Consider the following 143,106-nt stretch of genomic DNA (forward strand, 5'->3'; position numbering starts at 1 on the left):
ATTAATTATATCGTACATTCTAAACAGAACAAAGAAACTATCTATATACTAAACGATAACTATGATAAAGATATAGCTATACAGACACATATGTATGCATTAAACATATATGTGCATATATAAGCAGACTTCAAAATCCCAAAGGAATAACTGATATGAGAAAAGGGAAGCAAAACGATATAAATGCATCTTCTGAAAATTATTATTAAACCACTACTACCATGTATCTGGGATCGTAGACATCACCCCAGGTATCTTTACGTAAAAATAAGCATATGCAAGAACCCACCATAAACCACGTGTATAGTATCCTTCGCTGATTTTTTTTTGTATTCTTGTAAGGAATTGATTGTGTTTGTATACGATTTGCTCAACTTTTATGGTGTAACATTTTTGCAACAGACGACTGTTTTTTTTTTAAATCTTGTTGTGGACTAACGCAACCGTACGCCTCGCCAAACACAATCAATAATTTTTGGCTGCTAAACCATTTCGTGATAACCACATTTAGTAACGTTTTTATGTTTTGTTTCTCGTTTTTGCTCCTACAATTTAAATCTCACATCAGGTTTAACGTTTATTCCTTCCCTGTCTCTCTCTCTTTCTATCTCTCCCTTTTTATCTCTCTTTCTATATTTTTCTCTCTCCAATGATCGATTGCAATTGAAATCAGAAACAAGCCCATAACGATGTTATTATTTCATAGTTTTTTTTAAATCAACACCGATTAGAATTGTTAAGAACGAACGTGATCTAAAGTTATGTAAAACCATATCGAACAAAAAAAAACACAACCATCATAAAAAAACAATACAGAAAAGTGGCAAAGGGTGAGAGAGTTTGCGTGAGAGACAAAAACATTAGACAAAAACATCAAAACACACGCAGAGGATAACTGATTGATGTTCCGTTAAAAAGTGTATAGCAGAGGTGGGGGAGGTATTGCGTTTATAGTTTGTTTCTTAAAAATCTCAGCGTATCCAGGAGGGTGATTCCAAACGTTTTATCTTACGTAGAAAACTGCATACTCCGGCTCAGACTTTATAGGTTATGGACGAAAAAGCTACTGCATCACCCTTTTCATTCAATGCTTTAATCTTTCAAAATAGTGCAGCTGGCTATGAATAACAACAACAAAAAACACATACAATCGGGTGCAGAAAGTTAAGGGAAATTCTCAGCAACATCAGATGATCCAATGCTATTTGCGGGCGGAAATTAAAGAAAATAAAGGTGGTTCACAAAGACAAATACCCTTCTTCCCAAAGTTCCTCACCTATAACCAAGGTGAAAAAGATGACCGTTAAAAAGAGAGAGAGAGAGAGAGAGAGAGAGAGAGAGAGAGAGAGAGAGAGAGAGAGAGAGAGAGAGATAGAGAGAACTGTAATGGAAAAGGAGAACGACCGAATAGAGAATAAATTAGCATAATACGCTAACTATTGTTTGCAGTTAAAAAAAAGGCATTGATTCGAGTATGGTAGTTAGTTGAAACAAAGTCGCAGAAGAAAAATAAAAATGAACTATTATCGTCGATTGTTACATAAAACAAGATAAAATCCATACATGAAAAAATATAAGAAAATCCCTCTCCCTGCTTACAATCAAACATGTGATTGGTGGTCGGGAAGAAAAACAAAAAACAAGTTGTCTTCATGTGTCCTTTACTGAAAGAAAATTGTCTCAAAAAAAAAAACAATACCACAATCCATCTTTTGTTTCGTTGGAGCAATCAATGGCGTCGTTGTTCGGTTCACAGGTAACTATGCTTTTGTGACAATTTTAGATTAATTTTGATTCAATTTGACTACATTGATAGATAACTTTCCAGTGCCCTTTTTAGCAAAATTCCCCTATATGTTTACACATTTCCTTTGGATTTTGGTCCGGATGAGATGATGGACCGGTACTGTCGAGTGAAGCCCAGCGCCGCTACCAACACACCCCAGCTTGTCACATCATCTATGAGAGCAAAAGAAACATTTAATGTGACGTATTCGGGGGGTAGTGGCGCTTTCACACCGCAAGACCGGACATTAAATCCCATCGGGATCGTTCCCCTCGCACCCATCCATGTCACGATGATCTATTGAGCTTGTTGTAGTAGTGGCAAGCACGTTTGATGCCATTCAAGAGTTTATTAAAATAGGTTAAATTTTTGTTATGATTACTTGATGTTTGTTGGTCCATACTGTAAAAAAAAAAATCTACGATAATGTACCACGAAACTAGCATGCGAAAGGAAGCGCAAACCAAATCATACGACAACCTTGAACTTTTATCAGCTGGATCTGCTACGTACAGCTTTAAACTTTTACGTATGTTGATAGAATAGAATAGTTTTTTGTGTGTGCCTTATATGACGTAACGCAAAGAGCTGCATGAGCAACTTCTGTTTCAATGGCATTGACGAAGACGATGACAGTTGGTGAAGCGGCAAAGAATGAAACGCGATAAGCCGAAGGTTTAAGGGTGAGAGTGATGGAGTACACGGGAGTTGGTTTTAGGGTCTAATCCCCGACAATGTGTGTGTATTTTTTATTTTTTTGAAATTCTAATCATCATCTTGGAAACTCCGTCTCTTATTCGCTGATAATGGGGATGAACGGTTTCATTCACTAGGGTTTGATGTAATAGACGGAATAGAAGGAATAGAGTGTAATTCAAAATGCGAGAGAAAGAGTGGGCATACGATTGGCATATCACACATTATTTACACATGTGCCAGTGCGGCGCCGGTGGAGGCCACGAGCACGATTTTTTCTCCGTTGCTAAGGCCTTCGACGCGATAGAGTACGTTGATGGGTTCCGGACAATGTTAGACGGGAAAGGCAAAACGCACGTCCGGCTCACGTCACCGCGCCGGCTTTACACTCGCCGTAGCTTACAGCCGTGCGATACGGACTGAGGGCACTAATACGCATCGAGCGAGCTCCCGTGAGTGCCCTTTGGTTTGCCGGTAAAGTTGACGGCAGTCTGACACATAGTAACAACTCTCGCATTGTGTACCGGTCGGTAGCTATCTTTCGACTTTATTTGTTTTCCTCAATAATCAAATATATTGACAGCTGATAGTTCGCTGCCTTCAGGTGCATCTTATGTACGGATCCTTGGAAAGAGTGTACAGACTTGCTCGTCCATATCCGTTATTGCTGTTAGGAAATGTGTGCCCAACACACTATATAAGGCACTCATTATTCTTGATGATTTAAGCAAAATGAGCCATGCTGACGAAAATGGTTTTGTACTATGGTACTGAGATACCTCGTACTCGTCTTACTTAATTAATTTCCCCATCCGTGCAAACGCTACTCACATGCTAGACTGTTACCCGTAAAGCGATGTGGGTTCTAATTTTAATTAAAACCAAAAACCACAACCCCAGAAATCGCACCGGCGCGGGAAGGTTAAATATAGTCACATATGCGAGACTTGTCGTAGTCGTAGTCTGATTAAGGCACAATATCTTTCCCTGCGCACCGAATTCTGAACGTACTCGTCTAGGTGACAGATTGTGGAGTTTGAATGCGTCTAAGCGACTTCGAATGTTGAGGAACAATGAAAGCAAATAAATATTATATGATTCTCGAGTAGGGGCGATTTAAAACGTCCTCTATGTACTTCGCACTAGTGATGCCCGGTTCTAAGTCGCTCATACAGTTTAGCCCGGGATTCTAACTGCCGGACACACGTTGAAAGTTGTCGGTCGGGTGCTAAATGGTGGTAATGATGACCTGCAAAGTATGGCAATTCAAATAAACTGTTTAAACGCGTTGGTGAAGCCCCAATGGACCTCTCAGTGCATTGCAGGTTATGGAAACAGGCAGACTTGCGAAGGCTAGATATCTGCAGCCCAATACCGCCTTCGCTAACAATCGGCGATCGTTGACCTAAGCTTAGATTGATCTGTCACGGTCTCTTTATTTTTAACACACACATACCACAGGATGTGCACTATCGGCGCTACACTTAGCGTTACAGTCAATAGAAGCTATTTTAGAAAGCATTACATGCTCTTAGCAATCCTTCTTCTTCAGGAGCAGTGTGTGGCCATGCTAGACATGATTCACTTTATCTGTTCTTCCCAATGCAAATCTCCAATCCACCACGGCCGCGTCCAGCGTCCTAACAACGTCAACTTATTTGAGTTTTCAAGTTTTGTTATATTATACACTACCGATGTTACATAAGTTTAATGTACTAATGTGTTACAACAAGCTTTTCCAAAAACAAAAAGCCTCTGAAATTTCTGGAACAAATATTCCCCAGCTACTGTAATTTCTACCAATGCGGCCCATCGGGCAAAAAAGTTTGTACACTGCTGGTTTTAAAAATGAATAAATCAATACTTAATAAATTAATGCCCATGGGTCTTCCGATCAGGTTAAAAAAGAAATTATTCTACGCTATAAAGACACTTTGAAAATGACTCTTACTGAGTGTGTGCGTCTGTCGATACATGTAGTGAAATCGATAATTCCCTTCCAAGGGCTATTCTACCAACACAAACCGCCCTCCACCCTCGTCTGCAATTGAAAAGAAAGTCTGCAAAACGACCTTCCAAGCTTGTGCGTCTGTGGTTCGATGCGCGGTTGTAAGGCTTTACGTCCTCCCAGAGGACGTTCACATCGGTTCCTCCAGCGCGGAGCAAAGGCACAAGGGATACTTTACCCGTGATGGATGGATTGGTTAGTGCATACAATCTTCTTACAATTGTGTCGCTCATACCCGTTGAACTTACCGGAAAGGTGGAGTTTGGGTTACAGACCTCGGATTGCATTTCAGCACTGACCCTTCCCAGCACGGTTCGCAGTGTTGCTGGTCATGTTATGTTGCACTTTACATTCTAACATACGGATCTGCATAGGTACATGGAGAAGGGAAAGGGAGGTGGGGTATTTGAAGAACGATTTTTTTTCTGTCTGAGTCGTCTGAGCCCTGAGAATTATGCTGGCTGTCATTGTTGATTTGAACGTTGGGAAAAATCGACGTAAAAGCCGCAAAAGAACCTTGGTTTGACTTATTAGCGAACGTATATGAACAGGTCGAATACACGCAAGACATCGGAAAATTAAAATCAGATGAAACTATAAGGTACAAGGTGTATAAGGTAAATAAAATCTTATGAAGAAAACTTCAAAGTTTCCTCAGGATATCGCTAAAAGTGCTTTTATATTTATATCAATTTTTTGTAAATTACTTAGCTTTACTTCACATGACTTGACTTTCTGCCAAACTATTACACGATGAAGAGTTTAAGATCTACTTACCAGCATGTAATTTATCTGACTATCATACCCTTCGAAACTGTTTGACAGATTTCAGTTTGTGGTGCACTAGGAACCATTTGCGGGTTGATTTCTCCGAATGTATTGTCGTTCTATTACGTTTTCACGAAAAAAGCGCATATAAGTTATAATTATCAGAAAAGTTTTGAAAAGATTCTAAGGGTCCTTTTCGTTTGAAATCGCTATTTTTTGTTAGTTCGTCCCATACGAGTGCCAAGACAATTGATTTAGACCAAGACCAAATTGCTTCAAGCATTCAAATGACGGAGACATACAATAACATAAGCAATAAAGTTGATTTGTATATGACGGGTAAGCAAGTTCGGAGTTGTTTAAAACTAGTTTTCTAACGATCTCTCTGTCCTCCTTATGAGTTTTATTGTTATACGGGCAATCTATGCTAAATAACTTAATTATGCGTTGTATTAACTTTAAAACTTTCTATTATTTATTTCACACAATTTTTTAGCAATATCATGAAATTGTTTATGTGTAACAGTTAAATGTTAGTTCCTCATCTTCTTTAAAGTCTGTAAGTAGTTTTTTTGTTAACTTTGCTGGTCAAATCATTGCTCAGACAACAAAGAACCACGGACTGCTTCATCCCGTAAAATCCCGTAAGATGCCTGCCTGCAGACTGCTACTATAGCTTAATTATGTTTGACAAAACATATGAAAACCGATATTGAAATATAAGCAAATGTAAAAAAAAAAATGAAAATTACACTTAAAGGCAGCAAATTAACATAAATCAATTGTAATTTAACATATTCGCAAATCATTAATATGATTTTAAATCATTTTACTGTTAGAAAAAGCTTAATTTTTAAGATGATGCTGCGCAGAATTAGGCCATTTATGTTTTAAACAATTCATAGAAGATCAGACAACATATCCTAATACTAGAAATAACTTTATTAAGTTTAGTTTTATATATTATTACACTACCACATCACTACCATTGGTTGTGTTGTTGTGTGTTAGTACGGTTTTTTGTTGTTTATAGAGCAAAGCTGTTAAAAAATTATAAAAAAGTTCAAAATTTGAATCAACATTTAAAACTCAATAATTTGTTTCTGAAATTACAAAAATGTAGAATCTTCAAACATACGAGGTTAAAATCTAAATTTTTATCGAAAAAAGGTGAATTATATAGCCCAGCTTTTGTTAATTGCTGACGTATATCGAGGTATTTCCCTTCCGTTTTGTAAGGACAATCTATTCATTCCCAAACATCCTTCTTTTCCAGTTTTGTTTTGCGCTTGGTGTTTGTTCTTTGATCTTTGTGACCTTCAACGATTTATGTTCAAAGTTTTGGTTCTAACGAGCAACGGGAAGATTCCGGTTAACTGAAGCAGGCAACATGCTACCCTGCATATGTATTTTGCCGGGTAATAAGCCGAAGGCAAAATCTGCACGTGGTAGTGTGTATGAGAACGTTCACATAAAAGATGAGATGAAAGGAAAGAGGCCGGCTAGATGACTGAAGCTGGCCACACCGTGTACCTGGATCATTAATGAACGCGAACCGAACCGGGCAGAACCTTACCTAACGGACGCATACAATCACGGTTCCTACTCCAAAGACCTACAACAAACGGTCTAAAGAAACCAGCAGTAAAACAGGTATCTGTGCGAACGATGAGTGTGCAAAACACCGAAGTGGAGGTAAAAGCAAACAGCAAACGTCTATGCGGAAAACTGCGATAGAAAACGCGAATCTAAGCCAGAAAAGGAAATGAGTGAAAAGGGATCACGAAAGGAAAATATGACACATCTTAAAGGAATACAATCGAATGTCGTGCAAAAAGGCTGGTTCACAAAAACAGACGAAATACCAAACGTGTGGAGAATGAAGGAATCGAGCGCACACGAAGTAATGCAAAAACCGACTCTAAAAAGGAGGTCGTAAAAGCCAAAAACTGTAGAACTGGCTTAGATAAGCAGTAGCACAGGTAAAGGGAAAAGGAAGAAAAGAGTCGGAATGGTAAGACAACGAAATAAGGTAAAGAATGCGGCTTTTTTTTTGCTCATGTTGTAGAAAACGTAACGAATGAACACATAAAATAAAAGTAAAAAGGTGGCAAAATTAGAGGGATATTTCTGAAAAATTCGCAACAGAACAAGAGTAAGATGCAACCAAGCTTATATCAGAAGATGAAATGAAGCGATCGGAAAAGGAAAGTCTATACGCTGGCAAACGATGGCCAAAGTCCGGTAGATGACGGAAAGAAATAATACAAGGTGGCTTCAAAGCGGTGGAATGTGTTCGCTATCGTTCACTATTATCTTCGATCTTCCAACTGAATAACAACAGTTCACCATCATCTTGGATCGTTTTTGCAACAGCGTGGAATTACAAAAAGGGTCTGGTTAAGAATTCGGATGTTTCTAGCCCCAAATTGGCTATCTGGTTCTGTGGTGTTCTTTTGCGCTACGTGTAGTGTTTCATGTGCGAGGAGTGTGTCTGCTTGTATGTGAGGAAAGCGACGGTTTGTTCAGTTGTTGCTGCCCGACTGAACTGGTTCTGTTGGGGGTTTTTTACGACCTATTACTGGTAAAGCATTCCTTCCCGGTTGAATTACAGGCTTCTAAATTTCGGAGAGCGGCCGAGGTTTGAAATCATTTCTACTAAATTGTTGCCGATATTTTGTGTATCCATTTGGCATGCTGCCGATATTTGTGCATCAAGTCGATGGGTATGAATAATCACTTCAAAGAACAATACGGAATGCAGAAAGGAAACTCAGTTTATGCTTCCAGGAATAGACTTTGCGTCTTGTGAATAATGTCTTATGAATAATACTGTGTTACCGGTAAAGGTTTTTTTTATTCATTTCCGTGGGGCCGGCCAGGTTGTATTTCTGCTGTACGTATGTATCAGTAGGAAATTTGCATAATGTGAGCAACTGAGTGCTGGGTAACCATGAATGAATGGAAGTTACGCTGGTTAATTTTTTACGATGCACTATGAGAAAATGGTGTTTACAATTTAAAACCATCAGACCGATCACGAAATTCGTACGCTCCGGGTAGTGATGTGCGGGTTGACCCGAATCTAACGGATCGAAGCCATCTGTAAGTGACCCGATTGGGTTTGGGTCGACCCATAGGTACAATTAGGTTCGTAAGGTGCAAGCTACCTACCATAAACGATTCCGACCCGTGGGTGCAGCGAGTTCGAGTCTGATTCGGGTAGAAGTAGGTTCAGTACGTCCTGTAGGTGTGTGCTACCACAAACGGCCACGGCAATCCTGAAAATATGGGTAGCAAAAAATATTATCAAATTGATGCAAAAAAATCACTGTTCTTGGTCTTGGAGGTAACAACAATCTTTGAAGATTTTTTTTGTTAGCAATCGATGCCCACAAAAATGTATGGTTGCCGAAATACCCGGCGTAGAACATTTTAGTGACCCCATCGGGACTCGCGCTGTTTTGTCCTGCATCCATGCAATGAAGAAAATGTTTTCGTATAAAATCGACTAGCTTAAAATAAATTCTTATTTCGCGTTTTAATTTTTTTTTATTTTGAGCGCGTTTTGATTTTTCTGCAGTTTTTTTTGTATAGATGAGTTTTCGAATGTTTTTCTGAATCTGAGGAATCAAGTTTCTTCATAGTTTCTTGATTCAGATTGTTTCTTTTAGGAGGTTCTGGGAGTTTCTTGCCAGTTTTGACATTATTACAGACACTATTTTGCACTATATACTGCGAGTCAAACATCCAAGTTTTCTTATTTTGGTTGGGCTATATAACAACACCATAATGTGCAAAGAGGGTACCTTGGTACCACGGCGCATTCGCTACCATTTGTACGAAAAGCAAGAGCAAACAAGCATACAATCTTTTGAATCGAGGATCTGAGATGAAAGCAATAACAGTTTATTCTATATGGTAAAATCTTGAGTTCAAGAGCTGGTAAGTTTGAAAAGGTTCCATTTTCTTCCATTCCTGTACAAAGTTTAATTTTGCCTAGACAATTAAAAAGAGGTAAATTAAATTACAGTTTAATGAAATTAAAATGTGTTAAGGTTCGTATTATAATATGCAGTATAAGTGTATTCGCATCGAGAAAAAAACAATGTTTGAAGCAATGTGACAAATTTTAACCAAAGCTTAGTTTAACTGACCATAGTTTTGTTCCACGGTATCTCAGCACTCACTAGTATCTCACGAACTGCGTGTTCTATTCGTTCACGTTCTCTATACTCATTGGCTGTTTTTCTTGCGCTCGTGTTCGATGTTCCGGTATACGTTCCGTGTGTCAGCAGTGCGTAATTGTTGGTTTGTGAGCTGTGATATAGTGTGCTGCCGACGTGGAATAATAGCACAACATAACCAACAGTGTTTACGTTCCACAATGTCCGCATCTCCCCCGGTTGTGGTGATACTTGGTTCAACCGGTACCGGTAAAACAAAGCTGTCGTTGGAACTAGCGTCCCGGTATGCCGGCGAGGTGATAAGTGCTGATTCGATGCAGGTGAGTGATGTTTGAGATCTCGAGTGACTTAGTGAGTGACGATTCCTCTCCGATCACCTGTTACCGTGCAAATGGACCTGCTGCGATATATCTCAGTGATTTTGTTCTCAATGGTATTCGATGAAAAGACTACGTATAAAAAACGTGGCCATGTTGCGATGACAACGACAAGTCGTTTTTTATACATGGACGTTTTATCGAATACCTTTTACGAAACTAACTTTCCTACGTACAAAATCATCACGCTCTCTCATTTTGGTAGGTTTGATTGTTAATTTGCGAGAGCGATCATGATGCTTGGCGAGTTTGCCGTGGGGTTCTCATAGCGTGTACAGAGAGCGAGAGAAAGAGGCGCTAAAAAAGAGATCCATTCTTCTCCAAGTAGAATACACATCAAACGCTAAAAACTCATTTCCTCGTTACATACACATGGAACTTGAAACTCCATACAAAAGTGAGAGAAGTTTGCAGAGTTTTCAAGCAAAGTTCCATGCGTAAAGAGAGTCTGTTAAACCAGGGATTTTTTATAGTGTCAGACCAAATCAGGCCGTATTAAAAGTAGTGATGGGAAAGTTTAATTGGAAAGAACGGAACGAAACAAGGTTCTTTTCTTAAACAGGCTTATACAAACAGGTTTGTTCAACTTTCTTCCACGAGAAAATTAAAATAAGGATGTATGATATGATTTTTACATATTCGTCGCCATTTAAACATTTTAGTATAATTCTTATAAAGTTTTTTGATTTTTCAAACAGCTTTGAATGTAAGTTTGTTAGTATCAATTCTTTGCAACTACAACGATATTTTTTATTAGAGCACTGAAAACATCATTAAACATTAGGAAATGTATGATCGAAGGATCATTTTATAAAACGAAATAAATACGACGTATATTAAACGAACTGATCGCACTCGAACTGATAGCAACTACAACCATTGACGACCATGAAGTTTCTTATAAACGTATTTGGTCAATGTTTCTTAAACAATGATCTATTCCGTCGTTCAGTAATAATTTGCTCAGTTTTAGATACAATTTATTTCTTATAGAATCGAAGTTTTAAAAACAGTATCGTGACACCGTTGGTTATTGGAATGGTTATTTTGGCGGAATGGTTATTGGTGGAATTTGGCATAAGATCATTGAATAAATGTGGGCACATTCTAGTAATTATGATTGTTGCATTATATTCCACTTAAGAGGTACAGAAGCAAACGTTAACGTTATAATCTTCCCAAAACGAAAAAAAGGAAGGTGCAAAAAAACCTACTTTATGAATCTTCATAAACCTAGCTTCGATTGTTCCACAGAAGGAACGAAACGAACCTAGTAGGTTCGCAACGAAATTCCGATCATTAATTGAAAACCTCACACCACTTTAAAAACATCACAAGTTTTCGTAACGAGTGATGGGAAGATTGGGATTCGGAAGATTCGAAAATCCAATTTCTTTAAGGATTTCATTTTCACATCACTAGTCATAACCGCGCAGCTAACAATGGGACAGATCATACCATAACTCGTCTTATAATTTCAATAATTTCGGTTGTAGTGGAAATTAACATTTCATTCTTGCAATCCAAATTAGTTTAGGGCTTTAGTTTTTTTTGCAAAGATTCGTAAAGAACATTGCATTTTGACATAAAGATTGACATAAGATTGACATGACATTGACAAAGAAAGCCAAAAACCGCAGCCCTATACTTCCTGAGGATGTTGTACCAGAAAGAAGAAGAAGAATCTAGAATTCTTAGTTTGTATTACAGTTATCGTATTATGCGTGTGTTATCTTATCGGTATGTTTTATGTATTGGTGTACAATCTAAATAGTTTCCATTGCACATGTTTTGCTCTTTGTATACGTTAGGTCATGTATGTTTATCACTCTCCATCTATCTCGTACGTGTATTATCTATTAAATGTCAGTGAGATAACACACGAATAATGTGAAAGCGGTACGAGGCAACATCGCAAAATGGCAAAATGGCGCGATCCAGTCGAGTATTGGTAGCAGCGCCGTTCTTCACACGATAGAACCGACAAAAATCACATTCGGACCGATCGCAAAAAAAGGCAAAGGAGGCAAAATCACTTTGAAAAAATTAACTTCAAAGTGTCGAAAAATAATCACACTATGTCGCAAATTCACACCGTATGTGCAAAAGCGCACAGTGTGGCAAAAGCAAACAGTGTGACCAAACCGGACAGTGTGGCAGGTGCGCGCTGTGCGTTGCACACTATTTAGTGCTCTGCACACTGTGCGCACGGTTGCACACTTCCCAATACTACTACATGTGATAGAGTTAGATGATGGCAGAGCTTAGTGGATCAATTCGAAAACCGACTAAACAGCAACTTTACTCTTTACTCTTTACCTGTTTTAGTGTCCTGTTGGAAGGCAACATCTCTCCGGAATTTGCAAAATCATTACCAATAGGATAGGCATGCGCATACAAGATTTCGTTCCCAAAAGACTTCCTTACGAATACTCATATAGTACAGGAAACAATGACGTTCTCCTTTTTCACAACATTTACTTTGAGCTCTACCGTACATCTGGCTGATCGTGATTAATTTCCCAACAGATTGCGCCGCACCATGTGGTGCGTCGCTTAAGGGGAAACAAAACGCCACCGAGGTAATTTCGGTGTTTCATTTTTAATTGATTTTCAGTTCTCAATATTTAGTCTTCTTTGAATAAGATGAGTCCGTACTTTTCTGGCCTGTCACGCTCGATGATCAAGGTTGTCGGGCTGTGACTGACTGGTTGACGAACCTTTCATCTTTCTACCATTAACGATTTTATATATTAGACGTGCATCATTGCATGTGATTCTATTGAAGATTTTGACGATCGTTTAATTCATTGCATAACAGTAAAGTATTGGGGCGGCCCGGTGGCATGATGGTAGCGGTGCCGGTCTTCACACGAACGGCCCGGACCAAAATCCCATCCGGACCAATCCCCCGTAGCAAGGACTGACTATCCGGCTACGTGGTAAAATAAGTCGATACGGCCAGGCCGTTCTAACAAAACAAACAAAAAAGTATTTATAAAATTCATATGGTTCGTTCATAAAGCAGCTCTTCCATGGTCCTTCTATTCATAACGTGCTAAAAACCTATCTGAGCATCCTTTTTACAAAAAGATAAGATATAAGAAGGGCCAAGTAGTTTGCTTCAGCTTTAGACAAAGTTAAATGTAAGTTTCATAGTACCGAAACTGAAAATGTTTATAGTTTGTCAGAGGTTTGGATGGTGTAGTCAATGTCACTACAACAAGAAGATACTTAACTTAAATGTTACTACAGAACCTGTTATCCAAACCTCAGTCTTCTTGCTTTGAAAATGTATCGATTTTTTTTCTGCCATAGTTTGAAGGTTGTGAATAAATTATGTTGAAAAGCACTAGCTACCAACATCGCCGTGCCACCTTGACAACCTCGCTAACGAAATGCGTACGCAACGCAGCTCGTTGTAGATCCCGTGCACGATTGGGTAAAATCATAAAAGCTTCGTTACTCGTCCCAAATAAAACCCCCTAGCGTGAGCTGGATTGGCCTAGGAGTTGAAATTTGACAAGAACAAGAGTCGTAAAGGTGTGTTCACACTAGTCCTACCTGAGGTTTCGGAATTAAGAAGATTTTTTTTTTCGATGAAACCGAAAAGAACTACGCCGATGATAATAGTGTTGGTATGTGGACGATTATCGTGCTACTTAGTCTCGCGGTTGATCGCGATTGGATTTCATGGTCCGAACGTTGATAAACATCCATCCTAATGGCTCGATGTCTGTATGCATAAGTTATTTCTGAATTTGACTCGACCAGCCGACGGTTAAGGATGGAATAAGCAAATCAGTCCCACGAGTAGGGCAATTTTTATTGCTCGCCGCTATTGGGTTTTTTTTCTTCTATTTTTATCGTCATCACGCATTTGCTGGAGCGGGTTGTCCGCGAGAAAGAACGTATGATCCATTATTCCCAGCGACGTGTGAATGGGATAGCAAGGTATGATTTGATAATGGTAACTGCTTCCAATGTCGGCGTCGGACGTCCGTTGGTGGATAAAGTATTAGAATGCACAGCGAATAGGCAGAGAAGATCAACGGGTTATGGGAATTAAAATGTTTCATTTCGATTTCGTTTCACAGGTTTACACAGGCCTAGACATTGTAACTGCTAAGGCAACGAAGGAAGAGCAGCAACAGGTGGTGCATCATCTACTGAACGTGGTTACGCCGGATCAAGTCTTTACCGTGGGCCATTTCCGTGAGAGCGCATTACCGATCGTATCCTTTTCAATACCAGCCTTGTTAAAGTGTGCAATAGCACACAATTTCTGCTAAATGTATTTTCTTACAGAAAGGATGTAGGAACGTTTGTGGCCGCAGCGATTTAAAGGCCCGTAGCGAAACATTCTGCTACTTTTTTTGCTTGGAAAGCTTGTACAATTGATAGTATATCCAGACAAATCTTCTAACCTTGTACCAATATCTCTCAATAGCGCATGGAAAGGTCATATCTGCTACATCATTCTTTTGCTTTGCTCATCGTAAACAAATTTAGCAGTTTGTTAACAACGTGGTCTCTTCTAAACACTTGCCCCTGAAATTATGATTCTTCCTTTTCTTGTTAGCTGTATACAGTGTCTGCCCTTACTCACAGCATAAAAAATACTAGATGACATTGCCCTTTAAACTTGAAATAAACAGGAAAGCAAAGAGAAGAAAGCATGGAAACTTCGATGGTTTTACAGAACGTACCATAAATGTATCATAAAAAAAACCGGTCATGGAACTGACCAAAACGTTTCCAAACCATTCGATCATAGTAGAAGCCGTGGCTATCGTGCTCGTTGTCGATTCATTCAATATTCATGAACCGATTCGGGGTGCTCTTATACAGCTGACAAAGGAGGGAAGGTGGTTCGGTTAAAAATCGGTGTGTACGACCAGTTGTGCTTGCGCAACACGCTGGACTCGCAGACGGCTCGTTTGACACGTTTGCCGGTTCGGTCAGCAGTGGGAGAAGTGGCATGTGTTCGGGAAAAAAAATCCATTAGCATGCAAATGATGATTTCTGTTTTATCGGAACTTCCTTCATCTATTGCGTTGGTCAAAACCTTTCGTCTGCGGCTTGACTTGGTCACCTTCTTCAGTTGTTCGTAATTTCGGCAAAAGTGCCTTGGATATGCGCGCCATTGCGGCTAAGGTTAGGACAGCATGGTTTGAAATAGAGATGTGCGCACTGAGTAAGAGTGAGTGAGTGAGTTGAAATCTTTGAGGGAGAGAATGAATATAACTCCGCACGAATAGTTTTTATGACTCCTTTTATCACTCTTTTGCGTTTATACTCACTTTCACTCTCTGTGGCGACTTGAAACTATCTCAGGAGTGAGTAAAAAGTTATTTAAATCACTGAAAAGAGTGATTATTTCAATCTCTCATTTAAAACAGGTTCCTGTTCTAATTATTGCCTAGCCTGTGTAACTTCTGAATGCTTCAGGATCTTTTCTATTATAAACTCACCACCCACTCAAACCCGTATGGATCGTTCCCCTATAGTAGGGATTGATTTTTTGGCTACTTGGTAAAATTAAGTAAGTCTAGTAAGTCATAAATGCCACACATAATCTAAGATAGTCGTTCCAATTTCAAAAATTGTAACTCCGGAAGGAACACATCTACACATTTGTTTGTGGTAGCAAGAACTATCTGGCAGCACCAGTATTTTATGGTAAAACAATGAATGGAGATGTTACCGATTAGTGTTAAGCGCAAAATTGGACTGGTGACCGTTTATTAAGTTTAAACGCAATGTCGATGTCTCAATATCGTTATGCCACAGTAATTTCCTGTGTGCATTGGTGGGCCTTGGGAGCTAGAGTACACGACAAGTATTCCGTGAATCGGCAACATTTCTTTGAGGATGTTTCAACCCAATTCCCTAGAGATCTTCGTTTTCATCTTTTTTTTTTTTGATGGATGATTCGTAAAATGAACAATTAGAGTAAACCATAAGGAAACAAAAATAAAATAAGACTTTCGAAAAGGAAGACTCTGCGGCATAATTCATGAAAAGACGCTTGAAAACTAGAGCTCGTTCTGGAGGAGAAGAAACCGGGTCGAGAACGGCTTAAAAGAGAATTAAGACTGAGCAGACGACGATGTACAACGGGATGAAAGTAATAAGGAAGTAAAAACGCAAGTTTTATCGACGCAGATGCGTTAGCTTAAAAGTGTGCGTTAGGGCCCTGCAAATTTGTGCACCGAATTTGCGTGTGTTCGTATTCGTATGATGATCCAAACCTCAATATAGCAGAATAAGAGTTGGTCGGTGAGAAAATCAGAAAGCTTCAGATGCGGGCAACGAAGGAAGGGAATGGTGGGAAAAGACTGTCGACGGTGGTGGCGCATGTGCTAGAAAGGGAAAGCTAAACGCAATGAAGACCCATAGCGTCGTCGATGTCGTTGGGTGGCGAAGGTGGCGGCGCACGCTAGCTGAAAATAAATTAACATCACGCGGAAGCAGAAATGCGCGCACACAGTTGCGTACGCGGCGCTTCCCCCCAGGTTGCCATTTTTGTGACTGGTGGTTCTTTCTGCACTCAAGAGCAACGGGTCGTTTTTACAGGGTTTACAAACGTTAGGATATGGCGTTGTATTAAGTTTTCGTAAAATTCCATCGTCAAAAATTTTATTTTATATATTATCTCTTGAATCCGCCTGTAGGTAAACAGGCTGACCAATTTGGCATTCACTAAATTGTGCACGCAATTCCATATATACTTTTTTGCTATTCAGTAAAGTTTTCTGTCCTTCACTATCAATCATCCTGTTTATCTTATTCGTTTAAGCAATTTTGTAAGTTGGGTTCGCCATATCCAGTCTATTGTAAAACCCTATATCATTTGTTTTTTTTCTCTGTTGCCTGGTTGGATGGGTCTGTTCAGTATTCCTAACTGAATGGTTGGATGGATGCGTACACGCAACCCAAACGTCGGCGTGATGTTCAACTTCAAGAGATCGTCCGGTTACGTCTGCGTCCTCTACGGAGGAATCAGACTGCACAGAGGAGGTGATTATTAATTTATAGTTTAACAAGACAGCAACGGGTTTTCTGTACACGCTCATTTTCTGTTTGTTGGGCAGTGCTTGTCTTTTATTCAATTGCGCCCTTTTTATATGGTAGTTCAACGAAAAAATATGCCTAAGCAACCTGTACCTTATAGCGTGAATCCTTTTAAACGCTTTGGGTCGATCGTTGAGGCTGTCTACGGTGTGAAATCGTATGATATCTTCATTTTTTGTTGCTGCTATATTCATTTATTTTGAATACTTGGTTAGAGGTTGCAGAGATGGTTCGTACTTTTAACATTCAATTAACACTCTTTTTCTAACATATGAGAATGGTTCAGTGAAGTGGGATCGCGACAAGAGATTTTCGTCGACCCACACGTGTAAGGCATACTGGCCTTGAAATAAACCACTTTAGCCGATCCATATAGTAGCAATCCTAAAGAAAAGAAAGTAATGCCAAAGATTCAAGCCTATACCCACCTATTCAGTGTATGCATGTAGAGTAAGATTGTAGACATATATATACACGTACAACTGTCAAATGTCTACAACATAAAATGTAAAAAAGTAATCGATCAGAGTTAATGAAACTGGCAGTTGAGGTTATGTTACGTCCTACATCTGATCGTTATTTCCTTGCCATGCGTCGATAAATATTGCCACAGTTTTTGAAGTTACACGCACACTTCCGACTCTGCTTGTTTTTTTGTGTGCGACATTAAGGGATTAGTTACGGACATCGACGGTACACCTCGTGCTAGCACAGTTGGTTTCGTGCAACGGATTCCAATATACCAATGGAGAATTTTTCTCCGCATTCACAACTAGCCGATTGTAGCTATTAAAATGTGAAATGTGCACCCACACACACGCACACGGCAGAATTTTCCTTCACTCAATGAAAACCCAGATCGATTCACTGCTGGCGGCCAAGCGGATGCCTATCATCGTGGGCGGCACCAATTACTACATAGAGAGTATCCTGTGGCGCGTGCTGTTGAGTGAAAACGTTAAACGCGAACGTGTCCGAACGCGTAGTGTTACCGCAGTGCAGGATATTTCCGAACCAGATGCAAAACAACCAAAGGCAGACGGTGTCGTAGCAATGGAGAACGAGATCGTGCTGGATCGGGTTCTGGAGCAGTTACCGACAATGGAATCGAGCGATACGCTCGAAGCGTACGAATCATCATTACTTCATCGTGTGCTGGAGCGTGTCGATCCGGAGTCAGCGGAAAGGTTGCACCCCAACAACAAGCGGAAGATAATCCGGTAAGTCAAATTCAATACATCGGGATTTACATTGGCGAAAACAAACGTTTCCATTAGTAGAGCAGATCATACCAACAGTTAGAAGACATAAGCTTTCAGCCTGTATCTGTCGTATGGAGAGTGCTCCTTGATGCTAAGTTGAGCTTCCACGACCAGCTTGAGCATGTTGCCACTAAGGGCAACCAGCAAATTGGCCTGCTGAAGAAATTAGCGCGCGACATCACTGTTTCGGTTCGTTCGGTGATGCATCTGTGGTGTGGTGGCCTATGGCTGCACGTACTCTTGCCCATCTTGAGTCCATCCAGCGCAAGTATGCGCGGTTTGCTCTGCGTTCCTGGAGTGACCAAGTTGACTACGATAGACGCTGTGCGTTACTGGGCCTGGAGTCGCTGAAACAGCGAAACTGTAACGCGCAGAGATTATTTGTCGCAGGGCTACTTAACCATCGGATCGACTCGCCGGCACTGCTATGCCGGCCACAACATCTACGTTCCGGCGAGATCGCTCCGTGCCAGGCTGTTACTTGACGCGGAGGAACGTCGTAGTCGTTTTGGTTCCTCTGATCCGTTATTGTCCATGTGCCGAGAGTTTAACGCTGTTTGTGATCGTTTTGAACCTGACTTGTCGCGTTTATAATTCTTAAATGGTATTCGTTCTGTGCGACCAACTATGTGTTAAATGTACATTTATACCCAAGCTTCCAAGGGGCCACATGCGGCTCATTAAATAAATGAAAATTAACAAATTAACAAATAATCCATGTACCGAGCAGCATCATTCTGAATACATTCGTAAAGGACATAGCGTTTTGACGTACAGAACGACATAAGGCATCAGTTGTGTGGAACCACATTTTGAGGAAAATGGAAAAAAGTTTAGCAATTGAACTTTGAATCCAATTAATTTTAAACGATTTATAAATCTGATTAATTTATTCCTTGGCTTAATTGGACTTGAAACTCATAAGCCTGGAAACAAAAAAACCTGGTTTAGGCTATGATTCCGGGCAGTGCTGGTCGTTCCGATTAGAGATGAGAATAATCTCTCTTTTCAATGATTTGAATCAGAGTCGAAGATTGGGTTTAAAGATTTGAAACCTTTACTCACTGTTTTGAGGATCATTAAAAAGTATTACACTACATCAATGTGTTTACCACTCTTTTGCGTTTATACTCACTCTCACTCTCTGTGCCGACTAGAAACTCACTCAGGAGTTAGTAAAACTGTTTTATCACTCTTTAGATTATAATCACTCTGTAAGAGTGAGTTTCAAATTGTGAGTAAATTGAGTGAGTAAATAAAAATAATGTAAAATATTATGAATTCAAAATGCTCTCCTTCGGTGCTCTCCAGGACCAGGACCCCCTGACCCCCCTCTCGCCGCTCACAGTATCAAAATTGGTTAAATTCCGTTCTTTTGTTAAAGAACTTGGTTGTTACCCAGGTTCGAATTTCTTTTCAAATTGCACTAAAGCAGTTTGATTAGCAAAAGCTTTAGTTTGTCTTTGAAAAATGTAAGTGGCGCAAATTTTGTACAAAAAATCCCTAAAAACCACTTTCTCAAGAATTTTTATAATAGCATGCTAGCGCATTATGTTCGGAAGATAATTAAGGTAGTTGTTGCTGTGATGATAATGATGGCAATTATTTTTAGTTTTAGTATCATAACCCGCGCAAATTAAAATACATCCAACATGTTTGCAGTGCGTTGATACACAACAATGGCAGCTGTCAGTCGCAGTATTAACGGTTGTTTCGGACAACGATGATAATTCTTACGCATTGACATCCATTAGCATTTGAGTTTTAACGGGCCTAAAATTAATTTTAATTGCATAAGCTTCAAAACAAATCATGCAGTTCATTACCACCATTCATTTTGCCCGGAAGCGATGGAAACTTATATGAAGATCAAGACCAAACCAGGTGTAGTCTCGAGCTGTGCCTAACTGCATTCGCCTTGCAAAATAAACAAAACCTCAAACACCAAATGTCCTGCAATAATATCCTTCAGGGGTTTGTCTTGTGTTTGTCGTTTCTTTTACGGCTCGTCGTGCGAGTTGTTTTATTTACTTTTCTTACTACTGCTGCCATTTAGACTGCGTTTTACTTGCTTTCTTTTGCTGTTGTCTCTTGCCTGTTGGTCCATTCGTTACAAATTGACCAGACGGCGCGTACTCTTGGTCACGAGGTCATTGACCCAAATGTTCCTCTGTCGTCGTTTTGGGTTGATTCGACAAATTGGTGAAGATAAAAGCTAGCGCTGCATTTTAAGCAGTCACTGGTGCGCCATTCACGCGGCAAAAAGCATGTGGTGATTTTTTTTCTTTAATATTTGCTGGCTGAAGTCATGTATGGAATATTAAAAAATTAAATACGCCCTTTAGTCTGGATTCAGGCGTTATCCTGCTTTTTTATAATGTTAATGCTCGTGCTCACCGGAACCAGACAGACATTTGTGTCAATAGCCGAACTCCTGTCGTAATGTGATTATTTTTCTGTACTTACACTCAAGTGTTTCATACACTGTTCTAAACTGTGCCAACCCAAGCTTCGCCGGTAGCACTGAACATGTCAACATGAAGGCGATACTTCGATGTCAAGCGGTGTGTATACAATGTATAACTAAAGTAAACGAAGCTAAGCGAACACAAACTTGCATATTGTTTATTGAAAAATAAAACCGCGACACGGGTACAAACAATTAGCGCAAATAAATGCAGAGAGAAAGATACCTACGGTTTGGTTTTGGTCCGTTTTATTTTTTTTCCTTATTTCGTTTATATATTTTTTTATTTTATTCATTGCCAGCATGCAAAGAGCAGTTAACGTATTATGCTTACATTCATTTTGAATTTTCTACAATATTTGAGTTTGTAGAATTTTGAAGTTTGTTGAAAAATATTTACAATTTAAATATATAAATAACAATATACAAAATATTTACAAATACTATTAAATATATTATTTTTAATAGGATATTTGATTACGTAGCCCAAATAAGGTATTTACGGTGACCGACTCAATGTTTTCAATGCCATTGTTGGATGGACGAAGTCCAATTTTGGATTTACAATGGCAAGTGACTGTTAATGACGACATTTAGTGAATTTACGATGATCGATTGGCTGTGTAAACCCTGTCATTCTGGAATTCACTCCGGATTTGAAGACGGAATACTCCGGAGTTAGCATCGGGGCATTCACGGGAGTATTCCGGAACTCCCTATTCAAATACGAAGCCGATACCGAAGGTCAACATTGAATATTTTCAGAAGTGTTTGATGGATTTTGCAATAGTTTTTAAATGAGTTTTCCCAAAAATATTACACAGAATTTGTATTAGGTTTTTTGTATTGTTTGTATTAGGCACTATTTTTCAATTCTTTTATGAACAGCTTTCCAACGGAATCCAATTTTTTGAACAATATTCATTCGATTGTTTTAAATACATTTTGGATTTCCACAGTATTAGAATACAGGATTTCGGAATTACTCGAAGTGTCTAAAAGTATTCCACTGGTTATTGGAAATTTGGACAATATACCAGCACTTAAAAAAACTTTACTTTGTGTAGAACCACTTATATTTCAGCATTATTATTTGGTGTTATCTTCTTTTTTTTTATTATTACAGTCTACCGTTCTATAGGTACTACTGCTACTGTAAAAATATAACAAAACCAAAAACGAAAAGTCGCCAAAAAAGCAGGTCAGTTCGAGAATAGCAAAATTCGGCTGTGATGCTATGTCATTTCGCTGTCTACATTGTTGCGCACCCACTCGCTTAGCAAAGTGGAATCGTGGATGAGCTAAAGTGTATCCAGAATTTCTTCATCCTCTTCAGCACGGCCGTACAGGGTGTCAGTTGTTTGTTAATTAGCTGCTTCCTTCGTTTCACTCTCAACATCCTGCAAAATAATGGCAAAGACATCATTATTCCAAGTGTCAACCACGAGGTGACAGCACAAGAAGCAAAATGGGAAAGACAAGCAGGTGGGGGTAATTTCCGTCTGGGTTGCATATTCATTGTGCAAAAAATCATACAATGAAATAAACTGCACGTTTCATCCGCGAGTTACCAATATGGATGAGCGGATGAATTATTGCCCAGGTCGAAGATATTCTTTATTCGCTGCACGGAACGGTACTACCCTACTGCAGCCTATGTATGCACACCTGCATTAAACGGCCACGAATAGTGTAATGTGCGTTAATTATCGTTTTTATGTTTGATCTCCATTTTCTCTTTCACGCTTCCTTCCTTTTTTTCCACTTCCATCCTAATGTTGTGGTTTTCCTTTTTCTGTAAGCATATACAGAAAAAAACACAAAGTGTTTTCTCTTTCATTATCGTATCCATATTCGTAATGTAAATTCAGCTGCATCAGTCGAGGCTTAACTTTTACTGTTTTTCGTTAATGTAGGTTTTGTTCATTCGCATTCTGTTTATTATTGATTTGCTGGAATCTGTTTATAATTTTTTGTTAGTTCCGGTTATGATTGCGAATAATTTTCGGATCGGGTGATCTACGACTGTTATCAAATGAACGTAACGGCGATGTCTTGTTTATAACTTGTATTGTGATAGAATTAAATTATTTTATTAGAAAACGTAAACTTCGTTCGTTTTCTGTTTTCTTAAATCGTTTTCTACTTCTCGAGTAAGAATTTTCTGGATGCCTTTTTGTCGGTTGATGCGGTGCATTTTCCGTGTGTTCCGCTGTGTATGTTGCAATCATTACCACTAATTGAGTTTTGCACCTCTTTCCGCTTTAGCCGTCTTTGAGTTTATAGTCGAAAGAACGTTACCTTTGTAGCTTATTATTTACACACATATCTAAAGCAGGTTGCGTGAACCGCCGGAGCCGTTTGTGGACGGCGAAGCGGAACCGATGTCTTAAGCTACTTCGGTTTTCCGGTGTCGGTGCCGGTGTCGGTGCCGGTGCCGGTGCCGGTGCCGGTGCCGGTTCCGGTACCGATCCGTTCGTTTTGTGTCGTATACACAGGCATACTCAATTTTTGACAGTTCAATGCCATCGACGTGCGACACGGGGAACGATATTAATTGGAGCCCCGATGAATAAGCTGCTGATTTGGGCGAACGACGTTCATTTTTCGGTATATTAAAACAAAGTGTAGATAGAAAATATGAAAAGTGGAAATAGAATGAAACGGTGCAATTATCATAAATTAAACTCATCGTACTTTTAGCGCTATTTGGGCACCGAACCTGGCAAAGGAACATTAGTTTTTTTTATTATCGGTAAATTATTCCTCCGTTAATATATGGTTGTGAGCAGCTTCAAGTAATTAAAAATGTATGTTTAGGTCTTCATGCATGGAATCGAATCATTCATTACTTACTTACTACTTCAATAAAAATAACAATAATTAAAAAATATTGATTTGTGTTACGATATTCAAATGTCATGTTCAAAATACTTACTTACTTGCTTACTTACTTACTTGCTTGCTTACTTACTTACTTACTTACTTACTTACTTACTTACTTACTTACTTACTTACTTACTTACTTACTTACTTACTTACTTACTTACTTACTTACTTACTTACTTACTTACTTACTTACTTACTTACTTACTTACTTACTTACTTACTTACTTACTTACTTACTTACTTACTTACTTACTTACTTACTTACTTACTTACTTACTTACTTACTTACTTACTTACTTACTTACTTACTTACTTACTTACTTACTTACTTACTTACTTACTTACTTACTTACTTACTTACTTACTTACTTACTTACTTACTTACTTACTTACTTACTTACTTACTTACTTACTTACTTACTTACTTACTTACTTACTTACTTACTTACTTACTTACTTACTTACTCGGTGTCTTTGAATTAATTGTGTAATATTGCAATTTTTATAGCAATGTTTTTTTCAATCTTCTATTTTTGTGTATTCTTCCTAGTTCTTTAAACTTCTTGTTGATGCGGTAGAGACCATTATAATCTTAGTTTGTCGTGTCTTATGTTTCATCTAATTTGGCCGGTCTTTCATTGACCAGTGGTAACCAGTGGTAAAAATTACTTATTGCTGACACTTTGAATTCGTAGACTAAATCGTAATTCTACTTCCGCTTCGCGTGTTTTAATGTCTTGCCTCTTCCGTGATAATCCACAGCAAAAAGTATCTTCTCTCACTTCCTTCCTCCCAACCGCCAGCGTCGCATTGAACGTACTTCACCGGTTGGTGCAAAGAACCACGAGCTATTTTTACAGTAACTGACCTCGTTTAACGGCTCGTGCGTAAATCAACTGGCGAACGCCTACCGATCGTATGCGTAAGCGTCTACCCTACCGCGTGTGCTCTCGAACTTTACCCACTCGCGCTTTTTCATCCCGGGTGTGATGGTTGCTACGACTATTCGGCATTAAACAAAAAAAGAACCGAAACGATAAGGGGTGCCCATCCAACTAGAACAAAACCATCGAGAACCCTAGTTGAGGGAATACGAAGTGAGGACCATATCATTTTCTTACCTTGTTCATTGGTATTCGTATCTTCATCCCTGCTTCATTAAAGTGTAAAAAAATCGTGAGAGATAAAAGGAAAAAATCTTCAATTTTTAATTTTTTTTCACTCGATCGACTTGACTTTTTGTCAGTCGGGGTCACGATCCCTTGTAATATAAAAAATCTATATACACACGCACATACATTTAAGTTATATAATGTATAGTATTATTAGAGAAAATTATACCAGATTATCTTCGTCTACGTTATCGACACAACAACGTCAACTGCACTATGCCTGCCATTTCTGGCTTTCTGTGACTTTATTTACCCGTAGCTGGATGGGTTATCCGGATGGGATTTTGGTCCGGTTCCTTTGTGTGTAGACCGGGGCCAGACTGTACCAGACTATACGCTAGAGTATTTTTACGCGGTCAGTGACTCCAGCTATAGCAGAGACTGATCGATGTCACCCGTGCTCACCCTCTTTTGCTTCAACCATCGAACGAGTCACATAAAAGAATAAAGCATAACGCAGTCGGTACTTCTAAAATGTATAAAGATTGATCAAGGTCGAAAATCCAGCACATCTATAGCGGTTAAGTTGGTGTAAGAATTCAAGCTACGATTCTTGATTTTGGAACTTGAACTCAATTGAAAAATTGTAACGGTTTAAAATGTTCTTGAAGAATTTGGTTTAAACTTCAAATCATATCGTTACCTATACTGTCATAAAGAAGTGGTACAAAACCAAATGGAAAAACTGCTACATTAAGGGGTCTATTCGTCCATCCAATAGTCCACCAACCAATCAAACCAACCACCAAAAATAAAAATAAATGCCCACAACCACCAAAAACTATACCAACCGATTTTGGAAAACCCTTTATACTAAGATTGCCATTGGTGCTGTGTTGTCGCAAGGATTAATTGGGAAAGACAAACCAATAGCATTTGTCTTGCGTTGTTGTTGCAGATGGACTGTCACGAGTAAAACGGATGGATGAGATAAACAATACAAGTGTGACCGTCCACTCTGTTACAAGTGACAATAGCGATCACATTCAAATGACAGAACTTTCCCTATTTTTTTCCAAAACCAAATAATTTTGGAATTAAACGATAAAAACGAGGAAACATGTCAGGAAATATTTCCACAATATTTTCGTCGAATCAATAAAAATATTGAATTTGGTATTTCTGACATAATTCAAATTTTCGGGACCCTTCCCGGGTGTACAACTCCAGCATTCGCAATGCGATAAAATTAAATCCAATGGAAGTTATTTTCGATGTAAAAGAAAACAAACGAACGTTAATAATAAATAAAATTTTAGAAGACAGTAAGAATAGAAGTTGTAGAAGACAGTAGAAGAAGTAATGTAAAACGTAAAAGAAAATTATGATTATTATTGAGTTAGCCTAAGAAGAACATTGTATATTGTAAGACATGATCAAATGAGGACGAGATATATATATATATATATATATATATATATATATATATATATATATATATATATATATATATATATATATATATATATATATAAGTGTGCGTGTGAGAGAGAAAGAGAAGGAGATAGAAGAAAAAGAGAAAAATAAAAAGAGAGAAATCCGGAAGTGTGTGAACCGGCACGAAACAAATTGCGCAATCGGTTTAATTAGATTCGGTTTTTATCTTTCTTCAGTTTACGAGTCACTAGATTGACTGAAAAAGAAACAGTATTTTGATTCTCTTGGGGTGTCACAGTGGTTCGAAATTTTGTAAGTTCATCTTATTTTACATTACACCGTCGTTTGGTGGTTGCCATTTAACTGAGTGTCTGATTATCCGTGCTGCGCGGAATTCACAGTTCCAAAGAAGATTAAACTAATTCACTGCAATACCTTTGACAGAATAAATTATAGGTCCAATTGTATTATATTACAGTGCTCAAACTCGAAAGTAAAGTACAATTTCAAGTAAACTACAGCATCAATAAATAACAGAGTAATAATAAATTATGCACTTTTCAAAAGCCCTTCCGATCCCACATTACAATCCACAACTTTTCACAACCTGAAGTTATTCGTGTAATCCAATTATCCAGCAACCATCGAGTCCCGATGTGCACGGATAATCGACGTTCCACTGTACTTCATTTCATTTTCTACCGTCTCGGATAGATGCACGCACCATTTTGCACATAATTTGTGGAAACATTAGCTTGTGCCAAAAAAAAGAAGTTTTAAGTTTGTAGTTTGAAAATAGAAGTAGAACTTTTTCAGTCACTAAATTATTATTATTATTTATTTAATTCCTAGCAGCATTCCAATGACAAAAATAGACGATTCTTCTTAACTGCACACAACATATACATCACAATATGTGTTGACGAAATGTGATACATTTTTCACTAAATTTTAATAGTTTTCTTTGATATAATTATAACACTTGCTTTATTCTCACAATAGGATTTTCTAAGGTAAATAAATGTTGAAGCAGTGAAAATCGATTAGAAATGAAGTGTGCGAAGAATAGTTAGCTGCACTTTACGTCAGTATTTTTTGTGTCAATTTGTTCGGTCTCACGTCTCAACAAAGTAAACTGGTCTAGACTCTCCCTCTCTGTTACTTAAAGAAACTAATTTAGGATAAGAGGAAGAACGTGAGGGAGACGTAGAAATGACTAGGTTCACTTTCTACCACTCTTGTTCGCTATACTCATCCAGTTCAAATTTAGCATCTAATGCGTAGATCGTGTCTTCGAGTTTAGCACTCGCGCTCTAAAAGATTAAATCTACGCATCAACTAAACGCGTAACGCATGGTAATTGCGGTGTACGGTATCGTGAAGACTAGAGCGGTTGAACATTACGAGATGTGTGTATGCATCCTGTGCATGCATTAATTTTCACACTTGCTTCCGATAATTTTCGTTTGCTGCTCTATTCTACTGGGACTAAAATCAGCGACGGTCGTCCTTGCGTGCGATGAACGTATTTCATACTGTCTGCTCTCATTTTTTGTATGCCCTTTTTTACTTTCTGTCCCTTTTTGCATGACAGCTGTTTATCAAGCTAGGTTTGGTAACCCTTGTTAAACTGATTATGGACTCCCACACCGCTAAAGGATGAAGCGTTGGTAATATTGGACATAATTTCTTTTTCTTTATTGGCACAACAATCTCAAGAGGTCTAAGGCCTGCCATTTCTAGCTTTCTGCGACTTTATTCACCCGTAACTGGATAGTCAGTCCTGCGTACGGTGAATTTGTTCGGGTGGGATTTTGGTCCGGTCCGTTCGTGTGAAGACCGACGCCGTTACCATCATACTATCGGGCCGCCCCAATATTTAATTATATATTTATTACGTGGTGTTAAGTCAATCAGAGGTCAGCATAGAAAACGCTTAGTGGCAGAACTCGTTTATTTAAACGGCGCCACTTTATTCTCTTCCGTAATCACAACAAACAAAAATAAAACTTTTCCGATCATTTTTGTACCGTCTTCACATGAATATCTCCCATCCACACCGAAGCATTTACACAGTTACGAAGAATGTCGTACATCGTGAATGGTTCTAAACGTATTCCTATTCACTAAAAAATGTGTCATTTACTTAGCCACTATCCCGTGCTGAATGTTTCTGTAGTTTCGTTCGTGTGTGAATGTAATAAATTTTATAAATCATCCCGCCAACGCAGTCGTTTGCGTAGGCGTTGACCTTCTTTTATTTCGGCTGTACGATATTAAATAAACAAAAAAAAAAACACACACACAATGGCACATAATAATGAAAGTATGGTTTGCAAGGGTGGAGAGTCGTATTAATTCTCTACTGTAGGTACGGTAGGGTAACTGCTCAAGAATTTAGCTTCCTTCTTCAAATCTTGTTCTTGATCGTACACTACCCGTAGACTGGGAAATAGATATGTAGAGCTGTACGAGACGCTGCCTTTTGCGAATCTTAAATAGTTTTGGCCTTTCGTTGACGAGTGTTATAGGGGTGTTGGGTTCATTCACTGTTTTGAGATTTATAAAAAAAATACTACAATAATTCTTTTACTGCCCTTTTGCTTTTATACCCACTCACTCACTCTTATACATTGCGCGCAATTCTAGCACACACGCTCAGTTCTCAAAACTGAACGGATGAACTCCGCATGCGAGCTGGTAGATCGGAGTACATGACTCGATGGTAGGGCTGACTGGTAGAAAAACCGTTCGCGCAACTAATCTACAGCCATAGCAATTGTAAAAATGCCTACCTCCTTCTTACTTTACATTTTCTCCTTTTTGCATTATGAGGCAAAGTTTATTTGTAAAACGTAAACGTTTATAAGGCGCGATAAAGAACAACTACCATGCTCGTAATCGTAATCCTACGCTATCGTCTATACATTGCCTTATCAAATAACAACAAAGGCACGTTGATCTAAAAATAGGTGCGGGCCACGGCAGCTGACAAAACACCAACAAATTTGTTAAAACGGAGCTTTTGTCACTTTTTTTAAGCTTTCGTCACATTGCAGGTGGTGGAAAATCCACAACACAAAGTTGACAAAATGCTGACAACGTTTTGACGTTTGCCCATAATGTAATAAAAAAAATGCTCACAAATGTAAACAAAGTTGTTTTAAATAGTGATGATTTCGTCAACAAATAATTGGTTAGTGTTTGAATTGTTCTGTATTTACAATTTGGCAAAAGAAAAGCGATTCATTAACCTCATTATTTTCCGAATTTGTTCTATATGTATGGAGAATGCAAAAATATGCCATCAGTTTTGATGTGATAATCACTGTAGGAAGCTCTTTCGACCATGTATATATGCTTGTCTCTTTCTTTTGTCAAAGTGTGTAATTGTGCGCGCGTCCTTGGGAAAAGCGATACTGAGCAGTTGACAAGCTGTTTTTGTCACTTGATAATATTGTCAAATTTTTGTCAGTTGTCGTGACCTAACCTACACTGCACGTAATGAAATAACTCAGATTAAACATCCCAAAAGCAGGACCGTCCAACAACAATATCGCTCAGGGCCTGCAAGGAGTATGGTGAGCCATTCATTGTTTTAACCTTCTTTGGACCACCTATCCGGGTATTTTCCGGGGCATCTAACTCATTATTCGAGTTGTATCCCCTACGACCTACCAGGGAAGGATTCTTAGATTCTGTTTGGGAGTGTGGCTGGATGAGACACTGTCGTTGAATGTTCATGTAGCAAAGCTCAACAAATCCCTTGGCCTGATTGTTAGGCTTTCCTCAGAATTTAGTGAACCCCTTTGCCTTAAGGCTTTGTTTTGTTTGTCTGGGTTCGATCCACCCAGGACTAGGCCGACATTGTCTGGTCTCCTCCAGGCTCGACTGGCTTCGTTTCCTCGCAGGGTACCAGCTCCACCATGTTACCCAGTTTGCTGTGTACTTCTTCGACTCCAGTTCGTCACTCCCACTTCCAATCGTGCTTTATCGCAAATCTCCTTTCGCATGATCTGGATGTTCCTTTTCTGCTTTCCGCAATCCCACTTTATGCCCCAATCCGCTATCTGCGCGATAGATCCCCCCCCTGATACATCCCATCCCACCATGCGCGATACGGTTCAAACGAACCGCTTGTCGGACTTTAACTTCTCGTATTACCTGTCCGACTGCAGTATCCCCGTGTACCAATTCCGTTCACGTTTCCCACTGTTTTCCCTCACCTACTTAGTATGTAAGACCGATTAGTTGAACCCTTGCGATAAACAAATCGAATGTAAAATAAATAAATAAATCACAAGGTCTATAACATTGCTATGGTAGAACAGATATAACAGTGGTTGGTAGAATAGATTCGAATTAATTGTTCGATCAGAAAAAAATTAATCCTTTGCAGTTTTTTAAACTTCAAATATCGGGACCATTAACCTTTCCAGCTCCACTTAAAAATCTACTAGTTGCATAATCTAACATCTTTTAGTTGCCATAGTAGCCATAATCTTTTTTTCGAGTGAAATGTCATGTTTATTACGAGTATAAATTTGAAACGTTATACTTTACAAGCTATCTTTCGCGCTCTCTAGCTACGGCTATGTGCAGAAAATGTTTTTTCTTTTGGTATTTCATAAAATTGTTGCTATTTTGACATCTACATAAAATCTCTGAAACATTCACATAAAAGCATTGTGAAAAATATATATATATATATATATAAAATCAAATTCTGCTGTAAGTTATTATTTGCCAAAGAGGTTCAGACATAAGACGAACTTACTGGCAGTTCATTCGTTGGGACCTTGGTGCTGGGTACACCTAACAATAGCCTTCAGGTTTTTGAGGGCGTTCTTTCACTGCAAAATCGCAACGGTGTAGGTCTGTTAAAACTTTGGGTCGCAGACGGGTCCAAACACGACGGGTTGAATTTGGCAGTAAACTGACCGAAACTGACCGAAATTAGTAAAAAAAAAACTCAAAGTCCATACCTTGGAAGACAATGCCAATCAAAGCTCCCCTCCTTTCTGAGACTCAAAGCTTCGCGCCATAATGATGTCTAGCCGGGGGCTTTACGACACCTAGTGTCACGTCTGATAGTCCGTCTGGAGCTTGCTTTTTTACCTGGAATAGTATTTTATTTGCAAAAAAGGCGCTGGAGTTTGGGCAATGGGTCCCAACCATGAAAAATAGCTTTTGCAGATTAGTTCCCTTTTTTATATAAACGCGAGTTCCAAAACAGGTTCGTAAAATCAGAGTGGATCATTTGTGTAGCTAAACTTTAATATCGATACATCAGAGTCTTTCTTTTTATCCTTTTACGAATAAATGCATGTATCAGACCGCGGACCGCAACTTAAAAAACCGAGAGTCCACAACAGTACGTGTGGGAGTTAAACAAGTTCATATATAAACATCGGATAGAGCCGAACATTTGCTAAAGATATAGTAAAACCACTATTTCATTTTATGATAACTCAATAGTTAAATAATGTCACTTTTTGCTGCCCAAACACGGCACAATAGGCAATAAAACCACTTTAATATCTTAATCAACATAGGATCCCCTTTCCGGACGGTCATGTAGCGGACTGAGAACTCAAGGATTTCGAGACCTCCTTTGAAAGTCGCTAGACGCATAATTAGCTCACATTTGACTTTTATCAGTCTAAAAGATGTGTGGTAGATTTCTGGATTAGTTTCGACAGCAACATTTCTTTTGTGCATATGCGTTAACGGGTTTGAAGAGACGTGTACCAATAATATAATAAAAATAACAATAAATTATGAAAAGCATAGAGGTAGATAAAACAGATTACTACACTACAAAGCCAGCCATGGAATGATACAACCATTCTTGTTACGATCTAGGTTAACACATTGAGGTTGTACTGGCAAACTAAATCAAATAAAAAAGAAAAGGCCTTTGAAATTGTGGAAGTCGAATGTCAAAAAGGCTCCAACAAAGTATTCATAGACGTTCATACGACGTTTTAGACGTATAGTATTTAGTTATCTCGGGGACTGCGTGCATTATATTAAAAGCGGATCTGTATCAAGGGTTCTATACGTACCATTTCAATCACGCTTTTGTGAATCAGTGTGCATGTATGGTTAGTGTGTTTAAACTTTGTGAACCGCCAATTTTTAATGCAAAACATTGGCGAGGTTTTGAAAGATAATTGCTGAATTATAGCCGTGAGGTTTATCCGCGGCTTACCTGTTTGGTCAGTGTTATAAGGTGAATTTGCCATACGGACGCGTTAGAATCGGAACATGCAGTCATGGTTTGCAAAAACCAAACATTCCGAAAAGAAAGATGAGAATAAATAGTAGAAAAAAACAGTAAACGAAAACTAAAAAAGGAAGGTTGAAGAACGAACAACAGGAAAATGAAAGACGGTCTAGATGTAAACAGATTGTCGGAACGTTTCAGACTGATGGAAACGTATGCCCAAAGAGGGTCGATGATGCCGCGCCTAATGTTGGTAAGTGGGCCGAAATCCCCACGGAAGAATAGGTGCAGTGAAGAATCAAAAAACAAAATCGTGGATATTTTAAACCTGGTACGCAGGATGCCGGTCGCAGGGTTTGCCGTTTTTTTTTGTCTACAACGAAAACATTACGCACTAGTCTCGATGCTAACCTTCTTCTTATTCCCGGCCGTGCGCTGTCGCGACGCAAAAGACGTAACGACAAGATCTCTCTCATCGACCAAGCCGGCGTCTTCTTGCAAAATCGGTTAGAAGGCTACCAAAATAAAAACGCTTACAAGAAGCAAGGGTGCTACCTAGATATGGGTCAGTATAATACTGGTTACAAAAAGAAGACCAAAAGCACAAGGGTTAAACAACAATAAACAGAACGAAGATATAAACCACAGACTAGTCCTGTTGAGCTGTCGCGAGTGTCTAGCAATATGATGTGATGTGAACGAATGGACGGTCGGAAGTTCGGGTTTAAAGTTTAAACGAATAGGTTTTTGTTATATGTATCATTGTTTTTGGGTTTTTGTTTTGTTTTTTTGTCGTCCCGAAAATGGATACGCCTACAAATATTACACAGGGAACCATCCCCGGTAACCAGGATATAAAATCGCATCCCAAAGGAAAGGCACGCTCATAGCCATTTCTAATTTTCCATTTTCGACGGGTTATTTTTAATAATAAAACGGGATAATTTTGAGTAAATTTAAATAGTATCTAATTCCAGATAAGACTTGATTAATCTTTTCATATTTTGTGAAATAAAAAAAAATGTAGTCCTATTTTACATACTCTAAGGCACGTTAGTAATACGTCTTGTACATGAAACGTTAAAACGACCTACAGCAGAAACTCGTGGGTAGAACGTTAGACTTCCAGCAGAAGGTGCTGCGATCACAATCGTTATAAAACTACAAGCACATCCTGCAAGCGACTACGAATTACAGGTACACATAGTATACTTGTATCACTTGTACAAATGAGCGGTTCACACAGGTTTAGGAAAGATGCGATAGAATCTTTATTTAGAGTTTCGTTTTGCAAGAAAACATCAGTTTTATGTTATTGTCCAATGTTGTGAAGGTTAGACCTATTCTTATTTGTACAGTCTAGACTCCACCATGTAGGCGCGATCCGGTGGTGTATTGGTAGTGGCACCGATCTTCACAAGACCTGCTCAAGCGCTTGAACCGCCTGTGCCGTGTCCCAGGTAGAATCATAACTGACACTTCAGGGTTTTTGGCGCTTAGCAGATATTTAAGCGAAATTAGTTTTAAATGCTGCAGAAGGTCAGAGTAGCAGTATGCTGATGGCATGTAATGATGATAACTCGCGTTGTAATAACTTTGCGATCAATGTGGTAAAGTAGTGCGTTTCCAATTTTGCCCACGAAATGACTAGCCTACACCGGTGCAGTTAATCAGTATTATTTTCACATTTCTTCATACAAACATACTACATCACAAGAAGTATCAACTGATGCTTAAATTCACCTACTAGTAAGTTACAGGTAAATCAGATTAGTAGCATATATTAGTAGCATCAGATTAAATAATACAAACAGGCGCTATGTAAGTTAAGGAAAAAGGTCTAAAACTGCAAAAGAAAAAAAAACACCCTGTACTGCTAAAGAGTTGCAGACTATCACAAAAATGTCTCATTGTCATAGATATATTCCGAACGCGCCGGTACCGCTTAGAAAAGACCGGTACCGGGAGGAATTCCAACTATTTTGATTTGCATGTTCCTAAAAACCTTGAACCGATTGGGGACAACCGGTCGATGAAAACTGTGAAGACCTTGAACACTTCGTCGGTGGAGATTCACAGGTGTACCGCTCTGGCTTCTATGAAGAAACAGACCGTAGTTGTATTCGGGAATCATTGATACTTACTAGTCTTCAAGCGACCTCATGGATTTCCTGTTCCCCGCCATACCTTCCACTGCTTCACGCGGGATGCGTATTAGCAGCCGTCTCTAAATGGTTCTTCAACCTATACCTCTGCAGGGGAGTAGAAGATACGAAATTGGCCAGCCGGGTACAGACGACGAATGTTTGGCACGTGTACGCATATTAGTATTCACGAATGGCGGACCGCACCATTCTCTTCCTTCCTGCGGTAGGTCTCACGCATTCAACGCAACGTTGTAGTATTGGCGCGTTAAGCACGTACGGAGCGAACTGTTAAACGCATTCGTAATCATGCGCGCCTTCGCTCACTCATTCGTGCGTCTCGCTGGCGGCTGTTCTCAACCCTATCATAATAATCCCCACCAACCCTCGGCGCCACTCCTTAACAGGGGGCGCGAGTTTTTCTGCTCACGCAGCTCAAACTCTGCCCGCCTCCCTCCTAATCCGCATTTCGGCAGCACTTCTTCCTCTTCTGTCCGAAATTAGTTTGATTCGTATCGGCTCGTAATTTTGCACCTCTTCCTGCTTCGACCACCATCACCGTGAGGATCCCACACACACACACACACACATTTGCGCGCGTGCACATTCCCCCGAACATGCTCAAGGTCAGGTTGTTGACACCGATCTACGCGCTAACGGCTCCCTGTATCACCCTTTCCAACAAATACGCAACCAGCGTTTTAGATGTCAGCGCAATTCAACGAGCAGTAAAGTTTGGTGGATTGCGGTGTAGCATTGCGCGCTGGATATTCCTAAATTGGATTTGGGTAAGGGTTTTAGGCAGATAAGAGGAGTGGACGATGGGTGTCATGAGTTGTGGAGCAGTTTTATAAAAAATCTGAAAAATATCCGCAGTAGTAGTAGTAGTAGTAGTAGTAGTAGTAGTAGTTGTGCAGTAGTAGCCAAAGAGAGGTAATATAGATATTGCGAGCGAATTCTCTTTTCACTGTCGGTTCTTTAATCGCCATGACTTAATTTGTCATATTGAAAAACACTGGCGTTATTTCATTGTTGTCCACTCTTTTGGTTCTTTCTCCAAACCAGGGGTCTGCAAACTTTTCAGCTCGCGGGTTGCATTGGTTGGGCAACTACCGTAGCTGGGTTGGCCAATTATTCAATAAGAGCAATATTCGCGGACCGCACTGAATGTTCTGGAGGGCCGAATGAATATCGTAGTTTGAAGAACCCTGCTCTGTACCAAGGGTCTCGAAACTTTTCAGCCCGAAAGGGTCGCATTGATTGAAATTACCCTAACTGAGGGTCTATTACACATTAATTTGTGGGCCAAATTTTTCCGCATTTTAAGCATTTTAATCTGAATAACTGTACAAGTGTGCCCCACTTGTGAGGGGCGTATTGGTAGTGGCGCCGGTCTTCACAATACAATACCCGGTCGTATATCCCACCCAGACCAATCCTCCGCACGCAGGTTTGACTTTCCAACTATGGGTAAATAAAGTCAAAGAAAGTCAGAAATGGCGGTTATAGACCTATTTAGGTTGTTGTACCTAGAAAGAAGAAGAACTGTACAATTAATTAACAGTTGGTTAAAAAAAAGTATTGGAATTTTATTTGAATAAAATAGTTTCGTATGATGTTAACATTAGCAACAGCGTCGTGAGCCGTACTGGAGATCACCGAGGGTGAAGTTTTTTCCCTTACCAAACAATTCCCTAAACAACGATTGTAGAAAAAAAACTCTGTCGAGAACACTCCATATCATATAGGAAGGGAGCCTATATATATATATATATATATATATATATATATATATATATATATATATATATATATATATATATATATATATATATATATATATATATATATATGTAGCTCCCTGATGTTCATTTCTTGTACCTTCTTAGCAGGGGGGGTGCAGAAGTATGCAGCGGAAGAAGCTTTTCGTCATTTCCGTTTTTAAGGGTAAGGAAGCGAAGAATCTCTTTCCCTGGTGGCACAATAATCCTAAGAAATCTATGCCAACCATAATGTATTAAGGCATTTTTTTAAGTTGAAGACACGCAGTAATTTGAAACGAAGAATCTAATGCATAGAACGTGAAACCGTGAAATATTGGGCCGGTGGCATGATGGTAGCGATGTCGGTATTTACACGATCGGATCTGACCAAAATCTCACTCGGATCAGCTATCCGGCTACGTGGTAAAATAAGTCGAAACGGCTGTTCCAAGAAAAAAGATCAATCATACCCTTCGTCACTGTGCCACAGTCGTCAAATATGTCTTAAGTGGCTCCATCGTAGACGCAATTCCGTTTGATGTGCGAAACATACCGAATCGGGTCAAAATGATAAAATAACAGGAGGAGCATGCTTGTTTTATTACGCATGCGGTATGGGACATACCAAGTGACGAAACGATGTCTGCATATACTGACAATTGCCAGATGTCAGTTGTTATGATGATGGTGTTGATGACGGTTGTCTGGAGGCATATCCCAGTGGAAATGAAGAGTCTATTTAGATTTGGCAAGCCGGAAATGACGGTCTTTAGTCTTTGCAGCAGTGCGGACTATTCAGTCCAGTTTTCGACGACCGGGTCAATTTGGTCTCTGTAAACACTACGTCTTACGCAGGCACTCTGCGAGCCGGTCGAACTTTTCAAGTGGAGAGATTAAAGGTCAACCGTACATATGTAGCAATAAAAAACTGTCTGAGCGTTGTGGGGTATAACCTCTCACCAAGAGCAGGTAATTTATTTCTGTTTTTTGAATGAATAGAAATGGCTGCTTTGGATATGTGTCAATGGTTGTCGTCTGGCAGATGTGTTGGTGTAGCTGGGTGATAAAGTGTCCGCCTGTGTAGCTTAACCGGCTGATTAATTTTAAAGCTAATATGTTAAGAATTTCGATGGAAACAACAATTCAGAATAGTTTTTAAACAGTGCGATATTCAATTTAGCCTTGTCCATTGACTCTCAGATCTGTCCAGACTGGATAGCGCAGGCCGGACAATCGTTATTTCACGCGTGCATCCGACTCCAACTTAGTTTTTTCTGTATTCGTATTGATATTTCCAGGTTTATCCCCTGTGAGCTCTCCATACAAATAGACAGGCCAAGTTAGCCTGATTTTATATAACCGAGTTAGATTGCTATTGCAGTTGAGGGATACTCAAATATCATGGATATTTAGCACATCTGTATTTTACGATGAACATTAGTGTGCAAAGTAGAATGAGTAAAGTTTTTAACAAATGTATATATTATTTTACCTTCTCGGTCATTGTTTGTAAATGAAATCTATTGTTCAAATGTTACCATATTTCGCCATTTACCTTTCACCTTTAATTTCTTCTGTCAACGGTGTTGCTGCGAATATGTCAAATTTGGAAGTGATTTCCGTTTTGTCGTTTGTTTTTTATAATATTTTTACAACAAATTGCATGTTATAGTTATTTGAGGTGTATACCACGAGCTTAACATACATTTCCAGGATTTTACAAAAATTATAAGAGTTTAAGTTTGAATTATGTTTACTTTTAGAAGAGAACTGCTTTGTTTTGAGTACTTTTTTATAGAAAAGAGAGCATCGTTTTGGCATGCCTATCTCCGAATTTTTTTTACTTTTTTATGTGTGTTGCTTATTGTTTCGGTCTGCCGTTTGGCAGGAAGCCTACCAGACGAAACGTGTCTTGAATGAGGGTCACTGCGTGTGCCACCCAGCGCCATCCCCTCACCGCAAACCCCCCACCCTCCCTACCCTTCCCCTTCCCTTCGCACTTCTGTTTTGCGGCAAAAGAAGCAGTTTTGGTTGCTATTATAGTCTTCTTTATTGTAGTGACCCTCTCTGTGCGACTGGAACCTAATGTGAATCCATCGAACACCACTTGTTGCTAAGAGCTACAGGCGTCGCGTAGCAATTAATATCTAGTTCCAAAAATTATACCAAAAAAAAAAGAAGGAACGTAGAGAAGTAACAAAAGCAAAAGAAGCAAAACTTGTACAAGACAAAGAGAGAGTGAGAGAGAGAAAAGGTAAAAGAGAGAGGGAGATCGAGCGATATACTCAAAGGTTAAGCCGAGTGAACGTGCGTAGTTGCGTGCGTTCAAAAGTGACTCACAGTAGTTTCTCTCTCTATCACACACTTAATAAAAGATACATAACCGCACACATAAACACACGTGAACGGTACCTCCACTAGTTTCTATCACGATGAGCGTAAAAAGTGCGTATCCGGTTTGCTATTTGGCGGGCGAAAACTTATGCACATCGTATAAAAACCGGCGATTACCCCTTACCACTAACCACAATCTCATTTCCCTTGGGGTTTCATTTCTAACTATGCTCACAAGCAATAGCGATGCAATAACGTCTAGACGAAAACGATTGCCAAAGAGGTGTGTTTGGGCTTTGCATTGCCATTTTAGCTTTAGTTTTTTATGTGCCATTTTTTGTTATTTCGATTTCGTTCGTTCACAATGCTATGGGAACAACATAAAGGATTAGGACCTGAGGAGAAGTAGTGGAGGAAGCTAAAGGGATGCTTTATGAGCTGTGGTGGTGGATGGGTTGCGGGTTGAGGAAGGACAGAGGGACAGCATGGTAAAGTGGAGAAGGTCGAGACTGCCGGCTTGTCTTACGGGTGGCAAGCCGCGAAATAGCGGTATAACGCCATACGCACCGAAAGCTTGGAAGCCTTGAATGGGTAAATTAAAAAGTTTCTCGAGTTTCTATGTATGCAGGATGCCATTCCATTGTTCTATGTATGTTTCGAAAATATGAATTAACAGCTGTGTGTGTTTAGTTCTCGCGACGAACTCAGTAGTTTAATGAATTACTAAACGCTAAGATTCCCGAGAAGCTAGAGTCTCTACTAGCCGTCGACGTCATGACACTTGGCATTTACGAAAATAAAAAAAAAAAAAAAAGGCATCAGGCACTGAAAGTCGCGGCCCGGTGTTGTATTGGTAGCGGCGCCAGTCTTCACTCGACAGGACCGGTCCAAAAGTCCATCTGGACCCTAGGCCTTGACGTTTTGAGGTTGTTATGCCGATAAAGAAAAGTAGGCATCAACGGAATAGTACGCGCTAAGGTGTTGGTTACCAACCCGTTATTCTACAGCTTGAGAAAATTTCTATACTCAAATCACCTGTCGCGACTAAAGAAGCTGAATCAAAACGTTTATAATCAGAGTACCCACAAACGTCTCTGAGACGTGGACTTTGTCCAAAACTGACACACCACTCTTAGCCACGTTCGAGAGGAAGATGCTCAGAAGGCTTTTTGGTACTTTTCGTGTGGAAGGACAATGGAGGAGCCGCTACAATTATGAACTCTATGAGATGTACGGCGAACTCACTGCGGGTTAGACTCGACAGGCTTTGGTGGGCTGGTCACGTTATGAGAATGACACTGGACGACCCAGTCCGTAAAGTCCTTCGTCCACATCGTCGACAGGCGTGGCAGGCCCAAATTGAGATGAAGTGATGGCGTTGATGCGTTCACCAGAAAGGCTGAGGTAATGGACTAACTGACGACGCTCGAACGTGAGCGATTTCGAGTCGAGATGAGTGCAGTGAGTAAGAGTGAGTGAGTGAGTTGAAACATATTAGGGACTGAGTTGCACTCATTCGCCCCGGGTAGTTTTAATGACTCTTTTTTGTATTACTCGGACATGAGCGTTGACTAAACACCGCGTTATGCCCCCACGGGTAAAATCACAACGTTTTCTAACTCTGCCGAAAAATCAACAGAAAGCAAGAAAGCATAATTTTTTTCGCGCAGATCAAGACGAAGGCGAAGCGTGTGTAATGCCGGTTAAGTAAGAAAGTAAGTAAGTAAGTGTTAATCCAGAGATTAATTAACAGCTATTGTTGAAACTATTTTCGGTTTAAAATAGCAATAACAAAAAAGTTTCATGCAGTAACAGTTAAAATGCAGTAACTTATTCACTCACCTCTTTGTCTACATGTTTTTTTGCAATATCAGACTAAAGCGTTTGGTCTAAAAAAGCAAGCCACCTAAGCTACGACACACACGCATCGGCGTGAAAGGTCGACTATGTTCGCAACATAATCCCACCCGTTCGACGGGTACCAGATAGATAGGGCGGAAAGTTGGAAATACCGTATCAAAAGGGCGATCGGCATTCGATCTTGATGCGTTTGTTCCACGCTTTGACTTAATTATGGACTGAGCGAAAACTTTTTCGAAAGCCGTTGTTGACGGTCTTCCTATTCTTTTTTTCCTCCTTGTTTATGTGCAGATGTAAACGTACGTCGCCGTTGCATGCATACTTTCAAACTGGTTGGAACGCAAATCGTTTACGTTGGTTAATATACCTATTTATATTTTACGATCATGCTACGGTTGTAATCATTCGATCCGTCCTTTACTGTTATCAGTTCATTGACAAGTTTCTGTTGCACATAAAAGGAGCAACTGGGCTTTGCATTTGTTGCTGGGCAACAATACAGCGTAACCGCAATAATTAAAGTAAATGGACGGAATGCAACCACTAACAGTTAAAAAACTGCGTTTAGTTACGATGCTAGAGGAGAAAATCATATTTCTTCAAGTAATTTTCTGATTCGTGTAAAATGGTTTAAACGCCATGAAAAGGAATATTTGTTCCTCCTAATACTAATCTTTTTTGTCAGCACAACAACCTCATAATCGGTCTGTACCTCCAAATACATATCTACTCAAAGTTAGCTATGAGTTCAGCATTGGATATTTTAAAATATTGTTGATAAACATTATGAAAATCGGTTCAATCTTTTGACCAAGCGTTTCTCGGTGTAGAAATTCTCCAATAATAATAAATAGAAAATAGATAATAGATAATTATCTAGAATAGATAATAAATTACTCATTAATTGTTTTTTTTTATAAAAGTACAGTAGTTTTGGACATAAACAGCTTTTTGACATAAACAATAAAATATAACATGTTTGAAATTAATTTTGACGAATAACGTTTGTTTGGCAAAGTTCTGAAATTTTATGTAATTCGCTCATGTGATCAGTTATTTCTTCTCGCAATTTTTTTAAACTATCACATGTTACAGGTTCTGCGATAAATCCTACATGCTATATACCGTAATTTTTTCAACGAACATCTCGCACCAAAGGCGCCTAGCACACAGTGACGGAAGTCGAATGGTACGGTGAAAGGTGGCTTGTACAGGCGAACTCAGGGCTGGTGAACGATTACACGCACACGGCAATAGTCGATTGTGATAACCTATTTAGATAACATCGAACAAACTGCGGGTCGTCGGAACGGAATCCCATCATTGCTTTCAGAACAGGTCTTCTTTTTCACCCTCCATAAATTATGTTTTCCTATGAGGAAGGCTTTTATCAGCAGCTTATCTTATCGCCGCCAAATGTAAGATACGGAACTACCATGGGCAACCATGAGGTCGTGGAACTTAGGTATTTAGATAACCGTTTTGTCAAGTAATTGAAAGGCCTTCCTGGACTATTGCGTAAGTAAGTGTATTCGGAACAGAATTGTATAGATCAAAGGTCTTCAAACTATTCCCCGTGGCGCTATTACTTAAGTTAAGAAGATGTAAAACCCACTTATTGAAACGAAATTACAATATATTTTATCCGTTCGTCAATTAATTGCTTCAGTTTTTTCAGTTAATAAAATTGAAAGGCATAAATTGTGGATAAAAAATATCTCTAAAACAATATTTACATTCATTCATTTGATTTGATTTGGTTTATTTCATAATGGGACGTTATTGTTTATTTATAATAGGCAAATTTGATCGGAGCCGGATTTTTCCTTAACGCGATAGTTGGGGGTTTAGGGTCGAGGGATTGTTGGAACATATGTTAAACTTATGTACAAAAAACCCTTTAAAGAAACAATATTGAATTATCTAACAAAGAAAACAAACCTCTGTTCATGGAAAATTTAACCTAAAGGAGTGTAACAATAATGAGCGGTAGTGAAGGACTATGAGAAAAACCGGACCAAAATGAACGGACTATGAACGGACCGGACCAAAATCCCATCCGAACCAATCCCACGTAGCAAGGACTTGACTATGCGGCTACGTGGTAAAATAAGTCTAGTAGGTTGTTAAGCCAAAAAGAGAGAAGAGTGTATTAATATGGCATTTGTGCCTCTAACTAATTTTTCTTCATTGTTTTTAAAACGTAAGTCTTTAATCTAATACTACTCTTAAATGTTTAACGCTGTTACTCTATAGTATATTTTTATTTGAGATGTGGAGTGTGCGGTTTGGGAGTTTTCTTGCACGGCGGCATCTTGTGAAATAAATAGCTTCATATTTTCTATCGTTAATCATTAATTTCCACCATTGGCATAATGTTACGTATATCTGTATGCCCTTATTCAGGTTAGCTGTAAGGTTGACAATTTGTTGAAAAGAAATTAGAAATGTGTGTGATGGTGTTAGAAATTTGTTTTGCGAAGTTTTGTTGGTGCGAGCAATTTAAATTGTATGAGAAAGCGCAGTTTGAACAAACTGGTGATGCATAAGCAATGATTGGAAGGATTAATGATTTGTATCCGGGAAAAATCCGCGTACCTCGAATTTTCGCTTAAGTTGAATCCTGGTGCAATTTCGTTTATACTTCAAAGTCACAGAGTCGACTTCCTTCTCTGCACTTAATTTATTCAACGATTCAGGCGATTTTTAGAAAGAATACATTAGACTAAGTTAGAAAGAAATGTTTTATATGACAAAAAAAGGTTATTTTCACCAAATTTTCACTTTTTTGCTTAGATTTTGTGCTATAAACCTGCTCAGCTGTCAAAATTCGAAAAGCCTCGTATCTCCGAATCCACGTATAAGAGGAACACCATTGACGATTTGTGTGTAAAATCCATGGACAAGATCCAGAAATTTGGAAAATGAGTTCCCCATGAGCTGACTGAAAGGTAGATCGAGCATCGCAAAGACGTTTGTGAAATGCATCTTCAACGGTTTCAAAGGAAGTCGTTTTTGTATCCAATAGTCACTGGTGATGAGAAGTGGATTTTTTTTAGAGTCTTAAGCGAAAAAATATCATGGCTTTCACAAATACCACTCGTTACCAACAATAAATAATGAATTTGAATTCTGCATTGATGGAAAAATACCGCAATGGGCACAGGCCCGAAGGCACAGTAAAATGATATTGCAACATGACAATGCACTGGCGCACAAGGCTAAAGTCGTAGAGAAGAACATACACAATTTCAACAGGGAGATTCTATGATACCCGCCTTTTTACTCAGACCTGGCTCCTGCAGTGGTTATCACCTGTTTGCTTCAGTGTTTCTACCGGATGTTGAAACAATGCAAGAGTTCATAAGATCACATTAACACAAAGCTTGATTAAATTGTTTTTTAGAAAACGTTTAGAAAAGTAAATGTTTCGATATGTCTTTGTATAACAATTATTCAGGGGCCACTAGCGTTCTTTTTTTTACACAACGTTTATTAAAACACATTTCCTGTAAAAAAGTGACATATCTTTAATCGAGAATTTCCAATATATCGTGTGGAATTTACAATTTGACTCGCAGACGGAGGGATAAAAATCAAACATTTATTTTTTGACATTATTTAAATCACAGAAGAACGACCAGGTCGTATATCTGACCTGAGGACTTGACTTGATGTGATAAACTATTTAAACAAACTGTAATATATGCACAATTTCTTCTGTTTTACTGCAGCAATTACACTCCTTTTCACGGTTAATGTAAGAAAGAAACTGGATGAAGAAAATAGTGTTTTTGATACAGCACAAACCCAGCCTATAGTAACTGTCAGAGCCATCTAACGAAAAGTGTCACGTACTCTTGACATCGGTGAAATGTGCTTAAAACATGTTGATTTCATTAAAGCGTGTGTATATATTTTTTTTTTACAATCTCCGTACTATGGTAAGTTGTTATGATTATAAAACATAACAATTCCGCTAAAGAGCACGCATAACATTTAGGTCTAATCTGGGCTTTTACGGTATATAAATGTATCACGGAAAGCGAGAAAGACATGCAGTTCCAGCTGAATTGTGTACAGCGACTAACTAGAGCAACAATGAATAAGTTTGCGCTTTCTGTCCTCTTGCTGTCGGTAGTAGCCGTCTCCGTAGAATCTGCACTGCAGCACTACGTGGTGGAGAAAAGCTTCAACCAGGCGCAGAAGGAGTGTGCTGAATACCAGGGTGTAGAGCATGACGATCTACTGCGCTACGTGAAGGAGGGCTACCCCGATGTGGAGGAGGTACGCTGTCTGCTGCGTTGCGTCGCCTTCAACCTTCGCTTCTGGAACCACACCACGGGACTGCAGAAACACTTGGTGGAGGGACACTTCGTACCGTACCCGGATGATTTCCACAACGTCGAGCGCACCGAAGCTTGTCTGGCCGAGAACTTGTACACCTGCGATGATGACCTCTGCACGCAAGTGTACAAGGCGTTCCAGTGCTACTACCAGCACTACGGTGCGCTGAGCGAGTGCCCGCAGTTCGTGGTCAACACCTACCTGGAGGATTTGCAGGTGGCTTACGATCTATTTGGCGCGCTGGCAGTCTCCCAGAGCACTCTGCAGAACCTGGCCGGAGGTTGCTTCCCGAGCGGCGAGGAGTCTCTGTGCTTCTTCTACGCATTTGTGACCCGCAGCGGACTGTACAGTGTCGATGATGGTGCAAATCTGGAGCGTCTCTACTACCAGTACCACGAGGAGGTATTCAACCCCAACAATGCCCAGACTGTCGCCTGTCTGCAGAACCAGAAGAAGCTTGCCTGTAAGAAGACCGTCTGCCAGCAGGCTTTCGATACATTCCAAGCCTGCTTCGGAGAGTCTCGCGGTCTAGAGTACCTGCTCCACACCGTGTTCGTCGACGCAGCCAAGAACTTCCTTGGTCAGCCCGTCTGCTACTGTACCAAGGGTAAGACTTGCCCGCTCCACCGTTGTTATGGACGTTAAGAGAATTTGATAATTGAACTTATCCACCGTAAGGATAACCCATTTGCAGGAGTAAATGAATGAATCAATAAATGAGAGTATACCCACTTAAATTATTGTGTAGTCGTTACTGATATAGAAATTAATATTAACCTTAGTCCTATATAAATGTATACATTTTTTTTCCTATATTCTGTGCGATTTCGATGCTAAACTACATGGAATCAAGTTTAACGTTTAAAAAAAAATTGTTCGCACCACATTTTCTACACATTTGAAAGTTTCATTCAAACAATTCGAAGCGTCATCAAAAAATCGATGGTGACACTTATAGGTTTTTTTGTACTAAAAAAAATCTTTGAATACTTCGCTACAATTGTCATGGTAATTAATTTCATTTACTTTTTTTATTTATTGTGAATATGTCATCTTTATCTTACTTTGCCTCACCGCTCGTAGAGCCGTTCATTTTAGGGACTAGCAAATAGCGACTCGTCTGAATTTGCCTTTCTGCACATTCTATCTATTCACTTACTAGACGACACAACTAATTTTCCGAAGATATTTTACGGGCTGGGTTGTCACATGTTATTCTAATTTCAACTATCCCGCTGGAGCCAGATGCAACTCACAGAACTCGAAGTTGTAATTTGGTAGGAAGTTTGGGATAAAATTTATAAAATATTTACATTATCTTAAAATGACGGCCCGACTACCCTTATGCGAAAAAGTACGAGATAACAGTGTATAAAATTAAAACATTGTTGTTTGACTATCATGGCAGAGCTTCAATGATACTCGATGTTAAATTCAATTATACTCGAAATTTATTGCCATTTCTATATAACATTTGTATAGAACGACCCCATGATTACAACTAGTGTTGTGCTTAATGAATCTTTTGCGAAGAGCCATTCATATGAATCTTTAACGAGTCATTCAAATCATGAGTCGATTCTTAAAAGGTTCATGAATCCTCAAGATTCATGAATCCTCAGAGATTTATGAATCCTTAGAGTCATGAATCCTCAGAGATTTATTAATCCTCGATGTTCATGAATCCTCGAGATTAATGAATGCTCAGAGATTTATGAATCCTCGAGATTCATGAATCCTCAGAGATTCACGAATCCTCAGAGATTCGTGAATCCTCGAGATTAATGAATCCTTAGAGATTTATGAATCCTCGAGATCCATGAATCCTCAGAGATTCACAAATCCTCAGAGATGCATGATTTCTCAGAGATTCATGAATCTTCATAATTCATAAATCTTCGGAATAGAGTCAGATTCATTCATTCAGTTCAAAGAATCATTCAGATTCATGAACCTGAATCTGAATTACCCAAAACAAGTTACAACGATATATATTATTGTTGGCCGTTCCGACTCAAACATAGTTAAATAGTTCCGTCACTCTTTTCAAAATTGTTCCGTTGAGCGCTCTGTCCGGCAAGAATGATGTTCAAACTTTATCTATATGAATAACCTAATCTATATCTAAATGAGTCAAAAGAAATGTTCTTGCATTTTTTTTTTGTTAGAACGGCCCGTATCGACTTATTTCACCACGGAGCCGGATAGTCAGTCCTTGCTACGGGCGATTGATTCGGACGGGATTGCACTTCAGTTCCGTTCCGTTCCTTTTTTTCCTAAAATTCCCAACACTAATATATATTCACATGTGTTGGAGCAATGAATCATGCCTTAAATGGGATTAAAACGCAATTAACATAATAGGCAAGCACCTTGACCTCTGTGACAGCCAATGTTTGTTTTGCCTGTATATTGCAACCGAGCACACAGCATAAACAAGTCTTTCTCTGATGTAACAGCCATAAACACTATCCGGCACGCACCACATGTGCTACAATCTACAGTGGACATCCCAAGGTGTATGTTTGTATGGTTTTTATCACGGCGGTTTAACACAATCGAAATGCAAGAAAGTGAAAATTTGCCCTGAGGCACGCATTTTCCTCTAGTATGTGATATGTTATGCCGCTGTTCTGCTAACCCACGGTTCATATATAAATGAGTGAAAACACAGTTTCTACAGTACAGCTCCACTCGTGAAGCAAATAGCAAGGTATAGCAAAATGAAGTTCTTCATCGTGTTGGCTTTTGCTTTGGTGTCAATCATTGGCTCCATCCAGGCGGAGCAAGCGTCGGCGGAGCATTATTATATGCGGAAGAGTTGGCCCGAGGCCCAGGCCGAATGTGCCCTCTACCTGCGTGTGCCGGACGACCGTCTCCAGCGGTACTTGCGCGAGGGATACCCCGATGAGCCAGAGGTTCACTGTCTGGTCCTGTGCGTCCTCGAGAACCTGCGTGCCTGGGAGAATGGTACGCTTCACGAGGAAGTGCTCGGTAACTACTTCGTCCCAGCCACCGAAGACTGTGACAACGCCAAGCGTACTGAGCGGTGCTTGGTGAACCTGCCCCAGGAATGCAACGGCGAGCCATGCGTGCAGGCTTATCGTGCCTTCCAGTGCTACTACCAGAACTACGGAACGCTTACCAACTGCCCTGAGTACGTCCCGAGCTACTACGGCGAGGACCTGCAGGAGGCCTACGATTTGTTCGACATGTTGGACGTGTCGGAAGAGACCCGGCGTAAGCTGGCTGGTGGATGCTTCCCTAGCGGACCTGAATCGCAGTGCTTCTTCTACGCGTATGTGGTACGATTCGGTGCCTGGTCCAAGGATGGCCCGCTCCTGCACAACCTGTACACTCAGTCCAACGAGGAAGCCTTCAAGGAGAACAACGCTGAGACTCAAGTGTGTTTGGCAAACCTGAACAAGCAGGCCTGTAACAAGAGCAAATGTGAACATGTCACCGATGTGTTCGCTCAGTGCTTCGGCAATACTAATTTGTACAAGCACCTGCTGGCTGTGTTCAAGGATGCTGCCTTGACGTACACGAAGCAATAAGACTTGGGTCGACGGAATGTTTTGTTCTATTGGGCAAAAGAATCAATAAATCACTTGTAATTGAATGAATAAATAGCTTGTTGCAAGATGTTGAAATATGTGAACATGTCGTGGATGGATTTATTCAATTTCATCTTCATTTTTTAAGGTGCTAGCAGATGATTTTGAATATTTTGTATAAAAGACGAATGTTGCTCGCATCTGATTTGTCCCTTGGGAAATGAATTATGTACGTGTCTCCTGTAGTACTATTATCAAAGCCTTATGACTCCGCACGATTATGTACAGGATATCCAATAAGTTCTAATGCTCATTTTCATCTTCAAGTATAAGTAATAATTTTTTTGTTCAGTTCAGTTCAGTCATCAGTTTTAACTACACATAAACGCGGACACTTCCCTTGCAATTGTTTGTAAAACAATACCACTTTCAACGCGGTGTACTTTTACAGTTTTTGGTGAAGATTGTTGCCTTCAGTTTTCGAAACGTCTTATGAGATGAGCACTACGTGTTCCAGTAAGACGGTGCACCAGATCCAGAATGACAATTCAGGTTAAACCTGGTTTTTATACGATTTAGCTGACATTTTAGATAAAACTTTTTACACTATCAGGTTCCCGGATTTAAATCCTATCGACTTTTGTTTGGTTCTGTAAAATGTCGATTCTCAACGAATAAAGATCATCACTTTAGACCAATTCAAGAAGGAAATTTTAAAATCTCGGACAAAATTCTAATGCAATTCGTGTGTGCCACTTACTTCTGAGGCTCGTGAAGTAATACGAAGTACGGTTTTTTTTTCTAAAGACATGATGTACACGTTCAAGATAAATATTGCTTTCACTAGCAAAAACCATAAACAAAAAACATTATCTAGTTTTTTTAAGCGTACTTGTAAAATGTCCTAGAGGACCTTGAGGATTGCTTGAAATCCTTAAGGACCATATAATTTTATGAATGGAAAATAATCATCAGTCATTGTTCGATTCGTTACTCCAAGCGATGGTTTTGAATCTACCCGTTTTAATATGCCATTGAAAGTAAATTAATGAGCTTCTTACCTTAGTATAATCAGTTATTATACTACTGGTGGTATCCAGGATCATATAGACCCTGTCAGCTCCGGCATATATAACCTGTTCTTCTGGATAGGGGAAACATATTTCACTATTTTTTTCTTTGAGAGTACTTTACATCTAAGAAAAAACGTGTTATCCATGTCGAATATTTTAAAATCTTTGGAATGTCGCAATTTGAACGTCCACTTCCGATAATAGTAGAACCTCAATTGAGTTAATTAGGACTAGTATTGAAATACGTGGGCTGACGTTTGTAGAGTGATAAATAATTACAAATGTCTGCTAGCATAGACGAAAATTCGTTGGGATTAGATATTATGCTACAACAGCTTCAAGGTTTTGGTCTACTGCAGGAGACCGCTAAACCACTCAAGGCCGAGTCCCTTTGCTTGATAAAACATTATTCTTCTAACCTTTCTGGCTGATGCATCTACGCCTTCACTCCAAGTCAATTAGGACTTATTACGACTCCTAGGTCTATATGTAGGACTCAAAAGGACTTATGTTTATGTAAATGCAGTACAAATGTGTATATAACCTGTATATAATACACCGTATTTTACCCCCTGATGAGTTATTCAATGTTTTAGATTTTTTTATATCGAGTTATACAAACTTTTAATTAATTTATTATTACAATTTATAATTTTGAACTAAAAGCGGGTCGTTACAGACTCTAAAATACGGTACACTTATTACCGAGTACACCCGGTATAAGGTGCATTCGTAGGATCAGGGAAGGAAATGTTCCCCGTCCATATAGCTATAAGTTGTTTTGCTGTTAACATGTGAGATAAAGGGCTGGCCGTTCCTACGTGAATAAAAAAATCATTATCTTCATTTGCCAATTATTGTACACCGAAAGTCACTAGGAATACATATCTTATGTCTGCGACAGATCGGACCACTACCTTCTAATAATGTGTGTCTTAATTTAATAATGTGTGTCTCCAACATTTTTGCTTAAAAAATGCATTTTTTTCGTTACAACGGCCGGGGCGTTTCGACTAATTTTCGACCACGTAGTCCAATAATCCGTTCTAGTTACGTGGAAACGGTTCGGACGGCAATTTGCCTCGGTCCTGTTGTGTGAAAACCGGTACTGCCATTACCATAAAGCGGGATTACGGTTTGTTGCAACAAAAATTCTAAAATAAAAATACCGACGTTGTATATACGATCTGTTCTTTAACTGTAATGGACCATATGTAATTGTAACTGTATCTTCAGCACGCAACACTTCAGTAAATATTTAAAAAGCATTGTTTTTTTATACTAACTGCATATGATATCAGCTTTGACAACGCGAAAGCACGAAACGCGCGTACCATACGGAGCAAAGTTTGTGGCTACCGTATAAATACGTTGTACAAAGGCCTCAGTCAACATACAGTTTTCTGTTGTGCAGCGAACAGTGTTTAAACAATAATGAGCAAAATCCACATCGTAGTCGTTGCCGTGGTTGCCTTCATTGGCTCCATCCAGGCGGAGCAAGCGTCGGCGGAGCATTATTACATGCGGAAGAGTTGGCCCGAGGCCCAGGCCGAATGTGCCCTCTACCTGCGTGTGCCGGACGACCGTCTCCAGCGGTACTTGCGCGAGGGATACCCCGATGAGCCAGAGGTTCACTGTCTGGTCCTGTGCGTCCTCGAGAACCTGCGTGCCTGGGAGAATGGTACGCTTCACGAGGAAGTGCTCGGTAACTACTTCGTCCCAGCCACCGAAGACTGTGACAACGCCAAGCGTACTGAGCGGTGCTTGGTGAACCTGCCCCAGGAATGCAACGGCGAGCCATGCGTGCAGGCTTATCGTGCCTTCCAGTGCTACTACCAGAACTACGGAACGCTTACCAACTGCCCTGAGTACGTCCCGAGCTACTACGGCGAGGACCTGCAGGAGGCCTACGATTTGTTCGACATGTTGGACGTGTCGGAAGAGACCCGGCGTAAGCTGGCTGGTGGATGCTTCCCTAGCGGACCTGAATCGCAGTGCTTCTTCTACGCGTATGTGGTACGATTCGGTGCCTGGTCCAAGGATGGCCCGCTCCTGCACAACCTGTACACTCAGTCCAACGAGGAAGCCTTCAAGGAGAACAACGCTGAGACTCAAGTGTGTTTGGCAAACCTGAACAAGCAGGCCTGCAACAAGAGCAAATGTGAACATGTCACCGATGTGTTCGCTCAGTGCTTCGGCAATACTAATCTGTACAAGCACCTGCTGGCTGTGTTCAAGGATGCTGCTTTGACGTACACGAAGCAATAAGACCTGAGTCGACGAAATGTTTTGTTCTATTGGACAAAAGAATCAATAAATCACTTGTAATTGAATGAATCTAAATTTTTGTTTTGACATTTTGCGTTGACTATGAAATATAACACAAAAAAAAAAAATACATGAACCATGTGTCTTCAATGGTTCATTCAGCTTTTTGCTTAATTCAAATTAATATTATTTTCGCTCTATATTTAATACGCATAAAATGTAAAGCTCGCGAAGGAATAAAGCAAGCATCGTATAATTCAAGAATAGTCAAGCCTTGACTTGCATTTTGCCGCATCCATTAAGTTACTTCTCATAATAATAGTTGAACATCCTATCCTGTTGGCGACTATGAAAGATCAAGCCATCAATGCGCCGATCAATTGCCGCACGGACAGCCCGGTGGCATGATGGTAGTGGCGCTGGTCTCCACACGTCCGGACTGGAACAAAATCCCTTCCGAACCAATTCCCCGTAGCAAGGACTTACTATACGGCAACGTGGTAAAATAAGTCTGAAAAGCCAGAAATGGCAGGTATAACCTTAGACGTCGTTACGCCAAGAAGAGAGGGAATTAATCAAGATCAATTAATATTACAATTTCGAATTTTTAATCAGCAAATTAGCACAGCTCTTAAAGAATCTTACATGTGTGCTTGGGTCTGTTCAAATTCTAAAAAATATTTATAATATTGCCTATTTTCAAATCAACTTCAGCGTTACAGGTTACAGGTACATTCCAAAAATGTGCAAGAAATGTTAATCAGTGAAGTGATGTTATTAGGTAATACTCTAAAAAAGTGTCGCGTTCCATAAACAACATAAATAATAAAAACATAATACGAAGGTGACGCTATACCAGCTGCAGAATATGACTGCTATGTACAGCTTATTTCTTTTTTTTTTAAGTAGAAGTGTGCAATTGTAGTGTAGATGTATATTTTTTGTATTTCAAAAAAATAAATGTTAATAAAAATCAATTTAAAAACAATAAGCTATATATAAACAAATCAATGATTACTCAAAGTATTCAAAAAAATAATGCGCTAGAATGTAATATTACTAAAAACGTAACTACTAGTATTAGTACTTGTGTTACTACTAGTAAAAAGTAATTACAAAAGTAAAATTTACTTCCAAATTTTTTAAATAAAAAATTGTAGTTTGAATTTTACATTTAAAAAAATTCCTTGATCAATAAATCTTTAACTTAGCCATGCATGTAACCAAGCCATGTAAAAGGTAATACACAGGATCTATTACATCTAGGAAAAACTGACATGATTTTTTGCAAAAAAAAAAATACGAATGTAATCAGTACGACACCAGAATTGTGAATGTTCTCTTAATTTTCTATCCACATTTTCTCTTGTAACTGTTACCTGCAAGTAACGGTGAAATAGATAACACTTATTATTGTTACTGTCACATAGTTAATCCACGGAAGCGATAGCAACTTACCAATTTGGCTAAAGAGCACGCATGACAGCAATGCCTAGCCTGGTCCTTTACGGTATATAAATGTGTCGTCGACAACGAGAAAGACATGCAGTTCCAGCTGAATTGTGTACAGCGACTAACTAGAGCAACAATGAATAAGTTTGCGCTTTCTGTCCTCTTGCTGTCGGTAGTAGCCGTCTCCGTAGAATCTGCACTGCAGCACTACGTGGTGGAGAAAAGCTTCAACCAGGCGCAGAAGGAGTGTGCTGAATACCAGGGTGTAGAGCATGACGATCTACTGCGCTACGTGAAGGAGGGCTACCCCGATGTGGAGGAGGTACGCTGTCTGCTGCGTTGCGTCGCCTTCAACCTTCGCTTCTGGAACCACACCACGGGACTGCAGAAACACTTGGTGGAGGGACACTTCGTACCGTACCCGGATGATTTCCACAACGTCGAGCGCACCGAAGCTTGTCTGGCCGAGAACTTGTACACCTGCGATGATGACCTCTGCACGCAAGTGTACAAGGCGTTCCAGTGCTACTACCAGCACTACGGTGCGCTGAGCGAGTGCCCGCAGTTCGTGGTCAACACCTACCTGGAGGATTTGCAGGTGGCTTACGATCTATTTGGCGCGCTGGCAGTCTCCCAGAGCACTCTGCAGAACCTGGCCGGAGGTTGCTTCCCGAGCGGCGAGGAGTCTCTGTGCTTCTTCTACGCATTTGTGACCCGCAGCGGACTGTACAGTGTCGATGATGGTGCAAATCTGGAGCGTCTCTACTACCAGTACCACGAGGAGGTATTCAACCCCAACAATGCCCAGACTGTCGCCTGTCTGCAGAACCAGAAGAAGCTTGCCTGTAAGAAGACCGTCTGCCAGCAGGCTTTCGATACATTCCAAGCCTGCTTCGGAGAGTCTCGCGGTCTAGAGTACCTGCTCCACACCGTGTTCGTCGACGCAGCCAAGAACTTCCTTGGTCAGCCCGTCTGCTACTGTACCAAGGGTAAGACTTGCCCGCTCCACCGTTGTTATGGACGGTAAGAAAAACAGTTAGCAAACTGTACGGCATGGTTTCCAGCTCAATCAATAAAAGCATTTGACAAATAATTTCATTGATTTTTGTATCACTGCATACTTGCTCTTATAGTACTCGTGTTGATGTTGTTGTTAAACAGTTGTTAACTGTCATGTTTATCTGTGTTTATGAAGCTATCTTCCAGTGTGATTGCAACCGTTATTCTTGATCGATAGACTGAATCGATAGTAATTTCTGCTGCATATAATGAGCTCTATGTGTCAGTAAAAGCTGGATTTTTTTTTTAATTTTGGGACGTACGAATAATACTAATATCCGACTGGTATCTTACCCAATGAAAGTGGGCATATTGCGACCGTTGTTTTAAGTATATATATTTGTTAGAAGGGTGTTGTAGTTGCTGCCTTCGGATCTGCTTAATTCAATATTTCATTCTCTCTCTCTCTTTTTTGCCATAACGACCTCTACTAGGTTACCTGTTATTTCTGGGTTAGTAGACTTATTATTTTACCACCTCCACCAAATAATCCGGATGGGATTTTCGTCCGGTCCGTTCGTGTGAAGACCGGGCCGTTACCATAAGGCCACTAGGCCGCCCCTTCTCTCGTTGGCTACCTAAAATTTCGAAGAAGGCGTAACGAATGAAATGTGTTTCCTCTCCCGTACGGGAACATTCCTATGTGGAATGGAATGAATCTCGAGGATTCATGAATCCTTTGAGAATCGACTCATGATTTGAATGACTCCTCGTTAAAGATTCATACGAATGATTCTTCGCAAAATATTCATTAAGCACAACACTAGATTATTGAAATTAACGCAATTAAAATGAGGGACCGAAAAGAGTTGGGGGGCGAATAGCAATTAAAGGAATGGGAAAACCAAGAAATGGGTTGAACCATCTAGAGCAGCGTAGAAGTGGATTATTACGCGTATCCACTATATATTACGTAAAAAACTGCCGCCTGGTGGCATCGGGAAGGAACACAAAAGCAGTTGGTGGAGAGGAAGTCAGGAGTATCTATAGGAGCAGCAATAAGTCCACCAATGAAACAGCATTAACTCACATATAGTGGCAAGTGCGTGGTGAAATATCGTTGTGCGTCGAAAGAAATGAATCGTATACTGCACATAGTGGTGAAAGAATGTTTATTGTGTTGATACCATTTGAATCATTAAAATTTGTGCTTGATTGATCGATTGATTTAAGTTAATTTAAATTGTTCAATAATGACTGCTTACCTTACTTGTCTGTCCTTAAAGCAGGCTCTTGAATTTTCTATCGCTAAATAGCCAATAAATATATAGCAGTATAATCGTGATTTGAACCAAAATCATGTGCGCTGTTGAACCGTGCATTAAAACCTAAATCATTAACGATATTGTTAATGTAATTGTTCTAGATGCAACCCCTAATAGACTAGTTAATGCAGTTAGGGGAGATAATGCAGATAGTATGCCACCTTCGTGGAAACATTCTTTTAAGAAGCGGCCCGCCAAAATACACTCATCCTGACATTCAGTTTTTAGTTGCTGGTAGCAGTTGCTGGTGAATTCACGGAAGCTGGTTTCATTCGCATAATTGTTACATTGCACGTACAGTCTATCAAGATGAGGTCCGTGTTGATCGCTGTACAACCCAGTTCTCATCAAAAAGCATCGTGCCAAGCAACCAACATCTCGCTCTGACGGCTTTATATCTCCAGCGCATGAATCTGATTTTATGCCGGGAAACTGCAGGATATTGGTACACTCTAATATGACGTCCGTCAACTGCAGCGGATTGAGTGGAACAAACTGGGGTGTTGTTACGATGTTGCCGTATTGTTCGTAATAACACCGGAAGGATTCATACGCTCGATTGCACACATCATCGTGCGAGGTCGGGTTGTCCAGACGTTGAGACTTCAGGCAGTGGTAGGTACGACGGTCATACTGCGAGTCGTCCGGATCCGGATGGAAGAAGTTGCGAATGGCCGGTTCCTGTACTCCTTGGTTGTCATTCCACCAACCTAGGTTTATGCCCATGCAGCGCACCATGCACTGCGTTTCGGTGTCGTTTGGATAGATGTAGTCGTTGTAGACGGCCAACCTAGCACACGGTGTACCGAGATAGCGCACGCACTCCTCCTGCGCTTGGACAATGTTCTTCTTCTGAACGCAGTCATGGTATCTTTGCGATGCTGTAACCACAGTTGTAGCCACCATGCATACCAACCCGATGTATCTTTTGCTGATTCTTGTCATAGCTTCAATGTTCGAAACTTCTAGACCGAAACTGTATAGAATCGTACCTGTACTGGGGGTATATATACTTGCAAGCAAGTAATCATTGAGGGAAGTTGACTCTAAGCGTACCTTAGAATTTTGCAATAAGCAAATATAAAATTGTTGTTTGGGTTAAAGGCGAATGCTTCGAGACCAAACTATGATAGGAGACAGACACAACATGCATTATGCAACATTGCGTTAAAAGTAACTACCACGGCATGTCTCTCGTGTATAGGTAGGGTCTGAGGTCTGAGCACGTTATTGCATGCAGTCACATCAGTTTTCAATGGTCTTTATTCAAGAACACATGCAAATTAAGTTTATGTGAAACAATTTCTACTGTATACTTTTTTTAATTTTAACTTTCCAGAGCCCTCGAAGTGTACATAGAGTTCGGTGGACAACGCACAATGAGTCAAGAACTAGCGGAGCAACGTGCAGCGCCGGGTTCCTGCAATCTGGGCGGTCCCCTACGCTATCGGAACGTAGTCATTATTTGGTTACGGTGTGAACAGGTTAGAATCTTTTTAACGAACATATACATAGAGCGGGCGGCCTGATGATGTAGTGGCTAGCGACCTTGCGCCCACACAACAAAACCGAGATAAAATCCCATCAGGAGCGTTCCTCCGTATCAAATACTATTCGGCTATGTGGCAAAATAAGTCTAATAGGCCAGAAATGGCATACATCACCGAGTAGGTCGTGAGATGCCAAGAAAAAAAAGATGCAGAAGACATGTAGATTAAACTCAGTTTTATCTTTTTTTTTAGGAAACACTAAACCGCCGTTTGGATGAAAGAGTGGATAGTATGGTTGCACAGGGACTACTCCCGGAGATACGAACATTTTACGAATCGTATGTCAAACCATACAAGTTAGTATTCCTTTTATCTTACCATATCCAATTTGACTTCACCATATACAATATGGCACACTGCCGTTGCTGCAACAGGCCTCAAGCTCGATGTCAACTTTCGTGCGACTCAGTTATATTTTCATCCCGATTCATTGTTTAATGAATCCCGAATCCCGAAGCTGTTAAGCTTAATGTTGGGTTTAGGCTAGTGTGATATTCTGTATTTCCACCCAAAACGGATAACACACTCTTTTACAGTAACATGCACAACCTTCTTTATTCCCAATTCAATCAACAGTGTCCGCTGGCTTTCAATCATTCCTCACTTATTCTTGTTGTGGTACGCATCTCTAGCATCCCACAGCTAGTTTTGATTCAGTGTGTTCAGCTTAGGTTTAAATAAAGTATAATTATATGTTGATAGAAACCACCCTACCTTTTGCAGCGCATGCGAATATCATCGAGGCATTTTACAGAGCATCGGTTTTAAGGAGTTCGTAAAGTACCTGGATCGTTACGGTCTCGAAATGGATCATGAGTTACTGGAATATCGTAGCGCGGCACAAGAATTGCGCGGTCCTAAACCAGCAGGACTGGATCAGCTAGACGTTTGCCTTGAATACCTAAAACTGGTAACACGCCGTTACGCACGCCGACAGCTGCAATGGATCCGAAATCGATTTTTGTGCGATACTGGACGCGAAGTGCCACCGATTTATGCGCTAGACACTACTGAAATCAGTCACTGGAAGGTGCAAGTCTCGGAAAATGCATTTGCTATCATTGATGCCGCATTAGCAGGCGAACCTTCGCCGTTTCCGTGCGTACCAAAAATGGAATATCAACACGAACGACTGCACAAAGAACGCACATTCCGGTGTGAATCCTGTCAACGTGTTTTCGTAGGCGAGTATCAATGGCAGATACACATTCGTTCCAAAAAACATAGAAAGATGCTAAAACACAATAAGTGCTCAAGCGATCGAAACACTGACCGAGAAGACGCAACTGTTGAAATCGAAACGGAACCAAATAAATAATGCTAATACTATTGGCCCAACCTGTTCTCGGTAGATCTGCCAAAGGAACTCACCGCTGACGAGCGGTCGATGTATAAGTGCGATCTACCGAGAGGTCATGGAACGTGTGCCAGAGGATCATTCGGGTTTGAGCCACAAGATGGGCCTCGGAATAACGCCTAGTAAGCGCACGCTGATGAATAATACGTGAAAAAGAAAAATCGTGTATCATACCTCAGTAAAATAGTGTTGTAAGCGTAACGTTTGTTGTCTGTAAAATAATGTTTCGTAAGAAAGAAAACATAAAACTACTTCATTTATGTAAAACAAAGGTGAATCCGTTACAATTCGTTTGATTATACGATCAAGGTTGATCTTGTTTGACAACACCTTAAACCCACTCTACAACGTCTTCCTTTATTATTAATTGGTATATGTACAGACATACGTGGCTACGGGAATGAGATTGATATATATTTGTATATATATATATATATACTGCATTCTGCAATCAAGGTTCTTTGATAGGTGTTGCTTTCTATCCCGCCATACGCCACACTAGATATATATTTGTATATATGTTATTAGTCATAGTTGCACGTTATTGTCGTATCTACTCATGTACTGAAACAACGAACGCCCATGGATCATGACACCTAGGCGTATCGCGCACCTGATAGCGTTAACCGACAGCAGTAGTCCAGGCAAAAGGTTATTGTCAGAATTCAAACAGGGGACTTTATCCTGCGTTTCTCGTCAAATCAGCTATTACAAGCGGAGGGCTTGGACATTTTAGTTTTCATTATTGTTTTTAATTACGTTGTTGTGTGGTTTTTGGTAAGAACATCCCAACAATAAATAACCGTCGATTGGGAACACATTGATATGCTAAAGTCGGTAGGTCAGCGACAACATGGTGGACTAGCTGTGTTAATTGATGATAATTTGTTTTTTTTTTGTATAATTTTCAAGTCTTGTCATTTACGCTTATTTACGCTTTTCCCTTGCTCCGGGAAGCGCTTTGCACTGTTCTGGGCATTTGATTGTGTGTTTTTTTTCTTCTGTTGTCTTGTTATTTTGTTTTACGGTTGTTATCTTTACGTTTTACGTTTAAACACTAAATTCGAACATTTATACTTAACATAGCATATGATGGCTTTTGAAACTTTCGAACCATTTAAGCTATGAGTAGCTGTGTCTAGATAATGTTGTATGTATAATTTGGATGTTTCCTTCGTGTGAACGTGGATGCATTTATGTCTTTGTTTAGCGTTTTATATGGTAGGTTGCATGCATCCTCTGTCAACTTAACAATGGGCAAAGACGGGAAGCATCGGACCTGTAACGTTTGTGTAGGTTATTTTTGGTAAGATGATAATGCTTGGTTTGTTGCTTTGTTTTTACAAACACCGTTGCCGTCGTCCACAACCAAACATAGCCTTTACTCCTCCTCGTCGAGTGGCTGTTCGCGGGGGCCGTAAGTTGGGCAGCAAAGTCCTTCAGAGCCGTCTGTGCGTATACAAAATAACGAGATCTCGATATCGGTAGGTTCGTGCGGCACGATACCGTGCACGTCGCGTAGCTCGGCCGACGGGAACCAAGCCGGCTCACTATCCTCGATAACGTTGATACCACATAGCCTGTTCCAGAAGAAACAGCTAATTTAATATAAAAAAATTCTTAAACGCATCAACCTGCTTCTATCGTATATCTACCGTAAGATGGCCACCCCAGGAATCCACAAAATGGACACAAGTATGAGCAAAATTGCCACCATAATGCACCAGTGAGGCCACTCCAGCCGATCGGTTGTACCAGTGAGTGCATTCCACCCTGGATAGCTGCTGCCTTCGGAGGCAAGTTCCAGAAATGAAGCGACCAAAATGGTAATCATTGCGATGGGGGATATATACTTCCAGCATAGCATCCAGTAAAGACTAGGTCGAGCACCTGTCATCAACTCAATGTCATCCGCGAACCTAGAATATGTAACCGCTTAGTCACAGTTGGTTGGTTGGTAAATTTCAGTTGCAGTTACTAACCTTTTAAGTCCATAGATATAGCTGACACCAATGCATTCAAAGAACGCAATGATGAGCAAGGTGTAGCTTCCAGCAAAGCTATCCATCAGTTGAAAGATGTAGCTACCGGCGCCGTTAGCAAAGCACATTGATAGGACGCAGCACGATATGCACAAACCCTGCCAAAAACCGAACGTTAATTATTAACTGCATCAATTATCTTTGTGGTGCGCCACGCATATTACCCCGGTAATCATTTCTTTTGGTACGTTGGGAAACAATTTCATGTCCATCAGCGATGTACTGACACCCTCTAGTGTGCCAAATTGTGAATCGATGCCGAGCGTGAAAAGCATTAGGAAGAACAGTACTGCCCACAATTGCGCCGCAGGAAACTGATTGATGGCTTCGGTGAAGATGATAAACGCCAGACCGGTACCAGAAGCACTCTGTTATGAAGCGTAAGAACGCGAAAGTTAAATGGTAATTAGAAAATCAATCAAATACGATGGAACTGTGCATAACAGTAAAGGAGATTTACATTTTCCAATTCTTTTTGTAGATCACACACAGGCAACAAACTCTGCGATTTGTTTTGGCGCATCATCTCGGTTCGCTCCTCGATGCAACTGTCATATATTGAAGTAGCCTACAATGGTGTAGTTTAATGAAGACGTTGATAAATGGATCGTTTTGTGTAGATCGTTGTGTTTGACCCCTACCTTAAAACCGATCACTGAAAACACAACCACGCCCGCAAACATAGACGTGGAGCAATTGGTGATGGAAACAACCAGCGCATCGCGGTAGCAGTTGTTGTTTGCGGGATTGTACGAGCTGAACGCAATTAGACCCCCGAACGCAAGTCCGAGTGAGAAGAAGATTTGCGTGCCGGCCTCTAACCAAACGACTGGCTCCAGAATTGATTCCCAGCGTGGCGTGAATAGATGTGCGATGCCGTCAGATGCTCCTGAAGAGACAAGATTTTAATTAGCAAGGAAAAGGAAGTGCTTTCTATCACTTGGCTTACCCTTGAGTGTGATGCCACGAAAGAAGAATATGATGAGTACAACGTACGGGAATATAGCAGTTATGTACACTATCTTACTCGACTCAGTAATGCCCTGCACCATACACAGGTAAACAAGCGACCACGCGGTGATGAGTGCTAGAGCAACGGTGTAGTTGATCTGCTCGGGCTCGTTAACGTTCGGTGAAACCTGCAGCGTTTCCCGGTACCAGTAGTACTTGGTTGGCGAAGATACCACACATTCCGGTTCGATGTCATACGTAAAATTTTTAAACAACCGCTTCGGACATTCGGCCCACGGTAGCGGTGTTTCGAAGCTGTGAAGCAGATAGATCAAGCACCAGGCGATGATGGTGTTGTAATACAGTGCCACAATATAGCTTACGAAGGCGGAAGAGATGCCAATACCACCGAGGTACGCTGACACCTCGTGCCACACACCGATCGCACCCTTGCGGAGCCGCTGTCCGATCGCCAGCTCAAGGTAGAAGATGGGCAGCCCCTGCAACAGCAACATGACGAAGTACGGCACCAGGAAAGCACCGCCACCATTTTTCTGCGCCAGATACGGAAACCGCCAAACGTTTCCTAGACCGACGGCGTATCTGAAGCGGATAAGGATATAAGAAATGTGTGCCTAGCGTTAGCATATAAATGATTGTCACTAAAGAGTCAGCTTAGCCTGTACCCAATGGTAGCGAGCAGGAACGTCCACTTGCTGTCCCAGCTTTCTCGTTCGTCTTCTGGCCGTTCGATGATGGCTGGTTCTTGCTGTTGCGATACGATCGATGTCTGCATGTTGAGCTTGCGAGTGTCCTTGCCGTGTGTACCCGTCGCCGATGGTCCAATGTCCAGTATACGGCCCATCGGTGGATCATCATCGCTGATGAACGCCTGGTTCGTCGCACCATATACCACATTTTGCGATCCGTTCTCTGCCCGTACCAACCGACTGCGTAGCTCCTGTGTAAGGTGGAATGTGAACATTAGAATTCAAGCTGTGTTTGAACCGCATCAATACCTACTCTCAGTTCGAGTTCATCTAAGCTGCGCACAGTTGCCTGCTGGATCAAATCGCGAGAACTCTGCCTGCGGAACAGATGTGCAGTGTTGGCCATTACCACCACACCACGGACGGGCACAACTACCGTGCCACCAGCACTATCACCAACAGCACCAAGAAGCGAATGTAAGCTGGGCCGGGAGTGCGGAATAAAGATATCGAATGGGGCAATGCTTTTACGCTCAGGTCGAAGGTACAATACCTCGCACGATTAGTTTGTGTTTTATTAGTCTCTGTCACAGATGGGCTACCTCAAATAGCTATCCACCTGGTTCCTGCACGGTTGCGTGTGTATGTCCGCGAAGGCGTGCTGCTCTGGTATGTGCCGTGTTGTTCGGAGATGATTTCCGCCTTATGGATATGGGTTGTGAAAACGCGAACGGGCTAGGTATGTGCGCGGGCTATTTGTGCATGATGTGCTTCACCAGTAGACTGCTCCACCGGTTAAGAGTCTGCTTGTGGGGTTTTAGCAGATGCGGATGCAGTGCAGTGTGAGTTGAAAGTAGTGCAGATTTTCGAAAAAAAAACACGAAATAGGTATTGTGACGAAAAATAACAAAGAAAGGAAGAAAGAAAACACATTCGAACCAAGAAAGAGCAAAGGGACAACGAAACACGAAACATGACAACCAGCGTGAACGGTAACTAGACAGAATCTTGAACGCGAGGTTGTGCACGCACATTGCCGATAGGGACAACGTTTCCGTTGTGTTTATGCTTCTCCATGCAGTTTAGCTTTGCTTTTCGAGAGTTTACTTAATGGCCATGCTTTGAACATTGACGCAGCAAAACACCACGTGACATAGATAGAAGCTCTCCAACACGTGCATTTGCAATTCTGTTCAATACAACTATTTTTTTTACACCCTGCGTTACAGGGTTTCTGTTTACGAAGGACGTAAAATGTTATAAAATTTTCATTTATCAAACATTTAAGTAAAATGAAAGGCGTATTCTTTAGTGCATCAACTATTCTATAATGATGCACGCCAGGTTACTTCCACGGGTGCAATGGAGACAAACTCCAATCTGAAAACCCATCAGCTTTTTATCGACGAAGAGAAATAAGTGCAGCCAGCTTTTACCAGTAGCACACCGTTTTATACGAACCATCACTTCTCCTTACATACTACGCCAAATCATACACAGAAGAGGGATTATCGTACGTGTGCTAGGTGTAGAAAAATCAATACATTAAACGCTGGATGATCGGTTTAGATATCATGCAACCAAACATGCGACATCCTCCCACTCATCGTACTGACAGATTGGAAGCTCCAAAAGTTCGGCAACGGAACAAACGAAAGAACAAATGTGCGAATCTAAAATTTTGTTCCTGAAATGTGCTTACATTATATCGCGACTAGTGAGCGAATGAAAATGCTAGGATTATTATTACATAACACAACACCGTCACTCCTTCATACCCCGAAGAACGCATGAAATCGAATGACAAAATGCGTGACTTCGTCCTTCCGCTGTGGGTGAAACGCTTTACATCGATTCTAGTAGCGATTTGGGTTGATTGAAATTCATGCTCATACGTTTGATAGCTGGCGGACTAGCTAAGAAGTTAAACAATTACCCATTTCCCTGCGGCTGTTGCACGACGCTCCGAAGAGACAGATCATGTGATTGGTGCACAAGACACTTGTACGAGCCGTTTGCCTTTCGTGTGTTATCTTCTACTCCTGAGATTTTGCTCTTTTGGACAGGCTCTTTGGACCCACTACAAAAGACCACCTGAAGTCTATCACAATAAAGCAATGCAGAGGGGTTCCGATGGGACACGTTTTGTGTGTAGATGGTCCGGGACCACTCCACTGGTCCGTCCGGTAAAAAGCACTTTCAAAGCGAGACGGAATACGCACGTTCACTTTGAACTAGGAATGCAAGTCAACTGAAAGCGCCACCGAGCGACTTCAAGCTTACCCAAATTTGTGGAGAAATATTTCATTACCAAGCAGGAGAGAGTATGAGAGAGAGAGCGGAAAAGAGAGTGAGAGTGAAAAACAGGAAGTGAGTATGTTCCTTCGGTGGTTAAAATCTAAGTGAATAAACTCAGCCATCGGTTGAGGAATGTGTTTTCCCAGCAAAAGGACTTTACTCATTTCATTCTATGAAAAAGCTTTGCGAGATATAGTACATGTTGGAGAGCAGTGTAAGCGCCATTAAGAGCTTTAGTCCATTCTAACTTTCAAAAGGATACGGAAGCTTACAAAACAAGAGGAAAAATAACAGAAAAGGGTGAGAGGACAACTTAAAAATGTACAAGAGATAGAGAGTATAACATTTCTCTAACGTCCTGACCACATGATAAGCTTGTTCAACAGTACGTGATATATTACAGATCAAGCTGTATTAAAACCTTTAAATAACGCCTATTAACTCAAATTTAGATTTTCGATTGTTGAGACTCCCGACGAACTCCGTAAAACATAAAATCCAATAAATCTTAAAAGAAAATGTTACAACTCTCTCTGAATAATGTATTCCTATAGGAGTGTACTATATTATAATAAATGTGACGTGACCATAGCTGTAACAGTGGGTTCTCGAGTTCGCCAGTGCTCGCAGTTTATGCTCTTTTTACAATCCACGCATTTTACAAGGGCTCCATTTGTTTTCGCGATTCTGATAAGAGTAATACCGACGCTGGACTGGATAATACAAGTTTGAATTTAGGAACGGAAGTTTGCGGTTCACTATCACTATGTAGCTATTTTAAACAAATTGTTGTAATGTGAACAACCAATACACTTCCATTTTACTACTCAAGCAAAGATGCAATAAGGCAAAATGTTTTGTTTTTCCATATACAAATATGAAGCATTTCTGACACTATTTATTGCTAATTATTTTTACTGCATTCATTAGCGTTCTGCAATGAAAATGTTATATTTTATTATAAAACTAAATTCAACATACCTTCGCAATTTAAACCACTATCAACATTATATTTGTTATCATAATGTAGTGGTGAAGGTTGACCTAAAATTTTTGGTCGACACAATTGATACGAAGCGTGCAATTGCATCCTTTAATCCATCCATTTCCTGTATTTCCTGCAGATGTGGTTTATCTTCCTTTAAGCCATGAACGAAGAGTGCATTGGCAGTCAGTTGTATTTCGTGTAATTGAAGATTTAACATATATAATATGTTAAACGCTTGCTCTAGATACATATTAAGCTTTTGCAACCGTAGACGTTCCAGCGATGTAGTATTGCGTAGCGCTAAAGAATCAATTTTCCGACGGGCCTGTTTTGCTTCTTCCATAAGCATTTGCTGAATGCACGACGATGTTTTGCTAAGAAATATGACTATGCTATAAGCTATATGCAATCAAACCAGAATGAAAACAAACTTACATTTTCTGGGAGCAGATGAAAAACTGCTTGCTATCTGCCGTCTCGGCTGCATGACGAAGCTCAATCGCTATAGTGGACGGAAGATCATATATACCCGGGAAATTCGATGGAATGTTATTATGCGTCAATTCAGAATTGGTCTGCTGCTGTGTCACCGCAGCGATTGAGGACAGCAGCTCATATGTACCCGTGCTAGAAGTAAAGAAATTGGATGGAGTGTTACTGCACGTCAATATAGCATTTTTCTGCTGCTGTCTTACCACAGTGAATTAAAACTGCGTGTATCGGTCTGCTTCAATATCGTAGCAGCCCCACACATTGCATCCAACAGCGTTGTTGATTGTGAGGTAAATTTCAAAAGAAACGATTCGACATTTTCCAAAGCAACGCGAATGTTTTCCGAGTCCATCATTTGGTAATTTTGGGTCTGATAGGATGCTATAACCGAAGGATATACGTTGGCTCATTCAAGATAATCGCTCTCTTTTCGCTTCAGTCGTCTGTGCTGGTCCGCACTGCACTGATAAACGATGGTCGTCGTTAGCTTGCCGTTTCTTACGGGTGAAACACTTTCGCTGAGGTTTAGGACTCAAATACTTATCCGTGTTAAGTTGTTGTTGCTAAAATGGTACGAAGGGATTAGTATTAGATCCTTGCAAACGTGTAGAACGTTTCGAAAACATTCGTAGATGTAACTAAACTATTGTATCAACATAGCCGTACATTTTCATTTTGTCGCATGATTAAGTACATTTATGAATGGTATTTCATGTTCTTGAATCTAAAGTGATTATCCAACTAGTAGTTCACGGTCTTTACGATAATAGTTTTTAATAATTTGAGAAACAACCGAATGTAATGAACTATTTTGCACAAAACAGATGGAATAAATATTACCGGAGCTCGATAGCTGTTTTGACAGCTGGTCAAGGTGATTATAGAGCAGAGGTGTCAAACTTACGATTCATCCTGACGTCTACTTCGTTTTCATTTGATTTAAGCACATTTGCTTTGCAACAATTTTCTTATGGGGAGTCCTACAAATTTCGAAATTTCATGAATAATTACACGTATTGTAGTTTTTTTTAGCAATTTAGGAATACTAATAATCAAATAATGAACAGCATCTGGTAAAGCTAAAAATTGAATAGCATTGTAACAATATGTTAAGCTATAAATAGAAATTGACAGTAGAAAATAAATACAGGTAGTAATTGAGATACGCTATTATAATGGACCGCTCTTTCTCTTTCTCTCTCTTCTTGGCGTAACCGATCTGCCATTTCTGGCCTACTAGACTTATAGGTAACGCCGAATAGTCAGGCCTTGCTACGGGGGATTAGTCCGGATGGGATTTTGGTCCAGTCCGTTCGTGCGAAGACTGGCGCCACTACCATCATGCCACCGGGCCATCATATACCGGGTGGACCGCTATAACCTGAGAGAAATCCGCGTAAGTCGAATCCTAGTGCAATTTCGTTTATATTTTAAAGCCACAGATTCAACTTCATTCCCAGCATTCAATATTTTCATTACGTTCACTAACATTACGTACTTTCCGAGTGTTTTCACTCAATTTCAGTGTGTCCGATTCAGCTAAATCATGACAACATTCTTGAGCTTCGAATCTTGGATGTTTAATACATAAATAAAGTAACAAAAGTTGAGCAGGATGAAATGGACAAAAAGAAAGAAGAATGGAAGCTTCAACAGCAACGTGATAAAATAAATTTGTTCCACTATAATATGCCAAACATCAGAATGAATAAAAAACTGGCAATTTTAGTAAAAAAAAACTAACTTTTATTCAATTGTGTTTCGTAGGCGTTCGTGGACTAATCTAGTGAAATATATATATATCGTTTAAAGAAAATTGTTATGTACGTGTAAAATAACGTGTTAGTGTTATTATATATGTACACTCATATATGTAGTAGCCCATTCTCCTCTTAAGAACATGTTCCACCATTTTTACAGCTATCAAATGATATAAATGACACTTTTTGTAAATTGTTAGAACATATAATCTATATATATATTCCACCCACGTTAATTTGCAACAAACCCTACACCGGTAGCAATATGTTCGTTGTCAAAAAATTAATCGATTTTACATTGCATTTCGTTACAGGCATGCGCCTTGCTCAGCATTGCTTTTCGGACGAAAGCAAAAAATCGAAACAGAGACCGTTTACATCTTTTAGTTTATGTGCGCGTAATCGGAAAGGAAGTAACAGTGTTATTCGTTGCTCTTTGTAAAATATTAGCATTTAAAGTAGGAAGTTATTAAAAAGGTATCAGCTACGATCAAATATGTTAAGGGTTTTTTCGCAAGCCTTGTACAACATTCCACACAGCTGCTTTGTCTAGTTAAGCTTTTGACCATATGATGACAATTTGACGGTCTGGCGTCGTATACGAAGTGCTTGTGAACATTCGAGTTGGTTAAAAATATGGTAGAATTAATTGCAAATCTGTGTTAACATATGAATGTATCAAAACAGTCCTTCAGCTGCAGTTCAACATCAAACATACATCATTCAACATTGTTAACATCTTCAGATTACATCTGGTAACTGCATAATTCCTACACGAGCTATAGGTAAAAACAGGCTTAAAATATTCAATGCTCACGTTAATCTTGTTTTTTGTTCCATCGTGATGTTTCTTCACTTGATTGTAATGATTCCATCGGTTGTTTATTCCTAGATAACCATCATCACGCTTAATGAAATAGCTCAGAGCCAGTTTCGTGGTGTAAATGATATCGTTTCGGGGGTGTTAGCTAGAAACCTAATTTGTGTGTAACGTATGTTACATTATCTTGCGGTGAAAATTTGATAATACACGCGATGGAAGAGTTGCTAATGTCGATAGTGAAGGAAGCGATAGGAAGCAAGCTGCAAAATCTGAAACAAGCTGCACAAATCGCACACGGTAGGTATAATGCGCCTAGCACATTCTTATGGCGTCACGCGCTGCACTGCAGGCACGATACAATCGATATTCGCACAAACACTGCCAAGCTCCGCTGCTTTTCGTTGCATTTGCAGAGAAACTATCCCGCCAGCATGGTATGCACCGGGACCCATCCTATGAGTTGCGCTCCGTTTGCTTCACGGCACTGCAAATGGCGTTGGAGACAAAACGACCCAAATTTATTACCTACGGACTGAACGGGTTGCATGTAAGTGCCGTAGGTGCATAATGCACCGCATCAGTGTTCTACTTCCTTTGTACTATCTTCTACCATATTGTAGCGCATTATCCGGGAGGAGCGGTTTTTTATTGGATTGGAACCGGAAGATGACTCACTGTGGCTGCCGGCCCAGCTGCTGCGTGCTACATCCAGTCTGTCCACGATCGCGAACGAGGATACGGTGGTGAACGTACTGCGACTAATCCTGGCGATGGCCTGCTCGCAGACCTGCACGCTCAACGGTCGGCTGCTGATCGAAATGTTGTCCAAGTGTGGCGAATGTTGGGAAAATGGTTCACGTGCGGTTAAGGCAGCCTCGTTGGCCGCCGGCAGCCAATGTTTGCGCACGTTCTGCGCCTTCTTGAAGGACGAGGCGGAAGAGATCGTACGCCTAGATCCGACCGGCATCATCAGCCTTGGCATGGCGGCGGCTGTGTACAACGAGGTGATACCGGTAATGCAGTGGCTGTGCAGCAGACTGGTGGAACCGGCCAACGGTAACACCAAGGCGAACGAAAGTGCACCGAACAGCTCGCTGTACCTCATGGAGTGCATCCTAACGCTGGTGGTATCGTTGCCGTCAGATGTGCACGCAAATCCACACTTTACTGCATTTCTGTGGCAAAAATTCTGCCCCACCTTGGCCGCAACCATGGGTTCGCCTGGGCGTGTGAACAAGGACAAGAAATTCACTTATCGGTAGGCAGACATACTGATTGTTTGCTGTCAATTCAATGGCATTATATTGTGTTTTTTTCACAATTTCCAATTTCAGGGATGCGATTCATCTGATTGAAAGCGAGAATCGAGGATTCTTTACAAGGCCAGGCTTGGATGGTCCGCAGGCTCGCTGTATCTATTTGACCAGCATTCAGTTACTGCGGATAGCAGGTGCACAGGGTAGCTTAAGGCCAATGCTCGAGGCATTGTTCCATCGAATGCTCTTGCTGCCAGTGCCGAGTAACAGGGCGGAACCATTGCGCTATGCGCGAGAAATCTTTAAATCACCCGAACGGCTTATTGATCTCGCCATTATTCTCTACCCGGACAAGACCCAGAGCAGCAGCGACGATATGGCACTATTCCGACTGTACGTCTTTGACACCTTCGGTGTAGTGTTGCAGCACCTGTCAAATGTTTTCTATTGTATCTCTCTCTTCTTTCCACGCATACACGCAGGTTAATTGACGCAATGGAGGAGTGTGCGGCAGCATGGCATCATGGTAGTGCCTCGGTGTACGGTGCACTCAGCTCAAGTGTGGAGTGTGTGGTAGCCCTGCTGGAAAGTCTGCAGATTCTTTCATCTGGCAATTTTGATGAAACGCTAATCGGCGATCGAATTGCAGAAACAGTGAACGAACGTTATATCTCACTGTCAGATGCGGACTACACCGGTCCACTCACGTACCAATCGATGACCCGTTTACCACCACCGTATCGGGACGCGGTGGCCGAACTGCGACAGAGTGGCTTTGAATCATCGTCCGAGTCGGATGCGGATGGTCCACTAGAGCAGGGCACAATTGATCCGGAGCTGGGTTCGGTTGGCTCTGGTGATACCGAGGGCCCAGAGGACGAGACACATTCGTCCGGTGATGATGTGTCGTCTAAAACAAGCCAAGGCAACTGGCTGTGGGCGCACATAGACGACTCAGGCTCGAGTGGCCGCTCTGATGGTGATTGTGATAGGCAACACGCGAGAGATTTTGCTGGCATTCTGGCAGGTGAGCTTGTATCATCTTTACTGCGGCTCAAGACTTCGATCGAGATTGATGAAGCAGTTCAGGAGTTTGCGTCGCGTGTTTGCCAACGTAATAGTGCTACGCGCGGTGACGGCGATTACGGTGCGCTCACAGCGCTCAACGCCGACGGCATCTATCTGGCCACCTATTCGGCACTGCTGCTGGCCCTGCAGCTTGTCAGCGGTGGCCATTATGCCGATGATGGTGGTGGTGGATGCAGTGACGGCCCAAAGCCGGCAGCGATTCCACTCACCGAGCAGCAGTTTGTAACGTCGGTGCAGAATTCTGGTATACTCGTATACCTGTCAGCTGCCTGGCTTCGCGAGCTTTACCAGTGCATCCTGGCAGCGAATCCGCTGCAAGCGTTAAGCATCACGCTACGTGCCGGTGATCAGACGGGCACGCATTGCGCGTTGCTCGACATGCTGCATGATGCAGGCGGTACCGGCCCCACACAGATGCTATCTGACTGGCAGCGGCTACAATCGGTCGTACGGATACACAGCGAACAGACGCCCAAACAACGAGCAGCCCGCAAGATCGCTCGTCGTCTACTAACCTGCTGCTGGGATTCGATGGTGGCGGTGTTGACGGCGGGATTAGGCGAGGTAGACGGCTCACCCACGACTCGTCTAGTGAAGCTGTCTAAGAAGACGCTTCGTGTACGCAAGGAAACGCGTGGTTCGGGAGAAACATTATACGCGCTGAGCCTGGATGGACTCCACGCGGCAGCAACCCTTAGCAATGCGCTCAGCCTGCAGCACTTGGCGGGGAAAATTATCAATCTTATCGCCTCGAACGTATGCCAGAACGCGGGCCCCAAAATTCCGGCCAGCCACGCGCTGTCTATGGATGTAGTGTTGTCGGGAGGGCTCGAGTTGGGTTCGCATAGTGCCGACTGCTGGTTGCCAGTGTTCTCAGTGTGCCGACACGTTACCCAGCTCGAGCATGATCTGTTCAGTTCGCAAAACAATAACACTAACGTTGGCAACGCTTCGGGCGTCGGGCAATGTAAAGACGCGTCGGATCAGCAGTACGGCAAGAGCGAAGCACAGTCAGACCGGCAGCACCTTTCATTGTACTCTGTTGACGAGGATGAAACATGGTAGGCTACCATAGCTTGACCTATTTAATACAATGTTTAATGACTTTTTGTGTACTTCTTTGCAGCGTCGACGTCTACAGCTTTCTGCAGGCACCGAACACAAATGCCAACATTAACGTTATCACCATATTGAAGGCGTACTCAGGAAACGATGCGGTAAACCTGACGCAGCCAGACACCGCCAAAATGCTGTGCGCACTGTCACACCAAGCGGACGTATTGTTTTCGGAGGCCGCAGAACGCCTCAGCTTGCCCGCCCTACAACAGTTCCTTAGGAGTTTATGCAAAGCATCAAGGGAGCAGCTCTATCGCAGTACGTCGCTCAAGAAAGGTAAAAAGTCCTGGTGGCTCGGACGACCGTGGAAAATAAAGAATGACTCGTTGCCACTGTCGTTATTGTTGCATCGAGTCGGAGATGTAACGTTAAAGGTATTCCGAGGTCCACGTCCACTGTTGCATGTGCTCAAGGTTTGGGCAATTACTGGGCCACACCTGATGGATGTAAGTATTCTGATAAAACCGTGACGTTCTTGTATTGATTGTATCTTCAAATCTTCTATTCCAGGCCGCCTGTCACAAGGATCGTAGTATCTCGAAGCGTGCAATTGAGTACATTCACGATATAATAACAGCGCTGCTGGTTGAGCAGACAGAGTTGCCACACTTTCATTTCAACGAGGCGTTGCTTAAACCGTTTGAAAATTTGCTTAGTATGGACTCCTGCGACATTGATGTTCAGGATCAAATCGTAGCCTGTCTGTATGAGATTGTGGAAGCACACCGCACTGAGATACGGTCCGGGTGGAGGCCTCTTTTCGGTACGCTGCGTACCGCCCGTAACCGGCCGGTCCATTTATCCAATATCATCGACATCTTTCGCGTGTTTCTCGAAACGGACAACATGCTGGTATTTGCCAATGCGGGACTCGACTGCATCCTCTGTCTGCTGTCGTATCTGGAGATCTCTGGCAGTGGACCATCGGCAGCCGACCACGGCCAATATCCGACAACGGGTTCGGAAGACATATCGCTAACGATGCGCTCCGGCGACTTTCTGTACGATGCACTCAAGTTTCTTGAGCGCTGTGCGACCATATTAGACTTTATGTACAACATGCCACAGTGTCCCAATTTGCACTCCACCTACAAAATCAAAGGCATCACCTATACGCACATCATTGACGCGAACATACCAAACTCGATGGAAAATTTTACGTTCTTTGGGCAGGACTATCTGCAAAACACGAACGAACAGTGTATGATCAGTTACCGCTCGCTGCACATCGACAAGGAGTCGATTAGGAAAATAGACGACCTTGACCGACCGAGCGGTGTGCTGAAGGTGTGGTTTCTCCTCTTGGATGGTCTCACAAACTCACTGATCGTGTGCCCAATCGCACACCAATCGCCAATACTGCAGTCGATATTTAAACTGTTCAAGGCACTCATGATCAGCCCGGGCGTGGAGTTCGGTTTCTACTGCATCAATCACCTGCTGATACCGATGATTCAGGACTGGTTGCGGTACGTGAATAAGGCGCAGAAAAACTGGATACTGATAGATAAAAATTTTAAGCATTGCTGCTGCATGACTACTGATCTGGTGGTAGACTTTCTCGCGAAATCACAATCGCTCGAAACGTTGGGTGATCGAGTTGTGATTGGTAGCGAGACATTGCTCGGTCACAACACGCTTACTACATCGCCACCATCTACTGCCACCAGGTCGAACTTACGCGGATCGACAGATGGCAAGTACCAGCGTCAAAGCAAATCCCACGACGATGAGCAAACAGCTGGCAAGGCGTTCTCGTCGTTTCGGCTTCCCAGCTCAGCCATATTAGCGCTCAAGCAGCTATTGCTGGTGCTAATCGAATGTTCCGCCCAGTCACAAGAAACAATCGCAAGGGTCGGTGTGTCATGCATGAAACACATCATATTCTCCGCTGGCTATATGTTTGATGAAGACCAGTGGGTAATTATCGCATCCGCCATCCATCGGGCAAGCACAGTTTCGATGGCGCCACTGAAACAGCTAATATTTGCGTTCAATCGCAACTCGAACAGTTTCTATGGAGATTGCGCAAACGTGAAGGTAGCTGCCCGACGGGACAGTACACCTGAGGAACTGCAGAGGATTCATTCCTTGGCGCAGCAGGTGTTCCTGATGGACACTCAGCGAGATGCGCTTAGTGGGCGTAACCTTGCAGGACCACAAGAAGACAGATCTTACTCGTTTTTGCTGTACCCCTTGCAGTGTAGTGGAGGGATTACACCGTCGGTAACTACCGCCAACGCAGGATCTTCCCATGCGTCCGGGATACCTTCGTCGTATGGCCTAGCAGTAGACTGCTACATAATTCGCATTCCATATCGCAATTTGATTGTTGGTATGCTTGCCAGCCAGATGTTGTTGCAGTTGATTGCAAATATTTTATTGAGCGGTCTGTCCAATGTGCCGAGCGAGCTCAACACCTGTTTCTATACCAGCGGAGCAGAGACTTCCTCCGGCGGTTCAGGCGCGACTCCACAAAACAGTTCCAATGGGTCGAAAACACTATTCTACCTCGGACAGAATAGCAGAGAGATATTGTTGCGTGCTTTGCGGCAGTTTCTGATTGCCGCAGTCGAGTTTGATACGCGGCCCGGGTTGAAGTTCCTGATACAGAAAGTGTCTGGTATAGATTATGCCGCCAATCTGTACAAACAGATGAACTCATCATGGATAATTCACTACATGGCACTGGTGGACATGTATCTGAACAACGTGCGCATACATAACCTCACTGCCGAGGACGTTCGATATCTGCTCAGTTCGTGTTGCGACCAGTACTCGTCCGGATTATATCCGAAGGGCGACGAGAAATGCATCCACTATCTATTTGCATTGCGAGATTTATGGGAGATGATCGCAGACCACTTCATACAACACCTTGAAAGTGATCGCGAACGCAACCTTACTCGCAAGCCGCTTAAATATTCGGAAGTTTCTGAAGAATTGGACAATCAATTCGGCGAGAATCGCGATTGCACTGAACCAGGCATCGTATACTATGCGGACCAAACAAGCGAAGACAGCGGACTCCAGCCATCGGGATTGAAACAAGCTAACGAAGCTGGCAGAAAGGCTGGTTACGAAGGAGAAATTGTGGGCATTCCCACTAGAAGAGACACGAAAATTTTATCACACCCGCACCATCCCTGCTACTTGCCGAACACTAACGGACAGCCAACGCAAGAACAGGCAAAGGAGTTTGAGCCACTGAATCAACAACAACCGGACCAAACTGAACAGCCGCATGCGTTGAAAAATGCGACGAAATGCGAAAATCAACCAGCAACGACCGCAACGGATAGTGAGCGACAGAAACAATCAATACCGCCGGAAATTGAACAACAGCGTGCACTCAGTATCCAAAAAGACGTATCGCATAAAACATCTGCCTTAAGACAGCTTATCGTTGCTTCTATTGAGTTGATAAAGCTTTTGCCGAACGAGCAGTCGGAGTTTCTACAGCTGCTGCTTACACCCCGCATTCGTGAAGCGTTTCACTTTGTCGAGGAAAAGAATCCATTCCTATCGCTGGACGCACATAACTAAATGACCTTCTTCATCGCCGAGGCAGCAGGGGCCAGATTGAATTAGGCTGGCTGTAGCGTATAACATATTCTAGAGCGATGGGGCAATTTATGACGCGTATTTTAGGTGCTTCAACAGATAACATTGGAATTGCTACATTTTGTGTAAATACTGCTCATATTATTGTACCGATTTACCATTCATGTTGTTTGCCGTCACTCGTGAAATATATTTCTCGATTATGTGGAATCGGAGATTTCGAAATTTATATGCATTCCGAAATCGATCTAGTCTAATGGACATAATAATACATGGCGTAACGGCCTACCAGAGAAAAAATGTTAGAACAATTATTTTGAGACGTCCTGTTATTCATATTATTCTGTATGAAAATCATTCTTGGCAGAGCATGTGAATTTACATGTGAGCGCTGGGAGCACTGAAGATAAGTGAGCGAGTGAGCAGCCATCTATTCATACTTCTATTTTTTTTAAGTACGAAACCCACGAACCAAGCCGGACCTTAGACGAAGAACGCAACGCAAAGCATCGGAACTATTTTGTTAGGTTCGAATGAGAATTAATTAATTCGTTAACGGCCAACACTATAGTGTGGCAATTTTATAAAATTTCCTATAGTTTTTTTATTCTTTAACTAAATTGCATGCAATCAAGTATGTACAGGGTGATTGTCGAAGCTTCTGAATTATGTGGCCAACAACCAAGGTGTATGAATTATTATTAGGTATATACCTTGACCAACAATTTTTTCTTCCTAAATTTTTAACATTGGTGTGTATTCGCATTCACCTACACTAGCATGGATGAGCCAATGGTGTACAAACGCAGTGCAAACAACACAGTCATCATAGCAAACTAGTGATGGGAAAAATCGCTCCCATGTGGGATTCGATCCGACCGATCCGGATCCGCCTTGGGATCGATCCTTCGAATCCGATCCGAATCCTACTAGATTTTTTATGACCATAAAAAAACTCTTTGCTTTGTAAACAAAGATATGCATAGTGGATATGCTAATACGACATGTTTTTCTTGAATTAAAAAATGGGTTAAATTTATGAATTTTAAACCTAACCAATATTACATCGAAGCAGAATCACACCCACCAAGAAATCAAGGTCACCAAATACATTATGTGATTTTTTTATTGATATGTTTTAAACCAAATGCAATAATTTAAAAAAATACAAACCAAAGCTATGAAAATCCAAATCCAAATAAAAATATCCAATTATTTCTATATCTTCCTCGCTTAAATTATGCTTTAGAAATAACATTTCATTCAGTTTTTCGGGGAGCAGCCTATTTCTTCTGTCCGTATAAATTTGCTCTACCTTAGAGAAAATGCGTTCACATGGAAAAAGAATAGAAGAGCGTTCACAGAATAAAAGAGCAATAAATAACAAAATATCCGCATTCGAAAACAATCCCTATCACAATCCCAGATTCCAATCATGACAGCTCCGGATCCGGGATCTGGACTATTGTTTTGGATTTCGATCCCGGATTCTCGTATTGACGAATCCGGATCCTGAAGGATCCGAATCCGCACTCTTGTTTTGGATTCCGATCCCAGGGTTCCCGTCATAACAGATCCGGATCGAAAAGGACTGTTTGGGATTCCAATCCAGAGGATCCTGGATTTGGGATCGAATCCGGATTGATCCAATGAAGGATCCTGTCGCTCAGGCTAACTATTAAGCGCGTTACTCATAAGGGCGTGGCTTAACGATGTAAGCGAACATGCGAAAGGATGCGTGAGTGGATGCGGGCGAAAGGAACAGGTGCGAACGACTACTCACGCATCTACTATACGTTACTTAGCGAGCCTACTGCATCGGAAGTGCGTAGGCACAACAAAGCGAGCGAGCCTAGCGCTAGGGATATGTAAGTTCAAATCCTGTAATTGTCAGGAGTTAGGACTATTTTGCCGAATTAATCAACTCGAAATAATTAAGAAGGAAGACAGGAAGGAAAATGTTTTTCCTTTATGTAAGAGATAAACATCACTAAAACAACATGTTTAGAAATAATGACTAAGTTTAGAAAATAAAACTTTTATCAGTAGCAAGGAGAAATTGAGTGCAGCTAACTATTTTAACCGAAATCTTTCGCAATCCTCGTAAACCCTCTAATCCAGACGAAACCCTACCAAAGGTAATTTTGTTTGGACACTAGTCGGCGTTCAGGCGGTGGTCACTCTCCTATCCTTCGCAACCAAGGAGCTCATCCCGAGCGTTCCGACCTGCTGTGTTCGACATTTGCCAGGGTTCCCCTTCCGTCCCCATAGGCCCCCGCAAGCTTGGGGCAACTAGCTGGAAGGCAGTCGCTGCGAAGCGCGAACCCTGTCGGTGAAGACACCGTAGAGCGGCGACAATCGGCGGGCAATCTTGTTGCTCGGAGTCTGGCGGCACCGGGAGACCAGCAACCTTCGCGGCTGGTTGGTGCACGGCGGAACCCGGATAACAGATCCAATCCCAGAATCCGATCCGATCCGATCCGCCCAACACTAGTCAAGTCATTACCAAGCATACAACAGGTGAAGGTTTAGTGCACGTTGCACGAGCAGATTCCTTATTTACTTCGTTTTATCTCATGTTATCATTTGACTAAGTTCACTTGGTAATAACGTGCAGCCAGTGTGTGAATTGGATGTTTTCAGTGGTAAAAAACCATCGATTTAGTTAACTTCATGACTAAAACTAGAATCATGCACAGCAAAAGTGAAATAGTAAAGATCGCTGGTGCTGTTATTCTGCCTCACGTTGGTGGTTTCGTGAATGGGAAATTAACCCGTATGCAGATTACTGGATGGTACAATCAGCTCAATTTTCCATCATTTCGGCCACCAAATTGGCTGTTCGCTCCGGTATGGATATCACTCTACACTGGTATGGGATACGCATCCTTCTTAGTTTGGAAAACGGGCGGCGGTTTTAGTGGCCCAGCACGAATTCCACTGATGCTCTATGCTACCCAGCTAGCCCTCAATTGGGCTTGGACGCCTATCTTTTTCGTAAAGCATGACTTGAAATGGGTAAAATTACTATGCGTTATTGTCCTTTTACTTGACATAACTGATTTTATCTTTCCTTCCCTTTTAAGAGCCTGGTTGAAATTTTAGCCCTAACTGGAACGGTAGCAGCGACTGGATGTGCTTTCTACGAGATTAATAAGCTCGCGGGGTACCTCTTCATTCCATATTTTGCCTGGTGTGCGTTTGCTAGCATGCTCAATTATAAGATCTACAAGCTGAATGCTCCAAAACCTTCCACGGCGACGATCGAAGAAGTTTTCGCACGTCATATAGAATAATCTCTTCGTTCAGTCCAGGTCTATGCTAAAGAACCTCAATTCAGAAATTATCATTCAAAACGATAAGCAGATCGATTTTTAACTAGATCCAATCGAAATGGTACAACAAAACATACTTACTAAAACAAATAATTGCAGCTCATCACCCGATGAAATAGAACCAATTTGATTTTTTTTTGAGCATTCGCCAGTTTCCACAAATTGGTAAACATACCACGAAACAGTTGGACAGACCCGGTCATGAGAGGTGTAATGTTTTTGTATGTGTGCAATATATTTTTGGCAGAGCTGTCAAAGCGCATTTCGCTTGTTCTATATACCTTGATTTAAACTACAGGGTAATCCAGATAAAAAATAAAGAATCGTTTTTCTGCACGTAATTTCCCGGCATGCAAAAGATATCTGAATGGGCTAACATCGTTGAATTACTTTACAGAGTCCAAAAGTACATGAGTTTAATAAATTTTCACTGCGTTGAGTAATTTTACCTGAAATGGCTTTAGGAAGTTTTGTCTTAATTTTACAAGCACGATTCCGATAAACAAGCAGGCAACATTCTGGCGATTTTTCAACAATTTGCAAATTTTAGCCTAACATCGTGGGCGTTCCTATTATTGATGATGGTATTTTGGAAAGCACATTGCTGATGTGTCACGCCATCAGCAAAAAGAGGAAGAGGAAGCTCATGGAAATGCCATGTAAAGAAAAGCCGCTTTTTAAGTTAACGAGTTGTGTTTGTATGTGTGTGTACGTGAAATAAAGAAGTTTCCATGCAGAAAAAAACATTGAGGAGCCTGCTGCATCATCTAATCATGCGAATAAAGAGTAATACAAGTTGATGATTATGAGGCTCCCCAGTTAGCCAAAACCCGATATCCGACCCTTGTAAGACCGATATAGGACGGTCGTATAGCGGTCTTAAAGCATTACTTACAGCAGCAATTATAAGACTTCGTGAAATATTTAAAACGGGCCATAATTATAGCATATGAACCATAAAATTGAAATATTTCATTTTTGTCGTGAAATTTCCAACGCAGTTTCATTTCTTGCAAAAGTTCAAATGAAATAATTCAACCGTTAAAATCCTTCGTTGAAATATATTCGTTCTTTATTATTTCTTCGTCGAGTTTGTGATGACAGTTCATACAAATCAACATGAAATTCGCCAAATCAATGACCTCTTCGTCAGTCTCACATTCATCATCACTAGAGCTGCCGGAGACACTAGGAACAGCGTTATCTTCCTTCTCATCGATGAACGATGCATAGCCAACAAGCTCTTCTGCTGTGTCACAACCTGGTTTCACTACACCTTAAACGAAGAATGATTTACTGTTAAATTTTAACCAATAGTCTAAATAATAGACAATAAAACAAACCATCATCAGTTTGGTTAAATTGTAGCTCTGCGGCAGTATGAGCAGTATCTTCGTTTCTCAGTTCGTCCAGAAGTCGATTTCGTCGGTACAAAACACCACTTTTTTTAAGTTTTGCGCGTAGTTTTCTTTTGATATTTCACTTTAATTTAATTCACACAACCACAAACCACAAATAAATCCAAATTAAACCTCTCCAAATCTCTATCAATTCATATGAGATAAAGCACGCGTTGGAATGTCAAATGGCAATGCCAAATTTGACAAAGCAATTTTAGTTGTATTTCAAGTCTTCGGCAATTGAACGAAATTTGTGAAAACTTTTAAGAACGAAACAGTTAAATATTGAAAGTTTTCCAGTCATTTGAAAAGTTTCTGTTTTTATTCCCATTTATTCTCTGTTGGCATGATATAAAATAGCACGATTTCGAACCAATCTGCTTTTACGACCACAAAGTCGTAGTGTAGAACAAATGAAAATTCTACGACCCTAATCAGACTCTGTGGTCGTAGTCTGGTTGGCTGGGTCACATTAGAGGCATAACAATCTCACGTATGATTTTCAAGGATACTTCTTGCATGTGTCACTTGGTTCCGTCATGGTAGTTTATATTGCACTATATGCGTTTATATTGCGTATTGCTAAATCGCGTATATCAAGTGTAGCGTACTGCAGAGACTTGCTGTATATCTAATAAAACGATTGGAAGATGCACACGATTAAAAAAGAAAAAGGTTGCAGGCAGTCGTGGGCAGTCAGACTGTGCCAGCTGTTAAAATCATCCTTCTTCTTCCTTTTCTTATTCCTTATCTTCTTCTTTCCCTTTTTTGTCTTCGCGAGGATTGAAGGCGCCCTTTGATAGTCCGATTAGCACCCGTTGGATATTGCAAAGCGCCTTGTGTGTGTCGTTTGCAGGTTGGGTTAATTTTTTTGCAGTACTGTCCAACTGTACCTTCTCGGTTTGTATAAATCTTGTTCAGAGTCGATGACAGAACAGTACAAGAAATCAAAACAATAATTATTTCTCAGCAAAGAAAGAAAATATAGTTTGTGTTTTGCAGACGCGTTGTTGAAGCGATATTGCGAATTAAACGAAAAAGGTGAAAACCCCGACGGATTATAACAATATTTCCTTTATTTAAGTAGTGCCATAGTAGCATTGTTGGTACGCAGAGCATTTCCCACTGCAATTGTTTCATTTTATTCATTGTTTTAGCTATCCATTTGTTAAGCGATGTCCGATGAGTATCAGCATGTAAGCAAAAGCAAACTGAAACTGAAAAATGATTCCGATACGAAGAAAAAACACAAGAAAAAGGACAAGCAAAAGCAGAAGGACAAAGTGATCCGTGCTGTGTTGGAAGATCCTGGTGAGGTGACTGGTGACGAACGCAAGCAACAAGCGCAGAATAACACGACTGCGGGAGGACGCACATTGACAAAAGCGGAGGAATCGTTTAAAAAGATGCAAGAAAAAATGGTAAGTTTTATAATCATTTTCCAACGTTAGTTGGCCGCTATGATCAAATTTACGTACTGCGTTACAAACTAATATGCAACAAGTTTAACGAAATTAATGCCCTTAGTCTTATAAGAGGCAAATGCTCTATCAAGATTCTATTTCATAATACCTACGAGAAGTGCATTTTTATTGAATTAGTTGGGAAGATTGAAAATGTCTCATAATGCCTTCGAAAAGTTGTAGAATGTGGTAATGTCTAAATCAGGGGTTTCCAAACTACGGTCAGGCTCTCGCAGGTCAGGGCTGCACGCAGCCCTCGAGATTTTCCAGCCTTACAATGGTCCGTAAGTTAATGTGTAAGTGGCCCCTAACTACGGTAGTTGCAACCAATGCGGCCCGTAGACTGAAAAGTTTGGATACCCCTGATCTAGATTACATTTCATTTCATTATTAAGTGATCTGTCTTTAGGCTTAACTCACTATTATATCTGAAAAACTATGAGGTAAAATCAAAATTAAAATAACTTGCAAACAATAACCTTAGGACATATATAAACCTAAAATAAGGATGAGAGAATAAGAGCAGCGAAAAATGGAAATAGACATACTAGAACATTTAACGGGACACAGGAATATGAAATTATTATCGCACCGAGAAGAGAAATAGTCTAAAAGATTCTGCAGGACCATACAATCAGAAGAAGAGGAGATACGATGAAAGATTTTCAGGTCATCAGCGAATAAGGTCGAATGATAAATGGCTATACTATCGCATTTCACGGTTACGTTAGTTACGCTAGGGGCTAGTTTTGTTAAAGCTTCTCCGATCGATCAGGCTACGGATTTTCAAACTTTGACTCCCGCTGGTCGCTAAAAAACGATGCGGCCAAAAAACTATTAGCACTGTATGCAATGTTTAAATATGTTTTTACATCGAAGTAAAAAAATAGATTTTAAGAAATCAATCACTGTTTGTATCTAAAACTAATTGAATTTTTGTTCTGTATTTTATTCATTTTAGCAAAACAAACGCATCGTGGAGAAGGCGCAGATGACTCATAAACAACGCGTGGAACTTTTTAACATGCATCTGGACAGTCTGACAGAGCATTTCGATATACCTAAAGTTTCATGGACGAAATAGGCTAGTCGTTGTATTTTATCTGAAAAATGTTTGTGGTTTTTTAAAGACATACTTTTTCTATGGCTAAATCATAAAACATACAAATGCAATAGCTATATGCTCACCAGAACCTCTTTACAATAACGAAATTATAACATAATAGTTATTGATCCGATTGAACAAATAAAATCACGCATCTTAACCCATTCGCAATTCTTTTTTGTTAAATGGAATGGAAGAATGTGGACCAAATAATGCGACGACGAAAATCCATTGTTCGCGTATATCCCTAATTATTCAGCACAGCCGTATAATGATATTACAGAAGAAATAGGTTTTTCATTGAAACCACTCCATGTTAGATAAAATGTTTTTAGGAAGCTGCTCGACAACAGGATTAGGGAAGTTTGTAAACTGAGCTGCGTATAAGGAATTTGAAACGGTAATTTATTTTAACGATGTAAATTTGGAAGTTCCATGTCATGTCCACAGAAACACTCGTCAAGTAAGCGAGCTTGGCTGATAAAATTGTGTAATTGTCACGCATCGAGACCATTAGATTTGCATTTTAAGGGACCACGTTTTCATTCTTCGTACATAGACGATTGCTTCACCAAATGCCAAAACAGGCTAGCGGCTGGAAAATACCAATTAGATCAATCGTGTGCGGGCATTTTAAGGCACAGCACGAACCTGTTTTCCTAGGCAGAGGTCATCAATTTTAAATAATTCATGAATCTTTAAAATAGAAATTTAGATTCATCCTGTCAGTTCAAAGAATCAGTCAGATGCACGATTCTGATTCTGATTCACCCAACACTACACTGATGCGATAGATTATGAGCACATGGCAAAGTTTCATCACTGAAACACTACAATTCTGAAAAGGTGCCTCTGAAAATTCAACATCAGCAGCAAGCTTTAAATGCGTGGCACAAAGACACCACATTTTTTGAACCCACCCTCAACAATGATAGATACTACGTTGGCCAGAGCGGATCGCGCTTCCCAACCTGACTGACGGACATCGTTAGAAAAGCGTTCATTATGCGAATCAGTTCATACACCTGTGCCCCTAGCTATTGGGCTCTGACGAACAATCATACCGCCTGCGTTAGGTTTTTTTCTTACGACGCACTGCACATTAATTGTGGCTCCTTAACAACCGTACCAGCTTCCCATGAATATGCGCTGCTGCATGGTGTATCATAGCTCTGTCCGATCTATGGCATCATTGGCTGCCATGAAGTCGATGAATAGATGGTGTGTAAGGATCATTAGGATTAGGAATAAGGAATAGGATCATTTCTGGAGGGTTTACCGCAGAGTGAAGTCGGTGTAGAATTTTTCTCCAACAAACCCAATTTGGAAGCTTCCGACGAAGTGGAAGTCTACAGTAAAGAATTTGGGACAGAATCTTGTAGACGGCATTTAAAATTATGATGGCTCAGTCCAGCTCAGTCTGTATACTGGGAATATCCACTCCTCCGGTAGAAGTTCCAATCCTGTTGTTCTCAAATTCTTACGATCAACCGATGTATAATGGCGGCAAGCATCGCCGGGCTCGTCTTGAAGCATTCTGCCACCAGTCTATCGCTGCCAGCATCTGATTGTTAATATTAAGAGAACATCTTCGATGGAACTAACAATAAGATTCCCGAACGACGAAAGGGAATCTATCAGAAATAAGAAAACTGGGCATTTTCAAAGGATTTTTTGTTCGATTCCAATGAAATTACCCATTAACGCGTAGATCAAATGGCGAAAACCGTTCAATTCATTTTAATAAATAGCCAATTCCTTGGATAGAATACTGTGATATTTTCTTATCGGTACGTTTTTAAATAACGCGTCTGGCTACGTTCTGTGTTCAAACGATAATGAACATCGCAATTCTTTATTACACTACTCAGGATACCTGGACATTTCCGTTTCTGATGCCGTAGGCGTTTTCCGACGGTTAGCAATCGATCACCGCCAGTCGATAGTACCGATCGGTGCTAAATTGACTGAATCGACATCGACTGTTCAACGCAAAACGTTGCGGTGCTGAATCAGCTGTATCGGCTCGGTTTGCTTACTGTGGCTGTTATCCACCACAATACATTGGTTACCAATAAAATTGGTTTACTTTCATCGCTATGGTTTCATTTGCAATCCTATATTTCCCAGAAGCTCATGATCTAAAACAATATTGATCCGGTATTACGTGTTGGATACTGATTTAATAGTACTACAATTTGCCAATCATTGTACATTAGTTTTGTACTGTTATATCTACAAAACAATTCTCAATAAATTATAAATCAATCGTTCCGCAGAACAGTGTAAAACAATAATAAAGAAATAATAATGAAAGCAGAGCATATCGAGATCAATACTGCTTGTATTTTATTTATTTTCATTATGACCGTTTGGAAGTATGAAACTTTGGTATATGCTATTCGTACTGGCATTTTGTCCCATTTTTATACGATTGCTCTGATTTTTGTTGCCGCCGTCAGATCTCATTGTAGCATGCATCGCAGTCTTGCTGAATATTGTATGTACACCTACTTAATGTGTATGAGTATACTAAATTTGTATCTCGCATATAATACTATAAAGTTTGCGTTCCGGTCGCAGCTAGCGTGGCTAATAACACGATGTTTGCGGATATTACCGTACATCCGTAAAATGGAATCGATGAAAATGCTGTACAGTGTGCGCTGGAGGAAAACGCGCTCTTAATTGACGGAGCAACACGCACCGTGTTCCACCGAACTCCAAACAGCCGCAAAGCTCACAAAGGCACGGATTCTATGGCCAGCCGAAATTGATGCCAGTGAGGTGGTAAAACTTTTGGTTGAACGGCCGATAGAACTCCCGTAGACGGTCCAGTGCGACACTGTCGATTCGTGGATGGTTTCGCCCTTTCGTCTTGCCGAGACAGTGCGGACTGGAGCGTTCCTCCGACTTGAGCAGGCAAGGAAAACCCTTTGTGGAGTTGAAGTAGAAATGTTTTTCGTTGACCACGCGCTTGAGCCCCAGAAAATCCTGCACACGACCGATCTCTACCGCTGGGTCGGCGATCAACCGTTCACCACTCACGAACAGAAGCTGTGACAGCGGAAAGCACTCAAGCCACCGTTCCAGGTACTTCGCGTAAACACCGATACGAACCGGTCCCCAACTGGTGTCCACTACACCACCGGCCGATCCATTGGTAAAGGCCAGTTCCTCGAAGCGCTTCATATCGCGCTTCTTGCTCTTCGCTTGCGTATAGTCAGAGATGGCACGGGTGACCGGATCGCGTACCACTACTAGCAGCTTGGTCGAGGGGTTCATGTGTCGTACCCGCCGGGGTGCTTCACGCGTAATGAAGTAACTGGGTGTTTTTTCCATTGTGATCTGGCCCTCGATTGTTGGCGGCATGTGGTGACGGTACCAGGCCAAACCTTTCGTGTAGTGACGGTCAAAGAAGTGAACCTCGCATCCGGCCGCACGTACATCCGGGTGTAGCCTCACAAACTCTAATAGGGCCCGTGTTCCGCTCTTCTTCACACCGATGATAAGCGCGTCCGGCAAATGGCGCGATGGTCGTAGTCCTTGCTGGCGCAGAAAGCGATATTTCGGCGAACCGTCGGTCGTGTTTGGTGACAATAGGTGTAACGTCGTTGCCGTTTGTTTGACCGCATCATCATCTACTAGTGGCACGATGCGCACAATGGAACCAAGGATGCGAATGTGTGGTAGTGGCGTTGGCGAATTTGTTGATACAGTTACGGTAGATGCTATCGTAACAGCAGCTGTCTGAAATCGAGAATAGTAAAGTAGACATTTAGAAAATATTCTCAAAAATAATGCTAGTTTCCGCCCGGTACGGCACGGCCCTACACGATCGGACAGGACCAAAAACCCATCCGGACCGATTCCCCGTAGGAAGGGTTGTTTATCCTATGTTGCAGAGATTACAAATGCAAGCAGAGACAAGATGAGCTGATTGTTCCCTGCGAGGTCAGGACAACTGATAAACGTTGAAGAAATACTTAGACAAGATCGAAATTGTTACTGTCGTGGTAGGTTTGACAAACGTACAACTTGAGGACCAGAGCGAAGCCCACGATGAGCGATCTACCAGTTCAGATCAAAACACGGTGAGCGATGGACCCGGAGGGTAGGACTAATTATGAACCAAAGGCAAAAATAAATTAAGTATTGAGCTAGTTACAAAATCCCGAACAAATCGTTTCGTTATTTGTTGGACTGCGCCAACAGTTACGTTGAAGTGATCGTGAAGTCATCCGCATATGAGCAGCAGACAACGACCCCGAGAGAGTGACTGTAGGTGTTGGTGTAACTTTTCTACTTGATGGATGGCGAAACCTACATCAGATTAAATGGTAAAGATAGGCGTGGGGTCCACAGATTTTATGTCATCTACAAAGAAATTAAGCATTGACTAATGCCACAATATGTTCCCGAAGGTAGATAATTGTGTGGTTTTTATTCCTTCAGGACTTGCGGTGATTAGGTATATAGGAAACCGCAGTGTTGTCGAAAAGTTGTTGCTTTCATCTAGAAGTATCACTCCATAGAGTACGTGATTTTCTTAATTGACCTGGTTCATTACCTAAGGAATTAGTGTAGAAGATGTCCTGTGTAGTGCTTCATATTTCCTCTAAAGAACCTCAGTTGCGGCCAACAAAACTTGGTGAAACCGACTGTTCAATCGATTACCAAAGCCACAAAACTACAGAACCGAAAGCTAACATTAATGCCTTGGGTGATCATTGGAAAGGTTATGGTGAACTAGCATACGGTAAATCGGTAAGGATTTTATGTTTCTAGGAAGCCTTTTTGAAGCACTTCAAACAGGAACATAAGCGAACTTGGTTAGGTTTTTTCTTATCCCCAAGAGATAAGTTGGTCAAACTGATTGCTTTTTTACGGTAGTACCTGTTTTAAACTGCGATTGATCCCGGACAACAAGCAGGCGTGAAAAGTGTACAGTACGTATACGGCACACATAATTAAACCGGTCGTTATTGCGATCGTGCGGTTGAGTTGTTTGTGCTGCATTGCTGTAATGGCATAATAATTGTTTGAATTTAATTAGAAAACATTTTATATACTTAATTCGATTTATGAAAAAAAAAATACAAAGCATGATGTTACACTCTATGTTGATGAATCCCACCTGATATCGCGAGATAGAATTGAATTGATCGAATTAAATCGTTAGATATTGTAAGCTCCAACCAAGAGTCAACTAACCCAAGAGTCAACAAGACGTCAGAAGACGTTACAAGGGTCGAGAAGTTTGGTGGGCATTGCAAAAACCTAAAGTCTTTTTATATGTATTTCTTTTGAATTAATAGGAACGTGAAATATGCACCTTTTAGTGACATCCGCCAATGGAGGCTTTTGCAATAAACAATTTTTCAACGCACCTGACACGGATTCAGACTGCACACTTTTTTTTTGTATTCCACAACCATTCCACACGAAAATTGAAAAAGCACAGCTAAGATGTTTGCAAACCTAATATAGATATATTAGTACACATGCACCAGCCAGACAGATACCGTATGGGTAACGCATACTTCGTTTAGGTTTTATAGTATTTGGGATTCATTAAGAAGCTTAATTTCCTCCATGACTTTTGATAATCTTAATTTTGGGATACTTCTAAATATTTCATAATCGCTGATTGGCTGAAACATATCTATTGTTTCCGCAGATTATTCTGTATTATGCTTGGGTGCCAATACAATTACACCTTCAACGAACAGAAGAGTCTAAGAAGACGAACGAACGACGAACAACGAACAGAAGAGTATAGTCTAAGTGCTTCTTTCAGAATTAGATTGAATTCTTTATGTATTACGTAAAAAAATGTCAAAAACGTTGTATGGATGTCCATCACATATGGCTTTGGTTCTTGGGTGCAGTTCTAATTGCATTGAAGATTTCTATTGCTGTGATTCCGTCTGCTAGAGTTCTATTCAGCTCACATTTTTCGTCTATCTAGGATTTGCTAAGCTGTTACGATTCTCCTCATCGGTTTCGAGAAGGCCTCTAAAGTGGTTATTTACGAACTGATGGGTTTATTTTTCTTTATCAATTATTTTCTCTTGGTCTACGATTTCGTGAAGATAACTTCGATTTTTTTTCGGGAGTTAATATTGTGGCGCCTACGTTGAGGAAATAGATATCAGTCATCAGTAACACAGCATTCAAATCAATTCTGGTAAATGTGGGTTAATAAGGATAAGGTTAGTGAGGCGTTTCTGTATCATGGAAGATTGTGCATATTTTTTTATAATGTTTAATATATTAAAGCTCCTTTTACAAGACGCTACTGTTGTCAGCAATGTAAGAAAAAAACGATAGTTTGTCGTTTTGTCTACATGCAGATCTCCTAAAGAATATTTCTGTTTACCTTCCAGAAGACTACTAGGTGATTCTTGCACTTCAAGACAAAGGACACTTACAAAATTACCTAGAGTAATGGCATTTGAGATTTAAACTCTTCTAATTTAGAAATGAGTTAAACCCCTTCACCATCTCTCAAATATTTACGTGCAAAATCTGCAGCTGCAGTCTGTAGTTCGCTCCATTCCATCGTTTTTGGGTCTTTTACGTACAGCAAAGCAAACAAACCGACCACCTCTGCCAGTCTTTTGGATCTATAGGACAATTCTTCCATAATTTTGTACAAGTCGTTGTTGATTTTCAGTTGATTCGTCTTCAAATCGTTTTTTCCTACGCAAAATTCTTTCTGGTCGCTAGTCATCGATATCTCATAACAAAATCTTACAAAACATCGTCAACACATCCCTTACGCAAATCATTTAATATTACTGAATTAACTTACAGGCGATATCAAAGTTAAAATTGTTTCTGGGCAATGCTCGATTTATTTCTGTCAATTCTATTCTGTCCACAGCTAATAAAATTCGACAATACTATCGTAAAAGGCAAATAAACCTAAAATTGATTTGCTTCATCAGGTACATTGCTTCAAACACTCTATCATCATAGAATTATTCTCTGTTTGATATTTCACCGTTCCTTTGAAGACCATCTGGTGTCATTGTGATCTTTAAGGGAAATATTTTATTTTACAATGAGGAACTCTCTTCGGCTAGTCGAACTGTTAAAGAAATTGAATATTTTCTGTACGATTCCGAATAAATTTATCATCATTGGCGAGATACTTGCTGCATGAGATCCTGTTAGGCTATGTATTGAACAAAGCAACAACAAGGCTGGACAATTAATTTCAAACAACCATGCATGTTGCAAAACGGTTTTAGAAAGTGTTCGGAAAAGTAAAAATAACCAAGCGAATCGACGAATGTTTCAATATGAGGTCAAAGAAGTGAGAATAAGGTTTTATGCATTTTGTGATTTTTTTTTACTTTGGCGCAATATATTTTAGTGTGGAGTATTATTCTGAATCACACTTGAGGCCCCCTGAAAAACGATTTTACTACTCAATTGTGTTATGACGTCTTCTTAATTTGGCTCCCCCAAGGCCCAGGACCCTTGGCCGCCGCCAACCGGGTCAATCCCACGCGTTTTCAAAATTATACGGCCATTCTCGGTCAGACATCTGATGTAAGCGAGGTGCAAAAATTCGATAATAATCACATAAAATTACCTGTTGTACCGATGTACTCTACTTTTACAATTTTTGAAATTTTGTGTTGGAAAAGAGCAGCACAATGCATTTGAAAAAACAAATAGAAAACATTGCATAAAAAATGATAAACAGTAAGCACGTGGAACAGCTGCGAAAATGAGAGAAAAATATGGTTCACCCTTGATATTATGCTTTCGAGAGAATTCACTTCAAACGACCGGGAATTACATGGGGATTTTTGTAAAAAGGTTTCGGCACGCATTTCGGCACTGCAAAGCTCTTGCCTAGTTGCTCTCTTTCGTAGGCAAAGCATTATCGATTTACAGCAAATACTCCTGCGGTTTGGGAAAAGCATAAATCGAGACAGTAAACCGGCCAGCACAAGGACTGCTGCCTGTTTTTCGACCATTCTATTCTCGAGTTCTCTCGGCAGCGCACCGTAGTCAATAACAGCATTTCGTATGCCAATTGTAATCAGGACCGTTTCAAAACAAACCCGCATTGAGCCGAGTAGAATTATAATATCTGTAGCTACGTTCGTGCTTCGGTATACTCTCTCTACGCACGTGGTCAGCCCATGCCATGGAGCGAGTGAGCCTTTGTGAATCTGTTCAGTACCATAGTGATACTCTTTCGCTTACTCATTTGTCCTAGGAGCTCCATATCCTTGCCTCATGCTCGGGGCGATGTGCCTGTTTTGTGCTCTTCATGCAAGTCAACGCGCTCCTCTCTCGTAGTCGTAGAACGGAGCCACAATCAAGTAATGCTAAAAATATCACTTCCTCCGGGGCTGAATCAAACGATTCAACTGTTTTAAATTGGCGCTCGTGTCCTGTTCTGGTTTTTTTTCTACACTCTTGCATGTATAATGCATGCACTAGCTAAGTTGTTGGGTGTTGGTGAGCACTAAGGACGAAAACGCTCGAAGGCAGTGCAGTAGCATGTGCAAGACCGGCATCTACTTTTACATACAATTCATGTATATACAATGCGAAAAAGGAAACGATAGGAATATTGCTGCTGCTTTATCGTTTAAACGCTATTTGTTAGATGTGCCATTTTCGAGTCTTACCGACGGGGTTTGCTACTGGTTTGATTATTTTCACTCAACTCGGACACGTTTGTACGGATGTCCATGAACTATAAATGTGGTAGTACAAGTACTTTAATAGTGCGTTATGCAGCATCCTTTAGCTCAACGGTAGTTGAAGACAGATTTTATGAAACTAAAGCCTACTGTATCATAGTTAGTTGCAAGGTTGTTAGTCACCGCTTGAATGAATTGCCTGTCGATCCTCAACACATTCCATTAGTTTAAAGGACAAAGCTTCACCTAAGTTAACGTTCACTAATATTATTATTAATCTTTTTGTACCTCATTTTTTATATGTATTTGCTTAAACCCGAAATGAGATTTTCAGTGAGTCAACATCACATTCACTCCAAGGGAATCTCGGTAAACAATAGCAAACTGTGCAGGGTGTTTCGAAATTCAATTAGATCGCTGCAGATGAAAACTCTGGACGATTTGAACAGTTGTCTGACTATTTGTATTCACCTATTGTTCTTTGCTGCAGTTGCTGGGAGGCAGCTCATACATGCGGTTGGAGGTTGACACGTTTGGCCTAATGGAACAGGGTGATAGTTGAGCGTGCCGTATCCTACTGCACTTTCCAGTTGAAATGCTGTGCTGTGCACTGTTTACTACCTCCACGTACCGCACACGATTCCCAGCTCAGTCATGTACCTTTGTGAGCAGGACAGCTGTTTACTGCTCTCACTGTGTTGGAGATGTTCCCCCATGCACTTTTTATTAAATTTAAGCACTGATTTCTAGTGATCACAATACCCTAGAACAACCCTGTACATTGTTCGATGACAAATCTCATGTCTGCACTTTTATGCGTAGGATGAAGTGCTAGTGTGAAACAAAATCAGGGAAGAAATACGCACAGTCCCACTTGTGCTATCCGCAATATGCGCAGACCGCACGCACTGTAAGCAAAAAATCACGACAAAATAAATCACTTGCTGCAGGTTTATTTTTTCAGCTGACACTGTCTACGTAGCGCTCTAAACATCTATAATTGACTGGTATTTTAGGTCTGCCCGTGAAAGTGTGCGTTCCGGCACACCGCTGGAGCACTAGCGTGCACTGTCAAATCTTTCCTAGGACTTTCGACTTTGCGATATTAAATACCAAGGACTTGCGAAGTTTCTGCCGCAGGTCGGAGAACTACCAGCATACGCGAATGTGCCACTCACGCCTCAAGTGTTTTACTCGGGAGAACGAAGAGAGTGTCTCCGAGCGTGCCTCAAGAGTAAATCGTTCGACAGCATCCCTCCATATATGACTCAGAGAATTAGGTTCCGGTCGTCGCTCTTTGCTTCGTTCGGTGTTATTCAGTTTCCCCTTAAACCATTTGTGGCTGGAATAAATGGTCTGTTGGTTTCGCCATCGACAACAATCCAGTGTACGCTGTGAAAGAATTTAGTTAGCTAACATGCGCCATGTACATATGGTTTCAATGGTCATTTTCCTATCCAAACTCGTTTCATAATTCAAATACTTCTAAATGTAAACATTTATTTTAGCGATTCAAATGGAAGCAGATTTTCCCAGAGTTAGAGTCGAGTTTGATACATCTCGAAGTTCTCTGGCGCCGTGTGTCTGGACGCTTCGTCAACGTTCCTGCTATTTTCGAGCGGCGTGTGCTGCGGAATTCAATGATGCAAATTATAAAATCACATTCATTCAGTTTTGCAAAGCTATCGCAGACTCCAACACCCTTACCTGGTTGAGAATTTTCCATATCTCATTGATAGCCACGTTAGAAAACCGATGTCATATACGATTGCTCATTTATGGGACCGTCGTTTGAGGCTCTACAATCACTTCTATGCTTCAAAATATTTCGTTGACAATGTTATTTAAGCTAAATGACACACTGTGTATTAAATTTGTAAACACTGCTTACTGACTAATTACGCTTACTTGGTATCAAATTATTCGCTAATATGTCGAACAAATTGTTAGATAAAAGACCCACTATAAATAAGTTCCATTCCAAAGGGGTTTGTGGTAGTTCGTATGGAGGCATCTTAGAAAACTCGATAAATTGTAAAACAACTCATTGGAATTTTATGCTAAATATCCTACTGATATAATTGAAAGTACATGCATGTGCAGTGCATTTTGTTGATAAAATTATAATACAATTAGTTACAACATATATTCTACCCTAATATTCTATTCTAATAATAGTTTTCTAGCCTCTTTAGGTTTGTCCGTTCATGCTCCGTAGTTGTCTTGATTAATCAGCAGCTTTGTAACTACTAATGTTGTAACTGATGTTAGTAATATTAACGAGATAATCCCGGTAAGAAAAAATCAGCTTTAGTAGCGAAACAGCGGCTTATTGTCTCTGAAATAACTCCTCCGAGCAGAATTCAAGCTTATCCACTCTTAAACTTCTCCTCCGATTCTACCTCTAGCAACTGAGAGCTTGTGTTATACTTTGAGTTCTACCTAACGTTTTCCAGTGGCTAGCGCGCTACTGCAGAGCATCCAGTTAGCGCTTTTAAGCTTGTGTTATACTTTGAGTTCTACTTAAAGGCATCCAGTTGCTAACGCGCTACTGCAGAGCATCCAGTTAGCGCCTTTAAGCTTGTATTATACTTGGAATTCTACCTAACGGCATCCAGTTGCTGGCGCGCTCTGCAGAACTTTCTGCGTCAGCCGATTGACGATATAGAGTTTGCAAAAGAAATGAAAGAGAAATAGCGAGACAGCGAAGGATGGAGAATGGAACAAAATAGTTCCGATTTTGCATTTTGCATTGCCGTGTTAGTGTCTCAATAATTATCATTTGTTTAGTCATACAAAGAGTGTTAACACCGAAAATTACGTACGGAACGTTAAAATGTATTCCAAGAGGATTAGAAAATCTGGACTTTTGTACCGAAAGCGAGCTAAAATAGCTTCAATGTTCACATCGTCAAACGATAAACAGGAACCTACACCATCAACCCGTAAGATAAACTTTTTCCAGTCTGAAACTATAATTCTCTTTAAGATATGATTTTTTTTCAGCCACAACGACTAGACTAACAGAAACAACATTTGCTGACAAATTGATGAAGAAAGTGATAATGATTCGATAGACGAACATTCATATGATTCGAGTGATGATGACAACCAAATGTGTTGTGAAGAAAACTTTGCAAACATGTCAGCCATGGATTGTTTGCGATATTGGGCACTTGTGACAAATCAATCGCTTGTGACCATACGAATAATATTGAAAATTTTTAGAGAAAAATCGAACTGCGTTTTGCCAAAAAGTGCTAAAACATTATTGAAAATACCAAAACCGCACCAACCCATCAGTGCAACTAACGGAGGAAAATATTGGTACCATGGAATTGCAAAAAATTTGACTAACTTTTCCAGGTTACTATGCAATGAAAAATCCAAAACAAAATAACATTTTTTTACATTTAAGGAATACTCCACCAGTGCAAAGATTTTCGCTCAACATAACCACGAAAAGTAACTTACCAGTAATGTGCATAATTTGCTACATGTTTTGGATGACGTGAAGAGATTTGGTGTCCTTAGATAAGAGATTTGGAAATTTTAGAACAATTTCAGTCTAACAACGATGCGAATGTTACCGAGATTACAACAATGTAGTTTGAACAGTATTCTACACGGGGATATGATGAAATATTTGGACAGTTTGGGGGAAATGGGTGGACATAAGCTGGACCTATAATCCAGCTTCGATTAAGTAATAATCAAGAAAGACAGAAATGGTATTCCAAGAACCATGAGGTTGTAATATCAAACGGAAAGTTCAAGAAATAGTATTCATGAATAGGTTGAAGTAAAACGGGAATATAAGGGTTCACGGGGCGGCCAGATGGTGTATTGGTAGCGCAGCCGGTCTGCACAAGACAGGACCACGGAAAAATGTCATTTGGACCACCAAACCTCCGTACGCAGCACTGACTATCCTACGGGTAAATAAAGTAAAAAAGCCAGAAATGGAAGGCTTAAACCCTGAATATGTCGTGCTGATAAAGAAGAAGGAGTTAGAGTACACTGCACACTTGCGTAGCCGTGTAACCGTGCCGATATAGCTAAACTAATAGAAACAAATGTTTTATATAACCAAGGGTATATAAAATCCAAGGATATTTTCGAACAAATTTTTACCATTTTTATTAGATTTTGTGCTATAAATTAACTCTGCTGTTAAATTTCCAAAAATCGCACAATCGGTACAAAATGATTGGGGCTCCCAACACGGCGAGGCCCTAGGCGACTGCCTACTCCGCCTACCGTTTGATCCGCCGCTGATTGTACTTCCGGTTTTTGGTGGACTTATGATGGTATTGATGGTAACGGTAATGGTAATGAAATAAGGTAATGACATAATTGCAAATTCCATGACCATGACTCAGAGGGATGGTTCGACATGTTCGAACCTGTTGGATGGGACATATCTTTTACGATCTCTTACTCATCATTACGTCTGCTACCATAGACTATAAAAGCACCAGCAGAGTGCGAATTAGCTCGTCTGTTAGTTGGAGAATTTGAGCCATACGGAGCTCTTATTAGCTATCTAACCGATCCCGCAAAACTTTAAAAGTCTGAACTGACATCATTTGCCAAACCGGTGAAAGTTGCTGTAAGGGTGAAGTTCACTTTAAAAAATGATGTTAGCATGATGGTCAACGTAGTTAAGTTTTGTGTCTCAAGCTTTATTAGTGGCAGAACATTTTCAAGAGGTCTTTCTTTATATTACTTTATTTTCTAATCGATGGAAAGTCTGTCCAACATTTGGGAGTTTGACCCGGATGGGATGGGATAAAATCGGTGAAGCTACCAAATAAGCCACCGGTCCCCTCAATTCGGTCACTCCTTCACTTAAATGAGGAATTACAATCTTGGTATAATTTCTCAGCCGTTCACGATCTGCTAAAATCCTTCATACATGATAGAATGATTAATTCGTGTCATTGCAAATTCGATAATATGCTATGATTCGCATGGGCATTGGCCTAAACTGCATAGAAGCCTAGCATTTGAAAGATTGTGGAACAGTCAACACAATGTTCAAGAGCTCTAAATGGCACTAGAGAACATGTTGACGCCAACAACAAGAAATACATGATTTTAAACTATTCTAGCAATTTAATTGACTTAACATCTACAAAACATTGGGCGCCTCCACCAACCTCCAAGATATACGATATTCGCCAAGTGCGATTAGGGAACATTCAAATATAACGTGTAACGACTTTTAATAGCGATAAAATGTTGTTTTTTCGGCCCCAGAATATTATACGGATGAAAAAAATAAATGTTTTAGTTCTACTCGTGATCTTTTGCCACTCCATCAGCTGTCAAAATTATTGGATTGTATCCTACACCTGCTCTTCGCGAAAACTTGTCTGTCTTCAGTGACCCTAGTCATACTTTTGGTGAAGGCGCCAACTTCAGAAAAACACTACATCTCCATGTCTCCTATTATTAAAAATCCTTAACTAATCGCTAATCGTCAACCATAGGTACGACGACAACGACGCGTTCAGACGCGCTCCTAACCGCTTTTCCAAATTTCGCACCAGTTTCCGTACACTAGAGTTTTATAATGTTCCGAATGTTTGGTGCTTCAACGTCATCTAGATTCTTACTTCGCTTGGTGTTCTTCCAATGATCTTTCGTTATCCACTCCTAACTACTACTCTATCTCGTTCTTCTTAGCCAAGAAGAGAGCGAGAAGGCCCATGGTACATTTGGTCCCTTCCGCCGCATTGCCGCCTATTCAGATCGTATATGTTTGACAACTCTGTACCGTAGTCCAGCCAGACCGATACTAGAGTTTGCATATATGGGCACCTTCCTCTTCCACTTCCATTCTCAGATTTGAAAGAGTGCAAAAAGCATTCACACGTTTTGCACTTCGTAAAATTAATGGCTCTGGTTATCAGATTCCTTCCTATCCTGTCGGTCTACAGCTAGTTAGACTCGAATCTGGAGTGCTAGTTTCACTGAAATCTCATCGAATCCGGGCTGAAGCAGCACTCATTGTCTCTGTCCTGTTGAACGAAGTTGACGTCCTTCATCTTCTTTCCTCCATTAACCTGAATGTTCCGTCCCATTCGCCACGTTACCGTCCTCCTATATCTCCTATATCCACATAAAGTGTTGGATGCTTTACTGTCATGAAAACAAAAACATCACTCTCCTCTCTTCTCTCTAACAATTTCGCCACATTAGATGTTTCATGTCCGCCCTATCCCTTTGCATATTGTTCTCAACGCCTTGATGTAATGGCTTCTGAGGTGGAAACTATCTCATCAGCCGTGAGGATTCCTGACCTGCTGATTGCGGGTAGACTCCCGTTCGATGTTCGAGGTCCCGAACACAAGCCGTCTTGGGTTGGCCGCCGTTTCTGAAACATCCGGATGCGTTTCCGGACCGCTGCTTGCCTTGCCGATGTCGACAGCGATGATGGTGGTACTGGCGACCTTCCCAGCCGACGATCTTCCAGACGATGAACAGTCGCCTGTCTCCGGGCTGCATTGTGCCGCTCAATCCTACTACCAGCCCATGGACAGTCCATCCGACGGGTTCCGCCAGACTCGTGCGTTCCGCGTTCCACGCCTCTTGCAGCCCCGACGTGACAGTTCTCGCCTTCCTCTATCCAAGCACTCCTGGTACACACGCCGGAAATCTTCCTTGATGGCCGTACGGAGAGCTGAGTTGGGTAATCCGTCCCATTCCGGAGTCTTTTTTGCTATCAAGGTGTTGGCGATAGCGAACAGCTCGGACTCCGCAACAGGACGCACGCTCTCCGGAGATTCTTCCAAGATCAGTGGCCACGCGAAGGACGAGTACTCGAGGAACAGGTCATCCACGATGCGACCCAGTACAGCCGGGTCGTTCTCCTGGAGAACAGGTGCCCTACTTGCTCTGCCGGATGGCTATGGCCAGTGCCTTCCGCCACTGCATGTGAACAACTGCGGTGTTTGCCCTCTTTACTAGGTCCGTGAGAGCTCGGGACTTTTCGGTCCCGTCGCCGGCACTTTTGCACGCTCCGCGCAGACGCTTGATTTCCGACGTCCACCAATAGGCTCGCAGTCATGGCTGGTACAGCGAACACGATGAGATCTCCATCATCTCGTCGTCAAGAGCCAACGTCAGGGCGGAAGAAAAGGTCGCCCGTTGCGCAAAGGAGGTCGCCTCTAGTGCCACCTTGCATACATCTTTCTGGAACTGATGTACCTTCCAGCAACACCCTGCTCGACACCAACGTGGCTTGTTGCGCTGACGCTATTGGTGCTGTTGACGCTGCTGCTGATGGTCTTGCTGCTGGTGGACCCTGAGAAGTCTATCTCGAAGGTCATGTAATGATGATCGCTGGCCAAGTAACGATCAGAAACCTCTCAGGCTCCGGCATTGATGAGATATGGGTTTTCAAAGGTCACGTCCACGGCACTCTCCCGCGCCAATCCGTTCCCGATGAAGGTAGGAACACTGCTACGATCAAGTGTCACCACCCCAAGCTCCATTGTGTCGAGGAGTTCTCGCCATTCCGCTTCGTCCGAACGCTGCCCCTTTCCACATGCCACGCGTTGAGGTCCCCGGCCAAAACGACATGTGGGTGGGAATGTACCTCGATCTCCACAGCTTGCAGGTATCGCTCGAACTCTCTTAACGTCATTTCATTTCGTTTATTTCGTTTCGTTTCGTTTATTTCGTCATACTAGGCGAGACATAGCAGATGACGCCTCCCAAGTCAGCAACCGCCTTCTTCTATTCTACTTCTACTTCTCCTCCTTCTCAACTTGCAGCATAAGATTCTGCGGTGTCCCCACGGTGCTGATCTGGACGACTCTCACCATCTCCGGTGTGCAGCCTGCTTACACTCGCGACTGCCCACACGGTGCGGGCCCTTGCATATCACACAGCACATGACCGATGTGCAGTTGTTCGAATTGTGACCCTCGACGCCGCACCGGATGCAGATGTTGGACCGGTCTTCCGGGTTGTGACAGTTACGGGAGAGGTGGCCCCGCTCCAGGCACCGGAAGCACCGCACCCTTTCGGGGTGCGGCCGTGGCGCTCTCATAACATTACAGATGGTACATTGCACCACGATGGTACTGCCAATCAGCGGTATCGCCTTCTCCTTCGGCATACGGACACGAGAACGCTTCGTGCCATCGTTCAGTTCCCACATGTCGATCAGAGTGATGTCTTCCGGTGTCACGTTCTGCGCCGCAAATGCCTCGCGGATGTCAACCTCCGTCGCGCAGTTGTCCACATCGGTAACAATGATCTCCATCATTGGCGTTACCCGACGCGCTGATCCCGCCTCGCCGCTGGCCTCCTGGATTCGGTTAGCAAAGGGAGCCGAATCCCGCCCCGACCTCGGCACGTTCATCCGCAGATACTGTCTCGAGGTACTACGTCCGACCCTGATGTCGCCCAGTTCCGGTGCCTGACCCTCCGCCGGCACGCCCTGCACGACGTCCGCTCGGGTACGGGGGGACGTTCGCCGGTTCGGCCACTTCTGCTGCTGCGACTGCTGTAGCTGCTGCTGTCGCCCTCGCGACTTGCGTCCTACCACCACGCTGCACGATGTGCCGTCTTGGCACCAGGTAGGCAATGGCATGGCGACCGACGCCACCAGATTGCCCTGATCCTGCTGATGCTGCACTGCTCCTCGCTGCTGCTGCGGCTGCGCCTGTTTCTGATGCAAACGTTGAGGTGCCCCTTCCGGCTGCTGCTTCGGTTGCGCCTTTTGCTGTTGTTGATTCGGCTGCGCCTTTTGCTGCTGTTGCTTAGGCTGCTGCTGTGGATACAGAATCTTTTTCAGGATGGCGCCTTCACGAAGCTTTCCGACCGCCATGTCTAGCCAAGTCGGCTCATTTGTTTGCAGTTCTGTCATGCCGCCAGCCCTTTCGCGCAGCGTAACTAACTCTTCAGCTAGCTGTATCATGTGCTCCCGCATAAATCTGTTCTGGTCGAGAGTATACTTCAGCTTCTGCTTCAACTCCAACAATTTGTCACTCCTGGTTGCCGACGATCCTTCGCTCGCCGTCCTTGTCTTGGTGCGGGATCGAAAAAGGTGATCCATGCTGGTTCCTTCACCTTGTCAGCAGGACTATACGTGCCCCGAAGCAGCAAGCAACGGTGTTGTTGTCTCCGCTGCAGTAAATGTCGCCTGACGTCAGAGGGGGACGCACACTCTCATACGACGAAACACCCGACTTCACACTCGTGCGACTTCTGTTGCATAACCCTGTAACCGGGCCGAGTAGCTAGTAATAATAAAATAAAATAATAAATAAATAATTCAATAATAAATAATCAATTATTAATGACCCTATTTGCAGAATAACATCTATGGATCTAGCGGAAAACCATAAAGAAAAAGTAGTCTAGTTTATCAAAATGAGCTGAGAATTGCCAATCTTGGCGATATAGCATTGTGTACTGTGCGCAATTGCACTTGTAGCTTTCAGACCGTTGTGGTATGTTTTTTGCGTAGTAGTTGTTTTTCTATTCCAACTACATAACGATAACTACATAGACGACATAACCTGCGAAGTGAAGTACTCAATTGCCTCGTTGACTAATAGACAATCCGAAAGAAAAGACCAGTCATAACGGGTAGGCATCTCCTGTATTTTACTAAAATTAGTCCTTTTGAAGTCAAGTTGATACGAGTTGAATGAAGATCAAATGTAAGTGCATTTGCTCCTTGCTTGGCCAAAATCTTCCAGACGTCATTATCTCTCGGTATTTTCCCAGCTCAATGAAAAGAAGGTTGCCTTTTTCCTGTCCACAAGAAAGGCAATCGAGCCTTAATTTCTAACTATCGTGGTATTATCCATTTGGGTGCCTGTTCCAAGGCCTTTCAAATGGTGATCCTTCCCTCTATTTCGTTTGCTTGCCGTCTCTAGATTAGCCTTGGTTGTAGAATTTCACGAAGCTAGAAAATGTTGAGCGAGTTCGGGTGTTTTCGAAATAACATCTGCGTTCCGATTAGTGGCGGATCAATCCCCTTGGAGGCCCAGAGCGGAATTATAGTTGGGGCCTCTAAATTTAAAAACGATGAAGGAGGGAAGGGGGACATTGAAGCTCTTGAAAGCGCAGTAAGAAGGGACCTACTCCGCCTACCGTTTGAACCGCCGCAGGGCCGCGACTAATCAACTTACTCAAATGGTCCGCCAGGGCCATCATCATCTTCGAATACAATATTGGAAACGACTATATTACCACTAACACCAGTTACTATAGTATCAGTACTCTTCTAAATGGAGCTACATTCATACGTGCGCCAACTTCGAGAAGCTGTCTTGCGAGTGGTGGAAGTTACAACTACAGCATTCAAGAAGCACTTTGCCATTGATTTGGTTCGCTCGCTGTGCTTCCGGGAGATTCGCCATGCAACACTCAGTTATACTTCTTTGACCTTAACTTAACTTAACAAAACACTCAAGCACTAGTTGGTGGTGAACTTAATCGATATAGTCTATCCTGCATCCTGGGTATTTATCACACGCAATCCACTAACACGGATGTTCAGTCATACACAGCGGCGGATCAAACGGTAGGCGATGTAGGCGGTCGCCTAGGGCCTCGCCGTGTTGGGGGCCCCAAACAATTTGTGCCGAATGTACAATTTTTGGAAATTTAGCAGCAGAGTTAATTTATAGCACAAAATCTATTTTAAAAGGTAAAAAATTGATCAAAAATATCCTTGGTATATCGAAAATATCCTTGGATTTTATATATCCTTGGTTATATAAAACATTTGTTTCTATTTGATTAGCTATATCGGCCCGGTTACACGGGTACGCAAGAGAAGTATGCAGTGTACTCAAACTCCTTCTTCTTTATCGGCACGACATCTTCAGGATGTTTAAGCCTACCATTTCTGGCTTTTTTTTACTTTATTTACCCGTAGGATAGTCACCGGAAATAATAAGCAGCGTGGAATAAATTTGCCCATCACTATTGCATTGCATACTATCAAACCCGTGAGAGCGATCGCTAATGTAAGATCGATAAAACGGAAAGCATCCTTCATCTAGCTCAAACTTTCCGTCGGCTGGTACGAAATTCCATTCAAAACCAGCTGATTTCAGCTTCCCGATACCAGGAAACCATCCACGGAAGAGGTAACACCTTGTACATCAATTTTGCTCAAAAACCGCCGAAAGGTATACAATATTTAAAACTAACTTTCCCGTTGGTCGAGTAAAATTTTGCAGCAATTTTGCTCAAAAATCGCCGAAAGTTATGCAATGTTTAAACACTAACTTTCGCGTTGGTCATGAAAATTTTCTTGGAAAACTACCAGTTTTCGAATGTATAGTACCAGGAGAGCATCCACGGAAGAGGTAGCTCCTGGTACTGCGCCGGAAGGTATGCAATATTAATACACTAACTTAGAAACCAAATTTCCGCCGTAAGGTATGCAATGTTTATACACTAACTTTGCAACCAATTTTCCGCCGTAAGGTATGCAATGTTTAAACACTAACTTTTCATACAAACCAGCTGTTTTCAGATTTCCGATACCAGGAGAGCATGTTTTTCAAGAGGTAACACCTGGTACCAGCAGAGCAAGATGGCGCCCAATAATTCATGAAATGTTTCATGAAATATTTTATGAAATGTTTCATGAAATTTCATTCATGAAAATTTCATTCATGAAAATTTCATTCATGAAAATTTCATTCGTGAAAATTTCATTCATGAAAATTTCATTCATGAAAATTTCATTCATGAAAATTTCATTCATGAAAATTTCATTCTTGGAAATTTCATTCATGAAAATTTCATTCATAAAAATTTCATTCATAAAAATTTCATTCATGAAAATTTCATTCATGAAAATTTCATTCGTGAAAATTTCATTCATGAAAATTTCATTCATGAAAATTTCATTCATGAAAATTTCATTCATGAAAATTTCATTCATAAAATTTCATGAATGAAAATTTCATTCATGAAAATTTCATTCATAAAAATTTCATTCATAAAAATTTCATTCATAAAAATTTCATTCATAAAAATTTCATTCATGAAAATTTCATTCATGAAAATTTCATTCATAAAATTTCATGAATGAAAATTTCATTCATGAAAATTTCATTCATGAAAATTTCATTCATGAAAATTTCATTCATGTAAATTTCATTCATGAAAATTTCATTCATGAAAATTTCATTCATGAAAATTTCATTCGTGAAAATTTCATTCATGAAAATTTCATTCATGAAAATTTCATTCATAAAAATTTCATTCATGAAAATTTCATTCATGAAAATTTCATTCATGAAAATTTCATTCATGGAAATTTCATTCATGAAAATTTCATTCATAAAAATTTCATTCATAAAAATTTCATTCATAAAAATTTCATTCATAAAAATTTCATTCATTAAAATTTCATTCATGAAAATTTCATTCATGAAAATTTCATTCATAAAATTTCATTCATGGAAATTTCATTCATGGAAATTTCATTCATGAAAATTTCATTCATGAAAATTTCATTCATGAAAATTTCATTCATGAAAATTTCATTCATGAAAATTTCATTCATGAAAATTTCATTCATGAAAATTTCATTCATAAAATTTCATTCATGAAAATTTCATTCATGAAAATTTCATTCATGGAAATTTCATTCATGAAAATTTCATTCATAAAAATTTCATTCATAAAAATTTCATTCATGAAAATTTCATTCATGAAAATTTCATTCATAAAATTTCATGAATGAAAATTTCATTCATGAAAATTTCATTCATAAAAATTTCATTCATAAAAATTTCATTCATAAAAATTTCATTCATAAAAATTTCATTCATAAAAATTTCATTCATAAAAATTTCATTCATGAAAATTTCATTCATGAAAATTTCATTCATGAAAATTTCATTCATGAAAATTTCATTCATGAAAATTTCATTCATGAAAATTTCTTTCGTGAAAATTTCATTCATGAAAATTTCATTCATAAAACATTTCATGAAATATTTCATGAAATATTTCATGAAATATTTCATGAAATATTTCATGAAATATTTCATGAAATATTTCATGAAATTTCCATGAAATATTTCATGAAACATTTCATGAAATATTTCATGAAACATTTCATGAAATATTTCATGAAACATTTCATGAAATATTTCATGAAATATTGGGCGCCATCTTGCTCTGCTGGTACCAGGTGTTACCTCTTGAAAAACATGCTCTCCTGGTATCGGAAATCTGAAAACAGCTGGTTTGTATGAAAAGTTAGTGTTTAAACATTGCATACCTTATGGCGTATTGCATTGCAAGTTGATTGCATACCTTCCGGCGCAATACCAGGAGCTACCTCTTCCGTGGATGCTCTCCTGGTACTATACATTCGAAAACTGGTAGTTTTCCAAGAAAATTTTCATGACCAACGCGAAAGTTAGTCTTTAAATATTGCATACCTTTCGGCGATTTTCGACCAAAATTGCTGTACAAGGTGCTACCTCTTCCGTGGATGCTTTCCTGGTATCGGAAATCGGAAAACAGCTGGTTTTGTATGGAATTTCGTACCAACCGACGGAAAGTTTGAGCGAGATGAAGGATGCTTTCCGTTTTATTGAGATTAATTATTCGCAATCGTTCTCACGGGTTTGATAGTATGCAATGCAATAGTGATGGGCAAATTTATTCCACGCTGCTTATTATTTCCGGTGACTATCCTACGGGTAAATAAAGTAAAAAAAAGCCAGAAATGGTAGGCTTAAACATCCTGAAGATGTCGTGCCGATAAAGAAGAAGGAGTTTGAGTACACTGCATACTTCTCTTGCGTACCCGTGTAACCGGGCCGATATAACTAATCAAATAGAAACAAATGTTTTATATAACCAAAGATATATAAAATCCAAGGATATTTTTGATCAATTTTTTACCTTTTTAATTAGATTTTGTGCTATAAATTAACTCTGCTGTTAAATTTCCAAAAATTGTACAATCGGTACCAATTTTTTGGGGCCCCTAACACCGTGAGGCCCTAGGCCGCCTACTCCGCCTACCGTTTGATCCGCCGCTGGTTCCGATAACCCTTTGACCTGCGACCTCGTGCAGGCATGTTGGATTGTCGATGTGTTACATGGGAGAGAATTTGCTTAACGGCCCGGACACAGGCCTACGCAACAAAATTCCGAAGTATACGCAAGCGAGATTTTTCCGAGACTTTACTTGTGTTGTTAAATCATGGAGGTAGTCTGCCAACATAAGAACTTGTTCCTCCACACTTATCCGGCTATACAGGTGTGTGCTGTATATTGTTATTATTTCAGTTATATTTATGTTTATATTGTTTGCTCATTGGGCTATACAATATATTACAATGAACTAACAAATAATTAAAAAAAAGAATCGAAGTCCACAACTTACGCGCGTTCTCCCACCAGGATAAGTGATATGCGGCATATTAACGTGGCGTTAATTGATTGGACGAACGCTTCTTTGCATTCGGCTTCATCTGGGGATCATCCTCATCGACGACTGCACCACTAACTGTGTTTGCCTCGGTGCTCGATTGTAGCAGTCGCGTTGGCTGTCGTCCTCGGTGAAACCCTAAACATACCGTGGTCTAACCGGTTTCACTTCGTGGAAACAGGATCGGGTACTATAGTACATTAATCATCAGGATTGTCTCATCCAATGGCCTTAAGGGTCCTGAAGCACGATATTACAGCACAATATCCCGTGTATAATCCTTACTACCAGCGGATTCGTCACAAACAAACACACAACCCACCTCAACTGCATTATCATGCGTCGCGAACAGTCATGCGTTCATAATAATCTGTTAGCTGTCGTCTACCACTAGAACTCCTGAGAAGTACCTGCTCTACTGGTCGACAGAGGCAGCAGGAACCTGAACGACTGATGCTGGTGCTGTTGATGCTGCTCCTGATGAAACAAACGATGCCCTAGTTAGACGCTTCTTGGCTTTATAAACTGCTTGTCGTTTTCTTGCGAGTCTTGCCTTCCTTTCGAATGGCGTTTCTACTGCAGCGATCTCCAACTGGATCAATTCGACCGTATCTCCTTGTTGTTCCTGATGATGTTGTTGCTGTTCAAATACAGCAAGTGTTGCTGGTGATATCGTCCTAGTAGTAGTAATTGGTTCTTGATCCGCTAGTACAACAGCTAATACAATGTTGTTTAGGATCAGGGAAGCAGGAACTTGATCGACTGCTACTGCTCCTTCTGATGAAACAATCGATGTTCGGTTTGTCATCGGATTTGTTCGTTTCATTTGAATCGCGGAATCGTTTCCATGCCTTTTCCCTGACATTGCTGTTGATGTAGATCTTACACACTTAACATTGCTACAAACATGCCACTTAGATGTACGCTGTTTTACAGAAAGTTATGGGTAAATGCTGTCGTTTCCAGTAACCATTTAACATTTTCCACTGAACTCTTACAACTATTCAGCACACCATCCGTAACTAACCAGCTTTCACAGTGCGTATTGACTTAAGAACTGATCGATATTACTATTATTCGATCGTTAATATTTATAAGATGAAATAAAGCAGGGTTTCTGCTTCCCATATTGGAAAAAAGGTATGCGTCAATTACTTTTTCTGTATTGACATCGATGTTGATTTTAACTACAAATATAATCTATGTATAAATTATACTCGTGCGTGTCGCCTAATACGTGATTCTCATTGACAAGCTGTGCATTCGGATGATCTCTCTCTCATTTTCATTATTTACATAAATAATTCCGCTACAAAAATATAACCTTCTTGTGTCTGAAATACATGCGCATCTTTTCATAATAATCTGCTATGTAATAATTTCTGATTTATGTTTTACTTTGATCTTTGTTTCTAAATAAGTTATAAATAAGCAGAAAAATAACATAATGCGTATGGATTGAGGAAGCTACCGCTATCATGCTATCTCATTAGCTGTCTCGTTCTAATCCTAATGGCTTTAGTTCACTTTCGCCCTAAGTGGTTCGTGTCTAGGCTGATCTAAAGTTCATGAGGTTTTATTGCATAAGACGTTTCACCAATCAATGTGTCTTGGCTACAATAAATTGTCATGCGTTATTGTCCAAAGGTGTCAAACCTAATGGTTACACAATTTTCGCTTTTCAAAAACTTCTGAAACTCAAGAATAGTACTTGAAAAAGTCCGAAATTATTAAAAAGGCGAATTATTAAAAACTATTTTGTCTATTTTCGAGAAAAGATTTAGTTTTTTGTTCAAATATGAAGGAAATTTGCCAGATATAAATTTGTTTGTTTGTTGTAATCGTTCATGCCATATGGTAGCACTTTAAAATTGCTGCTTTAGAATTTCGAATTTTTCTGAATTCACAATTAGAGTTTGATCATTTACTTTCAACGTAGAAATAGCATTTGTTTTGTTCTTAATTAATTGAACAAATTTCCATAGCACGTTTTTATCTTAATTGTTCATATTAATGTGCATAAGAGCTCTAGTCCATGATTGGTTCCTTATGTAATCTAGATGGTATTAAATTTGTATTATCAAGGCCGTATTGCTTAGAACTAAGGTTACTTAATCTAGTGTACAATTCACATTTGTTTGAAGACATTTCTTGCTCCAAACAGTGAATGTTTGTGGAAGTTTGTGGAAGTGGAAGGAAGTTTGCTCGAGATACATTGAAGCCGTTAGCAGACAATATGTTGATTCATGGGAACCCGCACATTTGTTGCACTTGAAAATACGATTGCAGTTTGTATCACGGCGTTTGTAGCTGGCATCTAGCACATCGCACTGGGCTAGCTTTTTTTTTTCAAAAAGTAACTCCTTCTTACACTGCTGTGGTTCAGCGCCCATTTTTAGGATATCGTACACTTCCGCTATACGGAGATCCACCAATCGGTACATAACCATTTTTGTAGCTTTATCCTCTTCCAGTTGGTATATGTGTGCACATATTGCAGATTGCTCTTAGCTATGATCAGAGGGACTTTGTTCTCGCTCCCTTTCGCATTTGCCACCTCGTTAGCATTGTCAATATGATCGTCTGATATCTTTGGGTCATCGTCCAACATTTCATCGTTGCTCAGCAGTGCGAAACTGTTGGGTGCTGCATTTGAAACACTAAGTGTGTTTAGCTATCGTTTCATGTTTAATATGTGTTTAATTTATTACCATTAATCTAACAGGTCGACTGATAATTGTTTTGCCTAACACATAAATGGCGCTAGAAGATTTAAATCCATATAATTTTAATTTGTACCAACCTTGAAACAAATTCTGTCTAAATTTGACAGCATTTGGACAATAACCTAGTTGGCTAGAGCATTTTGTGTGACGTGTGATTTTTATGTTTTGAGTAATCATGGCAAAGAAGGAATTTCGCGTGATGATAAAGTATTGCATTTTGAAGAGGAAAAATACAGTTAAAGCCAAAAATTGGCTTCATGAAGACTTACTAAACACTGCTCCACCAAAATTAACCAACAAATAATGGTATGATAAATTTTAACGTGGCGAAAAGAGTACTGAGGACGGTGAACACCCAAAAGAGGTGATTACAGACAAAAACATTTAAAAAATCCTCAAAATTGTTAAAAGCAACCGTAATGTAAAGTTAATCGAGATAGCTGACACCCTAAAGATGTCTAAGGAACGTGTTGGACATATCTTTCACGAGTATTTGGATATGAAATAGCGCTGTGCAAAATGGCTGCCGCGCGAGCTCACATTTGACCAAAAACAACATCGAGTTGATGATTCGGAGCAGTGTTTGGAGCTATTTGAGCGAAATAAATCCGAGTTTTTGCATCGATATGTTACCATGGATGAGTCGTGGCTCCTCCACTTCACTCCAAAGTCCAATAGACAGTCATTCGAGTGGACTGAACGCGTTGAACCTGCTTCAAAACGGGGAAATCGCAACAATCAGGCATTCTGACAAGGTTATGGTGTCAGTTTCTTTGGGATTCGCAAGGAATAATATATTATATTAAGACCGCTATAATCGGTGTATCACCCTTGAAGGGATTTGCTATCATAGGCCAAACAATTATCAGCCCACCTGCTATGTATTTACCACGTACCCGGATAGTCAGCCCTACCTAAGGGGGATTGGTCCGGTCCCTAACTAACATAACTAATTTAACAAATATAACTTACGTAATTAATGTAACTAAATGAGCTAACCTAACTAACTTAACTAATTCATCTAACTTAACTAACTTAACTGACTTCACTAACTTTCCTAACATAACCAACTTAACTAACTTAATTGCCTTCACTAATTTAACTAACTTTACTAATTCATGCTGGTGCTGCTACGATATGAGAAATCGGTGCAGCAGCAGACCAAGAACGAACATTGAAGCAAAGCTGTTTCTTGGATTTGTGAATTGTTTTCGGAAGTTCGTTGCAGAATTCTCAATAATAATGAAAACATAATTAATAGGTAGTGAAATCATATTTCACGAAGAAGCGTTGTACGTTTTCAATACGACGAAAAGTATGTTAGGTAAAAGGGTAAAGCAATTTCCTTATCAATTGTTCAGTTTTAAATGATGATGATGTCCCACCACTTACCCCTGCATGGGACTGAGAAGGACGAAGCTATCGTAGAGATAATTTATAAACTATTTAACGCGATCTAACTTTAACGAGTGGATGATTGCTTCAGCTTTTCTAGGCACTGCTCTGTCCGGTAGCCACAGTTCCATAACATAAAAACCTCAGTAAAAGTCCAACTATACGCGCGCGTGTCTCACTCTCATGCAGACTCTTTCAAAAAAAGATGTTTTGTTTTCTTAATCCATGTTTTAACTTCATCATCATCATCAAAATAGGGAAAATCTGTTATCTAAATAGCATGCACACTAATTGTTAATCTATGAACAAGCACATGATGATAGTCTATTCATCATCACTAAATGAAATACCAATTTTAGCATTCTCTTACGGTTCAATTTAGTCAAATTTAAGGTTCTGTATGATAAAATGCCAGTTACCGCGTCCACAAGAGCATCAGGTAGCTACGCGCGCACCTTGGAACACCTAACGACAGCGTGTGCATCGGACGGTGACACCATTGACACGTGTGTTGCACTGTCAGCAGAATCAACCCAAATCGTGGGAATCGCAGCGCATGCGATATCGACGATTTACCACCATCGAAGCCAGAAGCAGATATTACAAACAGTTCTGAAGTAGCAGCCCGCTTGAACAGACACATAAATTAGAAATAAAGTTTTGTTGTTTAACAATAGTTTTTTAAAAACCTTAGCCCAAGTTTGGTAATTTTCATACAGGATTATTTTCGAAACACTACCCAAAAACTCATCGTCAGACCACCTCCCAATTACATTTAAAATCCTACATATTAAATCAATTGCTACTCCAAATAAAGTAGTATTCAGTTACAACGGCACAATTTAAGAAAACTTAAAATAGACGTGAGCAATAACATCAATCTAGCTGATCTGAACCCCAAAAACATAGTCAAACATTCTCAATTTGATAACATGATAGAGAGTCTTTCAACTATAATTTCAAAAGCTCACAAACACGCTGTTCCTGCTATTACTCCAAGCCATTACAATATTCAGCCATCCCACAATACATAAAAGTCCTAATAAAAATAAGAAAATTAGCAAGACGGAATTGGCAAAGACACAGAAAATACCCCATTCTTAAACATGCTTACACCAGTCTTAACGTACAAATCAAATATGAACTCGACTTAATTCGAAATTATGCATGGTTCCATAACTATGACAAGGTTATGCCAGCATCAACATCATTCAACAAAATAATAAAATAGAAAAAAAATTGTGGAAATTTGTGAAAACAATCAAAACCCAGCATAAATTTATGCCTTCACTCAAAAAAGATGGCCAAACAAAAAAGCTACAGGCTCAAACAATATCAATAACAAATGTCTGAAAGTGTCCCCATCAAGGCTGTTGGGAACACTACAACAGTGGGTGGAACGTTCCCAACCACCTGTCAGAGAGCGCCAGGGAAAATTAAAAACTACGTAGAGGAGGAAGAAAACAAAAGGGATAAAACCGATCGCAGGATGCGCCTGCGACCTCTTTTTCATACAACTAGCAAAGGAATAAAGACCAATTTTTAGGCACACACGATAGAAACGTGACAGGCAAAAAAAGTCTTATTCTCTAAATCGTTAGCAAACCATCGGTTTTCTAACAAAGGCAATTATCTACTTACATTTTATTACAAACAGCTTTTTCAAACTCGGTTACTTTCCCAAAAAGTGAAAAAAAAACCCAAAATAATAACCATCCCTAAACCAAATAAAGAAAAGAAAATTACCTGAAAGTTTTAGACCTATCAGCTTGCTAAGTTGCATATGTAAAATTTTTATTGCAAAGAGAATCTATCGTCACACCGATGATCGTAATATACCGTTGTCGCACACCTCGATTTCCAATTTCGATATTGCCTGAAGGTCTGTTGTGCTATGTTATTTCTAATTTCATTTGGGTATCCAATTAAAATTATCAAATTAAGCCAATCTTTTTTAACAAATAGAGACACTAGAGCAAATATTTGTAACTAAAACTTTACAAAATTCACACCTGTAGCTGGATTTTTCTCTCATCCCTACTATTTAATATTTCCATTTGTAACATTCCCAAAATTAAAAATTGTTCCTAATATTTATACGAGGACGACTTTGCATTAACCACTTCGGCTAAACACCCCAAGTCAGTCGTAAGAACTTTAAACAGTTGTTTACAGTTGTTTCAGTAAATACTGCTGTAATTGGAAATTAAAGATAAACGGTGCTAAAACAAAAGCCGTATTTTTACCCAGAAACTTAAGTCGTCGTAAACTCCCTATCCAAGACCTAAATGGGAATTGCAACGCAAGCACTATCAGCGATACAAGCCAGCAGCAATAGCAAACAGTTCTGAAATAGCTTTTAGTTGTAGTTTTATCGCTTTTATTTTAAAACCCTAACCAACACGGGTTTGGTAGCTTAGATGATAATTATGAATGATGACAGCGACACACAAAATCCTTATTCAATTTGGGAGGACGCCAACAACAAGAAATACATGATTTTAAACTATTCTAGCAATTTAATTGACTTAACATCTACAAAACATTGGGCGCCTCCACCAACCTCCAAGATATACGATATTCGCCAAGTGCGATTAGGGAACATTCAAATATAACGTGTAACGACTTTTAATAGCGATAAAATGTTGTTTTTTCGGCCCCAGAATATTATACGGATGAAAAAAATAAATGTTTTAGTTCTACTCGTGATCTTTTGCCACTCCATCAGCTGTCAAAATTATTGGATTGTATCCTACACCTGCTCTTCGCGAAAACTTGTCTGTCTTCAGTGACCCTAGTCATACTTTTGGTGAAGGCGCCAACTTCAGAAAAACACTACATCTCCATGTCTCCTATTATTAAAAATCCTTAACTAAACGCTAATCGTCAACCATAGGTACGACGACAACGACGCGTTCAGACGCGCTCCTAACCGCTATTCCAAATTTCGTACCAGTTTCCGTACACTAGAGTTTTATAATGTTCCGAATGTTTGGTGCTTCAACGTCATCTAGATTCTTACTTCGCTTGGTGTTCTTCCAATGATCTTTCGTTATCCACTCCTAACTACTACTCTATCTCGTTCTTCTTAGCCAAGAAGAGAGCGAGAAGGCCCATGGTACATTTGGTCCCTTCCGCCGCATTGCCGCCTATTCAGATCGTATATGTTTGACAACTCTGTACCGTAGTCCAGCCAGACCGATACTAGAGTTTGCATATATGGGCACCTTCCTCTTCCACTTCCATTCTCAGATTTGAAAGAGTGCAAACAGCATTCACACGTTTTGCACTTCGTAAAATTAATGGCTCTGGTTATCAGATTCCTTCCTATCCTGTCGGTCTACAGCTAGTTAGACTCGAATCTGGAGTGCTAGTTTCACTGAAATCTCATCGAATCCGGGCTGAAGCAGCACTCATTGTCTCTGTCCTGTTGAACGAAGTTGACGTCCTTCATCTTCTTTCCTCCATTAACCTGAATGTTCCGTCCCATTCGCCACGTTACCGTCCTCCTATATCTCCTATATCCACATAAAGTGTTGGATGCTTTACTGTCATGAAAACAAAAACATCACTCTCCTCTCTTCTCTCTAACAATTTCGCCACATTAGATGTTTCATGTCCGCCGTATCCCTTTGCATATTGCTCTCAACCCCTTGATGTAATGGCTTCTGAGGTGGAAACTATCTCATCAGCCGTGAGGATTCCTGACCTGCTGATTGCGGGTAGACTCCCGTTCGATGTTCGAGGTCCCGAACACAAGCCGTCTTGGGTTGGCCGCCGTTTCTGAAACATCCGGATGCGTTTCCGGACCGCTGCTCGCCTTGCCGATGTCGACAGCGATGATGGTGGTACTGGCGACCTTCCCAGCCGACGATCTTCCAGACGATGAACAGTCGCCTGTCTCCGGGCTGCATTGTGCCGCTCAATCCTACTACCAGCCCATGGACAGTCCATCCGACGGGTTCCGCCAGACTCGTGCGTTCCGCGTTCCACGCCTCTTGCAGCCCCGACGTGACAGTTCTCGCCTTCCTCTATCCAAGCACTCCTGGTACACACGCCGGAAATCTTCCTTGATGGCCGTACGGAGAGCTGAGTTGGGTAATCCGTCCCATTCCGGAGTCTTTTTTGCTATCAAGGTGTTGGCGATAGCGAACAGCTCGGACTCCGCAACAGGACGCACGCTCTCCGGAGATTCTTCCAAGATCAGTGGCCACGCGAAGGACGAGTACTCGAGGAACAGGTCATCCACGATGCGACCCAGTACAGCCGGGTCGTTCTCCTGGAGAACAGGTGCCCTACTTGCTCTGCCGGATGGCTATGGCCAGTGCCTTCCGCCACTGCATGTGAACAACTGCGGTGTTTGCCCTCTTTACTAGGTCCGTGAGAGCTCGGGACTTTTCGGTCCCGTCGCCGGCACTTTTGCACGCTCCGCGCAGACGCTTGATTTCCGACGTCCACCAATAGGCTCGCAGTCATGGCTGGTACAGCGAACACGATGAGATCTCCATCATCTCGTCGTCAAGAGCCAACGTCAGGGCGGAAGAAAAGGTCGCCCGTTGCGCAAAGGAGGTCGCCTCTAGTGCCACCTTGCATACATATTTCTGGAACTGATGTACCTTCCAGCAACACCCTGCTCGACACCAACATGGCTTGTTGCGCTGACGCTATTGGTGCTGTTGACGCTGCTGCTGATGGTCTTGCTGCTGGTGGACCCTGAGAAGTCTATCTCGAAGGTCATGTAATGATGATCGCTGGCCAAGTAACGATCAGAAACCTCTCAGGCTCCGGCATTGATGAGATATGGGTTTTCAAAGGTCACGTCCACGGCACTCTCCCGCGCCAATCCGTTCCCGATGAAGGTAGGAACACTGCTACGATCAAGTGTCACCACCACAAGCTCCATTGTGTCGAGGAGTTCTTCGCCATTCCGCTTCGTCCGAACGCTGCCCCTTTCCACATGCCACGCGTTGAGGTCCCCGGCCAAAACGACATGTGGGTGGGAATGTACCTCGATCTCCACAGCTTGCAGGTATCGCTCGAACTCTCTTAACGTCATTTCATTTCGTTTATTTCGTTTCGTTTCGTTTATTTCGTCATACTAGGCGAGACATAGCAGATGACGCCTCCCAAGTCAGCAACCGCCTTCTTCTATTCTACTTCTACTTCTCCTCCTTCTCAACTTGCAGCATAAGATTCTGCGGTGTCCCCACGGTGCTGATCTGGACGACTCTCACCATCTCCGGTGTGCAGCCTGCTTACACTCGCGACTGCCCACACGGTGCGGGCCCTTGCATATCACACAGCACATGACCGATGTGCAGTTGTTCGAATTGTGACCCTCGACGCCGCACCGAATGCAGATGTTGGACCGGTCTTCCAGGTTGTGGCAATCGCGAGAGAGGTGGTCCCGCTCCAGGCACCAGAAGCACCGCACGCTTTCGGGGCACGGCGATGGCGCTTTCATAACATTGCAGATGGTGTACTGCACCTTGATGGTATTACCGATCAGCGGTATCGCCTTCTCCTTCGGCATACGGACACGAGAACGCTTCGTGCCATCGTTCAGTTCCCACATGTCGATCAGAGTGATGTCTTCCGGTGTCACGTTCTGCGCCGCAAATGCCTCGCGGATGTCAACCTCCGTCGCGCAGTTGTCCACATCGGTAACAATGATCTCCATCATTGGCGTTACCCGACGCGCTGATCCCGCCTCGCCGCTGGCCTCCTGGATTCGATTAGCAAAGGGAGCCGAATCCCGCCCCGACCTCGGCACGTTCATCCGCAGATACTGTCTCGAGGTACTACGTCCGACCCTGATGTCGCCCAGCTCCGGTGCCTGACCCTCCGCCGGCACGCCCTGCACGACGTCCGCTCGGGTACGGGGGGACGTTCGCCGGTTCGGCCACTTCTGCTGCTGCGACTGCTGTAGCTGCTGTTGTCGCCCTCGCGACTTGCGTCCTACCACCACGCTGCACGATGTGCCGTCTTGGCACCAGGTAGGCAATGGCATGGCGACCGACGCCACCAGATTGCCCTGATCCTGCTGATGCTGCACTGCTCCTCGCTGCTGCTGCGGCTGCGCCTGTTTCTGATGCAAACGTTGAGGTGCCCCTTCCGGCTGCTGCTTCGGTTGCGCCTTTTGCTGTTGTTGATTCGGCTGCGCCTTTTGCTGCTGCTTCTTAGGCTGCGGCCGCTTTTTCATGGTGCCGCCATTATTAATCTTTTGCATCGCGAACTGTACCATTTCAAACCGCTGTTTATTCACTTCTGCCATCTCAATTTTCGTGCGCACCAACGCTAGCTCATCAGCGATAAATTGTATCAGCATCTTTAACTGCACACGCGCATCGTCAGCAGTATGCAACAGTTGCTCCAACTCCAACAAGTTGTCACTGTTGCCTGCCGATCCTTCGCTCGACGCCCTCGCTCTGGGGGGCGGGGTGGGGGATCGAAAAATGTCTTCCATGCTGGTTCCTTCAGCTTGTCAGCAGGACTATACGTGCCTCGTAGCAGCAAGCAACGGTGTGTTGTTGTCTCCGCTGCAGTAAATGTCGCCTGACGTCAGAGGGGAACGCACACTTACGACTTACACACCCGACTTCACACTCGTGAAGTTCTGCGTGATTTTGTTCGCACGTTTTCACTGTCTATCGCATTTAGTCACTCTATTGGTTCGAGAGAAGTACTATTAAACTGGGGGATCTATCTATCTACTATCTACTTAGAGGCCTTACTAATGATTCCAAACTAATTCAATTAACCTCTGCAGAAACAAAATGTTTCGAAAGCATGAAACTAATTCTATCTGGAAACGATATTCTTTCCTACTCGGATTTCAACAAGCCTTTCCTTATAACAACTAGGCCAAAGAATTATCAGCCCACCTGACGTAAGTAGCAAAAACACAGAAGTTCTCTGGCATTTAAAACAAAGTACTAATTTACTAGTACACAAATCCAAGTAAAACTTAACGATTGACGAAATGGAGCAATAACTTTATTGCTATTAACCAAGACAAGCAAAATAACAATAAACTTTGGGAATTTGTTAGAGTATTAAAAATAATAGAAAGACTATTCCCGCTCTCAAACGTGAAAATACATTACGTATGGGCTATTCAGAAAAATGCGAAGCTCTCCAAGACCAAATTAAAAATGCACACAAAATAACTTATAATTCGAAAAGCTCAACCGAACAAAAAGAGGTGACTATAAACAAAACACATAACTTTTCTACATAACGCAACGAAAATAGCGTTAACACATAAAGTTCTTCAAATAAAAGATATGAATGAAATTCGTGTTAAGACACCATAAGAGCCAGAAAAAGGTGGAAAATAACATCGATGCTTTTTGCGACGTTCTGAATGGGCACCAGTGAGATGGTTGAGTTGAGAGTTTTTCACTGCCCTATCTGCGAGAGAGAATAGGAACAGAGAAGGAACACGCAAATGCAACAAGTGCAATGAGCTTTTGTTTAATTCACAAACACGACCTGGTTTTACGATTTTCTTACTTATGTACACCTTATTACTTATTTTGTCCAACACTATCAAAATAGTCTATTGTAGTTTTTCACACACTTTAAGCAACTTACACACGCTTAAACTGATCATTCACTACCACTCTATACGAACAGAAAACTTTGTCACCTGCAACAGCAGAAACGCTTTAAAAAACAAGAAAATATCACTTACCTGGTTCTGTTGAATGTAACAATTACTAAAATCACTACACGTAACCTATTTTGGCCTACTTGGTCCTCTTTTTCTCATCGCACACACAGAACACAATATCACACACAAAGGCAATCAAGCTGTTGAGAGTTGTAATGTTTGTACTAAAGTAAGAAAAGTAAATATCACGAACATAAGACAGAAGGTAAGAAAATATCACTTACCTGGTTCTGTTGAATGTAACAATTACTAAAATCACTACACGTAACCTATTTTGGCCTATTTGGTCCTCTTTTTCTCATCGCGCACACAGAACACAATCAATCTGTTGAGAGTTGTAACGTTTGTACACAACCGAACTTGTAGAAGGTTTCCGATTAACACAACTGACCACTTCAAGCACCAAAAACCGAATGCACGATGTAGCCAGTACACGATCGTGTTTTATATTGAAGTTGATCTCGGCTTTCCCCTCCCTGGAGAGTCGATGATCGATAGCCCTACGAGACTCACTTCGCCCTTGAATTAGCCACAGCTTAAATGAGTGACCTGACCGCTAGTGGAATGAGAAACTAATCCAACTATAGTGCCGGAACGGTAGATTTGCTTGGCCAATGTAAAAAAAAGTGCCTGCGTACGTGAGATCGTGAGTATCGTGAGTGATCGTGAGTACTGTTTCCCCTTCACATGCATCCCTCTAGCGGCGATCGTTGTGCAGAGCTAAATGTATGATCGAGCGAGCACTCAGTAAAAAAGGGGAGTGTCGCACAACAGTACACGCTATCCCTTTTTAATGCAATTATCAACCAAAGCCCGGATGCTTGGCCGAGGTTGAAGCTGTTGCGTTGCGCCGCTAGGAGATCGGCTGTCGTCTGAACGGCGGCGAGAAGCGAGGCAAAAACCAGTTGTGATTTCCACACAACATGCGTATGGCGCGAAGGGAAACGAACCAAGAGAAGATGGGAATAAAGCAAGGGACTGCATTTTAAATGCTCCCGCAAAAAACAGTTCTGCTTGATGACTCATCCATTATTGGATGTTGCGCAGGAAAGTTGCTAATCGGATAATATCTCTCTAGTTAGTCTGAATAATCGTTTGTGTTAAAACATTATTTACCAAAGAAAAAAGATTTTAACATCGCCAATGTATTAATTTTTCTTTCTAGTGTTCCACACCGAATATTTCATGCCATTGCCATTCCGGATGAAAAGACAAGTAGTAAATGTGTTTAAAATTATCAAACTTTTGTATCAACTACGATCATACGCCATAACATCGACTTTTATTTGGTAGAATGGTTCGCTACACGAATTCGCTACGCTGATTCCTAAAAAGGCTATGCTCCCCCATTTGGTTCTGCTCCATGCCGTGTTCCAGTATCGGATGCGCAGCTTTGAGCGCCTTCACCAGAGAAACAAACGACGCTTTGTTCTGCGACAAATGAAGCCCTCGTGAGCAAAGCAGAGGGACAGCAACCACATTGAGCACCGTACGCAAGCCAATGGAGAATTGGGGTTGGCTCAAGCCACAAGTCTGAGGGCCAGACAAAAAAAAGACACATAAATAACAAAACTATCATGCGACGGCAACCAATAATGATCTCATCGTCTGGGCTTGCGCTGGAGACACCAGTAAATCAGTCAAAAGCATCAGAACCACAAAAAAAATGCAAACACAAATCATCAGCTTACTGTCGCCTGGGTCGCTTCCTCGGGGGCGCTGGAAATGGTAGTATCGTGCACAGACAGACGCATTGTATTCTCCTGTTTTTTTTTTTCACGCACATCTCGCCCTTGTTTCGGCGCGTACGGGAAAAGCAAGTAAAAGAAATCGTCGCCTGTGCCTTTTAGCAGCAAGCGATGCAGTTTTGGGGCTGTGTGCGTACTGCGAAGGGAAGCGACTCTGCGCGTATGTTGCGATTTGCTGTGCGTGGTCAGAACGTGTCGATCTGTCTTGACCGCTGCACGCGCTACCATTTTCAGTTGCACGAAAGTTGCACGAAGTTCAAACGTGGTGTTAACCCTGTAAAGCAAGTGAACTGATTTTTGGGGTAAATTCGATTGGCTGTTTCGGCATGAAGCATTACATTATCGTCACTTTCGATGGCGCTGCCAAAGGTAACTATAGCGATTTTGGAACATACAGGGTTTGCGATCGCAACTTTTTCCTGAATCGATACAAACAGAGCTGGTAGAGGGTCTCTTACACCCTCACACACGCCCTCACTGACTCTCTGTTCCCACAAAGCTGAACAAACTGCAACGCTTTATGGCCACCATTTGCAAAAATGGCAGTCAGCTTGAAGCGATTGTTTTACTCGGCTCAGGAAAAATACTTCGACGCCGCCCAAATAAATTGGAAACCCCTGTAAAAAGAGTTTGTCAAGTGTGAGAATGATGATTCCTTTTTTTTCTGCTCAGATTTGAAGCGCCATTGTCACGATCGACGGGAAGCGTTGCAGGCACTGCGCGAAAACCCTGGAGCTCGTATGATGGTGTTTTCATCCGAAGATGAAGTATCCTGCTTCCTATCAACTCCACCAGCTACCAGTAAGTCGATGAGACTTTTTCTTCAAAAACCAAACATTTACAAATCGCTCCAATCGCTTCCATTTCACAGACGGTCACGTTACCGATCACGATCGAGCCCTGCAGTACATGCAGGCTGCTGCCTATGATGGGCGATATAAGCAATGCTTCCTGCAAGCGATCGAGGCTGGCGATGATCTGCAGGTGTTCCGGATGATAGTGTGCGCTCCAGCCCTGTTGATCAACGACACGAACCATCCGCGCGTGTACAACAAAGCCGGCGAAAACGCACTACACATCGCGGCTAGATGTGGCTTTGCCCAGATTTGCACCCATATCCTCGAAGCGATCCGCACCCCTGCGTTCATCGCTGGGTACCAGGGGAAACGGACCGAGATGACGGACGTGTTGAGCGAAAAATTGCTCGAGCTCTACCTCAACTCGGTGGACCGGTACAAATACGAGACCCCATTGCATCTAGCAGCCCAGCACGGTTGGGTAAGTGTCGTGCGTGTGCTGCTTTCGTATCCGCAGTGCGAGCTGAAGCCCAACATTTGGAAGCATTACCCGCAGCACGTTATATGTGTGCGCGCCACTGGTGCTTCCACCTCGAGCGCGGTGATGGTCGCCATAACCGGTTTGCTGCAGGAGAATTATTTCGTTCCGCTCGTAAGAACCGAGTCGGATCTGGAACCGCCGTTCGTTGGGGAAGCTTTTATGCGCCAGAAACCGCCCGACCTAAGCCATCCATCGCAAGATGTACTGGCCCCGGGTCGGAGTATCGCGGCGTTCGCCGGTCCGATGACGCTCGAACAGGCGCATCATTTTCGCAAGCTGTGGCAAACCACTCCGAGACTTTCGGTAATTGCCATTCAAGGGGGTGGCCCGAATTATTCCCCCCAAACCGGCAGTGATTCACGATTGCTATGTGCCGTCACCGGCAAGATATACGAAAAGTCCAACTTATCCCAGTCTCCGGGGTTCATTATGCGCGAGTTTCGTAGACGCTATTTGCACGCTGCGATGGAGCGTATTGGCCGCTATCTGGCCAAATGGATGAACGTCCGATGGAAAGAGTATTGGCCGTTTCTTAGCGTGTACTGCGATTTGGGCGAGCTGGTCGGGTTGCACATATTTGAGACATATTTAGCTCAACGGGCGGCCAACTTGACCATGCAGCAGACCGCCTCATCGATCGCTATCGGTGGGGTCATAACCAACCGCGACAACCTTTTCGCGCTGTTTGCTCTGGAAAATGTTGAAATCAATGAGCAGCTGTTTCCATTCGTTATGCGCTGGAAACGAAACATGTTGCTTATTTTCAATGCAGATAAATGACTTGGCTAGTGCGCTAGCTGCTAGAGATGCGGGTGGTGTCGATTTATCGTCAAAGTACCGTTTATTGAAACTTATACTATCAAAGGTATTCGTGGTAGACATGCTCCTACATATCCGAGCCTACGACATACTAATACAAATGGCATGCCAATAACTAAATAATGAATAATTAGGAATGCCATATTATAAAGTAGAACAAATATTGTTACAAACAAAAAAAGTATAAAATTAGAAATACGACGAAGTGAAAATAGAAGCAACATTAATGGGAGACTATAGCAGCAAGAAAAGGACGATATTATTGTGCAAATGATCAAATGGTGTTCAGGAGTAGGCAAAGGAAAATTCCCTCATCAACTGTAGTCCAATTGAACAATCATTTAAATTTTAAATTAATGATGAAATTTCATTAATTAATTAATTAATTAATTAATTAATTAATTAAATTTAATCATTTGAATGAAGGAAAGAATTGTTACATTATTTGCGACTTTATGTATTGTCCGTCTCCACGTATAAAGGAAAATCGATTAATAAACATTATTTGTTGCTAATTGTGTGTTGCGGAAATATTATTTCACCAGCGTTACTTCACGACTTACGTTTCGCTACTAGAAGCGATGGAAATAAAGGGGAAAAGAGAATGAGAAAAGGATGAGTAAGAGAGGGGGATGAAGAGGATGAAGAGGAGGGAGAGCGGAAGGGGAGTTGTATGGAGCAGAAGCGCTTGGGGTGGATTGGGATTCTTTTGCTCCGTAACTTTTAGAGAAGGGCAAAACAGTGTATACAATCAGTCCCCGAGATACGCTATTATAGTGGACCGCCTATAATCCGGGAAAAATCCGCGTAACTCGAATCCTGGTGCGATTTCGTTTTAACTTCAAAATCACAGAGTCGACTTCCTTCGCTGCACTTAATTTATTCAGCAAATCAGGCGATTTTTAGAAAGTTTACATTAAAATAAGTTAAAAATAAAGGTATTTATGAGAAAAAAACGATATTTTCGACCAATTTTTCGACCTTTTTGCTTAGATTTTGTGCTATAAACTAGCTCAGCTGTCAATTTTTTTTGGAAATTTCTTTGAATCCGCGTATAAGAGAAACTGCGTATCTCGGAAACTGCCTGTGTAAGGAAAACTCGTTAAAAAATGCATTTAGACAATCTCCCTTCACTTACGCGCCCATGTACGCTCCCTTTGGCTTCTACCCTGCGTTGCATTGCGCTGCGTCGAACACAAAGGATAGTAAAAAACACCACACACGTAGCATTGGCGGCTATGGAGCCTGGCGTGAGGTGAGAGCATGACAAAAAGGTGTTCCCATGCATTCCACACGACAGCCGCATTACAAAACGCCGCCGGCTATATCGTTGGAGCAGGATGGCTGCGATGTAGGTGAGCGAGAGACAGAAGCAGTTCGAGCCAGCGTAAGATCGTTTACGATCGCCGCTACCACCGCCAGCAGGACGCAAACATCAAAAGATCAGTTGGGGGCCAGCAAAATAATTGAGCCTTAGCCATTTTTATGGCAAGATGAAACGGACAGATGGAAATGATTGATTAGCTTCGGAGCTTCCGCGTAACGAATGGAGTTAAAGCGAAAAAACCCCCCCATTTGGGGTCGTATGCAAATGGCACCCGTAAGTGGCATGACCGCATGATTACTGTAATGGCATGACCGCACGGTAACTGTAATATGTAAAAATAATATGAAAACAATAGGTAGAATTTATTAATTTTCAAGCGAAAATTTGGATTGATCACTTATGGGCATACAGTTTGTGCGCGTATTAGCGAAAGAGCTGCGAGTTTTGTAGCGATTGCCGCAAAAACTGGCTCGGCACGAGGTTGTGAGAGTACTCGACCCCCGGCACTATCACCTCGGCCGTTGGTTCCGGTTTCGGCACGATCGGCGGTATGCGTGACTGGCGGACCGCTTTAACGCGCGGTAACGACTTGGTGAGGTAGTCAGCGGGTGGCATCGGAGGCGGCGCTGGTGCATCGCTGTATTGGCTGAGCAGAGCAGGCCGCAGGACGGTGCCGGGTTCGGATTTGACCGTCAGTGATCCGAGCGCTGGATCGGAGCGCTGGGACGAACGCGCCGCTAGCGGTGGCAGCAACGGCAGGGGTTGGATGACATCGGACGGGATGGCCCGCATACGTGACATTTGGTCCGATCCGGTGGGTGAGTCGAGGCCACGCTGCTGAAGAAGGCGAGCGTTCAGATAGTTGGACTCATGCTGCCTTCGCAGCGCATCTTGCTGCTGCTGATGGAGGTGAGGATCTTGATGGTGGTATTGCATGTGCTGATCGAAGTCGTTGTAAGGACTGCGGCTGCGCGTGGTAGGACTGTGGCTGGCAACACTGTGAGCGGACCCGTTGCGAGGATCACGCGGATCGGGTGAGTCGGGATAGAGGGCGGCAAATCGTGTCGCATTCCGTGCACTCAGCTGCTCGTGGGTGGTCGGTTGAGGATCCTCGAGAGGGTCGTCGAGTCGACCGTTGGCGTGTGAGGTTTCCACGTGCAGTTCGGGATTTATCGCTAGCTGCGGTGGGGGTTGTTGATGACGCCGGCTGAACGCAAAGTAAGAACGCATGCGGGCAAGATCGGACTCGATCTCCGGTAACGACTTACGGCCAGTGTTTGGCATATGCCATAAGGTAGCCACCGCACAGACAACACCGAGCACGATCGCCGTAATGTAGTGAGCGGCGATCACGTCCTTATGGTTGCTGCTGGCAACCGCCACACCGCCGGCTGTTACGTCCATCCCAAACAGAGTGCCGTCGTTCGTACCATAGTACTGCAGCAACGCGACGGCAAGCAGCTCCAGAGCAGTGCCCAGAGCAAGCGCGGCTTCGTTGAAGTTCAGTGGCGTCAGCTCCAAAATATGGATGGCCGGCAACGGCAAAGCAGCACCAATAAACGCAAAGAACAAGCACTTGGCAATACCGTACTCAGGTTTGATCAGATCGGCTGAGTAAAAGGCGATTGCCAGCACCAGCGCAATGATGTACAGGACGGATGCACCCAGGAACAATGTCTTCGGTGCGAGTCGAATTCCAAGCAGCGTAGTGAGTAGTGCACCGCCTGCCATCAACCAGAAGGGTAGGTATCCGACGTTATCCTGTTCCAGCAATACCTCCGTGGCCATGATGCCGTATATCAGCAACACCCAATAGAAGGCAAGCAATCCGACCAGCTTGGTTCCGATCATGTACACCGTCCACAGTGTCCGATAACGACAGCCGGTTTCGCTAGCACCAGCACCGACGATACGCTCGGTGGACCAGCCGGTGCCAGTTACACCCTTGCCTAGCGCCGGAGCAGCCCGACCAAACTGTGCGTACGAGGCGAAGGCGCGTCGGTCGGGATACAGCAACCTTCCGCTGTCATGAGCCATCGCCGTGTCGTAGTCGAGCGGTTGGCGATAATTTACGATAGTTTCGCGTTGCAGTAGCTCCACCAGTCCCAGCAGTACCAGATTGAGGGTGCTGGCGGTAAGCAGAGCGATCGCTACGTTCTGATGCAGCCGGTCCTCCCCGTGCTCATTGACAGCGGCCAGTTCGATGATTGTTGCCGTCGATGCCACACCGGCCAGAAACCAGACGGTGCACAACGACATCAGCAACACTCGGTGGCGCGAACGGGAGCGAATGTGTAAGTAGCTAAGGCCCGGCACGAGCGTTAGTCCAAATGCGATTGCACCGAGGTAGATCGCCGGTACGACATCTGCAATAAGAAGAGTTAGAAATAAGTCACCCAGAATCGCATAATGCAATGATAAAACGTCAACTAAGTAATTAGTATATTTGGTGGCACGTTTTCCATGCAGAACCGATGGCAACTTATTTGATATGATCACCTGTTGTCATCGGTCCAACATTAAACAACCGATCACGGATTAAGGGAAGGACTTTGGCACAGCTTCGCAACACCACCCAACGCTGTCTTAATGCCATTCATCATTTGGATGACAGCATTGAAGATTGCTGTAAATCAAAGTAAAACACAAGCGATGATTTAAACCCCAATATTCAAATAACGATCGCGGGAACTTCAATAAGTTGGAAAAAGACGTAAAATACGTTGGAAGAACATTTGATCATAAACTTATATTTAGGACTCACACTAACAACATCAAATTGAAATGTCTCACGTTAGCAAAAATATTGTATCCATTTATAAATCGTCGATCTCGCATTTCTCGTACGAATAGAATAATCATTTACAAACAAGTCTTTGTCCCTACAGTTTGGAAATCATGTGCTAGAATGCATAAAAAGAAAATTCAACTATGTCTAAATAAGGTACTACGAATGACAACAAACGCTCCATTTATGACTAGACTTACAGATCTATATTGTTCAACCGGCATAATGTCATAAGATGACTTGGTTCTTAAAATTACAGAGTATACAAGAGACGCGTTATTACATTCAGAACAAGAAATCATACGAAATATTTCCTTATGAATTTAATTAGTTTCAGTTTGTTGAGTTAGGTGTAGTTTAACTTTAAGATTAAGATATTAATTGTTACGAAATAATGAAGTAGAAATAGTCGTTGAAAAGCAAGATTGCTGTATCTCGCGAAACTAATTTTTGTAACCGATCTGGGAAAAATAAAACAAAATGAAATATTAAAACAAAAAACCGATCACGGATCATCAGGATGAGGATTCCTTAGTATACGCTAGATGGCGCTTCGGTTCTACACTAAATTCCGAACTAAAGCGAGACAACCAGCCATGGAGTTGGTTTTGGGTTAGGGTCAAGCGAGGTCACCAGCACGTGCTAGCAACAGCGCGACAATTAGGACATTAAGTTTTAAACGCTTCCAAAGAGAAGTTTGTAATCCGCGACGGTTTTAGGAAAAATTGCCTTAATAAAGTGGCAAAAGTAAATTTGTTATAAGATAGCAACAATATAAGCATTAACATTAAATGCAATCCTATTCATTGATAATCAACTTTCTCCAACCATTATTAATCGGAAAAGCTATTTATATTTATCATAAGAAGTTATTCTTTAACATATCATCCTCACATTCACTTTTGCTAAATTTCAATAAAAAAATGTCAGCTACATCAATATTTCAATAAAAAAATCAAGTAAGTAAGTGTGGTAAGTAATTGTGGATTAAGGTTTGGTATGTCTGGCGACAGCGGAAAAAAATCATGTTGCTTCAGTTCGTGCTTCATGCCCCTTTAGCATCACGTTCTCGAAACGATAAAAAAAATATAATCAAATGACGTGTTTGATAGCGATCGGCAATCCATCGTACACAAGCAAATACATACGGGTGTACGCATGTCGCCCTGCTGTTTGACAGCTGTCAATTGAAAATTCGGGTGCGGTATCTCCCGGGCACCGCAGGTTGATAGATGCTCCGATTTGATAGCGTGCTTGAGGTGTGAGTCAGTGGCAGAAAGAATATTCTTTCCCATGCAGGAAGGAAAGGCGAAGGGGACGATAGGTGGAATCGATGTGCCACAGGTGGAAACTAAAAAAAAATAACCTGGCTGATACGGCGTACCGAGAGTGTAGAAAGGGCAGATGATCAAAGACGTTGTACACGCGTAGGAATATAGCGCGCACGCTCGATTTGATAAGATAACAGGTGGCACTAGATATCGCCAATCAAGTGAGCACTTCAACCCATCACACCGCGGTAAGGGAATTATGGTGTATTCCATGGCTCGGTTTAACCGCAGGGTCATGCTTACCATCCACCAGCAGAAAGACGAGACCGGCCGTTATTGAGAACACGGTGGCGGTCAGCTGTAGGTACAGATGGATAAACTGCGTTTTGCGATAGTTCAGCTTCAGACCGTTGGTCAACACCACCGTAATAAGCATAGCAACGATTGCGATGATGTGTGGCCAGTAGTACGTTTCCTCGTACAGGCATGCGATGAGTTTGTCTTCAACGGTGGGCAGCAGCAGCAGATATCCGTAGATGATCCCGGCCGGGACGTAAGCGATCCCGGCCGTTACCTCGGCGATATGGTCCATACCGGCTCTGCTGGAGTACCTCAAGAGGAGGTTCTCTGGCGATTACTGCATCGGTGGCAAATGTTCCAACAAGCAGTAAACAGTTTTTGTTGGTCACGACACACTGCACGTTAATCACCTCAAATGCACAAAAAAACCACTGCTCTGAACTAGTTCCTATTTCCCTTTTTGACTCCTCTTAAGGAAAGGTAGGTACGATGCGTCTTATCAACGTCAAGTACGGCCGACGACTGAACGAACCGAACACAAACTAAACGAATGCCCTGTTGTTGGGCAATCGCATGTAATCGATAAACCACTTCCTCCGATGATACCTCATGCCTTCTTTTGGCAGTCGGTAGGCAGGTAGGTTGGGAAGCCGAAGGTTCAACATCGATCATGCGTAGTTGTTTGATGGTGCGATCAGTTTGGGGTAAACCCATTCATGGATGGAAAAAAGGGTTCATTTCGGCTGCTAGGGATTGCTAACATTACCCATTGATAGCAAATTCGTTGCACGTGATTTGGTGATTAAACAATATGTCCAAGACGATTTTTTCCCCTAACGTTTTCATCATACAGAATAAAGAGTTCTTGGGAGATACCTTGAATTTCTGATAACGACCACCAGTGTACCAATTGACGGTGTGGCGTTCAGAAGAGAAAACGTTGCTCAGCATGGCCATTGAAGAAGATTAAGCAAACGGCCTGTAGAAATGCAATGAATCAGGGAAATAGCAAACTTGTTTTTTTCTTGTATATACTCCCACCCATGCATACACCCCCTCCCCCCCCCCTCCCCCGCTTTGTTCACCCCTTTTTATTCGATTTCATGTAAACAGTAACAGCGAATGGTTATCTTATCTCTGTACCGTCCGTAGTGCATCGATTGTCTGTTCACCGGCATGCCTCTGTTATGACTACCTATTTACTTTTACAAGTAAAGCATCCTACCCTTCTGCTACACTGCGACCACAGTTGTGCGGTCTGGAAAAAAATCAAGGTAATAATTCAAGGAGATAATTTAGGCGTAAGATTAGAATGTGCCAAGAATATCCCCCCACGAGGGCCTTCATTCATCATACCTATGCTTGCCTCAGTTCTTTGACAATTTGATAGCAGTATCATAGGGGGCAAAATGCGAAAGAAATTGGTGGAAGGGCAGAACATAATAGGTGGTGGTGGATGATTGAGTTTGGTGATCCATCGTAATTTTTTTATGTTTTCGTGTTAGTTTTCAGTCTAGCATAAAATTAGAGATCGTACATAATTCACGTAACGACAGGTCTGCCGTTTAATGATTACCTCCCCCCCCAAAAAAAAAAAAAAACAACCCGTCCGACTGAGACGACGACACCTTGCTTCAACTCTCATTATCTCTAATATCTATTTACCGCCGAACGAAAGCGCAGATCCTCACACTCTATCATGCGTATCGTCATCGATCTGACGATAATGAAGTAGAAAAATGAAGCACGGGATCAGTGACGTCACTCACGCCTTATTCATTTCGCCTTATTCTGTTTCTCCCAATAAAGCCAGAATAAGGCGAGCGCGAAAATACAGCGAAAATTTTGTATGGGATTCTCTCTCAAATTGTCGGGAGGGTACTTTTAGGAACTATTGACGATCCTTATTTGCTGGGTGCACTTCACCTGACAACACCGAGACTATCGGGCACGGCACCAGCAAATATTGCACGTTACACGTTCCCGCACACAATACGGCGAAAACGTGCCGCTCAAGGCCATGATTCGCCGCTTTAACGATCGCTACGATGAATTCGAATTTAATATGTCTCTGGCTTCATTTAACGAAATGTTACGCGTTACGTACTAAGTCTCCCATGAATGTTAAATATAAGTCACACTTGTAATGCCTCGTTAGGCCATCTTTGGCGGACGAACAATAAACAATAATAATAATAATATTAATATAACAATGCTTTTAGATTTCAAGTTTATAATTCATAAGCGATTTATTGATTCTTTTGTCCTACAGAACGACTTATTTCTTCGACTTAAGTCTTATTGCTTCGTGTACGTCAAGGCAGCATCCTTGAACACAGCCAGCAGGTGCTTGTACAAATTAGTATTGCCGAAGCACTGAGCGAACACATCGGTGACATGTTCACATTTGCTCTTGTTGCAGGCCTGCTTGTTCAGGTTTGCCAAACACACTTGAGTCTCAGCGTTGTTCTCCTTGAAGGCTTCCTCGTTGGACTGAGTGTACAGGTTGTGCAGGAGCGGGCCATCCTTGGACCAGGCACCGAATCGTACCACATACGCGTAGAAGAAGCACTGCGATTCAGGTCCGCTAGGGAAGCATCCACCAGCCAGCTTACGCCGGGTCTCTTCCGACACGTCCAACATGTCGAACAAATCGTAGGCCTCCTGCAGGTCCTCGCCGTAGTAGCTCGGGACGTACTCAGGGCAGTTGGTAAGCGTTCCGTAGTTCTGGTAGTAACACTGGAAGGCACGATAAGCCTGCACGCATGGCTCGCCGTTGCATTCCTGGGGCAGGTTCACCAAGCACCGCTCAGTACGCTTGGCGTTGTCACAGTCTTCGGTGGCTGGGACGAAGTAGTTACCGAGCACTTCCTCGTGAAGCGTACCATTCTCCCAGGCACGCAGGTTCTCGAGGACGCACAGGACCAGACAGTGAACCTCTGGCTCATCGGGGTATCCCTCGCGCAAGTAGCGCTGGAGACGGTCGTCCGGCACACGCAGGTAGAGGGCACATTCGGCCTGGGCCTCGGGCCAACTCTTCCGCATATAATAATGCTCCGCCGACGCTTGCTCCGCCTGGATGGAGCCAATGATTGACACCAAAGCAAAAGCCAACACGATGAAGAACTTCATTTTGCTATACCTTGCTATTTGCTTCACGAGTGGAGCTGTACTGTAGAAACTGTGTTTTCACTCATTTATATATGAACCGTGGGTTAGCAGAACGGCGCCATAACATATCACATACTAGAGGAAAATGCGTGCCTCAAGCCAAATTTGCACACACTTGCCTCTCGATTATACTCCACTGTCATGATTAAAAAAACACACATAACCGTATACTTTGGGACGTTCACTCTAGATTGTAGCCCATGGGGTCTGTGTGGCGGGTAGCGTTTTGTTATTGTTGCATCCGAGTATCAACATTGTTTACGTTGTTTTCTCGCGCACGCAGGCAAACGAAACATTGGTTACCACAGAGTCGCAGCGTCGGCTTGCTGAAAGCGTTAATTAATCGTACGTGTAGTGGGCTAACGAATATTGTATAACATCTCATCACAGCACTGGTTGCCTAAATGTTGGAGTATTTGCGTTAAAATGAAGGAATAGTATGGAGTCATTTAAGCATTCAGGGTAATTGGCCCTTGACTGTACTATTCTGGTTTACGTTTCCAAGAGCGGAATAACATCACTCGCGAAGCTTATTTATCCACTACTGTCAAGTACAGAGGAGGATCAATCCCCTTGGAGGCCCAGGGCGGAAATATAGTTGGGGCCTCTAATTTCAAAAACGATTCAGGAGGGAAAGGGAACATTGAGAGGACTTAAAATGAGACAAGGCGAAAAGCGCAGTAAGAAAGGGCCTACTCCGCCTACCGTTTGATCCGCCGCTGGGCCACCCCTAATCATCTTCTTCAAATGGTCCGCCAGGGCCATCACCATCTTCGAATACAATAACGGAACCGGCTATATCACCACCAACACCAGTTACCACTGTATCTGTACTCTTCTAAATGGAGCTACAATCATACGTGCGCCAATTTCGAGAAGCAGCACGTGGTGGAATTTACAACTACAGCATCCAAGGAGCACTTTGCCATCAAATTGGTTCGCTCGCAGTACAATTTCTTCGAAAACTCCAGTTTCCGAGTGTATAGTACCATGAGAGCATCCACGGAAGAGGTAGCACCTAGTACAGCAATTTTGGTCGAAAACCGCCGAAAGGTATGCAATTTTTAAACACTAACATTTTCCGTTGGTCGTGAAAAATTTCTTCGAAAACTACCAGTTTCCGAATTTAAAGTACCAGGAGAGCATGCACGGAAGAGGTAGCTCCTGATACTGCGCCAGAAGTTATGCAATCAACTTGCAATGCAATGCGCCGTAAGGTATGCAATGTTTATACACTAACTTTTCATACAAACCAGCTGTTTTCAGATTTCCGATACCAGGAGAGCATGTTTTTCAAGAGGTGACATCTTCCTTCCCCCTCCCCCCCCTTGGTGGCCAAGATGGCGCGCAAGATGGCGCCCAACTTCGAACTTGCATGCAAGTTTGCATGCAAGAACTTGCATGCGAGAACTTGCATACAAACTTGCATGCAAGAACTTGCATGCAAGAACTTGCATGCAAACTTGCATGCAAACTTGCATGCAAGTTTGCATACAAGAAATTGCATGCAAAAACTTGCATGCAAGTTTGCATGCAAGTTCGTTGCATGCAAGTTCGACGTTGGGCGCCATCTTGCGCGCCATTTTGCTCGACCGGTACAACTTGCATTGCAAGTTGGTTGCAAAGTTAGTGTATTAACATTGCATACCTTACGGCGCATTGCGTTGCAAGTTGGTTGCAAAGTTAGTGTATAAACATTGCATACCTTACGGCGCAGTACCAGGAGCTACCTCTTCCGTGGATGCTCTCCTGGTATTATACATTCAAAAACTGGTAGTTTTCGAAAAAAATTTTCACGACCAACGGGAAAGTTAGTGTTTAAACATTGCATAACTTTCGGAGGTTTTTGAGCAAAATTGCTGTAAAATTTTACTCGACCAACGGGAAAGTTAGTGTTTAAATATTGCATACCTTTCGGCGGTTTTCTACCAAAATTGCTGTACAAGGTGCTACCTCTTCCGTGGATGCTTTCCTGGTATCGGGAATCTGAAAATAGCTGGTTTTGTATGGAATTTCGTACCAACCGACGGGAAGTTTGAGCGAGATGAAGGATGCTTTCCGTTTCATGCTATCAATGCTAGCTATTTCGTAGTACACTGACAGATTGTGTCAGTTATAACATCATTACCGGCTTGCAAACTTGCAGAAATTGTGACAATCGAAATACTAAACACAACACTCCACCACAATACTGTTTCGAAACACGTAGGCTGGACATTTTCACGGTTCAATCGGGGAGAGAAAACAATACCACACCACGAATATCGCAATGGCAATAGCTTGCGAATATTGCGGAAGTGAAAACAAGTATGGTTTCTATTCTAGCATCTAACGGTAGGATCATTTACGAACAGATGAAAAAATCCCGTTCAAGAAATAGAATACATGAATAGCTTGAAGTAAAAGGGCATATAAGGGTTCACGGGGCGTCCAGATGGTGTATTGGTAGCGCAGCCGATCTGCACAAGACAGGACCACGGAAAAATTTGCGGGCCGATATAGCTAATCAAATAAAAAAAAATTATCTAACCAAGGATATATATAATATATATAATCTAAGGATATTTTCGATCAATTTTCTACCATTTTAATTAGATTTTGTGCTATAAATTAACTTTGCTGTAAAATTTCCAAAAAACGCACAATCGGCACAAGTTGTTTGGGGCCCCCAACACGGCGAGGCCCTAGGCGACCGCCTACTCCGCCTACCTTTTGATCCGCCGCTGGTCAAGTATCAGATTTTAAATATAATAAATGCATCCTAATTAGAAATTGACTAAAAATAAAATAAATAAATGCATACTACTGTATAAAGTATTTGATATCGGCGGAGGGTTTTTACGAAAAACCTAGAACAAAATCCCTTCCGGACCGTTCCCTCGTAGCAAGAATTTAATATTCGGCATAGTGTGAAAATTAAATCTATAAAACCTGGTCGTTCTCACAAAAATTGAACTAATTGTCATTAGGTGCCTTAAATAAATTTTAACCATGGCGAAATTTTCATTCATTTTAAAACGATTTCAATTTAAGTAGTAAAAGTGCCAATATGAGATATATTACTTCCTGTTAAGTAAATTCATCTTTTCTCAAATTTCTCAAATTTCTTGCAATAATATATAGTAAAAAGCTTTGGTTTTTTTATTGATGATTTAAGAGAATTTTATTTTTTTTTATTTTTTTGGAATGATTTCACAAAACTGAGATTCGAAGCAATTCAATAAAAGCGAAATATGTGCAAAAATAGAGTGTGATAAAATCGGATAATGTGATTTATACCATAATTCAACAATTATTTTAATAAATCATTAAATAAATATAAACAGATTGAGTTTAGTTGATAGAATCGTTTATTGATTTATTCGTTCGCGTCTGCAAGTACTTTGTCTTAACGTCCGTAGCAACGGTGGAGCGGGCAAGTCTTACCCTTGGTACAGTAGCAGACGGGCTGACCAAGGAAGTTCTTGGCTGCGTCGACGAACACGGTGTGGAGCAGGTACTCTAGACCGCGAGACTCTCCGAAGCAAGCTTGGAATGTATCGAAAGCCTGCTGGCAGACGGTCTTCTTACAGGCAAGCTTCTTCTGGTTCTGCAGACAGGCGACAGTCTGGGCATTGTTGGGGTTGAATACCTCCTCGTGGTACTGGTAGTAGAGACGCTCCAGATTTGCACCATCATCGACACTGTACAGTCCGCTGCGGGTCACAAATGCGTAGAAGAAGCACAGAGACTCCTCGCCGCTCGGGAAGCAACCTCCGGCCAGGTTCTGCAGAGTGCTCTGGGAGACTGCCAGCGCGCCAAATAGATCGTAAGCCACCTGCAAATCCTCCAGGTAGGTGTTGACCACGAACTGCGGGCACTCGCTCAGCGCACCGTAGTGCTGGTAGTAGCACTGGAACGCCTTGTACACTTGCGTGCAGAGGTCATCATCGCAGGTGTACAAGTTCTCGGCCAGACAAGCTTCGGTGCGCTCGACGTTGTGGAAATCATCCGGGTACGGTACGAAGTGTCCCTCCACCAAGTGTTTCTGCAGTCCCGTGGTGTGGTTCCAGAAGCGAAGGTTGAAGGCGACGCAACGCAGCAGACAGCGTACCTCCTCCACATCGGGGTAGCCCTCCTTCACGTAGCGCAGTAGATCGTCATGCTCTACACCCTGGTATTCAGCACACTCCTTCTGCGCCTGGTTGAAGCTTTTCTCCACCACGTAGTGCTGCAGTGCAGATTCTACGGAGACGGCTACTACCGACAGCAAGAGGACAGAAAGCGCAAACTTATTCATTGTTGCTCTAGTTAGTCGCTGTACACAATTCAGCTGGAACTGCATGTCTTTCTCGCTGTCGGCGCCACATTTATATACGGTAATAATCCCGACATGCGTGTTATGCGTGCCTTTTAGCCGGATTGTCATGCTGCTTAATCGTAACGGTGCACCACGTATGTGTAGCGATGGAGCCTAAACCCATATGCAAACAACCCCCTGCTGGTATCAACATGTTTGAAGAACATTTTTCTGATGTTAAACATAATACGTGACTCTGTTGGGTGGCATTACGAGCAGTTCGCTCGACATGGTTTATACGGTGCTGTGCTGTTTCACTTGTCCAATTTGCTTCTTACAGCCGGCTGTGGCATGTGACACAGCTGTTAAGTTGCTAAATAACCAAGTGCGTGATAATCATAAGATTCGTTGGCTCGCATCGGCATATGGCCAGTTGCGTCAAGCAAAAGTACAAAACTCGTCTCAAAACAATCATTTGGTTCTGAAATTGTACAGATGCGATAAAGCGATGTCCCAATCGAGAGCTTAAGCGAGTCCGATTGAACTAATCAACGCAATAATCAACCTTATCTGTGTTATGCCGATACCGATAGAGCGAATGATATTTTCAAGGTTTGGACGTCAAAAAGCGGTTGTGATGGGTGTAATTTACGATTTACCATTATCACTCGCTTTTATTACGCTGATTTTCAGCTCATTGTATTGCACTGGAGCAAATTTCACTATCAAGCGCAACATTAAGGCGATCATGTAAGTGATCTCAAACACTGAGAATGGCCTAAAATGTTTATTGTTGGGTCGTTGTTTCAATTATTATACATGTATCTTTATGCTTAAAACAATCCGCAAAGTTACAGCCTGAAAAGTGTACCGGGTACGTTCAATTTTGAAGGTACAATAAAAAAAACGGTGACTCAGAGGTTGAGTTCCAGCTGCGGTAACTCTTTCATTGGAATTTTTCATTTTTTGCGCAACTGTACCACTCTCAACTCAACTCGAGACTCTCTTGCAACATTCCTTTTGTGCGAAACGATCGTACTGCTTGCTGTCTCAAATGTAAAGCCGCTCTCAGCGGAGAATACTCCGTACAGCATCCCCGATCAATTATGGCTACGATCAGCCATGGCCGACTTTGGCCCGAAGCTCAACCGCAGCATTTTCCAGCAAGCGAAAAAGAGTCAACCATCTGTTGCAATAACCCCGTACAACTACAGATTTATTTTGTATCCATACACAGCGTATACGTATACGGGATCATTTTCTCTCCGAGAAACACAAGGGAATCATTCTCGATGATTGAAATCTGATGCGAGGAAAAAAAACCTCTCTCTCAATTCGAGACCACAAAACAAACTGGATAAAATAAAGCAAAACCACAAAAAAATCGAAAACACAAAACATAAAAGTAGTGATTATCTTAGGCTGTAAAAGCGTGCGTTTGTTGGCCTCAACGTTTCAAAATAATTTATCACCGACCTGACGAAACGCCTTACTCTTAGCGAAAACGATTTGGACATGGCATCACTACCCAGTTGAATAATGCGCAGCGCAATTGCTAATCAAACTCTTCAGCCTTTGTACGCAACATTATTTTAAATGTTTCTAAACCTTTGGTCAGAAATGTTTAGATATAGCGATCGTATGAACTCTATTACTCATTAACAATATTGATTATCATTACTGGGAGTACGATCATACTTCATTCAGCTGAGCAGACCTATAAGGCAACTCCAACATACTTATGACGGTTCTGGTCTTCAGTTACGTCGAACATTCGATGAGCTCTAACGACTTGAAATTCGTTACAAAAATGGTTCAACAAACATTTATGTAATAATAGCTGCATTTCGAGTGCATAAACGAGTTTTTATTGAACTTTGGTGGGAGCCTTTACTTATTTATACCAGAGCTGAAGCTCAACGTATTTTCAGTAAAAAGACACATTAAGAATAAACACCCCAAATCACCCCCTGAGAAAAAGAGGTTGAATTTGCCGCAAGTGTTGCTGTATTGCGGGGTCTTAAAACTACGGCCCGCGGGCGGCCTCCGAGGGTATCCTGTACGGCCCGCGACGCTATTGCTAACATTTAGAGCATGTAATATTGTCTTATTCAAACAACCTCTTTGTATATTTAGTCCTCTTTTTTCCTTTTTTGTCAACGCTTTCGTTGATATTCTTCCTCTTGATGGTTGTCTTCTATATGCTGATCATTTGATAATATACTCTCCAGTGTCCACGTCAGCTGACTGCTTGTTTCTCCAAAATGTCCTGAACTCCTTTTATTTGTGGTGTGCCTCCAATGGTCTAGTGTTATGTTTGTATAAATGTTGTGTTATTACATTTGGTTGCTCGTCTAGTAGAATTCGGTGACATTACTCTCTGGATGTAATGCTCACTTACATAGAGTCATCTTAACCAAAGGCTTCGGGGTGTGGCTTGACGAAAGACTGTGTTTTCATGTTAGCATGTCGACAACACGTTAAACAGGGCAAACGAAGGGCGCTCGAATTTCTCATCCGGTTATACTCGGAGATCCGCGACCCTCTTTCCCTTAAATCTGTTTACTGCTGAAGGGGTCCGCTCTGTGCTGGAACATGCCTCGGTGAATGGACAGAATTGAAAGGGGGTAGCGGTAATTTATGCGTGTGGTAGCTCGCCGCTTCCGATCTGGCTGTATGGAAACTGAACCCTTCTATCCCCATCGTTGTCGTCTGCTCGGCCTCGCATCAATGAATACACGCTACGGTCATTTCCTGTCCTACTTCAACGACTGCCTCCTCTGTCACAACCCGAGGCGCCTGCGCCCTTCTATCTTCTATTCCCTTTCACGGTTTATGCGACGTATGCGCGAAAGACCCCCTCTTCTTATTCCCGTTCGCCATACTAGCCTTGAACAGAATGGCCCATCTCTTTCAGCCTTTAATGAAACTTATAACTTATTCGACTATGTCCTCCCTGTCCTCTAAATCCTTTCCTTAGGTTAAGAAAGTATTTGTAAACCCCTTGAAGTAATCAAATTAAACATAAAAATAACTATTATGATAAAATTTCAACTCAAACCAGCAACTCCGATAATTCCGATTTCCGATAATCTATTAATTATCTATTAATCATTAATTAACTACATTACATTACAATGCATAAATTGAGTAAAACAAAAAATCTGTAGAGCAATATTGGCATATTAGTCCCTATATACGGCAATTGCAACCAATACCGACTCCGGACTGTAACGTTAAGGGACCCCTACCCTTTTTTGTTCGCGCCTGTATAGGTGTCAAGTAAAAGCTGCATAAACTAGTAGAGGAATACAGATAGCGAAACATGCGCCTCGAAAGAAGAAGCCGATGAATCATCACAGCAGCAGTTGAACACAAAGGCTTTCATGCCAGTTGCGTTTTTTTTCTTTCAATTTTTTGCACGTTTTGCATATAACTTTGGATAGGTATAGACAAACGTGCCTCTCGGTAAACATTTTTCTGAGGTCAAAAATCCACCCCAAAGAGATTCACCATTCTCGATTTACTGTTTTCTCATTTTTTCCGTTGAAATAGATATTCCAAAATAAAGGGAACAAAGCCATTAAAATCAAAGATACTTACGCCACAGGTAGGAATCAGCATAGTCATCTTTTAAATATTTGATTTTGAAATGATAATGTACAATGTATACATGTTTACAATGCATAAATACATCTTTATTTGACCATAATCATATACAGTGGATTATGAATGAGTGTTTGCACAAATCTGTGCGCTTCAGTACTGTTTAACAGGAGTATATTCTTGTGGATATTTTTTTATGAAATATAATCACTTCCTTTATTACGTTCGCTCGCTTATCAATTCTCTCGACGCATTTCCTGGCCTTAAAAGCAAATTTCCATTACGGCGTGATTGAGCGTACCACGCGGCCCATGAAGCGCCAGCCACGGACAACGTTATGCAGCATACGAAATCCCAAGAAGTTGTTTGTCTTGTCGCAATCGGTGTAGCAGACGGTCGACAGCTCGTTCCCGATGCGTACATAGCGCGGAAGAGTCTTACGGATAACCATCCGCACCAGCCGCTGGCCACTGCTAATGCCTGCGAAGCGGACCCCGGGAGCCCACTGGCTGTGGCCGATGGCGAGAACCACACCGTACTGCTCCATGATCTCCTTTATCTGCTCGTCCGTCACCAGCTCGGACAGATCGAACAGCAGCACATCCGCTGGAACATCCATCAGCTTCAGCCCGACACGGGACCCCTGGCTCCCCTCCGGGTACGTATGACGCCGATGGTTGAGCACCACCAAACGCTTGGCCGTGATCAGCTTATCCAAGCGCAGATACAGACAGCGCTCGATACCGTTCCACTGCAGAAATTTCACTTGCTCCGGTTGCAGATCGAGATAATGCTCGACAAAATTGTGCAGTTCCAGCACGGTTAGATCACGTCTCAGGAAGCCAAAGTCGCAACGCACCGTGTTCTTGCGCAGTCCTTCACACTCCATACCAAAACCAGGTTCCGCTGTGATCAGCATTTTGGGTTCTGCTTCCGTGCGAGTTTGAGGCTGATGTTAGAAGATCCGCTTGATCCGCGTGCTGAACACGTTTAAGCTTTCGAGACGTTCGAACGTTCGCGACAGTTCACTTGCGTACCTGCGGGGTTCCTTTCCTTTGCGTGAGTGCAGTAAGTATTTTTGCTCAGCGATCACCGAACCGATCGATCTGACACTCGCGAATGCGTCTGTTCAACTAACACGACGATAAACGATGTACTCGGTTTGCATACCCGATTGCGATCATTGTGCGATTTCGGGTCGCACGTCGGCGCCATAAAGGACCGAAGCAACCGCCATGAGTCATCCCACCCGAGGGGCGTGCAATGCGCTTGACGAGAGCAACCGAACGTACGAATGGCTCCCCACGTACGCAATCGTATATAGTGTGCTATTTTTTCATTATTGACGAAGTACTGGAGAGAAAAAGAAAACATACGCATGCAGGGGGTGGCCATCGGCGGTCATGATCATGAGAGGGTGGTAACTGCAATGGAAGGGAGAGAAATCATGATCATGGTAGGGTAGTGGCTTTGGTGAATGGAAAATAATATCGATTTGTTCCCGCGTTATTTGCTGCGTTGTTTTATTTAAAATCACAATTGTTTAACTGTGTTTAACACAATTGCTTGATAATGATGTTTGCAAAATGTTGAAAATAAATATAAATATATGCACCATCAATATCTACGCGATGTTTTATTATGCTGCACAATGTTTAAACAAAGGCCCTCGCCTTCTTCCCATTGAAATTGTTTATTGTTTATTGTTGTTTGTTTATTGAGCAATTCTTAAACATAAACATCAGTACGTCTATTCCTATATCCGATATTGAGAAACTGATTTTGTCCATGTCGCATGTCTCGTCTCGTATGTTTGGCCCAAAATTGCGAAGCTCACCCTAACAAATAATGCACATACAGAAACCACATTATAGTCTACCCCTTTTCATTTAATTAACGACGTGTATTGTGAATGGACGAGTAGGGAAACTAATCGTGTTGAAAAAATAGCAACTTACATTAAAACGCAAAACATGCACAGTTATTTTACTTCAAATATAGATATTACTGGTATTATAATGTCTAGGAATGTTTTGTATACGGCAGCTTTCGTCGTTGATTTAATCCGTCGACATCAAATCGCTTCTCTTTCCTTGTCTCGTAATTATTCTCACTCTCTCTCTCTCTTTTCCTCTAATTTATTCTTTCTTCTTACCGTCGTTCCACCTAACCGTCGCATGCACCAATGGCCCACGGACCACTTGTGGTTCGTCGCACAACTAAAAGCGCTATTGACGATATTGACGATATGGTATTGACGATTTACTCGTTGCTTGTTTTTGTCACTTTGATTACTATGCTGACCATTTTTCCACCCCCTCTCTATCTGTAAATCATTCTTAAATATAAAACAAGTTTTAAGATAAAAAAAACACACACACAATTATTCGAAAAAGCTGGAATAGTGTTGGAATCTCGCTAATTTTCCATAAAATGTTGTCCACTTTAGCTAATTTTAAATAAAATATTACAGTGTAATCTTCGACCCACCACGGGGTGTATAGAAACCGGTCCTAAATCCCATTCGGACCAATCCTCGGTACGCAGGACTAACTATCCAGGTGCGGGTAAATAATATCAAATCAAGCCAGAAATAACATACCGAGATGGTTGGAGGTTGTTGTGTCGATAAAAAGGAGCAATTTTCGTCAATGTCAAAAACGAGAACACCTTTGCCACTTTTATTTGGTTCATTTTGAGCTAAAAATAGATTAATGGTTAAAGTATGTTAAGCTAAGTTAGAATGGAAGGGGTACATTATACTATTTTCGTTTAGTTTTTACATACTGCAAGCAATTTGTTACGAACACGATGCTCTAAAAATTAATTAAGATGCAATATGATGCAGATGAGAACATGCATGGCAACAAGCGACGAACGGCGATAATAAAATTTCTGCATATCAAACGATTCCCAAATCACAAACGATTCCCAAATCAAACGATTGGCATCACAAACAACCCGAGTTTGTGATCACTGCAAACTAAATAATGGGCAAACAACCATTAATTAGATGATATAAAGATATATATGTATACATATATATATATATATATATATATATATATATATATATATATATATATATATATATATATATATATATATATATATATATATATATATATATATATATATATATATATATATATATATATATATATATATATACTGGTTATATATTGTTATATGTTTTTTTGTTCAGGTAAATTGCACAAATACCAAAACTGCAAGAAAGCATATGAACAAATACTCCATGGCGCGATATTACAGTGCATACGATGACTAAACACCGTGACACGTAAAAAGAACGAAATGAGGAGGTTATTATTCACATGTGAGAAGCAGAAACCTCGCGAAAAAATGAGCAAAGAAAAAAAATGCAACGTCAATACTAGCCACTATTGAAGGTGATCGCAACGCAAATTAGAATAGTAGGGAACGGGTGAGCAATGTTCGCAAGCGAGAGCAACGATTTGTTCATTGGTGCACATATAACCAGTTGCCGTTGGAGCCCGGTTGCATTCAGTGATTTATAACGCAGCCAGGTGGTCGAACGAAGGAAGAAAATGTGCATTCCGAAAATCATTGGCGATCCTTTGATCGTGCCTGCGGACGAGTGGATTATGGAGCCGCAGGAAGAGGAGGATCGCGACCCGGTGCCGAACTTGCCAATATTGCCAGTGCAGCATAATGGTGCGGAACTGGTTCCACCGCAGCAAGGAAACAATGGCGGCGATGATTCACCTCCCATACACTACGGGCCCGATGAGGAGAATCCATACGTAACGGCGTTCGAAGATGTCATGGATATCGCGAATCAAGTACGGAGACGCATTGAGAACGTGGAAACCATGGACGCTATTGAGAGATTGCATCTCGAATTCCTTGATGTAATGACACGGTTCTACGAGAATGAATTGACCATGGTAGAAGCGTATGCGATACTCATTTCTCTGTATTATGATGTAATCAATACATAAGTGCTCTCTAAACTGAAAATGGTGTGAAGTGTCTTATTATGCATTGCAAAGTTTAAAAAAACAACAGGTAGAAACAGGTATTATAGTTGCGGGACATATAGCAGTAGTGGATTTATATGGATTGGACGTAGAAGAATTAATTTGGAAATGAAACTTCACTCGTGATAATATGGTAAGCAAATTAAGGTAAGTACGTGTGGATAAATATTATTGCAAGCCACAACAGGGGTTCAATTGATAAAAGATCCGAAATGTTTCCTCCTCCCTGTAATACTGCTTCTGGTGCATACAGTTGCATTTCCGAACAATTCTTGCTTTCAATATTTGTAAACCGAAGTAAATTCTAAATTATAAAATATTGTGGGTGAAAAAGTGACCTTTGTTGTGTGATAGATGAAATTTTAGTGTTGATAATATATCCTTAGTGTATTATAATATTTCCATCCAATATAGCACATATACCCATGCACGAGACTCGTGGCTTTGCATGTAAGCTTATACAGTTCAGTCCATTCAGTCCTTATATAGTGAAGTCTGAAGGCTTCTTGGAGGACTAAGGAGTAGTGGTGGTTGGACCAATTTTTGGCAATTGATTCGAGAGGAAGGTGGTGTACATGACATACGTGCAGTGGAGGATCAATCCCCTTGGAGGCCCAGGGCGGAATTTTTCAAGGGGGGCCCATAATTTTGCTACGGCATTATCGGTGTTAGGAAGGTGTACTTCAAACATGATGTAACAACACCAGCAAAGTCTCGGAAAGAAAGCTCCCTTGCGTACATCTCAGAGTTCTGTTGCGTAGCCCTGTAAACGGGCCTAGTAAGCTAGTCTCTATATATAAACGTTTG

At 41.6% G+C, this 143,106-nt stretch overlaps 15 protein-coding genes across 19 annotated transcripts in view; 8 read left to right on the plus strand and 7 right to left on the minus strand.

Annotated features, from left to right (window-relative positions):
• Positions 1–1,671, plus strand: part of LOC128306412 (uncharacterized) — an 18,563-nt gene extending 16,892 nt beyond the window's left edge. For both annotated transcript variants that reach the window (XM_053043927.1, XM_053043928.1), the window contains exon 3: positions 1–1,671. This exon is cut by the window's left edge and continues 4,505 nt beyond it. The gene's annotated coding sequence lies outside the window, so the exon portion shown is untranslated.
• Positions 1,672–9,525: 7,854 nt separating this feature from the next.
• LOC128306324 (tRNA dimethylallyltransferase) lies at positions 9,526–58,856 on the plus strand. Of its 3 annotated transcripts, XM_053043790.1 has the most exons (7): positions 9,550–9,765; positions 13,920–14,057; positions 17,758–17,886; positions 17,959–18,119; positions 56,757–56,901; positions 57,160–57,245; positions 57,670–58,856. In XM_053043790.1, exons 1-7 carry the CDS (start codon positions 9,646–9,648, stop codon positions 58,283–58,285), a joined length of 1,395 nt encoding a protein of 464 aa, XP_052899750.1. In that variant the 5' UTR covers positions 9,550–9,645; the 3' UTR covers positions 58,286–58,856. The 3 variants fall into 3 exon arrangements, with proteins under 3 accessions (XP_052899749.1, XP_052899750.1, XP_052899751.1); XM_053043789.1 differs by having other exon boundaries at positions 9,526–9,765; positions 17,758–18,119; positions 57,160–57,263; positions 57,691–58,856; XM_053043791.1 differs by lacking the exons at positions 56,757–56,901; positions 57,160–57,245; positions 57,670–58,856 and adding an exon at positions 43,193–43,333 and having other exon boundaries at positions 17,758–18,119.
• On the plus strand, positions 44,438–45,388 carry LOC128306326 (general odorant-binding protein 45-like). Its single transcript, XM_053043793.1, has one exon. It carries the CDS (start codon positions 44,453–44,455, stop codon positions 45,386–45,388), a length of 936 nt encoding a protein of 311 aa, XP_052899753.1. The 5' UTR covers positions 44,438–44,452.
• LOC128306325 (general odorant-binding protein 45-like) lies at positions 53,130–54,120 on the plus strand. Its single transcript, XM_053043792.1, has one exon. The coding sequence runs from the start codon at positions 53,185–53,187 to the stop codon at positions 54,118–54,120; it is 936 nt and encodes a 311-aa protein (XP_052899752.1). The 5' UTR covers positions 53,130–53,184.
• Positions 58,857–59,164: 308 nt separating the features above from the next.
• Positions 59,165–62,666, minus strand: LOC128306323 (sodium-dependent neutral amino acid transporter B(0)AT3). The gene is made up of 9 exons (XM_053043787.1): positions 62,341–62,666; positions 62,004–62,278; positions 61,316–61,920; positions 61,008–61,255; positions 60,827–60,934; positions 60,531–60,734; positions 60,307–60,464; positions 59,980–60,243; positions 59,165–59,904 (listed from the first exon to the last, which is right to left on the minus strand). The coding sequence occupies exons 1-9, from the start codon at positions 62,431–62,433 to the stop codon at positions 59,706–59,708; spliced, it is 2,154 nt and encodes a 717-aa protein (XP_052899747.1). The 5' UTR covers positions 62,434–62,666; the 3' UTR covers positions 59,165–59,705.
• A 2,136-nt stretch (positions 62,667–64,802) lies between these two features.
• Positions 64,803–78,886, minus strand: LOC128306808 (uncharacterized). 2 transcript variants are annotated; one of them, XM_053044423.1, is made up of 4 exons: positions 78,830–78,886; positions 66,009–66,368; positions 65,749–65,940; positions 64,803–65,687 (listed from the first exon to the last, which is right to left on the minus strand). In XM_053044423.1, exons 2-4 carry the CDS (start codon positions 66,158–66,160, stop codon positions 65,345–65,347), a joined length of 687 nt encoding a protein of 228 aa, XP_052900383.1. In that variant the 5' UTR covers positions 66,161–66,368; positions 78,830–78,886; the 3' UTR covers positions 64,803–65,344. The 2 variants fall into 2 exon arrangements, with proteins under 2 accessions (XP_052900383.1, XP_052900382.1); XM_053044422.1 differs by lacking the exon at positions 78,830–78,886 and adding an exon at positions 66,472–66,623.
• On the plus strand, positions 68,601–75,617 carry LOC128306807 (brefeldin A-inhibited guanine nucleotide-exchange protein 3). The gene is made up of 8 exons (XM_053044421.1): positions 68,601–68,685; positions 68,802–68,935; positions 69,009–69,646; positions 69,723–70,037; positions 70,127–71,794; positions 71,860–72,295; positions 72,360–74,052; positions 74,140–75,617. Exons 1-8 carry the CDS (start codon positions 68,601–68,603, stop codon positions 75,393–75,395), a joined length of 6,225 nt encoding a protein of 2,074 aa, XP_052900381.1. The 3' UTR covers positions 75,396–75,617.
• LOC128306809 (translocator protein) lies at positions 77,935–79,451 on the plus strand. Its single transcript, XM_053044424.1, has 2 exons — positions 77,935–78,431; positions 78,500–79,451. The coding sequence occupies exons 1-2, from the start codon at positions 78,087–78,089 to the stop codon at positions 78,707–78,709; spliced, it is 555 nt and encodes a 184-aa protein (XP_052900384.1). The 5' UTR covers positions 77,935–78,086; the 3' UTR covers positions 78,710–79,451.
• A 1,618-nt stretch (positions 79,452–81,069) lies between these two features.
• Positions 81,070–82,902, plus strand: LOC128307193 (protein FAM32A). The gene is made up of 3 exons (XM_053044931.1): positions 81,070–81,189; positions 81,306–81,569; positions 82,573–82,902. The coding sequence occupies exons 2-3, from the start codon at positions 81,324–81,326 to the stop codon at positions 82,693–82,695; spliced, it is 369 nt and encodes a 122-aa protein (XP_052900891.1). The 5' UTR covers positions 81,070–81,189; positions 81,306–81,323; the 3' UTR covers positions 82,696–82,902.
• Positions 82,903–84,624: 1,722 nt separating this feature from the next.
• Positions 84,625–87,735, minus strand: LOC128307120 (heparan sulfate glucosamine 3-O-sulfotransferase 6). The gene is made up of 2 exons (XM_053044850.1): positions 87,613–87,735; positions 84,625–86,466 (listed from the first exon to the last, which is right to left on the minus strand). Exons 1-2 carry the CDS (start codon positions 87,733–87,735, stop codon positions 85,474–85,476), a joined length of 1,116 nt encoding a protein of 371 aa, XP_052900810.1. The 3' UTR covers positions 84,625–85,473.
• A 31,969-nt stretch (positions 87,736–119,704) lies between these two features.
• Positions 119,705–121,496, plus strand: LOC128306448 (ankyrin repeat and LEM domain-containing protein 2 homolog). The gene is made up of 3 exons (XM_053043968.1): positions 119,705–119,747; positions 120,051–120,179; positions 120,250–121,496. The coding sequence occupies exons 1-3, from the start codon at positions 119,705–119,707 to the stop codon at positions 121,494–121,496; spliced, it is 1,419 nt and encodes a 472-aa protein (XP_052899928.1).
• Positions 121,497–123,028: 1,532 nt separating this feature from the next.
• Positions 123,029–127,708, minus strand: LOC128306892 (uncharacterized). The gene is made up of 2 exons (XM_053044531.1): positions 127,225–127,708; positions 123,029–125,228 (listed from the first exon to the last, which is right to left on the minus strand). Exons 1-2 carry the CDS (start codon positions 127,511–127,513, stop codon positions 123,286–123,288), a joined length of 2,232 nt encoding a protein of 743 aa, XP_052900491.1. The 5' UTR covers positions 127,514–127,708; the 3' UTR covers positions 123,029–123,285.
• Positions 127,709–129,519: 1,811 nt separating this feature from the next.
• On the minus strand, positions 129,520–130,353 carry LOC128307340 (general odorant-binding protein 69-like). Its single transcript, XM_053045125.1, has one exon. The coding sequence runs from the start codon at positions 130,351–130,353 to the stop codon at positions 129,520–129,522; it is 834 nt and encodes a 277-aa protein (XP_052901085.1).
• A 3,427-nt stretch (positions 130,354–133,780) lies between these two features.
• Positions 133,781–134,809, minus strand: LOC128307271 (general odorant-binding protein 45-like). The gene has a single exon (XM_053045034.1). It carries the CDS (start codon positions 134,798–134,800, stop codon positions 133,781–133,783), a length of 1,020 nt encoding a protein of 339 aa, XP_052900994.1. The 5' UTR covers positions 134,801–134,809.
• A 3,748-nt stretch (positions 134,810–138,557) lies between these two features.
• Positions 138,558–139,196, minus strand: LOC128306449 (uncharacterized). The gene has a single exon (XM_053043969.1). The coding sequence runs from the start codon at positions 139,194–139,196 to the stop codon at positions 138,558–138,560; it is 639 nt and encodes a 212-aa protein (XP_052899929.1).
• Between the last annotated feature and the right edge of the window lie 3,910 nt (positions 139,197–143,106).

This window comes from Anopheles moucheti, chromosome X (genome assembly GCF_943734755.1).
Source record: "Anopheles moucheti chromosome X, idAnoMoucSN_F20_07, whole genome shotgun sequence".
Taxonomy (NCBI): domain Eukaryota; kingdom Metazoa; phylum Arthropoda; class Insecta; order Diptera; family Culicidae; genus Anopheles; species Anopheles moucheti.

Excerpts from the sequence above, each read along its gene's own strand:
- LOC128306323 (XM_053043787.1), bottom strand. The coding sequence starts at position 62,433 with ATGGCCAACACTGCACATCTGTTCCGCAGGCAGAGTTCTCGCGATTTG. Across the intron at positions 61,921-62,003 it reads TTCCTGCTCGCTACCATTGG|ATACGCCGTCGGTCTAGGAA; the intron begins GTACAGGCTAAG and ends TATCCGCTTCAG. Across the intron at positions 61,256-61,315 it reads TCGTGGCATCACACTCAAGG|GAGCATCTGACGGCATCGCA; the intron begins GTAAGCCAAGTG and ends TTGTCTCTTCAG.
- LOC128306892 (XM_053044531.1), bottom strand. The coding sequence starts at position 127,513 with ATGGACCATATCGCCGAGGTAACGGCCGGGATCGCTTACGTCCCGGCC. Across the intron at positions 125,229-127,224 it reads CGTCTTTCTGCTGGTGGATG|ATGTCGTACCGGCGATCTAC; the intron begins GTAAGCATGACC and ends TTCTTATTGCAG.
- LOC128306325 (XM_053043792.1), top strand. The coding sequence starts at position 53,185 with ATGCAGTTCCAGCTGAATTGTGTACAGCGACTAACTAGAGCAACAATG.
- LOC128307340 (XM_053045125.1), bottom strand. The coding sequence starts at position 130,353 with ATGAAGTTCTTCATCGTGTTGGCTTTTGCTTTGGTGTCAATCATTGGC.
- LOC128306807 (XM_053044421.1), top strand. The coding sequence starts at position 68,601 with ATGGAAGAGTTGCTAATGTCGATAGTGAAGGAAGCGATAGGAAGCAAG. Across the intron at positions 68,936-69,008 it reads ACGGACTGAACGGGTTGCAT|CGCATTATCCGGGAGGAGCG; the intron begins GTAAGTGCCGTA and ends ACCATATTGTAG. Across the intron at positions 71,795-71,859 it reads GTTGACGAGGATGAAACATG|CGTCGACGTCTACAGCTTTC; the intron begins GTAGGCTACCAT and ends ACTTCTTTGCAG.
- LOC128306326 (XM_053043793.1), top strand. The coding sequence starts at position 44,453 with ATGCAGTTCCAGCTGAATTGTGTACAGCGACTAACTAGAGCAACAATG.
- LOC128306324 (XM_053043789.1), top strand. The coding sequence starts at position 9,526 with ATGTTCCGGTATACGTTCCGTGTGTCAGCAGTGCGTAATTGTTGGTTT. Across the intron at positions 9,766-13,919 it reads TAAGTGCTGATTCGATGCAG|GTTTACACAGGCCTAGACAT; the intron begins GTGAGTGATGTT and ends TTCGTTTCACAG. Across the intron at positions 14,058-17,757 it reads GTGAGAGCGCATTACCGATC|ATCGATTCACTGCTGGCGGC; the intron begins GTATCCTTTTCA and ends ATGAAAACCCAG.
- LOC128307120 (XM_053044850.1), bottom strand. The coding sequence starts at position 87,735 with ATGCAGCACAAACAACTCAACCGCACGATCGCAATAACGACCGGTTTA. Across the intron at positions 86,467-87,612 it reads TCAATCGCAGTTTAAAACAG|ACAGCTGCTGTTACGATAGC; the intron begins GTACTACCGTAA and ends TCTCGATTTCAG.
- LOC128306808 (XM_053044423.1), bottom strand. The coding sequence starts at position 66,160 with ATGATGGACTCGGAAAACATTCGCGTTGCTTTGGAAAATGTCGAATCG. Across the intron at positions 65,941-66,008 it reads CGCAGTTTTAATTCACTGTG|CACGGGTACATATGAGCTGC; the intron begins GTAAGACAGCAG and ends CTTTACTTCTAG. Across the intron at positions 65,688-65,748 it reads TTCATCTGCTCCCAGAAAAT|CAAAACATCGTCGTGCATTC; the intron begins GTAAGTTTGTTT and ends CATATTTCTTAG.
- LOC128306809 (XM_053044424.1), top strand. The coding sequence starts at position 78,087 with ATGACTAAAACTAGAATCATGCACAGCAAAAGTGAAATAGTAAAGATC. Across the intron at positions 78,432-78,499 it reads TAAAGCATGACTTGAAATGG|AGCCTGGTTGAAATTTTAGC; the intron begins GTAAAATTACTA and ends TTCCCTTTTAAG.
- LOC128306448 (XM_053043968.1), top strand. The coding sequence starts at position 119,705 with ATGAAGCATTACATTATCGTCACTTTCGATGGCGCTGCCAAAG. Across the intron at positions 119,748-120,050 it reads TTTCGATGGCGCTGCCAAAG|ATTTGAAGCGCCATTGTCAC; the intron begins GTAACTATAGCG and ends TTTTCTGCTCAG. Across the intron at positions 120,180-120,249 it reads ATCAACTCCACCAGCTACCA|ACGGTCACGTTACCGATCAC; the intron begins GTAAGTCGATGA and ends TCCATTTCACAG.
- LOC128306449 (XM_053043969.1), bottom strand. The coding sequence starts at position 139,196 with ATGCTGATCACAGCGGAACCTGGTTTTGGTATGGAGTGTGAAGGACTG.
- LOC128307193 (XM_053044931.1), top strand. The coding sequence starts at position 81,324 with ATGTCCGATGAGTATCAGCATGTAAGCAAAAGCAAACTGAAACTGAAA. Across the intron at positions 81,570-82,572 it reads AAAAGATGCAAGAAAAAATG|CAAAACAAACGCATCGTGGA; the intron begins GTAAGTTTTATA and ends TATTCATTTTAG.
- LOC128307271 (XM_053045034.1), bottom strand. The coding sequence starts at position 134,800 with ATGACAATCCGGCTAAAAGGCACGCATAACACGCATGTCGGGATTATT.